Source organism: Amblyomma maculatum, chromosome 1, assembly GCF_055883805.1.
Source record: "Amblyomma maculatum isolate TAMU_Amacu chromosome 1, ASM5588380v1, whole genome shotgun sequence".
Lineage (NCBI taxonomy): Eukaryota > Metazoa > Arthropoda > Arachnida > Ixodida > Ixodidae > Amblyomma > Amblyomma maculatum.
Window position 1 is genome coordinate 394,482,032 of NC_139344.1, and position 101,268 is coordinate 394,583,299.

At 46.0% G+C, this 101,268-nt stretch overlaps 1 protein-coding gene across 4 annotated transcripts; it reads right to left on the minus strand.

The window, feature by feature from the left end:
• Nucleotides 1-7,751: 7,751 nt before the first annotated feature.
• On the minus strand, nt 7,752-84,567 carry LOC146208611 (hepatocyte growth factor receptor-like). Of its 4 annotated transcripts, none has more exons than XM_084595340.1 (21): nt 83,980-84,567; nt 57,744-58,935; nt 57,007-57,192; nt 54,501-54,632; nt 53,473-53,643; nt 40,329-40,477; nt 36,877-37,015; nt 36,064-36,203; nt 34,820-35,011; nt 33,828-33,942; nt 30,046-30,318; nt 28,760-28,915; nt 21,825-22,062; nt 21,034-21,069; nt 17,744-17,887; nt 14,107-14,194; nt 13,106-13,298; nt 12,619-12,728; nt 12,369-12,531; nt 12,111-12,247; nt 7,752-11,994 (listed from the first exon to the last, which is right to left on the minus strand). In XM_084595340.1, the coding sequence occupies exons 2-21, from the start codon at nt 58,896-58,898 to the stop codon at nt 11,775-11,777; spliced, it is 4,137 nt and encodes a 1,378-aa protein (XP_084451466.1). In that variant the 5' UTR covers nt 58,899-58,935; nt 83,980-84,567; the 3' UTR covers nt 7,752-11,774. The 4 variants fall into 4 exon arrangements, with proteins under 4 accessions (XP_084451466.1, XP_084451467.1, XP_084451469.1 ...); XM_084595341.1 differs by having other exon boundaries at nt 13,106-13,290; nt 14,108-14,194; nt 83,980-84,566; XM_084595343.1 differs by lacking the exon at nt 21,034-21,069 and having other exon boundaries at nt 83,980-84,566.
• Nucleotides 84,568-101,268: the final 16,701 nt, after the last annotated feature.

Here is a 101,268-nt window from a genome sequence, read left to right on the forward strand (position 1 = left end):
CAAAAATCTTACGATAGGCAACTAGGGGTTAGCTTCAAGGCATCGTGCGCAGCTGCTTTGATGAGGAGCAAGTTATATCTGTTTTTTTTTTATTATTATTGTGAAAGCAATACTACTCTAGGATTCTAGCCTTCAGCGTAGCGCGGTGCGGTAGCCACGTACGTCTTGCCCACGTAACGCTGTGACGTCACACCCCACGTGACACCAGGGTGAGAGCTGGGCTACCAACTCAAGCGGTCGGCTATAGTGCTCTATAGTCGGCGTAGCGCGGCGGTAGCCATGTCTTACCCACGTGACGCTGTGACGTCACACCCCACGTGACACAAAAGAGAGAGATGGGCTCCCAACTTGCCGTCGGCGTGGCGCGGTCGGAACCGCGGCTCAGTTGGCAGGAGCTGCCAACTTGGGTCTCTCGTTTCGCATGAAACGGTTATATCAGAATCAGCCTGCTAGGACCCTGGCATTCACGTTACCCCTATAGGTCACTAAAACACGTTCATACGCCTTGGTTAAAGCGGGGCTTTATATATGGGCTGAGGAAAAAGAAAAAGAGAAGAAGAAGAACGCACGGTCACCAGCAGCTAATGCTTTCGCTCAATATTTGGTTCAGCAGCGTTGAACTCTTGTAATTTTTTCATTATTATTTTTTTTTAACGTCCCAAAGCGGCTAAGCTATGAGAGACGCTGTACTGGAGGGCTCTGGAAATTTCGACGACTTGGGGTTTGTGATATGTCAACTTTTTGTGATGCACGTGTCGCACAATTTTGCAGTGAATTGAAGCTTACGGGGTTACATTAATATATTTTGGGTTGCCGTAATAAAAAAATTTTCGTCACCGTGGAGAGAAAGTTGTCTGCATACACACAAAACTTATATATAGCCAATAAAGGAACAGTCTACTGACTTTTTCGACAGCTGTTTTCGTACTTTAATAGGAAGCTCCTTTCCCAAATTAACGAATATCCGGCTGTAGCACAGATAAATACAGTGCAGCCATTTTAAACTGAAATTTTTGATAGGGCAGTTTCGTTTCCTCAGTGGTAGGTGGTGTCTGCAAACCCTGGCTTCGGGACACGAAATACAGTAAGTATCGAGCTTATTCGCGAAATATCATTGCGGCTTCGCTGGCAACCATTGCACGCAATATCAGAGAGAGCGAGAAAGAAAGAGAGCCTGCGCCATTTACAAACGACGCCGTCATCGCTGCAATCCGAGCACGGCGTTTCGAAGAGTCTCGGGTGTCGGATGAGGGGTCGGCACGTGGCAAGGAGAAGTGACCGCACATATACCGGCGCCGGCGCGTCGGAAACATTTTAATACTCCGACAGCCAAAGCGAGATCTCGGGTGGCCTCAGCTACGCCGTAAAGAGGCGTAGCTACAGTCTCCTCATAAAAAAAAATCACCCTGTCATGACATTTGAATTCACGTTACCCCTATGCCACGGGCAGGAGCTGCCAACTCGGGTTGCTCCTTTCATTGGGAGAGTGATATCAGAATCAGCCTTGGCAAAACCGTTCGCATTCTCGTTACCCCTACGACACGCAGGCATATGTCTATTCGGCTTGGTTGAAGCGTGAGTATATGTGGGCTGGTAGCTTACGCTCTCGCGTCATACCTTTAAAGGATGAGCTTAAGTGTCCCCAGTAATGTAGCACCTTACACTGATAGGACGTGATAGGGGAATAATGCAGCAGGCAAAAGAAGTGATGCTGGTTTTTTTGTTTGTTTTTTTTAATGAGGAGGCGGTAGCTACGGCTCTTCACGGCGTCACTGCGTTATAGTCACCCGATAGCAAACTATTCTTAGACGGCGTGCATATGATGGCATAGAGGCTCAGCTAACGTCATTAAGATTGGGAGGTGGTGAAGGCTGGCTGATCCTGGCCCTGGTGGGGCTGGGACAGGTAGGTCAACGCCGCTTGCGGCGGGGGCTAGCCTGCCACCGAATTTTTATTTGTTGTAGGCCGTCATTGCACCCGCCACCGCTTCAGTGGTGGACGACGGTTGTTGTTGCGGCGTGCGTCTTTCTCGCCTTCTTCTCTTTCTTTCTTTATTGTCTCTTCTGTCCGCACGAAGCAGCGGAGGTGGCTCAGAGCCAGTAGCAGGCCCGTGCATTTTCAGCCACATCAACAACAACAACAACAACGTCATTAATTGTGCCACCCTGGTGGCCACACAGGACCCATCTGCCCTAATTCGCGACATCTGGGGCAAATAAAGTTGTTTCTCTCTCTCTCTCGGTTTCAGATATTAATTTGCAGTGCCCCATGTTTTGTACACTTGCACTGCAAAAAGTGCCTGCCGAAGCGGCATAACTCTGCGCACGGGACGACGTAGAGCAGAGATTTTGAGAGGACATTGAAACGGTAAATCAAGCTCTGTCTGCGCTTGGCAATGCGAATTGTAAGCATTTTCTAAGCACAGGCCTGTTCTGCCCTGCCCCTCCTTGAGGAGTACATCTGTCGACTTTAAATTTAGTAACATATCTTAGAGCATCAATCAGGCTACTATATTTTAGTACGCTATAACCAGACTGTCGTTCAGCGCCCGTGCACGGCCACAGAGACGGACGAAACAGACAAGCATGCGCATGCGCAAAAAGCATTTGAAGCGTTTGCAGTCGTCTGCTTGTCATGCTCGGCTTATGTGTTTCGTTTGTTTCATTTCAGAGATAACGATCGTTTGGTCGACGCTCCAGTGATATTAATAAGAAATTTGAGAGCTGTGCCTCTGAAACTGCCACTATGCCTACGCTCGCAGCGCATGAGCTTGCCAAATGTTAAAATGCTATGAGTCCGCGTACCGCCCGGATCGAGGTGGCTCGAGTCAGCTGGGCAATCTTGACAGAAGTTAATCCTTGCTGGAGGCTGAAAGGCGATGTCCCTACACCATCGAGGTATTGCTACTGGTAAGTATTTATGACCGCAGTAGTGTGCTCAAGTATCTCAGCCACCACTGTGCAATACGCCGTCTCATTGCAGAACAGATAAAATGGCAAACAGCATCCCTGCTTGCTTTCTTTTGCTGCATTGAACACCAGCAGCTCAAATGGAGGCCCTGACGTCATTTTTTTGAAGCCGGCGCGGCCGCGCCGGATGCGTCAACGTCTCTCCTCCCCTTTCCCTCCGCATTCCCTTCCGCATTCTTTTTATAGGGCCCTTAGCAACGCTGTTGCTAGTGGCCCGAGTTTTCATAGCAACAGCGTCGCCGTTGCTAATGGCCCGACTTGGCTAACCCTAAATTTTGACGTCACTTCCGCCACACTTTCTCCAATGCTTTGGGAATGGTAAGGGCCTCTCCTAAGTTGTTTCCTTCCTCCATGCCACAGATGATGTGCCTCGTTTTTATTCCATATATGGCAAAATTCACTATCGTCCAGTCTCGCTAAACGGCAAATCCTTGTAGACAAAGAAAAAGGAAATGAGATGGACTTGGCATCGAATATTTGCTGTGGACAGGTTTACAGGGTGTTGCGTACGTTTAGTCTTCTTCTTCTTCTTCTCCCTCGTTGTAATGGCACATACCCACAGTGGGGGATTGGCCAGAATTCGTTGTAGGTGACATAATATTTTTGATAATGTCGATTTGACTGTATGATATAGATAACCTAATAATTAGGAGCTAGTGCTGCTGAAATAACTTGAAATTTTGAGGCGATGTAATAGAAAGCAATGAAAAAAAAAGGAATAAAATTGCAATTTGCTAAAAATAATAATAATAAGAAAAAATACAATTCAGACAGATCAGCGCTAACACACAAATCTTCCAGTAGCAATATTATATTTATGAAGTAAGTCACACACCGGTTTTAGGGCATACCCTTTGACTGTTGCACCAAAGGAGAGGAGGACAGGAACTGTAAATGGCAATCCTAGGCGAGTAAGAGGTATTTCTAGATAATGTCTTCTCTGAGTAGCATACCTGTGGCAGGAGAGGATGTAATGTTCAATTGTTTCCACGTCATTACATGACGCACAAAGATTCGACGGCGTGAATCCAGAGCGACATAAATAAAGATTGAGGGAAGGAATTCTACAACGCATGAGCGTCATGGAAACCTCACATTGCCTCGAGGTACAGGTACAACATCGGACATTCCAATGGAAATTTAAATGGTTAAAATCCGTAGTCGCAAGGAGTGGCTCATGGCTCAAAAAGTTTAATGTTTGAAATCGTTCAAAACGGGATATATTTAGCAAGATAATATTGGGTACAACATCGGCAACAGGCCCACTGAGAGCTGAATTTGCTAAATAATCCGCCATTGTATTAGAAGCGATGCCGCAGTGTCCCGGAACCCACGTACTTCCTGTAAGTGTATCGGAAGGAAAAACATCAGGGTTTGTTTCAAAAGACGCATTTTCGGACTTTCTAATGCTGCTAAGACTGACAGGCAGTCAGAGAGTGTGATTACGTGAGTAACATTACCGGGAACTTTTTGAAGCAATTCAGCAGTAAATATTGGTGTGTAATCAGGGATCCGTACAGAAAAACTCCAATCAAGTGCTTGGGAGTAAATCCCTATTGCTGCTTTTTCATTTCGTTGTGAGGCATCTGTGAAAATAGCTACGTGTCGTGGATATTGTAATAGATAATCCATTGACCTTGGATAATCTTCAAGGTGTCAAGTGTTTTGCATTAGATGGCAACGACTGGTCAAAGCACAGTGTGGAAGTAGCTTGAACATTAGTCTTGACGTTTAGTCTTTTTCGGCGGGTGATGGTTACTTTTGTCACTATTTATTTGTGAAGCGAAAGAAGTATACGCAGTATACGCAGTATACGCAGTATACGTATACATGTAAAATATTCCAGTCAGTGGCATTGCTATCGCTGCTTGTATTGCCCGACTTCCGGGCGGCGGGCCAAACGATTCTGAGAAATTCGTTTTCGAGGCGGTCAAGTCCAAGTTCGGATGTCCTCCTTTTAGTGCCGGTACCACGTAGAGGCCATTCGTAGGAGGTGAGCCAATCTTCCACGTCATGTGCATGCTCATCGATCCCGCAGAAGATAGCCGGGTCCCGCTGGCAAAGGGAGCCGGAACAGATAACAGTCGGGCCCGCTTGCGCGACTTCTTGTCTAGTACGTCCTAAATGGCATCGCGAGTGTCGGGAGAGTGCGGCTATGAAGCTCCAGGATCGATGCTCTTACCCAGCGACTCCACCAAATGTTGTATGGGTGTTTATTCAAAGGTGCATCCGAAGAGTAGCGGCGAATGCAACCCGTAGACAGTCAGATCGAACACATGCAGCGATAGCAATGTTACTGACTGGAATGTTCCACGTGTAATTTTTTATGAAGCTCCAGGATCGATGCTCTTACCCAACGACTCCACCAAATGTTGTATGGGTGTTTATTCAAAGGTGCATCCGAAGAGTAGCGGCGAATGCAACCCGTAGACAGTCAGATCGAACACATGCAGCGATAGCAATGTTACTGACTGGAATGTTCCACGTGTAATTTTTTCTCTTCACCGCCGGGCCATATCGTCAAGGTTATCATCTGATGAGGCATGCAGAGACCGTTGCCCTTTCATCTGCCACAGCATCAGAAATAGCTCCCTTCCTTTCGCAGCGATTCGTTCTTCGCCACGGTGCACCTCGAGAGCTGCTCAGTGACAGAGCACGCGTCTTCTTGTGATGTCAAAGCTCTGCCTACCAAGTGCACCATTATTCATGACACTGCCTCCACCTATCATTCGCAGACTAACGGCCGCATTGCATGGGCGCTTCAGCCGTGCCCTTGGCGACATGCTAAGTCGTCGTCATCATCATAATCCGGCCTATACCCACTGCAGGGCGAAGGCCTCTCCCATATTCCTCCAATTAACCGGGTAGTGTGCGAGATATTGCATGCACACTCTATGTACGTCGCCTCCAACAATTTAAATTGGAATCTTGTCTTTCCGTATCTCACTTATGCTTACAATACTGCAACCTAGTCGTCTACCAGCTTCTCTCCTTTCTTTCTCCTTTACGGCCTTCATCCTGCTGCAATAGACTCCATACTTCCGAATCAACCTGACATATCTGAATATACTCTTGCTTCTCAAGTCGCCTAACATGCGGAAGACTGTCGACAAATTGCCCGTGCACTCATGACTAACATACCACCATAAATCCCACCGTGACAACCATCACATGACACCAGTCTTCTCGTCTGGCGCTTTTGTGTAGCTTCGGATACCCTCCAATATGCCTGGACTGTCCTCGAAATTTCTTGCCAGATCATGGCCCATACCGTGTTTTGGAGCACACCTCTCTTGTTAATTATGTTATGGAACCTCTTACGCTGTCTCATAATATCTGCCGGCGCGGGCGCGGGACTACGTCTAGCTTCTCAGGTCCCATTACTTTCCTGCTATCTTGCTTATGCCGCAAGTCGCCAGGATGGCTCCTCTTCATCCCCGCAAAAAGCACACATGGAGCATTCTAGTCAGTGGCACTGCTATCACTACTTGTGTTCAACCATGACTGTCTATGGGCTGTATTTACCACTGCACTTCGGGTTCCGGTACCTTTGAATAAACCTCCATCCTACAATTTATTTACAGATACTGCTAGCCCCTTTGGGGGCTCTCGCTGAATTGGGAAATAATGGATGACAATAAATATGCATGTTCACAACATTAAGGAACTGTGCACTTCAACGCAGCAGAGACAAAGCTGTGAGTGGCACAAAAATTTACACTGAATACAGGTATGCATGTTCATGTGCAGAAAGAAAAAAATAACCACACACTTTGCCAAAACAAATGAAACATGCCTGCAGAGTAATCATAAGCATTTCTTACCATACTTCATGGTTACATATTATGCAATTTGTATTTTTCATTTATTCAGCTGTCACTCAAGTTATTGCAGCGAATCATGGGGAAAGAAAAAACACATACTCCACTTAATACCGCTGCATCTTTGCAGAAACAATAATCACCTTTTCTCCCCTAAATCATCCAAGCAATATATATGTTTGCAGAACTTGTATATTAAAATTTTCCTCTCTGCATGACTATATAAATTTCTGTATTACTAAACAATATAATAATAACTAACTCTCCCCTCCAATTGAGCTTATTTATTTTGCCTGCTTGAAACACAAGACCTGCTCTGATGATAACTTTTACCTTCAGAATCATAACAATGCATGCCGCAAGAGATTAATCAAATTCATTTGTGCGAAAGTGTGGAATATGATTCAATCGAATTAAATCTTGCCTGAACTTTTAGCTTGTCTTTGAAGATAATTTTTTCACGATCAAGTTTGAACATGACTTTGAAATATGGTTTTTATTGTCTGAATGCACTCTTCCGTATTGTTGAAATGTTATCTTGTACATTTCTGATGTGGTTGTCCAAATGCCTTGCCTTACATTAAACTGGATACAGGATTATTTGGTTGTGATAAATCATTTCTTGCATTCTGTCGTTAAGTGTCGACAATTTGTTCACTTTTTCCCATGTTACCTATATGGTTGTCTGAATGCTATATTTTGTATTGGATCAGATACTAGCCTTGTTGGCTAACGGTCCAAATATTTTGTGCAAATTTTTTTTAATCAGAAAAGAGAGCCTCTTGATTGATTGAAAAACGTGATCATAGATGGGAAATTCACAAGGTATTGTAGCGCACGACCAAACCAAGTTTGCAATGAAACTTTCATGCAAAGGCTGTTGTCATTATTTGAAGTTGCTGCTACAAGTGGCTAATTGAGAGTCATGGTTAGAATAAAGAAGAGACAACTCCAACACACATTTAAAAAAAAAATATAGCTAGACTTTATTTTTTTTTATATAAAAGTAGTAATACCACTGTGGAATGAAGCCAAATACTGCTCCCTCTTCGACATGATCTAAAGGCTGAATATATATGCTCTATGTAACATTGACCAAAAAGCAAGGAAGTGTATACTGTGAACAGGTATGATGAATATAAACATGCACATGGTGTGCAAGCATAACAAAACATTGTCCGAACACACACTGCCTGCTTTCACACAATTATTATGATGAAGCATGCAATGAAGCAGTTTTTGAAAGAATATGACAAGCACTTGATGCAGTGCAATGAATACATTCACAACATTAAGATGAAAAAACTCATCTCGACACATTTTTATTCTAAAACTTTATTCTTGGTTGCAAGGCAACCTGCACATTAAAGCAGTCACATAACATCAGCAGTTAGAGTTATGCATCCTAATGATATGTTACAAGAACAAGTAAAATTTGTTCGTTGTGGCCTACAGTATACTAACAAGCATTTCAATCAGCCACGAGAAATTGAAAGTATAGCTGGCTTCTAGTCAAGTCACATATTAAGTTTATTACATGTTTCTTTGGCAGCGATAACTGAACTTCAGAATTCTAGCAAGTGTTGTGACAACTTAATTTGCCAGTTCAGTTTGAGTGCAGCCAGTCATGCAGCAGTTAAAACGTGAGTACTATACACCCACAGTTTATCTCTTTTTAGATATTATATTAAAATAAGTGTAATGCTCTGTGGCCTCCGTTCAATATTGGGGAAAAAAAACTCGTTTATAATACTACCTGAGTTAACCATACTTCGACTTGCTCTTTTTGTGCTTCATTTATGATCATGCCTGATCTTAGCATTACTCAATCTTCAATGTTCTACTTATCTTTTTTTTTTTTTTACATTCACACTGCAACTACAAAATCAAGCATTCAATGCTTTCAACGGAAGAAATTATGCATTGTCTTCCATAAAGGAACCTGTAACCTTTATATTTCTGAAATAGCTGATGTTAGAAAATTCCTTGCTGCAAGTTTACTGTATACCGGCAAGTGTTTTCCACATCCGTTTAGAGAACAGAAGATTCCTATCTACTGGAACGGCTGCAGCTTCATGCCGAAGAATTTGTTGCTAACTTGCAAACAAGCGATAAGCAGACTGCTTGTTTCAGTGCAAAAAAAAAAAAAACGTCATATTTCATGGACAGCGAGGACACGTTAAGGGTAAAAATTAGGCAGCTATTAGTATCAGGTAATTCATGTGATTACAAGCAGTATGCAAAAGACGAACATCAATGCCTACAGCTGACATTAAGAAAACTTTAAATGCAGAAATAAGTAGCTAGAGTGCAAGGCCATATTTTTTGCCACTATTAAACGCCAAAAGGACCGAGAAAAAACATGACAAATTCATTCCACTAGGTACTATGAGTAGCCCTTTCCCAATGCATGAAAACACTTGAGAAAAACCTTATTGGCTGACTTCAGTTCTCAAGTTATTGATCTACATTACCCATTCAAATGAAAAGAGTAATTAATACTAAACCTAGAGCCTGTCAGTTTTCTTTTAATGGCACTGACTAGGGCAACTCAAGCGGCTTTGTTTGACGAGCAGTTAGCACTTCCCAATTTTTCAATCGCTTTTGCAGTCAACTTCTCCAGATAAGTATCTTTTTCCCAAGTGCTCAAAGCACAACACATTTTTTCATCACCTAACAAAGCTTCACATAAATCGAACAAAAGAGTACCCCTAACTGCAAAGCACTTTCCAAAAAATGTAATAGCTAACAAAATGGCCAGAGTCAGTAAATGATATGACACAGTGGATCCCTGCATACGCTTGGCAGCTATAAAGTAGTGATTCCATACTTTTTGCTAAGACAAACACGCAAAGTACAAAAGGCACTCCAGTCTATAAGAAACTAGTGAGCAATGCATATAAACACAACAAATGAGCAAAATGACCCATAGCATTTAGATTCACTTATAACACATATTATGACCTTCATGTGTATGTACAAGAAGACTGCACAAAAAAATAAAAGAATAGTACTGTTTAACAAAATTGTTTCTGAAGGTACTCTCACCAAACATGTTCATCATCACGAGTTCATGGGATTGTACTCACAAAGCTGTGTAGCACAGCTTTAATATGGTAGGTAATGCAGTGAAGCGTCTAACTTTTCGGCACATGAATCATGCTATCATAATTTTTAGCATCACATGCACCATGATTCCTCACATATGTACCAAATTATGGTAGAATAAATTACATAGCATCATTTCATTAGTGAGACACCCCAAAAATGGCACATGTCCGGTTGTAAAGCCGTGGCGACAAACTGCGCCTATGCAGGCTAAGCCATGAGTTGCATGGCTCATCCTTAGAACCAAACTGACCACCAAGATGAATCATGAAGTAAGGTACATTAACTGGCCTCCTTTGTAATGCTTTGCATTTAACTGTCTGCTACTCGCACAGAGCAGTCTAAACACACTCTCTAGATTTGCAAGCATTCTGCAGCCGAAAAACTTGCACTCCAGCTTGCCTTAGGGTTCCTGCACACGCTAGAGACAGGATAATGTTCGCTCTGTAGACATGCTGTGAAAACATCATGATATGGCAAAACCAATTATGAAAAACCAGTGCGAATAATGGGGTTTGGCTAAAAGCAACTGTCAGTGCTCTATGTACTGCTAGGTGTTGAAATGTCACAGCGCCTAGCTTCTGCCAGCCATTGTAGCTATGACCAAGATATTTCAAGTCCCTGAATGAGGTTAAGGCTGTCATGAACATCATGACAACCTCGGGCTAGAGAAAAAGAAAGAACTTGTCTTTTATATCTTGCGTATTCAATCATGTTCATTTTGTTTTCAAAGATAACAACAGCCTACAACTGGTGTTACATTTGAAACAAGTAACTCATATGTTTCAAAACAAGTTGAAAATCGTGGCAGCTTTGGCACAATAATCACATTTTCACATAATGCTCCCCGTAGCTTTCTCTTACATGAAGATGATTCTGTTCACTGCTTTCATTTCCAAGCATTGCCGTAACAGTTCAATCCCTGCAAGCACTGCCTTAAGTAGTAACATGGGATACCTTAGCGAAGGAACAAAAACACAAAAGTTTGGAATGTTTTAGGTCTTTGTATGTGTGCCAAAAGTACTTCAAGGTAGCGAGTTGATCAGTCATGGGGAGCATAAAATACAGGCACAGGTACAGGATGCACTGACCCATAGTTCACTGCCGTAAAGCATATTTGCACTCCAAAAGACTCTCACGAGAAGTCCGTGCACAGCTCAAGAGCTGTGAAGAGCACAATGTGCATTTGTCACCAAAATAAAACAAGCACACCTTTGTAGATTACAAAATGCTTCACTAATTCTGTCTTCAGTGTTGGTGCTCACCACTTGAGCTTGAACAGTAGGTGCCCAAAGTGACTGTGCACTTGTTCCAGTCTCATCATCACGACCTTGTTGGTAACTTCGCTGTTTTCAACACCAAAGTGATTTGCTAGGAACTGATGCACAGAGCAGTACTGCAAAGCACAGTTCTTGCCTATGACGTGCCCCTAGGAGCACACTGCTCCATCGATGGCCCGGCACCGTCAGCATAGCCAAAGCGTGGGCAGTTGACATAGGTAACGTTCAAGCCAACCCTCTCATTTTTCTTCTTCACAAGGCTGGTTATCACATTTGACACATCTGTGACGAGCATAGCGAAGACCGCCTCTTAGGATAGTCTTGCCAACACTGAAGCATGATGTCGTGAGAAACCCCTTTGTAGATGGCGAAAGACTTCACTAATCCTGTTTCACTAATCCTATTTCCAATGTTGGCGCTCACCACTTGAGCTTGAACAGTAGATGCCCAAAGTAACTGCGCACTTGTTTCAGACACATCATCATGACCTTGTCGGTAACTTCGCTGTTTTCAACACCGAAGTGATTTGCTAGGAACTGATGCACAGAGCAGTACTGCAAAGCACAGAAGTCTCGAACACTCAAAAACTTTCTTGTCTATGACGTGCCCTCAGGAGCACACTGCTCCATTGACGGCCCGGCGCCGTCGGCATAGCCAGAGCGTGGGCAGTTGACGTAGGTAACGTTCAAGCCAACCCTCTCATTTCTCTTCTTCTTCTCAAGGCTGGTGATCACATTTGACACATCCGTGACGAGCATAGCGAACGAAGGCCGCCTCTTAGGATCGTCTTGCCAGCAATGAAGCATGATGTCGTACCTAGAATGTGATGAACAAATGAGGCTATATAATGCGGGGCAAGGCAAACTTTCTTTCATCCATACATATTTTAGCTGGTGAAAGCACTAAAAATACAACAAATAAGGAAAGCTTACAATTCGTCTGGGCAGTAACTTGGTTGTTGCATCCGGCGACCCTGCTTAAGGAAATTGACAATGTCCCAGTTGTCCACCTCTGGGTAGGGCGTTACACCACGCGTCATCAGCTCCCACAGAAGAACGCCGTATGACCACTGTACCAAACAGATGCATAAGCCAGCTTTAACATGCTAAGCTTACTCTTCTAAAGTGCACTACGTCCTTTGTGGCTGACAAATAAGGCCTCAAATTAGTAACGTAAGAAAGCACGCTCACCACATCCGTCTTGTGATTATAGATGCCTTTTTCCAAACTTTCTGGTGCCATCCACTTGACGGGAAGCTTCGTCTTCTTGTTGTCACCGCTGTAGTAATCTTTTTCGTACACATCACGTGAAAGGCCAAAATCTGCCACACGTACGATGAAATCTTCGCTCAACCTGTAATGTTAGTAATGGTCAAATGAGCCAGCAGCTTCAAATGAAGTCTTCAACAACAGCGAAGAGCAAGACAGTACCACCACTCACATGCAGTTGCGAGCTGCGAGGTCCCTGTGCACAAATTTTGTGTCAGCCAAATACTTCATGCCTTCAGCCACGTGGATGCCAAACATTATCAAGTCTTTCACAGTGGGGCTCTGCAAAATAATAAAAACCAGCGTTAGAGAGCAAGTACCTGTAGCCAGCGAGTCACCAAGGCTACAGTAAAAAAAACTATGTAGTTATTGCATGGCCTCGGCGTTTGTTATCATGTGCAATTGTTGACACGTACAGTTGATTTAAAATAGATCTATTATGCTTGTTATGATGCAGTTGATATAAAATAGATGTATTATGCAGTGGTCATACATGATGCTTCTAAACATGCATTATGCCAAACATGCCGCATGACCATTACGTTGGAGTATATATAGCATTAAAAGTAAGAAGCCTATATGCAAAGACAGAAAATGGGCTCTAGTAAAATGTTTCCCATTTTTTTCTGCTGGCTATTAGCACTGTCAGACAGTCTTACGTTTCTCTCGTCTCGGATGTAGGAAAGCAGGTCGCCATATTTCATGTACGGTATGATGACCATTAGGCCACCTCCTTCGTCGATGCTAAGCCCAATTAGCGGGAGCACATTCATGTGATGGAAGTCCTTCATGATGAGTGCCTCCTCGAGGAATGCCTGGCCGTCAGCTTCGCCCCCTCGAGAGTCTGCAGCGCCAAATAGTTGCAAGGAACAATAGCAGGTTATTGCAATGGCAGGCAAAAGTGTAAATGCAGTGCACATGCGGAGCCCATACTGCAACGGGCGATGCAAACATAACAAACCTAATGGAAATGTTACCACACAGTACCCATGCCTGTGTGGAAAAAAAAATGCAGGAATCTTTGTGTAAGGTTTCATGGGCGTGAGCAATTGCTGAAGTTTTTCTTCCTCTGAACATGTTTGTACAGAGCTTACCCACGTGTTGAACAATATCTGAACACTGCGCAAAAAAGCAATTCAGATATAACTGCATGTATTCATGTGAACAGTTGCTGTTGGCCGCTTCTCGCTGGTGATGGTGATCCTCCACTACGTCAGATCCTCAGGCAGGAAAACTAAATAATTATGATGCTGCGATAAGGGGCTATTCTTATTTTTGTCCCACTCACTCTTTCTTACTGACATATAAGCTGCTGCATTGGAGGAATCGGACGATTCCTGTAGCAGGTGATAAGACTTTTTAAAAGTGAGGGTGCCTGACACAGGCCAGGTACCATACCATGCGATGAGCAGTTCTGGTAGCACCATCAATGCCCCATATCTGAACATGGAGAGAACGTCAGCCCATCTGACTTTATAGAGCTCAGTAACACTGTCATTACCGATGCAATAACATTGTGAAACTCGGCGACCACTTCCTTGACACATGCAGTGCCATCCGCAGCTAAGATCAAATTTGTTTGCTAATCTTTAAAACAATTCAGAGAGACAAACTGGGCAACGCATAAGACAACTGTGTCAGAAGAAAGATTTTATACTTACTGTTGTGCAATGTTTTCACAGCTACCTGTTGGACTTCACCCTTGCCTTCTAGTTCCAGGGTGCCCCGGTAGACGCAACCAAAGTGTCCTGTCGATTAGAAAACCAAGATCACACCGTTCAAAGTTATGTTTCTTCAATGCTTAAGATATTTGCTAATACAGAGTAGCATGTAAACCTTAACTGTTTCTTGAAGAGTTATGAACAAAACTTCTGCGTTATGATTGTACATTATATGAATATATAATATGCAATAACGTCATGGACCAAGAACTTGATACAGCAAAACCTCGATCAGTCAAGATCAGCTAATTCGAAGAATTTCTGCGGTGCTGTAATTTAATTCTCACGTAAATTTGACCACTTAATTCGAAGTGACGACTTGCAAAAAAGAAGATTTGGGGTGCCATGCGGAAATTCCAGTTAGCTAAAGAAGCGATAGCCCCTCGAAGCCACAATGTAAAGCCACAAAATGGTGCCTGAAAGCGGTGGTGATACCTTGGTATACCGTAGCACCCCAGCCCCATAACTCCACAAAAAGAAAACACTACGATATGGCTTGCAGACCACTGAAGTGCGCTCTTGCAAAGGAGGAGACGTGCTGCTATCTAGGCGCTTCTTCAAGGCACAGCCGGACTGGAGGCAGCGGTGTGCGCACTCATCGCTTCTCTCCAGTCCAGCCACGGTAAAAGCGGAGTCTAGCGGAGGCAATGGTATCTAAGCACCTACCACCAGGTGCAGTGCATGTCCTGCAACGTGACCGTTCTTGCTCCTTCCCCAAGGGGGGCAGGTCGACAAAAGGCCACATCGGCCTGCGCCATTTCTTTAATACCGCACCGCGGCTAGAGAGTTAGGTTACCAGAATCTAGATTATTTTACGTACTGTCACTTAAAGGGTGACAGTTTTCAGAAAACTGAGAGAGTTAGGTTACCAGAATCTAGATTATTTTACGTACTGTCACTTAAAGGGTGACAGTTTTCAGAAAACTGCGGAAAAGGCAGTTTTCAGAAAACTAATTATCCGATATTTGGCCGTTCTACCTGCTTATATTTGGCCGTCCTACCTGTTTATGTGATGTACGGTAGATTTGGACATGCGGCGCATAATACGAGCTACTTGAAGGCGACCATTCCTGGCAGGACGCATGAAGCGCCTTGCATAAAAAACAGCAAACTGTATGCAAATTGGTTACACTATAGAAAATTCAAATTTCGCGCTTTTTGCCCGGCTTATATCAGTCAGTGGTCACTCGCCGGACAGGCGGTAGACAGCTCGAGAGCAACTCCCGAATTTCAGGGGCGTGCGCACCCGGAATACGAAACTATACATGGCCGCGCAGTTTTGCCGTCAGTCTTTGAAGCCGCACTAGAGTGTGAAAGGCAGAGTGGAGTGCCGTTCAGCGTTCCATTTGTGCTGGCATCGTTACACGTTTATAATTTACTGCTTTGAACAGCGCGCACGCCATGATGACATCCTGTGGGAAGCTGCAAAAAATGTAAGTGCGGCGGGTAAACCATGGAGTAGGCGCAGCGCGTGTTCTCACATTGAAATTTCAAGAGGAGAAACTCTACTCCGCAACTCCCGATCGGGCCGGTGGCTGTCAGCAAATGACTGAGACCTTTACGAGGCCCCACCTTGTCCTTTAATAAAGGCTGTGAGTGGGAATAAGGGTATTTTAGGGCGGATCGCTCTGCTCTTTGGGCTGCAAACCAGGACTCAGTCGTTTTAGTGGTGATTAATAATTCAAGTGTAGTCCTTTCATACTAAAAGAAACCATCGCAGCAGAACGGATTCAAATCGATAGAGTTCAAACTCGGGTGCTTCGGTTCAGCAGCCAAACGTCTTAACCACTTGAACAACCGAGGAGAGCTCTTGTGCTCGTTATATAACTGAGTTTAAGCAGGATTAGAATTCTGCCGTTTCTGCCTGGGCACAGGGGGGGTTATTTTCTTTTTTCAGTGTTTGGTTCATTCCAAAATCTCGTTCATCGGAACACTTCTCGCAGTCCCAATGACTTTGAATTAACAGGGATTTACTGTACACCGATTTCCGTCCCTTTCAGCAAGCATGCAAGCGCCTAAAAGCTGTCTCATTAGGTTCCCATTTCTCCACCTGTCCACCTCGCTCTTACTTTTCTATGAGAATTCCAATTTGATAAGTAGCACATCCCAGCGGCGAAATTTATATACAACCTATATAGCTTCAATCACTATTAGAGGGCACAAACACCACTAAAACATATTGTAGCAGGGTTTGAAAATTAGGAGGATGCTTAAGTTTTGCCTTAATTAAAGGCCATGAAAAGCTCTTACTATAATTATAACACGCGTATTAGCAATGTGTATGCCATCAATCCTTTCTGCAACGCAAAAATTTCTAATCTAGATTCATAAGCATCAAACATATGGGCTATCAAAAATGATGCTCCTCCTCTGACGTCAGTGGGGAGGCTTGCGCGCGGCGATGTGTCGCCCGAATCGGCTGCGAGCGGTCGCTAGGACCATGATTTAAAAATTTGCAAATGTTCAGCTCCACGTAAAGCTTTCAAATATGACTCGAATACTCACGAAGATCACCTCAATGAATTGCTTCCATTACAATTTTCCCAAGTGACATTTAAACGGCCCTTTAAAGTAGACGTGATAGTTTAACACTCCTTTTACATTCTGGAAATCTTTAGTTTTGGTTTCAGGTGGTTTAACATTCCGAAACGACTCAGGCTATGAAGACGCCATAGTGAAGGGCTCTGGAAATTATGCACCTGGCGTTCTTTACCGTGCACTGACATCACACAGCACACGGTCGACTCCATCGAAAAGCGGCTTTCGCGGCCGGGATTCGATCCTGCATCCGTAGGCACAGTAGTCAAGCGCCCTAACCACTACACCACCATGGCGGGGCCCCGTGAATTTTTCAGATTTTTGTTTACATTATATTATTTTTATAATTATTATTACTGTAACATTAATACACATCCCAAACACACGTGTCATTACGAGCTACAACACTTCCTCTGGTTCCCCTCCAACACGCTTGGCACTGACCTTTTGTGGCATATGCTTTGCATGCCTGCCTGGCGAATCCCAATGGCGATAAGTTAATTCTATTAAATTACTTCTAATTTACAAAACATTCCTATTAGAGAATACTTATCACCAATTTGGCTTTATTTGCACCCTCTCCTAATTCGTTGGCGTTATTTAAGGCCCAGTGGTTGTGACGTCATGACACAGTCGACAAAACAGAATTTTTCCCGACCACCGTCTATGGAAACAGGGGCTTGTCGGCGGAAACAGCTGCATACACGATCGCGTAAAAGTATTGGTAGACTTGCTTCCGAGTACAATTTTTAAACAACAAAGGAGCTAAACAGCTCTTTTATGAAAAAAGCATGCCCCCTGACTACAATACAACAGTGTTCAGCGACCATGCCCAGAGAATTTGCGTATCCATGAGTAGGATTTCTCGGGTAAGATATATATATATATATATATATATATATATATATATATATATATATATATATATATATATATATATATATATATATACATAAATACGCCAGCAAGTGCACTACGCATTAAAAAGTGCACTAGAGATGCAATTTTACTGTTCGGTGAGCTATCAATGTCCCCTACCTTGGCCGATAACAGGACCCAGGATGAGCAACTCTCTCTTGAAGAGCAGCTTTTCTGCCTCAAGCATAGCCTTGGTCTCTTCATCCAGCTGAAATGGTGTTATAAGAGCCTGGCGCGCATCCGTTTCGCTTCCTTGCACGTAGCCTGTGGGGAAGGCAAAAGGAAAAGCGTGCAGTGGTACTGCCATTCAACCACCTCATGCATAGCACCAAGACAATGTTTTATGTTGCCCAGAAGAAATCAAAACCAAAGAGACAGGGTGCGTCATGCAAGCGAGTGCTGAGGAGAGTAGTAAGTCAGCTAAATGCCGGTCGTGTGTGAAGCATAGCTAAATGCATACAGAGTACAGGGTAAGCAATGTGGAGCCAAATAAGTCTTATTTGTTTTACGTCCAATGGCTCACACGTAGTCGGTGAATAGCCGCCATGATCAATCTCTTGTCATGACCATGATAGGTATCCCGGTAAAGAGACGAGAAACGCCTTTGCAAACTGAATCTTTAACAAATAAAAATTCTGCGTTTTGAAGTCGATTCAAGTATTCTTACAAGTATTCAAAGCAAATGTTCCGTGGTAGGTCTAGGTACATAGCATCTTCAAAGTGCACCATTTGCAGTGCCCAATTCTATGGGCACCCAGAGAGGGACCCCTTCAGTCGTCCCGGAGTCCACCTATATATTAACGTGCCCTCGAGCTCGGGGAATAGCAGCTATTTTGTTTGACTGCTTTTTTGCACTTACTATGTTTGTTTTGGCGGAGGCGAATCAGAGAAGCCTGTTAAGAGCTTGGTAGCTCATCTCGTGTGCGAACTAGCATCCCCCCCCCTCTTTTTTTTCGCCGTTGCCGCATTCTTTCTCGTAACTTGCTCCTCCATAACAGGCACTATCCCGTAACTCATGGCATCATGCACTTATAAGCCCCAGGAGGAAATGACAAAGTGAATCGCATAAAATTAAATCGATGGAAATAATTCCAGTAACGCTACATAACGCTACTGCGCGTGCTTGAAGCCTCCTCGGCCGCCATTTTCACCGAGATGCCAGGCGGAAATGGGGGGAGGAGTTTGCTGCACATACTTTTCCACGAAAAGATGTCCCTCGCTTCATAGAAGCGATGCACTTCTGCGCAATAATTACGTGCAGTGCTAGCAGTGCCTCGGAAATGCACACATTGTATTGTCCCCGCCTGCCCACTCTTCAAGTGAGAGGACACGGTCAGGTCTGCCAGCGTCCTGTTGTCATGCATTAAGAGCAAGTGTACGGAGAAGATGTGCCACGGTGTGTTCACAGATGATTCACACGTCTTGTCACAGGCTAGGCGAGACCAGCCCTGCACTCAACTACTCCTCGAAAAAATATGAAAGGGAGCCTCGGTAACCGCTTCCGTCAAACGTACTTCGCCTGACGGCCGCAAGGAGAGTGCGCTACTGAAAAAAGGTTGGCTTCGCTTTCTTTTTTACAGAAAATCATGAAAAAGCCAATTAAAATATCCCGCTCTTGGAGATTGAGCCTGAAGCTTGAAATGAAAGGGGGTAGCCTCTTGGCAAGCTCAACCAGTAAAGAGTGCCCAAGCCTAATCTGTACAGCAGGTAATGCTTATCTGTGATCACGATCCTACACGCGTTTGAAAAGCTTTTGGGACTGGCGGTACAATATATTACAGACATCTGTCATTGTCATAGCGCGCCCTTACAAACATACTTTGATGCATCTGTAAAGAGAAAGAAAGCATTGTTAGTGGGTTAGTTGATCCGGAGTAATGCACCATCGACGAAACTGAAACAACTGTTTTTTAACGGTTGGTAAGGGCCACTAAAATTACGCATGTTCTAAAACATTATTTTTTTAGTTTTAAACCCCATGAACAATCATCAGGCCTTTCACGCAAAAATACCACGCTGACATACTTAAAGCCATTTCATATAACAACTTTTGACACCACCAGCGGCACCAAGAAAAAAAAATGCGATTTTTGTACTCAGTGCTATGTTACATAAATTAATTTCGGATTCTCTTAAATTAGTTTTTGTATGCTGCTCCCGGCTGCCAACTTAATCTCCGTGTCTGCTGTTCCTGCTATTGCAAACCGGTTCCACCGAAGAAAAAAAGTGGCAGCAGTTATCTGCCAAACCAACTGTGCAAAAGCGCGGGCTCTTTTTGCATGGTCCGGACTAAATTTTGGAAATTACCATGACCAAATGCCAAGGTCATCATCGTTTCGAGGACAGTCAATTATAGCTAGACATCAATTTTGGCACAAATTGGTAGGTCGAATTTCGGAAGTGACCTGTGCCCAATTCCGAAAATAGTTCTGGCCAAATTTGGAGGTCTCCATCGCAACGGGCACGCTCGGTTATGGTTTGACATCAATTTTAGTGCAAATTGAGAAAATCAAATTTCTGGGCTGAGTTGGCCAACCAAATCTGGCGATGGCCCGGGGAAAATTTGGAAGCCACCATAGCATCTATATAGCCGAAATAGGCTAGACATCGATTTTGGTCTAGATCAGCTAAGGTCAAGTTTCAGGGCTGGCCAGATCAAATTTGCACTATAGCCTAATTTGGAAGCTACCATCGTGTACGCCCCAGCCGAATAAGGCTGGGAATCTATTTGGTCGAAATCAAAATTTGGTCGAAATTTTGGGATTGGGTGGGCCAAATTTGGGTCAGCCTCGAATAAATTTGCAGGTCATCGTGTTTGCAGTAGTGGAATTAGGCTGGGCATTGATCTTGATCCAAATCGGCCTGGGTTAAATTTCGGGGCGTTGTGTTGGAGCCGCTACGTCAGACTTGTAGATTGAATTACCGACCGAGGCCATGTGGTTGTGACCTCACGAAACAACTTAGTCAATCAGAGCAACGATACATGCAACAACGGGCGGATACGATTCTAGGTTGGTAGTGGTGAGAGTATGAGTGCTTGCACACTAAAGATTCAACTTCGTGGCCACTTAATGTTGTGCTAAGGTAAAAAAACGAGACAATTCCTTCGTCTGCGCACTCAATTTTAGCGTGATAGGCCTGAAACATTGAATAAGTGAGGCGAACTTACCACCATCAACTTATTAGCATGAAACTGAATTTAAAATGCTTATGTCAGCCAAAGTTTAAAATGTGAAACCCTACGATGGCATCACTTCCGCCCAAGAAGGCAGAAGTCAAGCATTCCACCAGCCTCCGTGTTAGACATGCACTGATCAGCTCCGGAACTGGTACGAAACCAGAAAGCCATGAGGGAAGAGAACAGCCGTAGTAAACTACGTGTCTGTGGGCCGGCATTTACCGCTTCTTACCCTGAATTTGCGGTGGACTGGTAGGAGCGGCCTCGCCTGAAAATGCGCACAAAAAAAAATGTGCTCGACCCTGAACAGGCCCATGGTGTGATGCAAAGCGCCGCCACAACGTCACGCAGACCTGCTATCACCAACGTCACAAAAGCGCCCAAATTCGCTTTTACTCTTAAGCAAAATGAACGTCAACTTAAAAAAAAAAAAGGATTCCAGGTTTGTTGATCCCTCTGTATTTCCCAGCTCTTAATTCAAATTTGGTCTTATTAGACTATTTTGTTCATGCTATCAACCTCGTTTTATTCGATTTGTGACATTTATTGCGGCACAGTTCCGTTTTACTAGTATGCGATCGCTGCTCAAGAGTAATGGCAGAGTATCCCTATCACTTTGGCCAGCAGTCAGTTGCAGTGACTAAGTAATAATTTTCGTTGCTGTTAATTTCAGTCCAAATTCATTAAAAGCACTTTAGTTTTCCTGTAACTGCAGCTAAGACCAAACGAGTCCTAGCCGCGACTTGAAAAGCAAGCCCAGCAATATGATTTCATTTTTTTTCTTCCTGCACCTATTTTATTGCTTTTTCGCTATTTGTTTCGCTAATAATATTTTTTGTTAATTCTCTTGCAAATTTTTCTACACCAGGACAAGAGTGAATTTCTTGCTTTTCTCGCATATACTAATGCAGCATACGCGTTTTTTTATTTTTTATTTTTAAAGCCATCCGCAATTCTCACTGAAACTCAGAATAGCGCGTTGATGTAGAGTGAAAAGTGTGCATAGTGCACATGCATGCTTACTGTTGCCTCCTGGACCCCTCGCACCATTTTCAACGTGGCGATTGTCGAAGTCGACAAAGTAGTCCGTGCGCTGCACTTTCTTTATGTTGCGCTGCCGGTAGAAGAAGAGGCCCACAGCGACAAGCACAACTAGGAACAGCGCCACCACGACGCCCGCGATGACACCGGAGTTGACGTTCGGCTGGTCCGGTACGAGCTTGATGGCGCCCACTGGGTACTTCCTGTCGGCGTACACAATCTGTACCCGAGAGAGCGAAGTTGACCTTTCAACAATACTGGTAATATTAAAGATATTATGCGGACTGTGTGCTGCCTGTTGTGCCGTTAATATTTTTTTCTAAGGGTGAAATACTGCTCAGCTCTGCAAAAAAATAGCCGGCATCAACTCCTGATGTGTCGATGTAGACAAAAATATGAAAGTTTTCCGTTTCCACAATTTCATTTTGGTCTGATATTTCTCTAACCCACTGTGATCATCTCCAAATGGACACCAGGGTGGTAAGCAACATTGCCAACGAAAATGAGCCAAGGTCGACCAAGAATTTGTCGAGGTTTAACTCTTCTAACCCTAGATCTACAAAGCGAAAAGCTCTGCTGGATAATCGGACGCGACCTTAAGCCGCCGCCGAAGCGTTGACTCACTCTGCCCGAAGTGCGCATCATCCAAGGAGAAACTAAAGGAGAAGCTGGAGGAGAAACCGCCGGCAAAGCAACTGCCAATCTAGGCACGTGGTATTACAGCGACGGAGCCGGCGAACATGAGGCGTATACCCTCTCCTAGCCCCTTGGTATCACAGCGACGGAGCCGAGCGAGCGTGGAATCCCTCGATAATGTGAAAGTAGCGAAAATCTTTGAACTCTGCCACTGCACTGCACACCCTCGCAGGTCCTCTTCTCCCGCCTCTTATCGGCGCTTTCCATTATGATGAACGGCCCCACGGGACGTTGTCCGGGAAAAGCGCATGAAAGTTCGCTTTGCTCGTGTTTCCATTTTCCGTCGGAGCCATTTTTTGGTCAACTGGATCGAGATTGCACTTCGCGCTATTTGCGCTCATTTGGTGCCGAGTTGTACCAGGTTACTGCACATTCTCGTGCAGAAGCCGGCTTTTAGCAATTCCTTAAAGAGGTCATGACAGCTAACATTTGAGCATAAACTGATTATTGGATTTCACTCCTCACCCGTTAAATGATAAATCCTCGAAATTTGAGCTCATTCGGTGCAGCAGTGAGCTTAAAAATTAATTTTTATTATTAATATCGGAATCAGCTTCCTGGTCTGGCAACCATCGGCAGCTGACGTCACAACGTCATCCCCATGTCGTCGGCTATTCGCGGTGTCGGCTGCACTCTTGCATGTGCGCCGCGGATGGTGGTCACCGAGATTTATTTTTCGCCAAAAATGTTTTATTAACATATTCTCTTTTCCTTGAGAAGCCTTCACTATAATATGCGACCTTGGTGATTCTCGGACTTGTTTTGGGCTTCGTCTAGAGATTGCCGAGGAGGCTGAAATTGACGGGCTCTTGCTGTATAATTTAGGCATACAGAAGCATATTATTCTTACGTTATGAGAGTTAGCTTGTTTTAGCAACAAGCACTCTCGCATATAAAAAACCACTTGTCCAACATTTCCTTCCGCCGTAAATAGTAAATCTCAGACAAGCGTACCTTGACGTGAGAGCACACCTTGTGACATTAGAGGAGCCGACAAAGCTTTTGAACGAAGCGGTACCTCTCGACTCGCTGTTATGTGCGCGTGTTAGTCAGACGTATTTATTTTCAGCTGGTAAAGCATTTTTGCAAAATTATGTTCAGTATGGCCACGGCCAGCGCACAAAAGCATGTGCCGCCGTTGCTTCAGTCCCGTCATCGCGAAACCCTATGCGATGCGACAACGCTTCACTGCATGCCCGCACCGAACAAGAGCCTCTCAGTCGCCACCATCTCCGTCTCGGCTCCCCACAGCCGCTTGCGTGACTGCGACTGACTGCCGAGCCTCGCCTTGCGTTTCTAGTGCTTCTCCAGCAAATGACTCGTGAGTGCTTCAGCGTAAGTATACACCATTTAGTAATTAATATGTGAACCCTAAACTTCATCAGGAATGCACTGATTTGCGGATTACGACTGCGCCCCTAGCCAATAGTCTGTTTACATAGCTTTTGCAAAGACTGAATGTATGCTGCTTGTTCACACGGCATAAAATGCAAGCTGATCTAGCAATACCAAAACTATCCGCTCTTTTCGCACCGGTTGTACCTTTATTTCTTCATAAACTACAAATGCACTGCAAGAAGCACCGTGGATGCTATGTCCCCTGCCTGCGCCGGGTATACACACAAGCAGCGCCAACAGCTGTCGGCTGCGCTCGCTAGACAGGGTCACATATCGACGCTTCCCGCTTAATCTGCACTCGCTTTGTGGTGTAAGCAATCGTCAATTTAGAGTCGCTACTGCCAGAACTACACTCGATGGCCACATGCAACCACTAAAGCTTGTGAATGCGCGCTCCGTAATAACCGAAACTCGACCCAAGCCCCGCATACTCGAGCTAGGCCTACTCGTCGCTGAACGGTCCGGCAGTTCGGCGCCGAGTAATATTTCTGGCAGAGGTCATTGCTGATGATAAGGGGGAACATATAAAGTGTAGCTCCTTGTTTTTCCTTTTTCTAACAAGGTTAAGAGAGAACCGCAGCTGTTCAGGCCGTTCACTCATCGGGTGTCAAGTTTGCTCGGCCTCCGATCCGACCAAAACAGATCGGACGACCATCCGCTGATCAGTTTCATCGGCGTCGCAAGGCCACAGAACTTCACACTACGACGATAGGTGACCGTTGGCCCTGCTGGCGTTGTCGACTCGTCGTCTTTGCAATATGTGACAGATCAGTGTGTCGATAAGCTAAGGAACCTATAACCGTGCAGCCCACCGTGCTTTATGCTGAGGAAAACATGCTTTACTCTTCGTGCGGTAACATCTTCATCAAACGCTTCTGCATGAGGGACGACCACTGTGTCAATAGTAAAACAAGAACAGAGACGTGTCCTTTGCTATTGCAGCCTGCATTTCAGACGACACTCCGCCGTGTATACTCTCTGACGTCACACGAGCATTCCGAAATGGCGGTCACTCTCAGTGGGAGGAGCTTCCCGATTCAGACTTCTATCGCCTTTTTTTGTAATATGCACCTCGCGCTAGGCACTAACACTTTGCGAGTAGAATCACAGACCTGTATATTATTCATAGAAGTATAAAATGGCAATACGTCGAACGACCCTGTCATCGCCCCTTTAAGAAGGTTTTGTAGTTAGTTTTCGGGTTTAACATCCCAAGGCGACTCAGGCTACGATAGATGCCGTAGTGGAGGGCTCCGATAATTGTGACCACCTGGGGTTCTTTAACGTTAACTGGCATCGCACAGTACACAGGGTGCCTAGCTTTCCGCCTCCATCGAAAAGCAGCCGCCACGGCCGGGATTCGAACCCGCATGCTTGGGCACAGTAGCCGAGCACCCTAACACACTGCATGACCATGGCGGGGCAAGAAAAAAGGAAAGGCATTTGAAGAAAAAATTCGAAGGATGATTATGATACTCCGCAATGTGAAATTTCACTGCAGCTATTTAAGCATTTTTGCGATATATTGAGGCAAAGGATTTGAGATGCTTGTATATATGTATCTGCAATTACAAAGCAGTATTTTTCTCATGAGCCAAAGAGAATTTCTTAGAAGAACAGGAAGAGGAAGCACGAGCGAGCGATGCAGAGCTCGCTCCTCTTCTATTCTATTTTCTCTCTTTCTGAAAAATTATCAGGCTGGTGGCTCTCTTTCGCTCGATTACACATGCAATGGCGACGCAGCTCGACCGCTGAAAGGGCGCCTGAGAGCTGCGATCTTTAAGTTGACAAGTAATATCGGCCCCAAGCAGGATGCCTCGATGCGTGCCCGCACTTTGCCCCGGACGAAGCATAGGTACGTTCATTTCTTCTAAACGACTGTGCATATTGTTACGTTGTGGTGACAGTGCCATTGGCGACAAATGAGGAGATTAGAGATGCGCTGAATTAAACTATTGTGCTGACTTGCGCTCGCAATTGTGGTCAAATTTGGATGCAGTCAAATTGTGCCGCTCCAGGAACCAAATTTTGGAGAGGACCCACCTTAATTTGGAAGCCACTACTGTGTTGGTCACACTCAAATTAGGTTATAAAGATGCCCATTTTGGTCAAATTAGGACCAAGTCAAAGTTTGGGTGACCAGAGGACCATATTTTTAGAGGTTATCTACCTAAAATTGGAGGTCAGCACCGAATTGTCTACACTGGAACCCTGTTTTCGTCAAATTCGGGCGAGGTGGAATTTCGGGTGTCAAGAGAGCCACATTTTGGGGGTGCCCACCTAAAATTGAGGTCACCAATGAATTGGTTGTACTAAAATAAGGTTGGACATAACTCCAGTCGAATTCGGACGAAGTCAAATTGGGGGGCCAAGAGGACCAAAGTTTGGCAGGGCGGACAGACACTTTTTGCGGTGGTGGGAGATTGATGCCCAGATGTTAGCTTTTGTCTTGACGTCAGCTCAAGGTCGCAGACAACGGAAGCTAAAAGCATTTCACAGTAGAGAAAGGTTGATATTCGTTTTCCAACAGCAATGAAATATCGTAACTACAAAAGCCATTAAGCCGCTGCATTTGCATCGCTCTGAGGTGCCAAACTCTGACTGAAACTTGCTACAGAATTGTAGAACGGGCATCAAAGCTAATATCCCAGCCTGTTTCCAGCAGCTATCGTGCTTTTGAAGTTCCACTTGTGAACAACTTCCTAAACAGTGCATTCGCAAAAATGTAGCTCTAGGTGAAATCTACATTTAACTGAGTGTCGTTACGCTGGAAAATATCTATAAATATTCAAAAATACCATAAATAATGTGCCAATCAATGCACAGCCACATTGAGACAGACAATTTCAAATGCATGCAAGCTGTATGCAGCACGCATTTTTTTTTTGTTGCAAGCGCTTGCAATTGCTAATTTCACTGCGCATCGATATGGTGATTAATATCGATGCGCATCGATATGGTGATTAATGTGGCTCATGGTATACGATCAAGCATACTACATAACTGTTTTTCTGTTCAATAACGATGTCAGCGCATGTTCAAGATCCCCAGGTGGTCGAAATTACTCCAGAGCCCTCCACTACGGCTCTTCTTTCTCTCCCACCTTCCTCGTGTGACAGATACCGCACCTTCTCTTCCTGCGAACCAATTATTATTATTATTATTATTATTAACAGAGTGTCGATAAAGAGCGAACTTAAGAGCGCGTGCGTGTTTGAGCCAAGAGACCCGGCTTGATGGGAACAAAGCACGCAGCCAGCGGGAGAGGATATTAAGGCAAAAGCCTTTATTGGCTCATTGGAGCGTGATCAGATTCTGCACACAGAAAATGCTCACCGTACTGGCAAGAAAAAAATCTGTCTCCGCTGGGAATCGAACCACTATTCCTCCAAATCCCAGTCGAGCGCGCTAACCACTACACCACGCAGAGCCCGTCAAAAACAGGTGGTAATTCTGCATATACAGCGAGCCTGCCATCTCAATGGCAACGTAGGTTTTGTCACTGTGCCTTGGTGAAGGATATAATAGGGAGAGGAACACGGTAGCAGGAGGAGGAATGCGGCCTGCCACAGCCGCGCATCTTTAGCATCGGCTACTGCAGCATGTCATCGCCGCCGTGTGGAGCTGCTGCCCTCGAATAAGGCACCGAAGAAGCCGCTCTCCTGTCCTGTGCCATCTGCGGGGGTGCCTCGCCCGACTGGTGCGACTGCTGCGAACTGAGCTCCTCTCCCGAAAAATGGACAGCAGCCCCGTGATCGTGACTGCCTTCATGGCGCGTTGAGGCACTTGACCGGGTACGACCTTCCTCCCAATAAAAAATGCTAGGGGGCACTTTGGACCACTGAAGTGCGATGAGGCGAAAGCCTTTGTTTGAAACGTCGCTGATTCCTGCTTTACTATGTCTGCTTCTGTATGCTCTGTGGTGCGGTGTTCGAGGAAGCGCCAAATGAAAGGCGCAGCACGAACGCCTGGATCGGACGCCGGATGGGGTCAGCTTCGTATATGCGTGAATAGCCTGGTGAAGTCATCGGTCATCACCGGATGTGATGTCATGATCACGTCAGATTCAGTTATTAGAGATGACCGGATGTGACGTTATGATGGTGTCACATCCGGTCATGATGTCGCAATCTCGCGAAATCTCTCGATGTATGACACTTGTCGCGGATGCACGCATGCACGAGCGGACACTCGTGAATTTATAAAAGCCTTAGTCTTAAAATCCCCCCCCCCCCCCCTACCTGAAAGGGGGGGGAGGAGACACTTTCGCGAAGGGGAGAAAGGGGAGCACTTTCGCTTGCCAAGTCCTTTTCCTATCCGACAAAGGAAAGAAGAGTAAATAAATTGTCTCAAAGTGTGTCTAAAAGCAGTTGTCAAATGAACACTACAGTAGAACTAGTTCCAAATGCTTTCGCCTTATCGCTCTTAAGGTTATTATGTGCCTTATAGAATTTTCGAGGAAGAAAACACCGGCGTGTAGGAGTGTCGCAACGTTCAAATTATCCAGGGGCTTTGGCGAGAATGCGCTACAGTGCCTCTCCGTAGCGCAGGTGTGTGAATATGCGAACGCCAGGAACTTTGCCACCCTGCACCTGCAGTCAAGGTGAAACTTGACCTTGGTAGACGTGAAGCGATAGAGCTTTTCGCTCTATTACGGCTTGCGCAGAATTACTTTGGCCTTGGCTGTGGATAACGTGACTCGCGATCAGGTTTGCTGCAGAGCCACAGAAGGTGTTCCCCGACTATAAATTTTGCATCATTTCATAAGAAAGCAAGCAACATTAAAACAAGTTTCATTTTCAAGATTACGAGCGCGCACTCACGTCAAGCGAATGAGGAGAGTTTTTGTCCAAAGCATCCGTCTTCAGAACACATACGATAAGGCTTGAACTGACGCTGGTGACATTGCACAAGTTGTCTACGCCATCAACTCGAACGGATACGTGTTCATTGTCCATAAGAACATCAAAATGGTCCCCCTGAAAAAGAAGAAAACAGTGCTACAGATGTTCCCGACGTCACCACATTGACACCACACACTCTAACTTGCATGTTTCATTGTCTCGGACGTGTATACAGGCTGACTACTATGGAGCCTTGCAATTGGTTCTGTTATGTCACAATGCGGCACAGCTTCGTACGACATAATTAACATGCAAACTTATATTTAAAACTTGCGGTCGCTTAATTCTTCATTTGAAACATGAAAAACTATATTAATGATACACTGCCAACTAATTAAGCGATACGGCCTAGTCTTTGTGCGTATTGTAAATGTCCAAGACACCAAAGAAGGTCACACTCAAAAAGAAGGTGGCGGTTTTGTGCCGGCAGAACAAGAGCCCACTACAAGAGAACACTACGTCATTTTTGATCGTACAATCACTGAATCACTTTCTCCCCATTTAGGTTTAGGGTAGGCACAGGAGAGAGAAGCTAAGCGGTCAACTATGCTTATTTAGTTTCTCAACCCTCTCGCAAAAATAAAGTGCAGCAGAGCACTTTTTTGCTCCATGGTTAAGCCTTCATATGGCACTGTCATTGGGCCTCGGCACGCTTGCGATCTGTAGGTTGGAGACATTCTAAAAGAATGTGCTATACAAATTCAACTTTCAAGTGCTGTCTGAAGCCTTGACCCCAACATTATGGATAGCTGTTTGCACATGCCAATGACAGAGTCGAGGGGTTTCGACTACCTTCCTGAAAGTTTTGTGTGCTTTTTTCAGGTCTTCTATTTGAAGCTGTTTTCTCATAATGCACCCTGTACTATGTATACCAATCGGTAAGTGGGCATGGGAACCCCTCATCTTTAAATTTTTTGTTTTATTCATTTAGTTCCTGATCTTGTAGCGAGGAGTTCCACAAAGGCATCATGTCTCGACGAAATTCAATTCACAGCCCCACACACGCACATTGCGCCTGTTCACTACGAATACATCGGTGTTATTGCTGTCAAGTGCCACATATAACGGGCGATAACCTGAATAAAAACAATATTATAGCTGTTTATTAGTAAGTTTACAATAGTGTCATTCAGCATATAGAAATTTTCACAAACTGCGAAGATGAAAGGATTGATTCGAGCAGTTTCAGAAACCATCTCACTCACAGTGATCTGCACTGTGGGCTTGTTAGCACTGATGCCAACTCCTCCTTCAGGGAAGCGGTCAAAGTGTGGCGCAGGCCGGTAGACAAAGTTGAAGTGGCCGTCATGGGTGCCATCAGTACGCGCTGGTAGGCGCAAGCCATCCATTTCAAACTTGATCTGTACCAGAATTGGAAACTTGTAGGCTTCGAGCTGATTGGCACTAATAACGGTTGACTCCGCCAGCGACGCTACTGGACAATGCATCTTCAGACCACTGGGCTCAGGGCGGCAGACCTGCAGGACAATTCAGGTGTTGAAATTTCATTAAAAAAAAGAAGTTCAGTGAATAAAAAAAGTTTAGAAAAACCAAGATCTTAATGGTGTAGCATATGCTTTGACTCCACACTTGTGAACTGCACAAAATGAACAGACTCAAAGCAATCACGGCAGAATGCAAAAAAAAAAGGCCTTATTAGGCATGATACTTTCAGCTAGCGGTCTTGAAATCACGGGCGCACCGCATGTGAACTTTAACTCTTGACGAAGGACAACACGGAGACATTGGTGCGTATAAATGCAGAGATGATGCTGGAGCAGCACATGCGTCAACAGGTGTTGCCCTAGTCCCATGGTGCACAAAGCTAGCACGCGCCACGCTGCGAAATACCCAACTGGCATTGGTTAACAGCCGACCATCGGTAAACGACTCAGCAGAGCTCGGCAGCCGTTAATCTCGACTACCCAATGCAGGGCTAAACGTGAGCATTGGTTGGCTACAAATTACAGCAAGCAATCAGCAAATAGTACGTAATTAGTCGACATTAATGCTCGGCTATCAAACATGGCCTAAAGCAGGGTTATTGTTGGCTGTCCACGAGGTTAAGCCAAGTACTACCCAATAAGAAATCTATTGTGGCCCTACGTTGGGCCAACGTCGACATAAACAGAGCGACCTTGGCCAAAGATCGGGTATCAAAGTTGTGCAGAGATAGTCTTTGGCTATAGGCCTTAGACCGGCAGGCCTAGTATGCCCCATATGTCGGTCCTATGTAGGCCCGACATGGGACATACTAGGCCAACCACTAGGGTCGACATAGACAATCAGCCTGACTGGCCTAAGGCTCAAATATGGCTCAAAGGTGGGGCAGAGGCCGACCTTGCAGACAATGTCTACCCTAGCAATTCAAAACGTTGCCCAAATAGCTTCAAATGTCAGTCCATAATGTTGCCAACAAAACACACGTTTGTGAAAAAAAATTGCCGACCCTCAGAATATTCTGCAAAGCTGAAAAAAAAAATACAGGGACTCTTTAAGATAACAGTTTCAAGGAGCAGATGCCCGGCAAAGAACATAACACAAGAATTTCCATGGCGACCATCATGTCAATCGTATAAGAAACAATGCACAAAAGAAACAATGAAACAAGTCATCAGCGCTCTGCACACACACACACCTAACAAACTTTCAGCAAGCTTATACATCTGCCACATGAGGCGTTATGCTTATGGTGGCAAGAATTAAAGAAAAAAAGAGAACATGGTCATGTTGCTGATAATTTTATTCAAAAATTACCTGGAGGGAAGCTAAAGTGTCATGTACATGGCTATACACTCATTGCCAAGCTTCGATTAAACACATTGTGCATTTCTCCAAACGTAAAGCCCTTTCTTCACCGCTCTTTGGCACGCTGCCTTTTCAAGGCCTCATTCAGACGTGCCTTCGCGTTCCGACGCGCTAGCGCAGGATGTTCACCCTCCTCCATCTCGCACATGTAATCTAGCTAGGCAAGAGCCCGGGAGCTCCTGTTTATATACGTATCATCCTTCTAGCGCCCTCTACTTCATGTCATACTGACGTCACCTCACGTGACCTTGATCGTGAGTGGCAACAGGCCACTTGGTGGCCTACGTGACTAACCCGTCTCATGGCGGCCATCAGTCACGTGACCTTGACCTGGACCTTGATGTCACCTCACGTGACCTTGGCCTTGAAAGTGGTAGCGAGGCACTTGGTGGTCTGCGTTACTATACCCCAAAGTTACATGGCAACCCCCATGGTCACATGACTATGACATCACCTTGACCTTGGCTGTGGTCATGGGCCATTTGGTGGCTTACATTGCTATGCCAGTCACATGGCGGCCACCAGGTCATGTGACTTGGACCTTGACCTCGACGTCACCTCACGTGACCTTGACTGTGTTGGCCTACAGGACTGCCCCAAAGTCATGGTGACCACCAGGTCGTGACCTCGACATCGCCTTACGTGACACTGACCTTGACAGTGGTCACGGTCCAGTTGGTGGCCTACGTGGCTATGCTGCAAAGTCATATGGCAACCACCAGGTCACGTAACCTTGACGTCACTTCATGTGACCTTGGCCTTGACAGTGGTCATGGTCCACTTGGTGGCATAAACGTGACTGTCCCAAAGTCATATGGAGACCACAGAAGTTTGACCTCTAAATCTCCCTTAAGGTGGAAACTGTGCATATCCGATGGCTTGAACTACCTGCAGTAGTGAAGCTCTCGCTTCAAAAACTTCGCTTTGCCGCATTTTTGCCAACATTATGCAAACGCATTAGCTGAAAACACATGCTACATGGCCTACCTCGTGGGCAGCCAACCACGGGCCTACTTTGGGCCATGTTTGGCTGCTGAGCATTTGATGCCGCCTCATTGGAATTTATTGGCGCCAAATATTCCCAAAGTAGAGCCGTAGTTGGCTACCCACGAGGTTGGCCAAGCACTTCGAGCCAACCACATATATTGCAAATGGTAGGAAATCAGACGGCACCAAATACTCGGCAGCCAAACATGGTCCTACTGTATGAGCCATGTTTGGCTCTCTCCCCGAGCACCGCGCTTGAAAAGCATTCGCACAAACACGCGAATACACGAAGATACGTTGGGTTACATGTTGGAACAAGCCGACTGCAGAAAGCGTTGGGCGGCGGTCGGCACTGTGCTGAAAAGACTCAAAATGTCTATCGCTTGGACTAATGCTTTTGCGTCCGCTCCAGCCACCAAGTGCAACACACCCTCACGCTCTGCAGCAAACATCGTCTTCATCAAGTTCCAATTGCAACTCGTTCTCGCTGTTGTCGTCCAAATAATATAACGTGCTGTGTGCTGAACGTCATCGTCTTCATCAAGTTCCAACTGCAACATAATCTCACGCTGTGCAGTAAACATCGTCGTCTTCATGTTTCATCTGCGCCACTCCTTCATTTAACCCTGGTAAATACGCAATCACACACGCCATCTAGTGAGTGGGGCCGAGACCATGAACATAGTATCGGGTGAGTCCCCCAGGCGGTGTGGCATAGAGCAAGCCCCTCTCGCTAAAGACAGAGACCACAACTGTAGTGTTCACCACAGCGGTACCAGTACCAGACGGGCTGCCGAGACTACCAAACAATGAGGAGCCAGCTAGCCCGTTGCCAAGAAGCCAAATGCTGAATCGAGCCAATATCGAGGCGGCAGCAGCGACCGACGGGTACACTTTTGGCCAACCTATTTCCACTCTGCTTCTGTTTTCTTAGTTACGTCATTTTGGCTGGTTAATTTTTCATGCAATTACACCAACTAGCCAAAAAACGTGCTCATGACTTGGTTCAAGGATAGCCTAACCTCTACAATCTTCTTTCCTCTATCTAAATTATAACCACTCGATGCAGTCTAGAAATTTGACACCCTCTAATGAAGCATGCCTTGAAGTCCACATTTAGTATTGGTGGTACATGTAGATATAAAAACAAATATGCCACTGCACAAAATGGCGAGTGGTAGTGAATTCTCACCTTTCTAATGTGCTCAATCTCCTTGTGACGGTTAAGCGGGGTCACCCGAGTTACCATGACGGGCTTGGCAACACTGTTCAGGTTGGCGCCTCTCACCTCGACTGTAGTGTTCCCGCTGCAAAGTATGAAGGACAGTTTATATGTTTTGACCACATCCAGGTGCAGCTTGAACCTCCAGAGTGTTCAAGTAAATTGCGACAAGGACGCAATGCAGCAACAGCGCAAAGATTTTTCTGCAGACTGTGGATACCACTTACTACTAATAAAATTGTGCGTCCTGCTAAAGTTTTGTGTCACACATCACTTTCAGAGCCGATCCTTGCCACTTAGTTCAATCAGATTATAAGCAAAGCACACTGCTCGGTAAAATATAGATGATGCTTCTGCCTGGCTCAGATCTAGTTTTCATTTTATTTCTTTTTTACACGTAGCCGCATTACACGTAGCATCCAAGAAGAGCGAGACATCTACAGTGATAAAGTGACAAATCAGGCCAAGTAATCTGCGTCTAGTGACCACCCGCATCTCTGCATTGTCTAAATTTAAATGGTGTCAACAAATAACAAAGCAACGAGGACAAAAGTAGAAGCAGAAATGTCAGCTTTTGCCCGCATTCAATTCTGAATGCTAGGTGAATTATAATAGAGTCGAACGCTGAGCTAGTTGGTCACACATCTCTTGGAAGAAGGCAGCAGAGCAGGTAACAACACAAAGAGCATAAGAAGCGTAGTCCTTGTGTTTGTGTGTGCTTCTTATGCTTCGTGTTGTTACTTGCTCTGCTGCCTTCTTCCAAGAACTAGGTGAATTATTATTTACGTCCGATTTACAATTCATCACTGCAAAAGAACTTCACAGTTCCCCATCCAACTTTGGAGCGCGTTGCAGTACGTAATGCGTGTCGCGCAATAAATGATGTTGAACTTTGCATTGCAGCATGCATGCATGGACTGCACAGTGGCATGTGGCGATCGCACACAATGCATGCTGCTTACCTGAACGTTGCCGTCTTGGGTGAAATATCGTCGATTACGGGATTCGGTTTGTAGGTGAACACTGAGTCGAGGTTGTCCGCCGAAATAAAGGGAACATCAGCATCATCTATGGACAGCTTGACTTGCAAATTCTCGTTAAGCGCACTTTCCGGCCCTGCGCTCGTTGAACACTCCAGGTACGTCCTGTTGATCCTGTTGAAATAAAATACTAAAAGTAATTAATAATAATGCAATGAACTCTTGGGCGATGAATACTTTCATCAATGATAAATGGCCAGCTAAAAACGCAATGACGTGCCATGACACTGAATTTGGAACACTACCTTATTGAAATTTAATCCGGTGCTGCAGGCTATGGTGCTTCTCAGGGCGCGTGGCGAGTGCAGCTTTCAACGTTTAATATGACATTGAATGCCGTATGATAAGACAAATATTTTGCTGTAAAAAAATGGATAATCGCAAGTGCGCCTGATCAAGACTTCGTCCGGATAGATAACCTAACATTGATTTCCAGCTGTTTAGGAGCTTTGCATAAAAAGAAATATTTGGAGAATAAAATGAACTGCTGCTGTAATTAATGAATTATGATGAACGAACCATTAATCCTAATATCTGTTATACCTTAGGCATACCGTAATAGACAGGCTTTATATAATATTTCGAGCAGTGTCCCTGTACATGCTCCCGCAGCATGTACAGGAACATCAATTTCAAGAACACTGAGTAACCTCTAGTGTGCAGTACCATGGCAGAATGCGAGCGAAAGTGACTGCCATCTCGAGCTCAGTGGCAGTATAGATTGATTTCGTTTCGTTTAAAATGTTTAATACAGACCGAATGAGGCTGTGCATGAGGGAAGCCGTAGTGGAGGGCTCCGCAAGTTTCGACCACCTGGGGTCCTTTAATGCGTACCCATATCAAACAGTACACGGGCGCCTTGCTTTCCGCTTCCATCGAAGAGTGGCCGCAGTGACCGAAATTCAAACCACATCCTCGGGTCCATCAGTCCAGCGGTCGTAACCACTGAGCCACCGCGGCGACATGCAGGTAACTCACAGGATTTGAGCCAACGCCATTAGTGGCTGCGCAAATCACAGCAACTGGAATTATACTCGACTCATACGCGTAAATCGCCTAAATGCGCTCTTTGGATGCCATGCGATGCAAACCTCAATATACTGATACTGAAGCAAAAAGTGGCTTTTTTATTTATTTTTTGAGGAGATCCGAAGTCTATTCCTTACTTATAAATGTGGCACTCAGTCTCCGCGCCGATTACCACGGTCTGCTGCGATCCTATGTCGAGGTTGACACCGTAGAGAGTGATGTTGGTCCCCCCAACTAAAGGTCCAAAACTCGGCTCCAAGCCTGTAAAAGTTGCAACCTGGAAAATGAAAAGGCCATGATTGAAGGCACTTCAGGAAGACGTGGTAACATTTTCTTTCTCAACATATGTCAGGCAAAGCCGATCAGCTCTCGTTCAAATAAAACTGCGCAAGATGTTAATGAGAAACAGCGCGAAAATGATGACGAGACCACACAGCGCCTGTGTTTTGCGGTCTCTTCCTCATTTTTGCACTGTTTTTTATTAACGTCTATTATGCACCAACTATATAGCACGCCAACATGCTCGCTTGGGGGAAAGGTGTACCTGAAAAAAGAGGACTCTTCACGTGAATACATCCGCAGCATATTGCAAAATTTGATGTGTACATTAACATACTGTCTTTGTGCTGCATGCTTCATAGTGTAAATCACTGTAGCGTCTTTTGCCAACTAAACAGCTTTAACTCTGAGTTCAGTGCTGCCGTTAGCCATTAACTGCTTCATATGAATTTTCCTTTTGGATCAGTTTTCGCACAAGCAGTGAATAACCATACAAATATTCGATTCGTATTCGGTTAGTTTATAGAATGACTATTCATATTCGATTCGGTTTCGAAAACGTACTATATAAATCATTTTGAAGTGAATTTCGGATCGTCGATGCATTCGGTAGCTTCTATACTTATAGCATACAATCGCCACTGAAGCATGTGGCAGACAAAAGCGCTCACCTCGTATTCGAAGCCAGACGCAATTAAACGGCTATCCGAGATGTCATATTCCTTCTTGTCGTCCCAGTGTGTGTCATTCACAGATATCCTGATGTCCACTTTGGTACCATGCTGACCAGGAGGAGTCCTGCACTGCACTCTGCAAGAGAGAAGAAAATGATTATCGTGCAATTTGAAAAACTTTCGACTAACAGGTCAAAGTTTTCAAGCACGCAATGCTTGCAGCTCCCATTGTGGGCGTGCCGTGGGTAGCCTTGGCTCGAGAACGTGGGGAAAACCAAAACGAATTTTCGCGAAACTTTCCAGCTGTCCCCTGGTGTCTACGTGCTGCGCTGCCGCCGGAGCAGCACAGTGACTCCCGTCACAGAGCCTAAAAATATATTGGCTAATATCCACACAGTATCATTTAATGTCTCATCAATGTTGTGTGTGGACATGCTGCGGGCATTATATGGGTGCTCACACATGTCAAAATGGATATTTTATGGATGTTATATCAATATAATATTAACTTTTGTAAACATCATGCGAACATCAGATATCTAGTGGTGGATGTCCATTGAATATGAGATGGTTTCCAGGCCAGTATCTGTCACACTTGTTCTTTGGACACTTGACCACGCCGTAAGGGAAGGGAGGAAGATGGGAGGGAAGGAGAAAGAGGAGCCGTACTGGGGGGAACGCCGGCCACCTGGGGTTCTTTAATGTGCACTGACATCGCACAGCACACGGACGCCTCACCATTCCTCCTCCATCGAAACGCAGCCGGCGGCGGTAGGGATCGAGCCCGGGTACTCCGGCACAGTAGTCGGACGTCTTACCACTGCACCACCGCGGTGGGGCTTAAAGTGTTTGTAGGATGATAGTTCATCCATAATGATACGTTAATTTTCTTCGGTCATAACAGAGTTTCACAATCTACTATGAAAGAGCATTAAAATGCCCAAAAGAAGCAATAACTGTCACACTCCCCTCGCGTGTCAAGTCTTAGCCAGAAGCTTTCGCCTCATGGCTTCGTGCCCCACCACAACACTCCACTCTTTCTCATCCCCTTTCCTCACCCCTACCAGAGAGGCCTGGGAGGAGTATACCTGCTCTGCTGCTCTATCTTGGAAGCTCAATGCTCCTTGATGGCCCGCGCCCGGGCAGCGGACATCTCCAATGGCGTCCTGGGCTCGGGACTGCTACTCAGGCGTTAAGCGAAAAACCAAAATAATTACTTCATAAATAAAATGTTTGTTCCTTCTACTGTAAGCAGCGGTCGAAATCAGACATCTCAAAGAATATTTCGCCGTACGTGATAGGTGCTTGCCTGGGGGTAAAGAATCTTCCATGGTTCAAGAGCAATATTTCAATTTCGAAGCACTATCTGAATTAAACTAAAGAGACAGCTGTTGCAACGATGCGGTGAAGCAGCCCACCCAGTAAAAAAATTCAATGGGTCCAATTGGGAATTTCCCAATTGAAATGAATTGGTCAAAAACCAATTGTGTTATCGCCACCCATTGGGCTTGACCATTTGATATGAATTGGTGCTCCCAGTTAGAAATAATTGGTCACCTATGAAGACCAAATGGTTCACCAATTGAACTCAAATGGCATACCCATTGAGCCCAAATAGTTTGAACTCACATAGCTGAAAAAAAAAAAAAAGAATGGAGATGCAATTTCAATGTTTTCTGTCCAGAAGTTATAGGGGAGCCGACTTTTATACAAGTGGAATGAAATTACAATTTTTTACAGAATTCGTGAGAGACAAGCAAGCATTACATACACGGAACACAGATTCAATGTATATATCCACAGGTTGCAGACTTATATACTCCAATTTTTTTAACAGTGCTGCTGGGACTAGTAACACATTTTTGTTATTCAGAGCTAACTTATTTAATTATGCCTGCACTTACAGTGAACGCGATATTATCAATTAATAAGATTAAGCGGCATATACTTTTTATAAGAACTTGAATTTTTCACTGTTGTCTCTTTACAGAGGTACGTATATCTGTGCACATCTCAGTCAAGGATATCACTGATGACTTTCCCAGTTGGGAATGCTTGCTTAGGACCAATTAGAACCAATGGGAAGCCCAATTCGTTTCAAATGGGTTTATTCAATCCCAATTGGGATTCTTCAGCCCCAATCGGGACGCCCAATTGGTTTCTTCATTCCCAATTCGGAGTCACGAAAACAACTGGGCGTCCCAATTGGGACTGAAGAAACCAGCTGGGCTTCCCAATTGGGAGTGAAGAAACCAGTTTGGTTGGACAGTACCCATTGGACAAACCATTTGGGATTGGCAGAACCAATTCAATCGGACTGGTCTTCCCAATTGGACCCACTGATATTTTTTCGCCTTGGCAGCCAATTAACTTGTCCCTTTCTCACAAAAGGGAAGAGCAACAGTGACTCTGTGAGGCTTTGTAGCTTTCAGTGTTACCAGCCCAACATATCGAAATACCCGTATGCAGCGTACTACTTTCAAGGTCCATCTGCAGCAGTACGAAGACAGCGGACACATAGGGAAAAAAGAGATGCGACCCTTGCTTAGGAGGGGAGTAAGGGAGCATGGGTGCGAGGGGAAAGATAGCGAAAGTGTAAGGTTATCATCCGTCGCTCGTAACTTTGAGGGGCTGTTCGCGCCACAGACACCCTCTACGCTCCTACTTGGGCTTTTCTCCTCGCATTTCATCGGTGCACACATAGAGAGCGGACCATCCACATCGTCTTGGTCTGCGGATGGGAACCTTCGCCACATTCTCTAAAAGCCGCAGCTCTTCTACCGCGCGCGGCGGCGAGTCCCCTGCACCCTAAACACCGGGTTAACATGTGTGATGTTTTGGAAAAGAAAAATGTGATTGATTCCGCCGGCAACGCGACAGCAACTGCCAAAATCCGGTTCGTAACACTCGGTGACCCGAGTGTTACGCGCCAACGAGAGCATTAATGTGAGTGGATTCCAACCACAAACACTGGAGTGGCGGCCCTGCCGGAGCTCTAGGTGCAATGTGAAGAGGCTCCTGTGGCCCTTGCAGCAGAGTTCGTGCTTCTGCATTATCACACCTTTGTGGCTATGTGCAATGCATTACTATCAACGATCTGACCTATGCACACTTATGCTCGTCACATTTTGTCCAAATGAAACTCATTTACATCATGGCTACTTTATTGAACACCTGCAAGGCGACAAAACGTATGTCTTACATCGAAAGCTGGGTTTCAAAGCGGGAAAAAATCGTCCGCTTCAAAACAAGGTTATACTATACACTATGCTTTGTGCATATCTTGGCTCCAGCCGCTTCCGTCGCTCGTTGCCAATAGAACACTGGCAACCTTTGCTTCCTTTAGGCCCGCAAGCAAAGGCCAGAAAAGATTGACATTCCAACTCAGTGCCAGAAAAAAAATACCCAAATGTAGCACATTGAAGGGTGAGCTTGTGAGAGGTACTTACAGCGTGAAATTCCAATGAAATATAGAGCACTCGCGGTCACCCACGGTGATCTGAATGCTGCTGTCAGTTCCACGGTCCTGCGCTCCGAAGTTGTCACCTTGGAATGTGAGCAGGGTTCCACCAGTCGAGGGACCCTTGGCAGGAGACACCTGCAGAAGAATGCCGTAGACAGCGGTTCGATGCCCTTCATCAAGCCTTGACTACAAGCTGTACCTAATGTCCCGGGTCGGCGCATTGAAAGCGTACACAAGTACATGCACCGCCATAGAGACTCATCTATATATGGGTGACCAGCCCATGGGACGAGATGTCATATAAAATATCAAATGGACGCTAAGGACAACTCAATCCCATAATTGGCCTCAGAGCTAATTGATTCTCTGGCTCCTCCTGGCAGCGTTGACGCTTGTCCGGCAGCAAAAGACCACTTTTATTGGCGCGAAAAAAACTAAATACAAAAGTCTTCTACCGGTGATTGCAAACCCTTATGTCTTTGCCAAAACGTACAAGTTGCTGCCGTTTGGAGCTGAATAACGGCGAAGCGTAGCCTCCGAGAGCCACTCCGAAAAACCTGTGTGAACGCTTGAGAAATTGGCCGTTGACTGCGACATATGTATTTCAGTTTTGGTATTTTCTAGCTTTATGGAAGCTGTTTCGGTGTTTCGGGTACTGGTGTTCTCGATGCGACTCAAACATGACACATTGTCGGTACAGGCCAACTTCTATTTATCCTCACTGTCCCTTTGAAGAGACACCAAGAATAAGACCATCTAGAATTGTTCTAGGAAAAATGGTTTCTGTGACTCTCTGGCTAAGCTGCTATTTCGCCCACATCAAAAGGCGCGTTTATTGAGGAGGAAATTGGATTTAAATATTAATACGAAAGAATTTATTGGCTCGCAAGCGTGCGGATAGACTGCAAAAATCGTGCCACTGTTAAGAATTGAACCACCATCATTCCGCTTCTAAGCTGAGCGCGCAAAATATATTAAAGGGACAATAAATATACCCAAATATGCTATCAAAATCTAATAAACGGCATTTCGTGACATTGTCGCCGCATATCCAGCAGCAAAAAATCGAATTACTGCAGAGATATTGTTAAAAGAAGTTTTTTCTTTTTTTTTTTTTTTTTGTTCCCGCCGGTCGAATTCAAACATGTTTTCTCCTACTACGTATTAGGGTAGAATGACTCACACTATGACGCAAGAGGAGACTCCGTGATTACCGGCGCGCGGAGAGGAAGTTGAGCCGGTGCGGCCCGCGGCGTCGACCGGTTTGCACCCCTTAGGGGCCAACATGGCAACAGCGTACTCGCAATCGACCATAGGCTCACAATAAGTGCCGGCCACAGCCGAAATAAATAAAACGATGAAGAGAGTAATTTACCGAGCGATTGGCCCATGAAAGAAAAAAAAAAAACATGGAGCGCTTGTAATGCATAATACTTTAAGTGTTTCTCAAGCTTTTGCGCTCCTTCTTGCACTGCGCATAAACAAACCGAGCCCTCGTTCATCGCAACGCTTCCCGAAATGTTTATATACAAATAAGGTTTAGTTACCAGCAAAATAGTATCCTCGTTGCTGCGCTTGCCAGTTTCGAAGCTTCGTCGCACTTTTTTTCCTTGAAGGTTTGTGCTACAGGTCCGTGTTCAGCGAAAATTACGTCCACGGTAGCTAGAGTATGACCGAAGAGCCGGTACTCCTAAATTTGCCAGCGCTGTGAAATTCCACATGTTAAAATAATTCCAGTGCACAATATAGTGCGCATAGGCATCCAGAACATTAGTTGCAAGTCGTGAGGACAGGCAGCATGCTCTGATCGTCAAGAAGTTGTAACTTTTAGACTGGCAGCAATGGATTGTACACCTCGAAACATGAAGTTAATGAAGTTCCATTATAAATGCGGCTGTGCCATAACATGCAGAAATATTTTCCAACTTCCCATGTTTCGGTGTGGCCGAATGGTTAGCCCGGAACGGTACGGAGCAGGAAGTAGTGAGTTCGAATCCCGCTGTTGCTTTTTTCTTCTACAAATTGATTTTTTTAGCTTTTTTTAATGCATTTGTGGTGCTTCGTTGTTCTTTAGTTTTTACTTTTTATCCGAGACCCTTTTTTCGCCGGGCGACCGGCGCAATAGGCAAGGATGCAATAGGGGAACAATGACATTTGGAGTAAGATCGACGCGCTATCCTTTGTATGAGCGGCAGTATGCCCCTTTTGTTTACGATGCCTACAAATAGCACGTTGAAGCTCTTGTTGCCGTATTATGTGAGTCAGATGTGCCATGATTTAGTGAACAATTGAATGATAATGCGTTTTTCGTTCGGCACTTATAGCATATGTGTACTTTTCGTGGCGTACGTAGCTGCAGTCGAGCGGTCAAGTCAGGGTTAGCGGGAGCTCGCAGTCGAAGCGGCGACGGCGGCGATATGTTGGCTCAGAAGTGTGAACGAAGGAGCGTGTCGGCGGCAGCGGATTTCACTCGCTCGCTCCGCCGAATGCTCAAGTGTGAATAAGCCAGGCGCATCTGCTGCTCCGAGCTCGTATTTCAGGCGCCGCAAATCCAAAACTAATAAATTATCCGAGCACGCACGAAGTGCCTGAGCCGGAACATAACCGAAACTGAAGTGGCGCCTCCAAGTATACTTATTGTATTTGCCTTGCAACGTTTACGTTGTCTTTTCGCTGTCGTTTACGTATGATAAAAGCCTGTTATCATATTCGAGACAAAACCTACTACCGCATTCAAACGGGCAACGCAATTCGCATTTGTCAGCCTCCGGGATCCCTTGCGCGTCACGTGATTTGTAGTTGCGAGTCTCGGCCGTTTCGGCTGTGGCGGCGATACCTGTATTTCTGTTCTCCCTCTTTACTACCTTATAACAACTCTGTTTTCAGTAAGAGTGGATTTTTTGTAATCAGGAATTGGCATTCTATCGATGCAAGCCCACTTCATTTTTCTCTTTAGTGTCCATTTACGAGCGCGTGTGTAATACCTCTGTCACACGAGCAGATTTAATGTCATTCGAATCGAATGTCATTCGGTTTCTTTCGATGCTACACGGTAAAATATAATGTCATTCGCAAATGGTGGCAATTACGATCAGCTATAAAAAAATGCTGCACTTAAGGAACATCACTGCGCATAAAAGGCGTTTGAAATCACTGTGTAACAAAGCTGATCAAAACATTTCTGTACGATAATTCAAGCGAAAAACATTACTTTTGGCTGTGCTGTAGCAGTTTAGCCATAAAAATCCAAGCCAAGTATCGAGTCGCCCACAAATCCGATAAATGTAAACAAACAATATGGCTCAACACAGCGGAGCTCGGATACAGAGTGCGGAGACGCACGGAGACACGTAGAGCATGCAATCGGCGTCCAAACTATGAGGCGCTCAGTCAAAACTTTAAATAGTTCCGAGATAAATATACGGGGAGATGTGGCTACCAAGGAACACAGAGCCCAAAATGATCGTGAGTCGCTGCCATGACTGGACCACTGCTGTGACCGAGAGTAATGCCGTTCAGCGAGAGCCTGTAGTGCTAATTAAAAGACCTAAATTAACAGGTTTTAAAACAAAACTTTAGAAATATAATTTGTAAATTTCACTGTGGGCAGAATATGTTGTTGCGTTACTTGTTTCTGCTGCATATCTGGCGTCAAGAGTACACATTCGGTTCGCGATCGAAAGCGAATGAGTTCCCCATACTCATTCGATGAAGAATGTCATTCGAACCTAATGACATTAAATTTTCTCGTGTAGCACGGGAATAATGACATTAGATGCTAATGTCATTCCATACGAATGACATTAAATTTGCTCGTGTGACAGGGGTATAATACCCCCTGTCTAGAGTATACGGACGCCGGAGGGTGCTGAGACAAAGGACATTTTGCACCAAGAAAAAAAATGTACAAAAAAATGCAGCAGTGTAATTGGTAGCTGTAAAAGAAATGATTTCTGATGAACCTAAGCACACTTAGTGCACCCCTGGAAATGTTTTTCCCGCCACGCGATTCAAGCTTCTGACTGCCATACTGGAAATAACACCATTACAACCATTTTGATTTTATGGTGGTGATGCCTATTCTCAGAGTTGAGAAGGAGAGAAAAAAATTTCACCAAAAAATTTGCTGTGGTTTAGCTTGTGGTTAAACCTGGAGTTACACGAGAGCTACATCTGTATGGCTACGCTTAAGGTTCGGCTTGAAATTAAAGATATGGCTTTTGCACATAGTAGTTGTGGCTGTAGGAAGAAAGAAAAGAAAATGCACGGGCCTGCTACTGGCTCTGTATCTCAGCCACCTCCGCTGCCTCGTGCGGACAGAAGAGAAAATAGACAAGAAAAAAGAAAGAAGAGGGAGAGAAAGACGCGCGCCGCAACAACAGCCGTCGTCCACCACCACCGAAGCGGTGAAATGACGGCCTACAATAGATAAAAATCACTGGCAGGCTAGCCCCCGCCGCAAGCGGCGGTGACCTACTTGTCCCAGCCCCATCAGGGCAAGGATCAGTCACCCTTTCAACATAGTAGTTTACTCTACGATTTCAGCCTTATTTATGCCAAAGGGCAAGGATCAGTCACCCTTTCAACATAGTAGTTTACTCTACGGTTTCAGCCTTATTTATGCCAAAGGGAGCCCTGTAGTCCACTAAAGTACGATAAGGCAAACGCGTCTGTCGCGCGGTGGTGAAGCCCTCCACTATGGCACCTATTTCCATTTTCACTCCCACTTTCCTCCTTTTCCTTACGACTCGGTTAAGGTGTCCGCGGAGAATAGTGACAGATACTGCGCCTTTTCTTTCTTGTAAACCAATTTGAAACGCCGCTGATGCCTGCTGCTCTGAGCCTGCTTCTATATGCTGTGTGGTGCGGCGTTCGAGGAAGCGCCAGATGAAAGGCGCTGTACGGTAGCCTGGATCGAACGCCCGGCGGGGTCAGCTTCGAATACGCGTGAATCGCATGGCGACGTCATCACCAGTCGTGGCGTGATGACCGGATGTGACGTCATTAAAGGTCAACTCCGGCCATTTTTCGACCGTATTGAGTAAATGATTGATTTATATCGCTGAAAGCTTGGTCATAACAGTACGTACGCGATTACATATTTTTACAATACGCTAGCAATAATTCTAAATAAGCAAAAAACTTGAATGAAAATTGAAAATTCCGCGCGCGGCCCGGAGAGCACTGCCTTGCGTGACGTCACTTGATGACGACACAGGCGTGCAGCCGCGCCACACGCACCCGCTGCCGTTCTGCGGAGGTGTGCGAACGTCAATCAATCGCTGTCGCGTACGGCACTATGTGAAACATACCATGTGATGTCGGTGACTCGCACTCGATGTCTTCGGACAGGGACAGCTAGGACTATATATAGTCATTCAAATGCAATTTTAAAAAAAGCAATATTTGGCATACATGGCCAATGAGGGTAGAACGAGCGAGCTATCTTGAATGCAGCTAAATTATTGCCGTATGAAGCATTAATTCCTCAGAATTTTAATCCATTTATGCACTCACAAATCCCGATGCAAGCGGCCGGCATGTATCGTTAATATAAATTCCAAATTTTTTTTTCCCTCAATACTGACCCTAAATCCACCTTGCTGCGAATGAGATTATTGTCCACAGCTGCAATACGCCTCCCACGTGGAAAATTTAATGTCATTGCTACCGAATAACATTTGTTCAATGTAATTTTTTTTCTACGCGCTGCTACACGACCAAAACAATGCCTTTTGCAAATAATGGCCATTGCGATGGATAAATATTGGAGCGCACACAAAATTTAATAGGTCTTCGATATGTTACGAAAATTATTGCGTTCTGAGCGAAAGCAGCTTTCAAATTCCCGTTGATGTCTTATATGCCATACGTAACCAACCTGTTGATAACGACTATTCATTACGAAGCTCAGCGGTGGTGTAGCCGTTTGTTTACGGAAGGGTACGGAAGGTGCGCCAAGCCCGGGTTCAAAATTTTATAGCGCACGAGCTGGCAATGCAGTTTCAACTACGTGCACTTCGCACACTATTCGCCGCGAGATCGACCTAGAGGTGGCGCCACCGTCACTCCGGTAATGTGGATCGGCAGCCGGCGGCGCTCGCAGAAACGCACGCTGCGTAGGTCTGCTTCCGAGTTTACGGCGGGTTTGTTGGCGATGAAAACGTGTCTTCTGCAGTATTTCTGCAATATTGCAGAAAAAAATCCAAGGATTTCGCCAATGCAGCAGAAGAAGCGCGGATTTTAAGAAAACAAAGCACGCAACCACCAGTCTTCTGGATTTACTTTACACGTTTCTTGCGCTGTACCGCGCTCACGCGCCTAATGCTTGGGCCTGCCTAATGACAGCTTTGTTTTTCTTATCGACTTTTAAATAGTTTGCGCGTGTCTCATGCGAGTGAGACCGGCAAATTTAGTGTTAAGCCCACGCAGATACAAGGTTCGTGCTCTGACCTGCAGTACTTTAGATTGAATCGAGAAAGCCTGATTCATTATATCGTACTTGACTCGAGAATTAAGCAGGTTAAATGTAGCACTGGCAGCGTACTGCATAGCGAGTTGCTTTAGACTGAGTGCACATAAACTCTGGCCCAGACAAACACGCACAAGTATTCGCCAAAAATGAGATCACGCCGACACTATACAGGACACCTCCGCACAGGAAAGCTGATTGTTCACGTGTACAGCGCTGAGTGGATTGAATTTGCCGAGATGCTTTTTTTCCTGAAACCGAGGAAAGTATAAGGGATTTCTGATGTGTCCGATGTTAATATATAATGGTAAATTAGTAGTGTAAATATTTTGTTTTGCAATGCTAATAAATTTCACCGTGTGAGAGAACTTTTACACACTTGACAGAATTTACAATAATCAGCGATTAATTTTCAGTAACGTTAAAGTGCAAGCTACCAAATACTCGCTGCGAAGACATCGTTATAAACTGCGTATCTGTCATGTTCTGGGAAGCAATTTTAAAGGCTGAAAATTTCTTTATCACTAATTATTTAGCAGTGGCTAAATCTAATGCGAAGTAAAATATTAGGGTAGCTTCCAAAACAGGTGCCGGATATAAAACTATTTCAAAAGAAATGAAGGTCGTCTTATAATGCGACTATAAAAATATTTATTCCCGAACTAAACACTGATATTTAAGCCCGCATGAAGCTGTTTTACTCCCCTTGTCAGAAACGACGAGTTTTCTCGGAAGACAGCACTTGGACGAAAAGGGATTATAATTATTATAATAGGCCACCAGTAAAGTATATTATTCTAGGTGTATTATGTAATATTTAGTGTAACAATTAGGTGCAGGGAAGATGTTTCTCAAACATTCGAGCATTCCTCTAAGGCAAAATGTGCTCACTACCACTTTTACGGATGCAGAGAAACTTTCAACAGCAAAAAAAAGATATTGGCCCGGATTTAACACATGAAAGCGGCATCGGCTATGACGGATGATTGCAGAGGCTGGTTTTGGTGTCGTTTTTTTTTTATTAGTTATAGTGCAGTCAAATCCCACAGCAGAGGAGCGCCTTTCGAAACGGTCATGATTGAATCCCTCGTTCTCGAAATCAGCAGTCGAGGCCCTTATCATTGAGACACCGCGACAGAGGTTTAATAGCAAAAAAAAAAAAAAAAAAAAAAAAAAAAAAACACACACACAATTCTATCGTGCATACAGAAGGCATAGTAGGCATAGAGTGGTCAGTTCAAACTGCATTCTGCTATATGAAGCAGTCTGCGGTGGTATATGTTTTAGTAGCTGCGGTATTCCAAACAGAAACAGGAATACGCGATTTCTGAGCGTTTGCATTAACTTTTACTGACGGCAGCGACCTGTTTTGCTTTTACACGGCGCTAACGACAGTACCACTTCGTTTGATACACTGCGTGTCAAAGGATCTCAAGCGCCGAAGACCGCGATGGATGATGTCCTTATCCAAGCATGACATACTCGATGCGGACAAGTTTTTTTTTTAATGAAGCGTGGGGGTTATAGACTGTTCATATTTCTTTTGCAAGAGGCATATAGGCAACCAAAACAGCACAGGAACCGCGAAACAAACAAAAAAACTCCTGTACACGCCGCGTGCGCGTGCGTAAATCACTGCGGGCTGGCACGCGACGCGAAAACGCATCCACACTGAGTAGGTTTCGCCGCTGAGCCGCAAGGTGGCGACTCTGCTCGATCTCGAGGCCAATACTCCGTTTCATACATCAAGTGCAACACTACCAAAGCTACAGCTCTTGTTTGCGCTCTCCGCATCCGCGATAAAAAATAGTGCCTGCTCTTGACGAGAGAAAATAATAGTTGCTTTGTCTGCAAGCTTAATATATTTTACATTTGGCATCAACTTCATAAAAAGCACCCTTTTTAGGGAGAAAAGGTCGGATTCGGCTAATTTCTATGTTTTTTTATGTAGTTTTTGTTCGTGCCGCGTTTTGCTGCCCCGCAACCTTGCCAGCTGTGCCACCAGACGGCGCTGGCTGTGCCCTCCGCGCTGCGCATCTCTTTTTGAGAAAATGGTTCTTTGGTGCGCATTTTTTCTATAAGATCCGCTCTGTGAAGATGTCTAAGCATGCGAAGCATGTTATTGCAAACGTGTATGCTCGGAATAGAGCCCGTTCCGGCAGGAACCGCTCGCCTACAGAACGAGCGCGTAGTGATACGCCTCCTGTGTTTTTTCTTGCGGACTATTACGTAGCTTTCGCTGCGTTGCACCTGATGTATGAAACGGAGTATAAGGCAAGTTTCAAGAGAAACAAGTCACATAGGCATTGCCTTTAGTGTGGCGACCGACGGATACAACCTTCGAGAGCACGCGCCCAACGACACGGCATGTAGCCGCAGTTCCGTCCTCGCGTTTGCTCTGCGTAATAAATTTTCGGCGGTACATCAAAGTATGACCAATCCCAGCCGTATCAAGCAAGTCGACGACAAATTCGCAACACTTGCCGCACTGAATGCAGCGGGCTTACCAACGATGCTGCCCGCAAGAGCGGCGGACACCCTGACCGTGCGCTCGGCGCTTCGGAATTGATCAGCGCTATAGTAAATAGTCTGTTCGTGGAGCAGTCTTACTGTCAAACTTTCTCAGAGCTAAGAGAGATGTAATCTCGGCGACGCCTTAGCAGCGGAGCGAGCACGAGGTCGGATGAGCTGAGCCAAATATCGGCAGCTGCAGGAGCTGCTAGCAGAAATTCGCTTGTATCGCAGTTATCCCCAGAATCTCATTGCAGATCAGCGATCCTCAGTAAGGGTTTTTTTTTTTTTGCATTAATTTTTCTAGTCACGTATTAATTAAGAGATCAACAGAATTTCGCATGCTTTTTTTTTTTTTTTTTCTGACGGTGGCTCGCAAACAATCCGCCGGCACCGGCGGATCTGCGGCAGGCGGTTTAGCATGTTTCGTGAGTGGAAAGCTCGTCGACACAGCATCTGATTTCAACCGTCGCCTAGCACTTGTGAGGCCAAACTCTTCTATCAGAACCATCCTGTGTTGGTAGCAGGCCCGCGTGAAGTGTTCCGAGCATGCATGCTTTCTCGGGTGCGGATGGGGCGCCATATCGCACGATTCAATTTGTCGCGAAGCTCTTTTTTTCTCGAGAAATCGGTGGTAAATCACTGTGTTGTATTTCGTAGAATTACTCGTGCAGCCAACGACACAGCATCGCTGCAAAGGAATGCATTAAAGTGTGAGCTGAAACTTAAATACCGTGAGACAGTGATTTCAAGACCTATGCTGTTTGCAAGCAAGCTGTCGGCCGTGTCTGCGTCGTGCCAGGCTGTTTCTGAGTAGCGTAGCGGTCGTCTGCTCGAAAACCCCGGCACGACTGTGACGTCATCAAGCACAGTGTTGGCCATAAAAATTTCCTGTCTGGCAGCGCGAGTAGCGGGTCCCGGAGCACTATCTTTAAAATTACCTTGCGGGAAAACTAAAAGGTCCTCAACAGTGCTTTTTGGAACACGTAATCAAGACGTTGAGAAGAACGTCTGATGAAAATTTCGTTGATATCTGTGAGCACTGAAAAATCGTCGGAGTTGCCCTGAGATGTCACTTCTGGTTATAAACATGATCGGCTGTGACGCCATGATGGCGTCACAGCCGATGACGTCACCATGTGATGACGTCATAGCTAGTCATTGCAATTACTCAGGACTATTTAGTCATGATTAATGACTAGTTATTACTAGCTAGTGACTAGTCAGTCATTAGTACTGGAGTGACTATAGTTAGCCATTAGTTAGCACTGCTTAATGACTAGTTAGCCATTAGTCATTAGTACTACACCACTGATGACCAACCTGCTTCGCTCGACGTGGCTGCGCATGTGCACAGCTGGCGGAACGGTGGTGCCACGGCTCAGCGCGCAGCCACGCTGAACTCGCGAAGCGGCTGCCGTATATAGTGTAGCTCTCGCTATAGAAAAGGGTACCTGAGCCCACTGGCTTCAACTTCACTGCTGAGCTGCTGGATCAGGGCTCGTTGGTCTTCCAAGCTAGTCATCAAAGCATCCCATCGTTCAAAATGCTTGCTTTGTGTCTGTAGGTTATTTGGCATTTTCACCGATCGGAGCGCAAAAATCTTCCTCGACGCGCCACAATTCACTCACGAACACAGCCCATAACGTGATGACACCTTTTACTTGTAAAAGCTGCGTTTTCCGTTAAAAGTATCGTCTTTGACATGACCGTATACTCTGACCGCGGATATGGTATATCTTCGCTTTCCGCTGCTCTACCTGTACACAAGAACTTTTATTCTGAATGCTTTCAACAACTCCCACTCTGCGATTGGGACATGGTTGCCTACAGAAGAACAGTAGTAAGACCGGTAACGACTCAGCGACACAAAACGCCCTGAACACAAACCCACTTCGGCGTCTGGATAAGGTGTGTTTCTTTCATAGTGCTGCAACTCGCATCAGGTAAAAAAGAGATTTTCATTTTACATCGCCTGGTCTCTAGACTCACATATATGTGGGTGAATGCGGAAAATCTGGCGAATTTGGCAATACGGTGAAGCATCGGTCTTAAAGGAAATATTAAAAAAAAAAAAGGAGGGGGATGGGAGATCGAATTCGGTATGCTGTCGTCTCAAGAATGGTGCAGGCTTTTATTGCCCGTGTGGCCGCAGCGGGCTTAGTGCGTTCACACCGGCGGAAGTGCAACGCGGACATGCGGAAGCTGAGTCACTGGCGCGGAAGCACTCTGCAGGCGCTTCCTATAACTTCTGTGCTCATGGTACACAGGAAAAGCCACCGCTCCTGCGGGAAACGTATCGTAGCATTTCCGTACGCGCTAGTCATCTGGAATTTTTAGACGCCCAGACTGCGCGCCTCACCCGTCCGAACGCAGTGCCGTACCGTTCTGGCGTGTTCCGGTCACGATACCGTGAGATGCGTTGATGACGCGCCGGAGCGGCGCGCTTGTTTGGCGCGCGCAAAGATCTCGAAACAAATTAAAAAAGAAAAAGTGGTCTCCAACGGTTGGCCGTCACACGGACCAAAAAAAAAAAAAATAAAAGCAACGGTAATAGTCATGCCATAGGATGGTAGTCACCCATGGAGTGCCGAGCGCCGCAATACGCCGATCACGACGCCCGGACGTCACGCGTTCAGCTTTCCTCCTTGCTTTCTTCTGTTCACCTACTCTTACCGACACGCTTTCGCGTCTGCTTTACGCCTCTTTGACTAACCTCCTCACAGTCACAATTAGGTCGACGCTCCACGTTTCAACGCTACTGTGAAACTAAATACCGGCGCGATCAACGGGAAGGGAGAGCGTTCTATCAAGACAATGATGATGGTGGTGGTATAGTGCCTAATAGTGGTGGTGGTCTAGTGGCCTGAAGGATATTTTTGCAGGTAGTGAACGCACAATCATGTGACACGAAAGTGACGTAGAGTTCTGTGTGTCCTGTCGACGTTTTCTTTTTTTTTTTTTTTGTAATTTAATTCTACTGGGGCAGTGAGAAAAGCGCTTGGCCGTCGGAGCGCGGCTTCAAGCTAGCGAAGGGAGAGCATCTAGCCGTTCACACTCAACAGCACGCACGCTTTCTTCTGTATTTTTTTTCTCCTATTAATGGGGAGAGGTTGAAAAATGGTTTATATATATATATATATATATATATATATATATATATATATATATATATATGTAGTGACGTATCCGAAAGCTAAGTAACATCTTGTATAATTTCACAGCTTAAAAACATCAACGTTTGCGCGCAAGATGCACTCATGCAGTTAAAGTTATTTGCTTTCTGCCACTACAAAACTGCATGTTTGTAGGCGCGCGTGCGTGCAAATAACTCATGCGCAGGCACTCAATATATTTGCGGCCCCGCATAAGGTCGGTACTCTTGCACGTTTTCATTGTAGTGAGGAAGCAAACTCACAATCCCTGCAGCGCGCTGCGAAATAGACTCGCGACTCGAAGTCCCATGCGTCGCTTCGAATATAACACCCGCCAGACCACCGGAAGAAAAAGAACGAAAGCAAAAGACTGCGAAAGCACTAAATCTCGCTCACCCATTCCCCCAGGGGAGGATAATTCTGTTTTTCTGCTGCCCATAGTCATGCCAGCACTGCTTGGAGCCATGGGGGAAGGGAGAAGACTGTGTTGGAGGAGGAGCCATGGCGTGGACAAAACAAACTGCCGCGAGTGCTTCCTCTTAAAAGAAAAAAAAAAAAGAGAGAGAGAGACTCCGCGAGGTACGCGTACGTGACGTGTAGGCTACGTCACCCATGTGTCACGTGATTGCACATCGACGACCTGCAAAAAACATTCTCCCCTAGTGGGAAGTCCCTTTGTAACGGGGACACCTTGGTGGAGTCCCGGCCGACTGTTCAAGTCGCGACGACATCTGTCGGGCGCGACCAGAATCTCCGCTCCTGAGAAGCACTATAGTCGCCAACTATTACCAGCTGAGCTGGCTTTTATGCCTATTTTGCCCTATTGCACCTCTCCGGAGCACCCGTCACGAATGACCACAGACTTGTCATACGTGGTTCGAGTAGCGGTTACTTCGTATACCACTGTCACATGACTGAAAAGTAAGCGTCCCATTTCGTGCACTGCTCGCATAGTTTTGCTTCAGCATGAAGGAGGCAGGTTTACTACTCACGCTGTCCAAGTGTATGGGACAGTGGTCGGTGTCGAAGTTCTCGTTCTTGCACTCGTCGCGATGGGCGCACCGGTCCCCGCACCAGCCGCACCCCAACGGGTCTATGCGGCTTCGCATACACTCCGAGCACTTGTTGTAGATGCTGCACGAACCGACGGGAAACCGCACCACCTGGGCAAAGGAACATACGAAACACTTTTCTTTAAAGGTGGTCAGTTTGGTAGCATTGGCAGCGGAGTCAATAAATGAATGCACTTCGCATACTTGACCACCTTTCGGCCAGCGTCAAGTGGACTACTTCTAGCCGGTAAGCCTTTATTGTGCAAGTACTGTCACGCGGAAAACGCTTGTACTTTTTCAGCCAGTCAGCATTTCGTCTGTGACGGCGTGACGTCACATGGTGCATGACGTGACAGCCGTCGGAGCATAGTGGAATGGCTCTACCGCCAACTAACTAGATGTCTGTAGACAAACGCCAACGTTGATTATTCAACAGACTGACAACTATCACTGTTACTTGTCTGCACAGCTGTGAAAAATGGTCACAAGGTTTGTTTCTTCTGTTGTTTCACTCGCGTTGGAATTTTTTTTTTCAATTTCTGACAGACGTTGCAGGCCATCTTGCCTTTCAAGCCCACTGAAGGCTTATGCCAGCGTTATACAGTAAATTTAATTAATTTACACCTCAATGCACGCTACTAGCTGTCACAGCAAATTTACAGTCTTCCAGCTCCCCGCGTACCGTAACTGCACACGATACTAGATGGCCTCGGTAAAGTTTGTCCACAAGGGCTTTTTATGCCTAGATTTAGCGCCTTCCGGACAAAGAACAAAAAAAAAATATATATAGCGCTAGCAGAATTGATAACTTCAAAACACACTGAATCTAGCACAGAGGTAAACTTAAAATCACTCAAGAAATAGCGGATGAAGTGCATATCACACAGTACTCAAACTGGCGTGATCGTATTTCACGGAACAGCGCTGAAAAAAAAAAAGAAAAAAAAAAAAAAAAAAAGGCTGCATACCTTGTCACCCAGCAAGAAGTAGGCGTACTTCCCGTTGCTGTCCACAGCCGTGCTCTTCTCAATACGAATGCCTTCGCCGTTCGAGAGGTCTTGCGAGAAGAGCTTCTTTGACGATTCGCCCTTCAGCCAGTACTGAAAAAAATAAAAAAATTAATTAAAAAAAGAAGAAGAAAAAGAAACGGTGCCTAAAGTATGCCTCATTACGTCCGCCAACGAACAGGAGCACAATGCATGAGTTATAACAAGCGAGTCCATTTCGTTACAAAGGAGATGCTCGTGTCAAGACCTTTGCAAAAGCAATTGTCATGCCAACGTAACCTTTCGAGGCGATTTCATTAACACGAACTCTAGCGAATTTTTTTCAAAAAGCTCTTGTGTGTCACCATATCACCGTATAGACCGATGAGGGCACCTACACGCCACATGCACAGTGGACGCGGTGACAGCTCTCAATGCGTTTGCAATAGTTGTAAGAGAAGGTGTTCTCATAACTGCGTGAACAATCATCACTTTGCTGTGCCGCAGAGATTACAAGACAGCCTTACTTTTGGAATATCTGCATGAAATAAAACGCAGATGACAAAAATTGAAATTGCTAATCCCGCGTGCTCTTAAAAAAAAAAAAAAAAAAAAAAAACAGATTTCTTCGAAGTTACAGTAAGAAGAGAATACAGAAAAAAGTCCCATAGCCACAGATTACGTCGACAGTTTCGCTTAGTACTGCGGTCTTCAAAGTTAGCATTAGAGAGCGTGCGTACGTCACGTGGATACGTAACATCCCACCTATCAAAGTGCGTCGCAGAGTAATACCTGGTCAAACGCACGCGGTTAGCGAAATGTGCGTACCAAGGTCAGCCAAATTAGCATTTGCAGAATTGAGCTATGTTAAAACGGCCAAGGGCCGCGCTTCCCGTTTCTATGACGCGTCGCCGGCTCCGCAATCAAGCACGTTTTAGAGCAAATGTTTAGTTACAGTTTACTCAAAGTTGAGGTTATTCGGCGAATCTTGCTCTACGAACCGACGGCACATCATGTCACTGGGCATCAAAAGGGAGAAAGAGCAAAAATACTGCTAACTCGGTCCACTTCCGACCACACGGTTACGCAAACTTGAGCTCGTGCAAATCGCGCCTCGTATGACAAAAAAGCGCAACCATCCATACCAGATGCAAAATTTTCTCATTGTGGAGCATTTTCATCTGAGGCATAGCTAGACTTAAGCGCTACGCCCAGTGTTTTTATTATTATTATTATTATTATTATTATTGTTATTATTATTATTATTATTATTATTATTATTATTATTATTATTATTATTATTATTATTATTATTATTATTATTATTATTATTATTATTATTATTATTATTATTTTCGCTACAGTGGAGATGCAGGCAGACATGGCCACCAACAAAGGCTGATCAAAACGTGGAGGTTTCGCTCAAAACGATCGATATATATATATATATATATATATATATATATATATATATATATATATATATATATATATATACTAGAGATATCAAACGTTTTCAAGGCAACTGATTAAAAGAGTAGTATGTTCAAAGAGTCGCACAGAAAAACTTAAAACATATTTATTTCGACGTTTCGGTCGTAGCACGGCTTTCTCAAGAATGGTTTGGCAGCGAATGAGAAAATGAAGGGCAAAATCGGCAAGAGGGGCGAAAAAAAAAACAACAAAACTTAGGGGCATTTCGCCACCACGCGAACACAAAAAGGGGGCGAACACAACAAAGAAGCGGATGCGCGCGCAATAAAGGGGGAAACAAGCAATCAACAACCAGGGTTGGTGGTAAACAATTCAAAATGGAGACAGGGCGTCTCGATGGGTGTACACATTTGCTTTAAGTGCAGGTGTTTGCGGCGCCTTTGGACTGGTAGGGTGCAGCAACAAGACACAGGTGCACCATAAGGCCGATAAAGCATGTAAAAGGCATCCAGGAAGTAAAACAAAGGAGAACAAGGAGGGAAAAAAAAAGAAGGAAAGGAAGCTAAAGCGATAGGGATAAACGAAAATATCACTGTAAACGCTGTCTATACAACTTTCTTGAAGAAAACACGCCATATGGGTTTGATTTGTATGTGCGCGCAAAAAAAAAAGGGGGGAACGAGCAATCAACAACCAGGTATATATATATACAATATGTTCTACCGGTCCCTTGCTTTTTTTACCATTCCGGCGTGCGATTCCTCGTGAATGGATCACCATATTTCCACTAGCAAAGGCAGTCAGTCACGTCCACCTGCTTGTCCGGTGAAGAGAAATTAGATTACCAGCCCAGGGACAATTTCAGTGCCACTGTCAACGCAACGGGCAAAGCGTTTACGCACCGAATTCACCTGTTTTCCACCGTTATCGACTTAACCTAGTAATTCGAAAACCAACCCTGTCGCAACTTAAGAGCTAACAGAGTGGCGAAATTCTGACTCTGGGCCCTCATGCACAGTGAAAATGCTTCACAAAAAAAATAATAATAACACACCTTGTAGAGAAATCCCTGGTGATCGCCAACCCATATGACAGTGACGCTGTTCTGTTGCATGACTGTGACGGATGTCGCAAGTCTCTCGTTAAGCTTGATGGTCCCTTTACCGATGAGAGGAAGCATGCCTTCGATGTAGTTGTTTACACCGGGAGAGCACAGGAAGGATCCGTAATCGGTTGGGGTCTGGGAAGTAGCAGGACAGCATTTCAGCAATGAGCACAACGCTTGACTGTGAGCTAACGCAGACAGAGAAAGCTATAGGAAGCCGACCCTTTATCCTGCTGACCTGAATTAGAAGTTAGTCGAAATAATACGTCATTCATGAGCTCCGAATTATGTAGAGGTCCTCTGTTGCAATAGATGCCTGTATACACTTCTAATGCACTCCAAAGCTAGAGGCTCAAAAAGCAAGTTCAAGGGTGGTTTTCTTTAACGCCCTCGACAGCTTTAAAAGTTGAGCTCGGCCAATTTTTTTTTATCGGTATTTTATATATATGCGCAAATGCTCCGTAGGCAATGCATTGCCGTTCTTAAACTGATTTCACATTTTACTCGTGAATCAATGACTGCTATGGTTCTCTGTCGTCATCCGCGGCAGGTGTCACCCATTCTGGAGCATCCAAAACAAATCCGTAAAGCAATCTGATGTGCTTAACTGCAAACTCGGCAAATGTAAGAAGGAACGTATCACTAAGCTAGGAGCTTGATGTAAGAGAAGGAACAACATTACTCACATAACGGGCGCATTTCAGCTCCGCCTGGGTGTTGTGGAAGAGGCGCGAGAGCTTGGCTTTTTCCTTTCCTTCGTTGCAGCTCACGACTGTCTCACGGAACGCTTCCTCGACGTGATTCATGTCAAAGAAACAGAGAGCAGAGCCCTCATTCGGGTCGTTGACGTCCAAGCGACCGCCGAAAGGACTTCCGAAGGCCACGGCTAGAACCTTGGCCCCCGATTCCGACGGCCCGAGGGAGGCGCTCGTAGCGATTGTGAACCGCAGCCCGTCGTCCTTGGGGCATTGTATAGGGATCTCCATGTAAGTTAGGAAGGAACCGTCGCCTTCACAGACGCGTACGAGCCGAGTCTCGAAAGTCTCCAGAGAGGCACCTTTGTTCTGGACCGTCACGAAGTAAGCGAAACCGTTGTGGCTGAAGCCGTACACGTACTGGATTAGGTACGACTTCTTGAAGCGCTCGATGACGTTTACAAAAGACACTTCCGTAGGTTCCGATGAGCGAAGGCCGAAGTTTCCCGACTTTTTGAAGATCCTGGCAGACACAGCGTAAGGGTGGTATTCCAAGGGCCTACCGTCGTATGTGGACCCGACGAAAAGGACCGCCTTGTTGCTACCTGTGCCGAAGAAAGCGGCGGTGCTTTTTTTCGAAGCGAGGTAGTTAACTACGAGCTTCTTGTCCATTGGTTTGCTGATGTTCAAGTCGCGCAACGGCTGGTGCAAAGAGCACAAGCCCTGAGACGTGGTTCCGCAGGCTAGCACGATGGGAAGCGGTCCTAGCTGCAGGAGAACCCTGTTGTCATTATCTGTATCCGTCCTGCTATGGCTGCACTCCAGAGGCTGGGGTCGACAGTCCACACTGTCACTCTCCGGTCCAGTGGTATAAGTAGCGTCGAGTGATAAATTGTCCGTGGATAGCTTGTAAAGGGCATTGCGCCCACCCACTACTAATACATCCACTTTGCGGTCCGTTGTGAAATATAGCACGTTTTGCACAGGTCCACCGGGGGCCTGGAACTCCCTTATGTCCACTGTGCTTCCACTGACCACGCACGCTAGCAGCGTCACACATCGCAGCAGTGATGTTGGCAACCATCTCGATTTCCCCTGGTGTGTCATTATGCAACTCCGACGATCACGACAGTCGCTGAACGTCATAACCGGTAAGAAACGATCAGAGAAGTCTTGGCCATATCTGGAAGGCAAGGACAAAGTTTAAAAATAATTAGTATATTTCGAACACGAAGCTACACTTTTCTTCACGTTCAAACGAATAATTTTTCAGGTATTTGCAGTAACGCCGTGCACATCTAATCTGAACAAATGAGCTCACAAAACAGCCTGCTAAAAGGTAAGGGCATGCTGATGCTGTATGTAGTATGCTCTTGCAAGACTGCCTTTGTTCACAATCTATTTCTTTTACGTGGAGCATCTTTCTTGATATGTTTCTGGCTATAGATTTATATGAGATCACTCTAATATGATCCGACGTGTGTCGTTAAAAAAGAAGCACATTTCGCTTTGCAGAAGCGCGTTCTAAACAGTCAGGGTACCTTGTTTCCTGAAGCTTGCTTGGTACACGCTTGCAATGTGCACGGACTTGAGATAAATCTCAGGCAGCAAATATGACCGTCGTGTACGGTGTTTTGGGCTACGAGAGACACCGTAGTTAAGGGTACTAGAATAATCGAGGCCACATGATATTGTTTAACACTGACAGACATCACAAAGTACACGCTGCAGTGGTTATTTATATCATCCCGGCTGGAAAAGCTCAAATCAAAATTATGACATTTAGAGAGTTTTAGCACTGTGTATACCGTTTGCCGTTACCTCTTTCTCCGAACGCTAGTCGCCAATACGCATGCGCACGCAGCCCCGCGATAGGCCAGGAGTCGGAACCTGGCCTCATATGCGCACGCGTGCCACGACTGGCGACTGCGGTAAGCGACAGTGTAACAGGTGCAAGCATCTGCGCGTGCACACTGGCGGCCGTGTGAAAAAGAGAGAGCACTAGCTAGGCGGTATATGCGTTGTGCAAAGAACTTTTCTTTTTCATCACAGCTCTGACGTTGCCATATAGCCCACATTGCAGTAGGAGGTTGGATGAGGGTACGGCAAGAACGAAGGAATTTAGGCACTGCCATAGTGACGCGCTATATCTGTGCCGCGGCTGTGAAAGGTGCTGCCCGAAGCAGCGGTGGCTGCGTTGTGAGCTTGAAGTGCTAGTGAAACAAAGAGTATGGTGCAAAATAAAGAGTGGTCAATAACTGTGTGTGTGTATGCCCAGAGACTCAGATATATATATATGTATACACACTCACACAAGTGAAAAATTGCTTCATACTGTTTACAAGTTTATTTTGAGTCACCGTTTCGGCAGGAGCCCTGCCTTTCTCAAGACTGAGGGTACATAGTGTTAGCAAGAGGTGATACAAACAGAATATGGGCACATACAGGTGAACCATCTGGGCACGCACAACACACACTTACACACACATGCGCGGAGAGCAGGGTAGGCCCAAAGGGTCATCCACCCAGATGACTCCCGGCGGCCGGTGCCTTGGGTGGATGACCCTTTGGGCCTACCCTGCTCTCCGCGCGCGTGTGTGTATGTGTGTGTTGTGCGTGCCCAGATGGTTCACCTGTATGTGCCCATATTCTGTTTGTACCACCTCTTGCTAACACTATGTACCCTCAGTCTTGAGAAAGGCAGGGCTCCTGCCGAAACGTCGACTCCAAATAAACTTGGAAACAGTATGAAGCAATTTTGCACTTGTGTATAACCTCTAGCAACCAAGGACGTCTATTTACTTATGCTATATATATATATATATATATATATATATATATATATATATATATATATATATATATATGCATGCCTTTGTAAAATTCTTTACCTCAAGATATCTTGAACTTAAAATCTTGAAAGACTGCGCTGAAAATCTACATTACTTAATGTCGTAATCATCGAGTCTTTCTTCTTTTCTTTATTTATTTCTGTGGCGACATCTGGCGAAGGCTAGCGACGTGGGAAGCAACGAGCCGTGTTGCGCAATCGACATGTGCGCGACGCAACGATCCCACACTGGCGCGCTTTCGGCCTCCGCAGAAGGGAAACACCGGGCGGCATCTGGGCGCAGCGCCGGAGGCCCAGATTTCGACAACGCCTTGCGCGGTTCCGCCTGGCCGGGGTCATCGACTCGCGTTCAAGTGCTGCGGCATCAGCGTTCCGGGCAACAAGTTACAAGTTGCGGCCGAGCTGCTCCTCCTCCCCCGCAAGACCCTGATAGTGCGGTGGACCTGAAAGCGTCTCGTCAGCCCCCCTGCATTCGGTGCTTGTGTTTGGATAAACGCCGATCGCACGCAATCAGTCCCCCACAGTTGGCCGCAGCACGGCGCGACCCTCTCGCAGCAACTACGCCAGGGTGCCTCGAATATGGCCGGTGCCGAGGCGACAACTTCGAGGCCACTGCTTCGACAAAGGGATATGCGAGACGTGTGTCAGTGCGAAGTCGAGCATTCCCTGCGTGACTGTGCCGTTTGCAATGCGGGTGACGATACATCGTCAGCGCGTTTAACCTAATACGCAGTGTATATGAATCGTGTCCAGACAATGGCTAGCGAATGAGTACACGATGCGAAAAAGGTAGCATGGGCGATGTGTCCAAAAACGAGGAGTTGCTGCACCATCGCGGGACAAGCAGAAGAGAGAGAAGAATAAAACAATAACAAATGAAGATAACAGTATAGGGTGAGGCTTTCCTCTCGTTCCCTGTTCCATTTCTTTCTTTCCGGGTTCCCCCCCATCATCTGCTAAGCAGCTAAGGGAGAGGAAAGGAAAACAGGAGAAAGAAGATCCCGGACGGTCCAGATATGCCAAAATGCAATCGTGTTTCAAATGAGACGCTAGGATACCTTATCGTCTCAGGGTCCGAAGAGCAAGCTCCACGTTGTTCGCTAGCTTTCGCAGAGCCCAGCTGCACGGCACTAGACATGAGGCATCATTGAATGCAGGCGCCCGCGCCTACAGCCCAGGAGAACGGTTCCGCGAACAAAGATGGAGGCGGCGGGGTTTTGGTGCTCGCAATAAAGCCGGGCCGGGGATTCCCCTTTTAATAGACGGGCTGTTCAGGAGGGTCCTATAAATATGCCTTAATCCACGTTGGCATTGGCGCACAAAGAGCTGCTTTGTACCGTTGGCTGAAGAAACGAAGTTGCCCGAGGTGCTTATGTTGATCGATGGGGCATTTTTGTTGCTTTCGGGGAGTCCTCGAATGCAACAAAAGTTGATTTCATTTCGTTTTATGAAACCATCAAACACCCACAGAAAATTATGGTGGCGTCCGCCCTTTAAACGAGCCCTCTTGTTTTCTTCCTGTGTTCCTTTACTTTCGTGGAATATTTCGATTTATTAACGGCCTAAATATAGTGGATGATAAGCGCAGCCAGTCCCCCAGATAGAGCTGAATAAACCACACGTTCAAAATAAGGCTATGGTATGGCAGCCTACGTAAGCCTTTGTTTCACCGACCACCAGGCGGGATTCATTCGACCATTTCTAAAAATAGAACATGGTTCAGATCCTAGGAAAAATTTTGAACAAATAAAAAATGTGCAGGCGATCATGTGATGCTCTAAACCAGTAAACCTACGTTGAAAGCGTTCGTTGCACGCGTCGATCTTTCCTTCATCGCTTTTCCATTGCGTTCCTGAATTTAATTTCGCTGTCGCTTCGTTCCGCTACTCCGGCCGACGAACATCGGCGGACAACCTCTGTTGGACACTCTGGCGGACAGAGCACTGCGGATAAACCTTGACGGACACACTTCGGCGGGTAATTCCTGTGGGCAAAAAAAAAGAGCTTGACTATCTCATGCGGGAAAAAATATGGTGGCCGACCTTCGGTGCAAAAACTGCGATGACGGACAAATTCTAGTAGACAAAATACAGTGGACTAACTTACGCCCCAAACTTCCTGCGTTAAAAACTCTAGTGGGTGTAAACTGGCGTACGAAGTAACCTGAACGAATTCCGGTTCATGAACTTATGCGAACCCTTATGGGAAACCTCAGCGGGCCAACCTCAGCAAGCCCAGCCTCAGCGAGCAAACCTCTGCTGGACTGCTTCCGCGGGACAGCTTCTGCGAGACATCTTCCGTGGGCCAACATGGCGGGCCAATATAGGCGGGCCAATATAAGCGGGCCAACATAGGCGGGCCAACATGGGCGGGCCAATATATGCGGGTCAACATACGCAAGCCAACTCTCATGAAAAGACTCCTACTGGAGACATCCATCGACAGAATCCTAGGAGAAACTTTCGCGGAGAAACTGTGACGAAGAAACTTCTCTATTCGAACAAGAAGGGAAAGAATGTATGTTATGATAGGATGCAGCACACTATAACAGCACTGACATATCTGAGCCCAAGAATGCACAAAATAACAGTCTTGGTGACGCGTAGCTAACAGCGCGCAATTGTTTGCAAATGCATTGTGGTCTATCAGCGTTTGACAAATGATACTGTCCTTCTCAAGAGTGTTGAGCGACGCATGTTGTCATTTGATAGCTGCACCACCGAAGATTTCAAAAACAAAGTGCCACGATCTTTTGAGCGATGCAGAGAATGAATCACATGACGTCGAAGTGAGTGAGTGAATAAGTATTTATTGAGTCGGCAATAAGTTCGTCATGCTCCTATTAAATATCGACATAATTTCTTTGCAGGAAGCTTTTATCACGACAACGTTAGGCGGGTATAAGTAAAGTAAGTTGATCAAAAATTCTATTTTTTTTTTATTTTGTTATGAAGAACACAGAAGCGTGCGTGGCAGAGCGCTGCGCCATGGAGAGAGAGAGAGCAGAACTTTTTATTGATTCCAGCGGATGAAGCGGCTCCGGCCCTCCGTCGCTTGGGATGGATGGCGGGTGCCCCGCCTCAGACGCAGGCCGGCAGACGTTGTTGGCCGGCGGCGTCCCAGGCCAGCTGGATGGCGGCTAGCTGGAGCTCAGGGTCCGAGCAGCGCAGCATGGTCTCCCAGAGTTGCGGCGTCAGATTTAGACCCCTCCCGGGAGAAAAGGGGCAGTCCCAGAGGATGTGTTCGAGGGTACCTCTCCATGGAACATAACAGCCAAAAGCCACGTATTCTGGTTTAAAAAAAATATATTTAAAAAAAAAAACAGACGCGGGTGTTTGTTCGCTCATTTTTTTCGTATACTATGCATAATTTTATTCACAATTAAGGAAAGGTGTGTAAAATACCTATATTTTCTGACAGAGTTTTAACATCAACCTTTCCCCAGTAGAGGTCCTTACATAGAACATTGAAGACTACTATTTTTGGTTTTCGTTTCAGATCCTTTGGTCAGCGCGTCGTCGCTTCTGAAGGTGCTGACTCCACGTCATTGTGCCTTACCCTCACATTAACGACTATGAATCGGGCGCGGAAGAGAAATTTTGCGGAAAGGTATCCGTGATGAATAAAAGAAGATCGAGAACAAAAAGCGAGAAGCAAATAATGTAGTGTGCCTTCTGAGAGCGTCATCAATGAGCACTACCGAAAGTTCCGTAAAAGCAATCTTGTGGCATACTGCTACGAAAACAGCCTCCCAACTGCTGTTAATGTTTCCAGCTTTGTTTGTTTGCCGCCAGGCCTTCTGAGCAGTCCCTGAACGACTCAACCCCAAAACAATGCTTGTGGTTGACACCATGAAGATTGCCACCTATCATATGCTGTTGATTAATTGATTCAAAAACGAAAACCTGTTTTTGAATCACTTTGCACCACACAGGTTGAATTGCGTCAGATTCAATGTTCTCTATCAGCTTGCATGATAAACAGTGTGTTGAGTACCAGAGCTCCATAGTTCCTCCCCTTCCCCCCTAATGAAAAACAAAATATAAGAAGGACGACGCGAAAAGAAAAGAAACAGTAAAGGCCTTGGAGAAGATGAAAAAAAAAAGCAAAAAAGTGCATGCATTTTAGCAGTTTTTGAACCATTCTAGAAAATTTGGAACTATAAAATTACGTTTCTCTCGAAATGACATTTACGAAATTTTTGAAGCGTTATTTTGATGCGCCTTTTCCCACGCCCTGTTCATCCAGCTGTCCTCAATTTTTCTCGGGTCATATTCTATTGCCTTGGCAATATTTTGAACTTCTTTCAGCTATTTGTAATTATAGACTCCCGCTAAAGGATATCCTTGGTATTTCGCGTAATGTGGCGACTTATGACTGTATGGTAACGAGTATGTGTCAGGTAATAGACACGCGACTTAATGAATTAGATATCAAGCAAGTTGCCACTGCTTTAAAAGCAGCATTGCGTCCGACGCAGGCGCATATCGATAAAAAGCGATGCAAGCACAGAGGGATCCGGAGACGATGCTTCACATGGCTTGCTACTTAGCCTTATTGCGGGGCCGGGTCGGATGCAGAGACGCTGTGAAATCAGTGACCTTGTTATAGCTAGAAGTGCACGAGTTTTACGTGCACGAGGATCCATAAGGGGAACCACAGATGGAAGCCATTACCACTGTCACGTCATGTCCGCAAGCGTCCCCCAAAGTTTTATTAAGGCGAAAGCCTTTATTGCCTCATCGTTGTCGTCAGCAAAAGTGCCACGCTTTAGCGGCGGCTCTGATTGGTCGAGACGGGATGACGTCACGGAGGTATCGACCATTCACAGAGCGCCACCACAGTATGAGCGAATGCGTGCCTTATGTGGCCATAAGGTAATCAATGAGCAATTACTAATTAATGACTGATCAATTAATTAATTACTAATAAATAACTAACTAATATCTACTTATTTAATAATTAATGCCAGTTGCGTAGTTAATTACTAATCAATGCCGGGCACCCGATAAAATCAACTACACAACGGTAAACGTACAACAACTGCGAAGATACAAGGAGTGCGATCTCGTCGCTGCCAAGCAGAATTCACTGAATAAATGCTCTCGTAGAATGTGAAAGAGTTATCGCTCGCTTTACTCGTAGCAGCATTCATCGCTACATGCGCAACAGTCGCGTAGCAGAATGCAGCACTAAGGCTTTCGTCTTTCATCACTTTAGTCGCCAAAGTGTCCTCGATTTTTTTTCTTTATTATCCTCATCGCATTACCGCGCAAACATGGCTTACCAGTTATTGTTTTGTAAAGAAGTTACTATGTACACACAGATGGCTGAGAGAGGACGAAGTGCTTCTGGTGGTTTAGCTTGTAGCTGTCTACAAGCTCCTGCCCGCTACCAGTGCCTGAACACCCTCCTAACAGTTTCTTTTTTGTAAAACCCTGAATTATTTACATAAACGTTCATTCATTCATTCAGTCGTCGACTTACGTTGACACTGCAAATTTCAGGGCAGTAACTGCGTATTGGCAGTAAGTTTTTCTTAGTTTTTATTTTACTTCCACCTCCCCGTAAGAAACAAATACCACTGTCATTTCTTTTTTTTTTTTTTAAGCTATCAATATTTCACCCACTCATAAAAAAAGCACCCGGATTTATGTTAATACCACTCAAAAGGAAAGCGGACGCAGAGACTGCGCGACACGGGCGTCTGGTTTCATTTGAAAATTTTATTTGGAGAAAGCGAAATATATGCGCGCTTATATAGAAAAGCCCTATAACTTGAATGAAAGATCAAACTGTGTGCGCTCAAAGCAAAGGTTTATTATTAACTGCGAACACGACAAAATACCTTTACCCAATCTTTTAAAAAAAAAAGACTAATATCGCTTAGAGATGTAAAAATAATTAAGAGAATGCGAGTCGTTCTGTCACACGCTGACAGAAAATTGCACGCCATGGCGTTAACTATACGCGGTGCATCCGTTTCTGGACGAGGCGTTGACGTGTGCAATTCTTTGGAGTCTCGATGGACGGCCTCCGTTTCGTCCGTTCGGAGTGATAACGCGTCAGACCGTCAGGCATACTAGCGGCACTTTTATCTCCATTCCCTCGGCAAAACGAAGATATCTGAGCTGCCGTGTACCGTTTATCTGACGAGCAATTTTTTTTTTTTTTTTTTTTTTTTTTTTTTACAAACCCAAAAGTCGCTATGGGACGATAGCACAGAAGACACTCAAAGCATTATTGCGCCGAACAGCCAGAATAAGAGAAAGGTCATACTAAGGCGCGAAAGATTGTAGATATAGGCTTCCAGGGAATCATACACAGGACAAGAAGCACAATCGTTTGCGCGACGCGTTCACGGACGTCAAATGCAGGCGGCAGCGTCTCGAATGTCGTGGGCCCTTCATGGGTTGTCTTGACGAGTACGAGAAAGCGGATTACTTTCCCCAAATATTTGTAAATCTGAGTTCTTGAATCGAAAGATAAAAAAAAAAAAAACTGTCATTGCGTATTTGCTGGCAGCTTCGGAAACAACGCTTTTCCATTAAAAGGTGTCGTTTTAGTTCTATTCAGTTTTCTTTTTCGTGAACATACGCTGTACTAATACGAATGTAATTCCCCGGAAATAAGTAAAAGTGTTTGCGCTAAGGTCATATACATGAGAACGTAAAGTTGCGTCACTTCGCTGCGGCCAGCCAACCCAGCCAACCCAGACAAGATGACGTCGATGACGTTGTAGGCTCATAGTAAATTATGACGTGTTCACATCAAGCTGCTGACGAGCATCACTCTACTAATGCTCGTCGTGACCCCGGAGGTCCTGCTTGGTAGGAAAATCAGCAGCGGAATATAGAGGAAACGACTTGAGTTGCACGAAGGGAGAATCGCACTGTATGTTCCTGCGAGTGCTCCAAACAGCACAAATCACTGGCCCAATAAGTGCACTTGCCAACATAGTACCAATATTCGACCGACAGCCCGTGCCACATTCGAACAAAATTCTATAGTGCGACCTCCACGATTCGCTGCGCATTTGCGTGTGATTTGTTCACCAGACGCCTCCAAGCAAAAGAGACGCGCCTGCGTCTCACCTTTCCGCCATCTTGTACCGCACCTCGCGATGACTAACCAGCTCCCCTCGGACACACATATATAGTTGCGCAGTCAGCGCTGAGCTGAGCTTCTATTTTGGCCTTGCACCGGTTTCTCCAGCACACGCTGCAGAACTGCTATACGCGCCAGTAGAGTCCTTTAAAACACCTACTCAACTTCTTAGCCGAACTACCGAACCCAACGACTCGGTTCTCACTAGTGTATATGTTCGCTTGAAGAATAAAAAGATGCTGTAATCGATTCTCAGTAAACACAGTAGGTGTACGTATTCGTACCACACCTCACGCAAAGGGCTGACCAGTTTTGTTGCTGATTTGCTTGCTTTAGATAAACACGTGAAGTCGCGAGTTTTGGGAATGTTTAGTGGTGTGACATACGACATGATTTTGCCTTCAATTTTTCGACTTAGCTACTTTGATATCCCACAATGTGCTGCTCTCATTTACAACCTCGACAAATGCACGCTTTGACCCAACAAGAACGACGTCGCCATGCTGCGTTTTCGAGACCCCAAGCGTCACATCAGCGTAACGACGCTCATCTCTACCCAAAACCTGACCCCCAAATGTTTCTCCTACAGCCGGAATTCCAAGAATCCGCCCACGTTTCTCGTTCTAGATCGTGGATGACGTCATCCCGAAAGCTTCCCCTCCGATTTTGTTCGTTCACCTCTCTAAACACCGGCGCCAAGTAGTACGCGGCCGCGGATTCAGGTTGCACCTCCCAACCGCCATCTCCTATGACTGAACAGCACCCAGCGGCGATGACCAATCGACTGCGCCGGCAGCAAAAGCGGACGCCGCTGACGTCATGAGCCAAGAATGAACCAAGGTGCGTGATGCTACTCCTGAATGAGCCAGTAGGACGGTGAGGGTGGGGGAGGAAAGGGGGGAGGAGGCCTTGTTTCTGGGCTGGCGCGCGTCGTCCACGCTCGCGTTTCACAAGCCGTTAAGAACGAAACGGAAAACAAAATCAAAACAAGGAGGACAAAAACCGGTTTTCCTCGCTTTACGCTGGAGCATGTCTTTTCCCCTTTCGCTCCAACGGGCGAAAACTTGGTAGCTTGTTCGTCGTAGGAGCGCATGCCACGCTTGCGTTCTCAAGGGCGCAACCAGGCAGACAGCCGCTGTACATACAACACGGCGGTTGCGCGTTCGGCGGTAACAAAACAAAGAAGCCCATCGGCAACGTCGGCTAGCGGACGTCGCAGCCGCGGCGGAACCGCGGCGCACGTCCGGCCGGAAGTGGAGCTACCACACGGACGCTTGTATCTGCTTTTCGACGGCGAACGCAACCCCCGACGACGAGGGAATTTCGTGACCGCAGCTGCTCTAGTCTGGAGTCCGCGGGCCTTGTGACTGCGAGCGAAACGATAAGCGAAGATGTTCGCGCGCTGCCGCGAGCGAAGAATAGTCGCTGCATGCACAGCACGGCGCTGGCCCAGATAAAATGGCAGCAAATGACGATATGCAACTGCGTGGTGAACGGAAAGAGAAATGGATAACGAGCATGTTGACGAAGGGAGTGAGGAAGCTCCCTATCGCGTCCGCCGATGGCTGCAAGCAAATGCTTACGACAGATTCGGTTATCCTGGGGAAAACACCGCGAAAGACGACGTTACTGTAAGCCAAGAATTGCAATGAACGGCTTCGTTTGATTTGGCTTACGGCGTTTAACGACTCAAAGTTATTACTGCTGAAGGATCATCGTATCTTAAGCTTTCAGATATAGTTTGGACCTCATGGGGCGTTCTTTAACGTGCAATGACATCGCACTGTATACCGTGTCCGGCACCTTGCATTCACGTCTGGGAGCTCCCGGCGACCACTGAGCTACCGCAAGAAAAAGGAGTGGAAAGGGGGGGGGGGGGGGGGGGCGCTGAGTACCATAACACGATATCGGCTTCAAAGTAAGGCGTAGATGCCCCTTGATAAAACCAAAACATTATAGATCTTAGACGCTGCGGCCACGAATTGGAAGTTACTGGCAAATCTGGAATAAATGTGTAAAAAAAAAAGAAAACGAACATTATCATTACAAATATTTTAACATAGAGTCCCTATGGACTGCCCATCGAATGCCTAAAGAACTTTTTGTTAGGTTTCGCCCGCCTCTGAGACGAAGAAGCAATTAGCGGCAGCTCTGAAGGAAGTTTTCCAAGGTTTTCAGGAGTGTCCAAGAAAGAATTTGGCTGCGACGTCCACGGTTGCCGCTTACCCGGACAAAATGTATTTCACAGATGGATATCGCACAGGAAATCCATTTTAGCTAAATTACAGTTTCGGAGCCGTTTTCAATTCAGTGAACGACTCTCCGGTTCTGTTGCAAGCCAACTAGTATTCATTAGAATGAATTCCGTCGAACCTGCAATGCTAATCCAGTCGACGCTCCTATCTTCACAGTGTTGTCGCGTCTACTCCTCGAGAAATGAGTGCCAACATCACGTCTCACTCAGGAACGTGCAGTGTTTAGTAAAAGCCCGCAAGCTGATGGCGCGTGAGCGAAGCTGCCGTTCGTTCCGCTATTAAAGGGTTTTCTGTGGTCCATGGAGTGAAAAAAAAAAAAAAAAGAGCCAAGAAGACTGCGTGTAACGAAGCGCCAAGAAAAAGTCACGGCGCCCACATTGCGCAGATCACACTGCAGATAGCAGTCCACTACGTTCGCTAGAGATGTAGGAAGAGCTGAAAAATAGGCGCCGTTTTTATCACTAATCAGAAGCTAAACGAAACACAAAGAAGACATATCCTTAGGATGCTTCTTATGTTTGTTTACTTCATCTTTCGCTATAAATTAACCACATCTTCACCCCCTGACCTCGGGAGAACTCGAGCTGACACCTTCCTGCTGTTGTAAAACTGTAATAAGTATTTCTCGTCACCGGGCATGACCACAGTTCGTGTCCTGCAGACTTTCTGATCCTATGTGCCATGAATGCCACAATTCAAGGATGCAGCTAGACGGTCAATGGCACCTGATAGGCATCTACCGACACATGATTCAAGCTAATTAAAGCAGAGCTAAACTGTACTGGAATACTCTAGTACACTTTAGCGTAAACAAGGACCAGGGGTAAGTGGGAAAACCGGTGTTTCGGCAGGAAGGGCAAGCATAGAAGGTGACTCAAGTTGGACCATGATATCGTCGGCACCGATCTGTTGAAATCCCCGACCTGAGCTGCTTCGTTTCGCCCCCTGGACCGAAGATCAAAAAGGAAGGCGACTCTTCCGGACTCAGTGCTTCCGAGAATAAAGGCGGCTGCGGCAGCACCGCCACGACTACAAGGTGGCGCTAGCTGCAGCGGAGAAACCCTGCACTTAGACAGGGCCAGGCCAACTGGGTTCGTTCCTTACCCCCTTTGAAAGCTGCACTTTTTGATTGTTTTCTCACAATCGTGACTCACTCAAGAAGCGCCACACGAAAGAGCACCCCTCTGTTATTATACTACCGCGAGCGTGACCGGCACAATTTTTTTTGCTTGTTATTATTCCGTCATAAGCAGAGAGAATAATCTTTCTGGTCGCTGGAAGAGTTCCGGTCATTACTGCCAATCTCGCCGCACGCTTTCGGCTCAAAACGCGTCCGCTCAGCACGAATTATAGTCACAGACTTGGAATCACCTTTGTTTCCTTGCATCAGAGAAATTCAGTGAAAGCCGTTGGGCACGCGCTCAGAAGTCCGACGATTCATCGGCAATCGTCAAATCGCCGGGAACAACGGCATTGTTTCGTTTTCTGGACCTAACCTAGACAGGATGCGATGTCATACAATGATGTCATGGGACAGAGGCGAAAACGTGCTTTCAGAAAGCTCATTAGGGTATCGTGATCGTTAAAACGTCGACGGTTAGCAGATTGCATGCATCCCTTGCATGCAATGGGCCTTAGGCAGCCTTGCTAAGAACAAAGCTAGCGGAATTGATGGCATTCCAGCTGAGTTGCTTCAAAACCTCAACCATGACGCTGTTAACGTTCTGCATACATTATGTCAGAAGATTTGGACAAACCTGCAGTGGCCACAGGATTGGAGGAGGTCAGTTTACATCCCCATTCCAAAGAAAGGCAGCGCCAAAGATTGTTCCAACTACCGCGCGATCGCGCTTATTTCGCATGCTAGCAAGGTGATGTTGAAAATCCTCCAAGGTAGGCTGCAGCAGTATGTGGATCGGGAGCTTCCGGACGTGCAAGCTGGGTTTCGCAAGGGCAGAGGAACTAGAGAACAAATTGCCAACCTTCGCTGGATCATGGAAAAAGCAAGAGAGTTCCAGAAACCCATCTACTTCTGCTTTATTGATTATACGAAAGCGTTTGACTGCGTGAGATCACAGCAGATTGTGGCAAGCTCTCCAAGAGATGGGAGTTCCAATTCACCTCATCTGTCTCCTCAGGAACCTGTATGAAGAGCAAGAGGCCACAGTCAGAACTGGGCATGGTCTTACTGATTGGTTTCCGATCGAGAAAGGAGTGAGGCAAGGCTGCATACTGTCGCCCTGCCTATTTAACCTATATGCAGAGCGCATCATGAGGAAGGCCGGTCTGGACGAGTCTTCAGCTGGAGTGAAGACTGCTGGAAAACGTATCAACCTTAGATGTGCGGATGATACCACTTTAATGGCAGAAAGTGAAGTGGAACTCAAGAAACTTCTGATGCGTGTACAAGAAGAGAGTGAGAAGTTTGGGCTTAAACTGAACATTAAAAAGACAAAGATCATGGCGTCTTGCCCTATCAAGTCCTGGAGCTTCAATGGACAAGAAGTCGAAGCTGTGACAGATTTTCTCTTCTTGGGCTCCAAGATTACCTCGGAAGGAGACTGCAGCCATGAAATTAGGAGACGCCTGCTTCTGGGAAAGAGAGCAATGGTTAGCCTTGACTGTCTAGTAAAGAGCAGAGACATTAGTCTGCCAACCAAGATCCGTATAACTCGTTCTATGGTCTTTCCAGTTGTGATGTATGGATGCGAGAGTTGGACTGTGAAAAAGGCTGACCGCCGAAGAATTGACGCTTTTGAATTGTGGTGCTGGCGAAGACTCTTGAGAGTTCCTTGGTCTGCCAGAAGATCAAATCAGTCGATATTGTCGACGACCATAAACCCCGACTGCTCATTGGAGGGTCAAATTCTAAAGTTAAAGCTCAGCTACTTTGGTCATCTGATGAGAAGCCCCCGACTGCTCATTGGAGGGTCAAATTCTAAAGTTAAAGCTCAGCTACTTTGGTCATCTGATGAGAAGAGAGGAGTCGCTGGAGAAAGATTTGATGTTGGGAAAGGTTGAGGGTCGCCGGAGAAGGGGTAGGCAGCGAACGCGATGGTTAGATGGCATCCTCGAGGCACTGCAGATGAAGTTGTGTGATGTTAGGAAGATAGTGAGAGACCGGAAAGCGTGGCGTGACATGGTCCATAGGGTCACGAAGAGTCGGACACGACTGAACGACTGAACTGAACTGATGCATCCCTTGGAGTAGCGCTTCTTTTCTCTGGGCCTAGAAATCTGAATGATTATCACGTAAAGATAGCCCGAAGAACATTACGGACAATCAAGAACACGTTTTCACGAGGCAACCATGCAGCTAGGCACTGCCCTGTAATAACCCGCTTTTGCTTGTTCAGTTTTTCACGCAGGTCACTATTGTTGCAGCCAACCTTAGCTTCATGTAGTCGCTAAGTTACCATGTCGGATCCCCATCTCTTAAGAATTCCCAAAGCAGCATTTATTTAAGAGTAAAACAGAAGAGTACGAAATAAAAGAGAAATAAACCAGTACACAGCATTAATTCTCTTTGGAGAAGCTTGGCAACTCTTTAAAAAGTTGATAAAAGTCGTTTCTACAGGGCAGGTCCCAGTCTGTGTCATCTCGGATAAAAGATAGCTAAGCTCGGCGTGTGTCCCTGGTACGACCATCGAACTGGGCACATAATGCCACCTCGAACCCGACTTGACAACGTAGTGGCCGCCATCTTTGGTACCAGAAAGCGCAGAGAAAGCACAATGTTCTGCTATTCCGCTTATTGCTAACCGGTTCCCATGTACACTGGGGGTTGCGGAAGCTAGCTCCTCTACCCAAAAGTGGCGCCCGTGCACCGTCGAGCAAATTATCTGGGCGATGTGGTATGTGGTGGTGGAAAGCATTTATTGCAAAAGGAGAGGCTGATTAGGGAGCCACCCCTAGTGGGCCGCTCCTCTTACAATACTAAGTGAAATCCCTTGTTCCGGGACTCCATTGGTCTGGGCCGCCACACGGGCTCGCTGGACCAGCGCTTGTTGTGTCGCTAGATCCAGGCAGCCGAGCAGGGCCGCCTCCCGGTCCTCTCAGGTAGGAGAAGAGAAGGATTTAGCTGGCATGCCCAGACCACCGGAAAGGTGTCAGCCATCTCTCCACAGAAAGGGCAGCGGCCAGGAAAGGAAGGGCCGAAATGTTTGAGTACTGCGGGGCATAGTAGAGTATTAGTAAAAAGTCTAAGAAGTATTCTTTCGCCCGCTTTCCCTAGCCCCTTGAGAGGAGCCGGGTACTGACGGTGCCAGTCTCGGTAATAGGCACAGATTTCTTGAAAAGTTAAGAGGATGGGTGTCCTGGTCCAGATCAGTAGGGTCTACGCCGGGGGCCCGGTTAGTGAGTGCGGGCGGCCGAGTTGGCGGCCTCATTCCATAAAGTTTACTCTCTCTCTCTTTCTCTCTCTCTCTCCCTGGTAGGCCCTGGTGGCCTGGAGTCTAAATGAGAAATCGGGTCTGGGGATCCCGATCCCGAGCTGCTCTCCGAAGTATTTTTTGTGCTGTAGGCGTTATCGAGCCCAGCTCATAATTCCGACAGCGAGTCGGATCAGCTGTAGAGCTGTCTCCTGATGGGTGTTGTCGTGACGCTGGGGCTATGGCGACCCGGCCTTCACTTGGTAGCGTGCAGAGACTCCGGGTTGAAGAAGGACTGAATCTTCGAAGTTGGTAAAATATGTACAAGCAGGTTTACTGGCACTTTGAGAAAACGTATTTACAAGAATATTTACATGAAGAAGAAGGGTACATCAGCAAAATGACAAGCGTTAAGAGTTCATAGCGAGAAGCGACTGGATGAGCCGTTTACCCAGGGCCCAGAGCGACATTTCGTGCTCTGCAGCGTCCTTAAAACCCCCTATGTCCAGCCCCTCTCTGAAGATGCTGACCAACCAAATCCAGGGCACGCCCCTCAGGTATCGGCATCCAATCGAACACATCACTGCACTGATGGTCTGAAGCACTGACTGGTCCGGCATTCATTCGTTGGGCGTGATCACTTGTTGGCGGGAAAAGCTTGGGAACGGCGAGGAGAGGAGGTACATTTCTATTCTTCAGCAAAGAAACCACAGGCTGGTTCTGACAAGGGGTTTTACTTCTCAGAAACCCGAGTGCACGTGGCGCCGCATAGGGCTCCCAACATTGTCCCTTTTCGACAATTGCAAATCTTTCCTGCATTCCCGGGAAATCACTTAATGGCCGTATGAGTCATGCTCCTTTCTTGTCCTGCACGTCAGCGGACATGTCACTCTGTCGTCTCCTTTGGATAGGAGGCATTCATCACTGGAGGATAGCACTTCTCGACTGGAAGGGTGAACAAAAGAAAGAAAGCACTTCCTGCTATTTCCCGCAGGGGGACGTTTCTTTGTGTTTTTCCAGACGTTCTCTTGACAGGGTCAATTTGGCATTTGCAGGTTGTCCACAAAGCAAAACAGGCTTACAAAACAGGATTCCTGGAAACAGGCTCACTTAGAGCCATTGGACCATCACCACATTTCCACAGCACTTATTCATGCCCACAGGCGAACAATAGAGCGCGCAAATGCGGATGCTTGGTCGTAACAGCCTCCTCCCCCGCCATAAGAGTCTCGGAGGGCAGCAGTCCCAGCTGCTGCATGAAGAGACGACTTAATGGTCTGCACGTGAACGCTTGAAGCTCGCTGTTGCTTGTCGCGTTGTCTTGATTGTTGTAGGCCAAATTGCTCGAGCTGTCTGAAACTCAACCACATGTCGAAGCAAGCACTCGGCTCCCGTCTGAAGAGACCAGGTCAAAAGAAAACTGCCATTGTTGTTCGAGAAAAGCCCACTCTCAAGACGTTCAGGACCCACGTATTCCTAGAAAACCAAACGTGCTGCTTTACATAGTCACACATATACAAGCGCACGAAAAAAAAAAAAAAAAAAAAAAAAAAAAAAAAAAAAACCTGATTATCAATTTGGACACATGGTGAGGAACATCTCGGACCGCTTAGAAAGAGCGGCTAAGCGCGTCCGCATTCCCATTTAACTTCCCCTTTTTGTATCTTATTTCAAAATTGTACTGCTGTAAAATCAAGCTCCACCTAAGAAGGCGACTGTTCTTTGATGTCGCAGTTTGCAGCCAAGCCAGGGGACAATGGTCCGTCTCTACGGTGAATTTGGCCCCTCCAAGATAACACTGCAATTTTTGAATGGCCCATACAATGCAAGCGCACTCTTTCTCTGACGCGCAATAAGCCCTCTCTCTAGAACTCAGTTTTCTGCTCAAGTAGAGCACGGGGTGCTCATTACCGTCGTCATCTCTCTGGCAGAGAACAGCACCTAACCCTCGATCACTGGCATCACACTGGACCGTGAATTCTCGGCCATAGTCTGGAGCTCGCAATACCGGACGGCTAATCAGCACAGCCTTCAGGTTTACGAAGGAGGCTTCCTTTTGTTCGTCCCAGACTACATTTGTCGGTTCTGTCTTGCGGAGAGCGTCGGTCAGAGGGCTAGCCAAAGCTGAATAGTTAGGGATGTAGTGATTGTAGTACCCAGTCAGACCTAGGAATGCTCGAATTTCCGTCTTCGTGCTCGGCCGCGGATAGTCTGCTACCGCAGAAATCTTAATCTCGCTGGGTTTCCTGAAACCTTGACCTACATTGTGACCCAAGTAGTCCACGGTCGCCCTTGCCAGGCAACATTTCTCGGCCTTTACGGTTAGTCCAGCTTGACGCAAAAGGCTCAGTACAGCTCTTAGATGTACCATATGGTCCGCCCATGAGTCGGAAAAAACCGCAATGTCGTCTAAATAAGGCACCGCGAATGTTTCACACCCCTTTAAAACCCTATCCATGAGTCGGGAAAAACAAAATGGAGCATTTTTGAGCCCGAAACTCATCATTGTTGGCTGGTAGCTGCCCGTCGGAGTGACGAAAGCCGCGTATCTGCTGGCGCGTTCAGTGAGCGGTACTTGCCAGTATCCTCGAGTAAGGTCCAGCGTAGTCACATATGCCGCTCTACTGACCTGTTCTACTCTCTCCTCAATATTCGGAATAGGATACACTTGATCCCTGGTGAGAGAATTTAGCTTTCGGTAGTCTACCACAGGCCTAGGGTCTTTACCTGGAGCTTCTACTAAGATCATAGGCGAAGCATAATCGCTTTCCGAGGGTTTTATTACTCCCAATTCCAGCATGCGAGTTACTTCCCTATCCAGAATTTCTCTTTGCCTTGGAGAAAATCGGTAGCACCTTGATCGCACTGGCACGTCTGAAGTCAGCTCAATATCGTGCTCAGTCAAATCAGTTCGGCCTGGCCTGTCCACGAAGCAGGCCTCAAACTCTGTTATTATCTCGCCCAGATCGGACAGCTGGGATTTCTTTAGTTCTCCTCTCTGCTCTGTCTTTCTGAGAAGCTCCTGAGCGTTGCTTCCTTTTCCGCTGAGGCAAATCAAGTTATCCCCCATCTCCTCGGGAAGGTTTAACGTTAGATTTACCACGGTTTGCTCCATAGCTAAGTCCTCTCGGTTTTCACTTAAAAGTCTCGTGAGATTACTAGACACTGGCGGCAAGAGGTTACTCTCAAGAACGTCCTCATTCCGCGTCTCATCAAGCTCACTTTCAAGTTGACATATCTGAGATGCCTCGCTCTCAAAGTTTTCTGACCTGCTATCTTCCGCATTTACCACTGTTTTAACTGCCGTTTCCTCCGCTGTGGATTTTTCTGGAATGAGCAGTGTAGCTAGTTCTCGCGCCTTTGAACGTGTTAAGGCTTGCACAACTCTGTCTCCGAAAAGGATGCCCCTCTTTCGCAGCAGCATGTCCGATTTGTTGGAGAACAAATACGGATAGCACTTAGGAAGCTTTCCTGAAACGGCAGCCTCGGTTGTTAATTCGCCGAAAGGGCCCTCGATGACCACGTTCGCGATTGGCAAGCACACACTCTGTTCCTCCACTACCTGGCGGATCCACGCACACTGTCCTGTATAGTCGGAAGGCGACACATACACCGGATGGACAACATCCATCGTTGCGGCCGAATCGCGCAGTACCTTGCAAGGCTTCCCGTTGACTACTAGGTCATGCAGGTAGGGTTCCAAAAGCTGCACATTTTCATCGCAGTCACTGACATACGAGAAAACAATCTTTTCTTTCCGGCAGTTGACGGCAATGTGACCCTGCTCATTACACCTAAAGCATGTGAGCGGCTTCCTAGCCTCAAACTTTTTCTTTGTGTTCTGCGCGTTGGTCACTTCCCCACTTTTCTCACTGCCGTCCTTTCTAGGGCGTTTGCCTTAAGAAGCCTTCCTTTCTTCGTTTGCAAATCTAGCAAAGTGCCTTTTCTGACGGTTATTCACCCTCAACTTGGGATTGCGGGGTCTATCCACTGCTGTGTTGCTGAATTGTCGGCGCGAAGCATACTCCTCAATAAGTTCGGCAGCTTCAGTTGCCGACTTAATTTCGCCTCGGTCCTGTAACCAATTTCTTTCTTTTTCTGGGAGGCAGTTATAAAACTGCTCCAAAAGAATTCGCTCGACTACAGCGTCCCTATCACTGTAGGAATCAGTGCTCTTTAGCCACTCGCCCAAATTAACTCTTAAATTGTACAGGAATTCAGGGTAACTCTCGTCCCTGGACTTAGTAGCGTTCCGAAAACGTTGTCTGAACGCCTCGGCGCTAAGCCTATACTTTCTCAGAAGGCAAGCTTTGACCTTCTCGTAGTTGTCCGCGTCCTCCTTGCTTAGCCGCGCGACAACCTCCGCTGCCTCGCAGGGCAGAACCGTCAATAATCTCTGAGACCACGTGTCTCGCTGGAAGGACAGTTTTTCGCAAGTTCGCTCAAAGTTAGCCAGATACAGACCGATATCCCCTGATATCACATATGGCTGCATGTACTTTGACATCTTGAAATCTGCCTCCTTGTTGAGACGAGGTACCGCTAGCTGGGGACAATCGCCCGACCTCTTACTCAACTCTAGTTCTAATTTCCGGAGCTCAATTTCTAGCTCCAGCTTTTTTGCTTCTCTTTCAATTTCACGCTCTTTCTGCTGTCTGAGCTGTTCCTTTTTTTGACCGATGAGGTTCCATGCTTCACTGAGCTCCTCATCATCGGTTCCCAGATCAGTGATTGCCTTTATAATCAAGGGTTTTCGTGCCAAACCACTTGTATCAATTCCCAATTCCTCACACAATAGCAACAGGTCCGGTTTCTGCAGCTTTTGTAGGTCCATGATCGCTCCGAGTGTCGGCTACTTCCAAAACAACTGTGCAAACTACCAACCTAAAGGCGTTTCCACACTCTCTTTACCAGTTCTAAAATCTAACCCTGTTCTAGAACCTGGTCCACATCAGAAGAAAAGCCAAGCACTCACCCACACATGCGATCGATGTTCCGAGCTGCCCTCTTGGCCGATTGTTGCTCCTGCTTGTTGCTTGAGATGCCACCTCCGATCACAAGGTGTTGTGGCTTGTAGCTTCAGATCCACCTCCAATCACCAGATGTTGTGGCTTGTAGATTCAGATCCCAACGCTGGGCACCAGTTGTCGTGACGCTGGGGCTATGGCGACCCGGCCTTCACTTGGTAGCGTGCAGAGACTCCGGGTTGAAGAAGGACTGAATCTTCGAAGTTGGTAAAATATGTACAAGCAGGTTTACTGGCACTTTGAGAAAACGTATTTACAAGAATATTTACATGAAGAAGAAGGGTACATCAGCAAAATGACAAGCGTTAAGAGTTCATAGCGAGAAGCGACTGGATGAGCCGTTTACCCAGGGCCCAGAGCGACATTTCGTGCTCTGCAGCGTCCTTAAAACCCCCTATGTCCAGCCCCTCTCTGAAGATGCTGACCAACCAAATCCAGGGCACGCCCCTCAGGTATCGGCATCCAATCGAACACATCACTGCACTGATGGTCTGAAGCACTGACTGGTCCGGCATTCATTCGTTGGGCGTGATCACTTGTTGGCGGGAAAAGCTTGGGAACGGCGAGGAGAGGAGGTACATTTCTATTCTTCAGCAAAGAAACCACAGGCTGGTTCTGACAAGGGGTTTTACTTCTCAGAAACCCGAGTGCACGTGGCGCCGCATAGGGCTCCCAACATTGTCCCTTTTCGACAATTGCAAATCTTTCCTGCATTCCCGGGAAATCACTTAATGGCCGTATGAGTCATGCTCCTTTCTTGTCCTGCACGTCAGCGGACATGTCACTCTGTCGTCTCCTTTGGATAGGAGGCATTCATCACTGGAGGATAGCACTTCTCGACTGGAAGGGTGAACAAAAGAAAGAAAGCACTTCCTGCTATTTCCCGCAGGGGGACGTTTCTTTGTGTTTTTCCAGACGTTCTCTTGACAGGGTCAATTTGGCATTTGCAGGTTGTCCACAAAGCAAAACAGGCTTACAAAACAGGATTCCTGGAAACAGGCTCACTTAGAGCCATTGGACCATCACCACATTTCCACAGCACTTATTCATGCCCACAGGCGAACAATAGAGCGCGCAAATGCGGATGCTTGGTCGTAACAGTGTGCTTTGCTTGCAAACCTGGATTCATATTTTATCCTGTTAAACGCGCAAATGCGGGCTCGCGTAAACTGCAAAAAAGTAATAATAATAATAATAATAATAATAATAATAATAATAATAATAATAATAATAATAATAATAATAATAATAATAATAATAATAATAATAATAATAATAATAAACGGTAACCCCATTTTGGCGCTCCAGTTTAATGTCCACATTGATGACACGTAACAAGTCTGACATGATATCTGTCGTACGTCTTTTCTCTGAGTGAATAATTACTGTCCAGGTTAGAAGTACCTCGATCTGCCGAGGAAGAATGAATATCATGTGACTCACTTCCCTCGGTGACTTAATGTGCCACGAGGTATTTCTTTCGTCGTGATGTTTCGTAACATATTCTTTCCACATTACTCCCAAAATGGAGAAGCAGTTAAATTAGCTTTCCTGCAAATATACTTGTTGGCATACAAATCAGCCCTGTAGGCAGATCACTAAACCCGGAGCTTTATGCGGGATGCATATATAAAAACGCCACGTATGTCACGTGGAAGGAAATGCCACAAGCATAGAGTCCACACTTCGCCAGCCTCACTCCATTTTGTCTTCACGCCATGAAAACGCGTCCGTCTTTCGAAATGCAAAGTCAGGGAAGCGTGACGACATATGCGCGCACAGCAAGGGCGTTCCGGTCTTGCACGTCCGCACTGTGCCAACTGTCCTTGTTGCGATAAAGTGAAAGAATTTTAACCTTGTTATCGCGTTCCCTCGGAGAACGGCGTTCCAGATATAGTGGGCGAAGAAATTTTTGCAGACAACACAATATACAGCACAGACTCCCACGGCAAGCACGGAACCTTGAACGAGCGGAGAGCGCGCATACCCTTGGCTGAAGTTGGGCGACATGCTTAAGTAAGCATGAGAGCTTATCGTCGGCGCGACGGTATCTCTAGCCACGTCAGTTTCACGGAGTCGTCTTGGACTTTGGCACATCAACTCCAGTGTCGTTTGATTCACGACTATGGATGCTGTGTAAATACCAACAATTTGTCAATGTGGGCAAAAGGAAAGATCGTAGTAAAATAACGTTCCATAATATGGGCAAGCAATTTACGGTCGACATCAACGAGTTCTTTGAAAAGGAAACGTGCGGTTGATCCCAGGACGTCATATTTCTTTCCCTTTTCACATTACGATGCTGTTCGTAGTTATAGCGTTTACAATAAATTTTTCTTTCACGTTCGCGACTTCATTTTGGTTAAGTACCTATTATAATTCTCCTACCATATCTCGGTACGGCGAAATACTAAATTGCCCATAGACTTTACGATGTCAGCGCGCGTACAAGAAACCACTAGTGATACGGCGCCCATTAGAGCCCAAGAATAGTTTCGGAATTTAAGGACTCCGCAATTAATAGCACTCTTATTATCAATTCCCTCTGAGCAGTAAGTTTGTTTGCGCTGCTCTTATACTGCACCTAATGAATTTTAAACTCCGTTCCACGTGTGAACGAAGCCCTGACGTAACCAGGATGGCACACACCCACGAATCAAGCTGCCGAGCGCATAAATGGTTTCTTTTGCACACGCACACAACTCTGTCCAATTGCCCTCGCAGGCGTCAACGGCATTCTGTGCAATACACAGTCTGCCAAGCTGGATGCATTGTTCAGAAAGCAACGGGTAGCAGCAGTCGTGACAGCGAACAGATTGTTGTTCCCTTTGCTGGAGAGGACACGACAGCGCTGACTGACGGGCACCCCGCCAGCAGCCTATAACGCTCGGAAAGCAAAACTGTACAGTGAAACAGTGACATTTGCGCGCGCTCTGCCACCATTTGTGCAAGACGTGCAACTATAAGGCGCTGAAATCGCAACTATAATAATATGAAATTAATGCTGCCTTACTTTCGTTAGCTTGAGTGTCGACGTGTTTCTTTATTGTAAAACTCTCGACATAAAAAATTAAATAAATGTGAGGAAAAGCTCGCACCGAACTAAAGGTTATCTTGTAAAGTTAATCGAAACGCGCTGTCTAGGGTCTTGCTTTTGACGTAACTGACTGCGTATATTTGTGTGAAATAATGGTGACCCGCGTCCTTACACGAGCCGTGAATATTTTGTGAATGACATGATGGTCAGGCGCACTTTTATCGGGACAATTGCGTCCTGTCAAATTACCTCGTAGGAGCAGCTGTCGGCATCAAGCTGAAGAACACTTCCAATAAAGATCATTTAGTCGAAAGTTATAGCGAAAAAGCGTTAGGCGGTAGTATCGATACGTGCGCTGCACACGTCCAAACTATCAGAATTATTTGCAAGATGAAGCTACATGGCAGTAACTTCTAATAAAAAGTGTGCGTGTAATTTAAGTCGTTTCGTTTAGCTGCGTTTTCTATACTGCTGCATCAAAATTCTTTATTCGCGGCAAGTGACCTTAACTCGAGCAGCCGCTTGACGTATGATGAATTAAAAGCTGTTGTAGCAGCGCGGCTCCTGTCAAATCGCTAGCTGCGCCTGTTCTTGACAGCCAGAGTTAAATCACTGCTGGAGAGTAATGCCCTTTCAGCAAGATGTCTTCCCTCGCAGGAATGCGCGCTGTTGCACCTGCGTCCCTACAAGCCAAAGTCCGCTCCGCAGGAGAAGGCGTTCAATGGTGTCTCGGTATCTAAGAAAGTCATCATTATAATCAACCGGAGGCCCCTCCAATACTTCTCCAATTAACCCGGTCCTGTGCTAAGAAAGTAACACTGCATAAACTATATTCAAGCACCACCATTCCTTAATTATAGACCATTTAGCAGTGTGAGTGTGCATAAGCTGGATATATTTAGGGCGCCTAAGGGTTGAGCGTTTAGTGAAAAATCTTACAGAAAGGGGGGCATCGCCCAGAATATCTAAAATATACTGTTTTCTAGGCAGAATGGTACGGTAGTACAAGCTCCACACCCATGCATATTGCCAGGCACCATGCAGACTGTGCGGGGAGCGGTCGTCTCTGTGAGGCAAACATACGTCCACCTGGCTATGGTAGCTAGAAGGGGTAACCTGGCTCTCGCGCGGCCATTAGGTACTGTTTTGTATACCTCAACTACGTGCTCAGCACGTGGCAAGCAAGTCAATCGCGCCAGAGTAATATATGACCCCGAAAACAGCAAGCATCTGTCTAAGCGCACCGGATGCTTGACTGCCGACACAGCACACTGGCCGGCGCCTACCGGCGACACCTATACGTTGAATGGGCGGAGACTGTGTTTCCCTTTATCGTGGAAATGAAAAAAAGAAAAAAAAAAGAAAAGAAAAAAAAAAAGATAGCAGCCTTTTGACCGACGACGCAATAGCACAAGAGTACAATGAAACGTCGCAGGATAAGAAAAGATAACTCTAATAAAAGAAAATAAGTGAGAAGAGAGAAAGAAGCCAGCGCCAGAGATAGCGTGTCAGCGGCGAAGCTCCCCGACTCCACCGCAGGCGTCTGCCGTGCGCAGCCTCGCGATGTCTTTCCAACCCACCTGGTGCGGAATGCCGGCTCGCTCCGTTAACATCGCCGGAAAGAGGGCTGGAGTCACGGCCGTTCGTCGTCGCACAACCAGATCGCGGTCATGTGGACTCGTCGCACTACACACACCAACACAGAAGGCCCTTCACAGAGCCCGTGCAGCACAGAAATCACTCGCAGACAGCGCACCAAACGCGCGCGCTCTCTGGTTGAGAAAAACAAATGGTGAAACACGAGAGATGAGCGCTTGAAAAAGCTGACTCGCTGCTCCCGGTGCGACCGCTGACACACGGCAGGTTGCTCTCGAGTTGCTCGATTTGACAGCGGTCAGGTTTTTTCGACGTTAACCATACTGTAGCTGCTGGCTGCTTTGAATGGAGACCGGGGTGACTCCTGCGACTTGGCGGATGTTGCCGTAATCGCGGCGGCGTGCGTCGACGAGGTGAGCGACGACGTCGAAGTCACGTGGCACGCAGACGTCGACGACTGCTCGTTTGGCGGCCGCGCGTCCTCGCTGTCTCGTACAGAGACCGACCGTGAGACGTGAGGGACTCGCGGTGGCTGCCAACGGCGCTCTTGACGGTTGTTTCTTGGCGTGCACCGGAATGTGGGCGGATCCCTCCGTCGCTTCGCTATCCTCGCTCTCCCTCGTTGGAAAAACTTGTCGAGTAGGGGAGAGGGATGCTTTCTTCCTCTCTCACTCTTTCCGCTTCGTCCTGGAGCTTGACTGGAGCCTAGCGGATGCCTTTGCTGTGTCCCCCAAGCGAAAGCTGCAGGGCTTCGGAAAATTGGCTTTCGGTGGTACTTAGCGCGCATATTTCCAGTAGGGTGAAAGCTACGCGCGCTTGAATCGTTGACACCCGGCCATTTGACCACGTTCGGGAAGTACAGCAAACTATAGGTGCTCTTTTCCTGGTTCCCTGGCTTCTTACTTTTATTTTTTGGCGTTCTTCCACCTAGGCCTTACTTGTTTGGTTTCCTTGCGTTTCCACAGCTCTGATCAAGCTTTTGCTGCTCGCCGTCCTGCTCCATCCACCTGTGTTGTTGTAGTTTTTTTTTTTTTTTTTTTTTGTCAGACACATGTGCTCTTATTATGTTGACGCTTGCAGTCATAACAAAGAAAGAAAGAAAGAGAGAGAGAAAGGCTGGCGGCTCCACTTTGTGACACAAACCTGAAAAAAAAAAAGTGATCCCCACGCTGGCCAGCGTGCTCGACGGCATCTGACGTAAAATGGTTCACAGTGAAACGAAACGTCTGCTCTTGTAGTGTATGCTTACTTATTATTACCCGCGAAACCGCGTCCGGGAGAAATATTGTGTTTTTAAACTTTATCGACGGACTGGTGCGATGCAGATTTTGCAAAAGTAAATATTTGTAAATACAATTTTGCAAATATAAGTGCTTTAAATGCAACTCTATTGAAGAGGCGCGAGTTTTAATTAAACTTCCAAGTTCCAACATTAAATCAAAGTGGGAGAAAATAATAAAGGATAATTTCTGCTCACCTATAGTAAACGAAACGACCATTTACCAAAAAAAAAAAAAAGAAAAGCGAGGTTTGTCTGTCAAGAGAGGACAGCAGGCACAGCCTCTCTAATGATTAATAATATCGCATCAGCATGTCGACAATTCGCTCAGTCAGCGCCTTAAAGGAACATAGACTGCAAATTTGGGCTGCATTTCTTTTCTTGTTAATTATACATAATGCATTACTGCGCAGGGATTACGGTCACATGGTTTCTGCCTGCGAAAACTAAATAATACATCATTGATTTCTTTCCTCACCTGTGTCGGTTTCGACAGCCGATGCTAGGACGTCAAAGCGAAGTTTATGTCACGTGATGGGATGAAAAAAAGCGAAATATAATAATTGCTTCTGAATTCACTCGAATTGACATTCTGCAAGCAGACTGGCTTATCGTTGCAGTGAATCTAAACGACTAAGGAGCGATGATACTGACGGGTTTTCCTTCAACACGTGACCTAGACTTCACTTTAACTTGCTCGGCTGTTGAAACTAAAACTGGGGAGAAAAGAAATTGTTATTGGAAGCGAAATCTTCACTGGCCGCGATGCAGAGATTTCGCCGTGGCACCAATTGCTATGATCAGCTCGGACCAGCTCGGCTGCTGGCCATCGAGCGTGCAACCCATGTCGCCAGAGCTCAAGGGCTCCTGGCCATCTAGCGCAGAAGCTCCTGCCTGTCTGACTTCCTCAAATAATACATGTTTATCCTCCTCCTCCTCTACTGTGGTTGCACCGCTCTTTCCACTTTTACTCACACCTTCCTCCTTTCCCTTACAGCGTGGTTCAGGTGTCCACACAACAAGTGTGACAGATATTGCGCCTTTCCTTTCCCATGGACCAATTAAAGAAAACTGACAGACAGCCCTGGGTTGTGCGATACAACTAAATACATTCCTTTCTCCTGCCCGATCGTTTCTATACCAAATCAGACATTCCCCCGAATGCCCAAATTGCTCTGAACACTATAAACTTAGACCATTGCATGTTTTAATGCCCTGTCGCAATTCAATCACCTCACTTTCCACACCCTTTTCCCCCAACGCGGCGGGCTTGGTTAGCCTCTGACCAGCTGAAAGATCAGTTGGCCTTGGTGACCCTGGCCCAGGACATTCTTTACGCTTAGTAATGCGTTAAATAAAGTTGTTTTTTCCTCCTCCTCACTTTGAACAGCCTTGAAGGTCAAAGACATATACTGCGCCTTTCCTTTCTTATAAACCAATGTACAGTATGCAAGGAAAAAAATAGGAATCTTGACCTGGTTAGGTGTAGATGCCCACAATTCCGTGGAGTCTACTCAAAAGCATAAGGCTCCTTGCTTTCCCCAAAACCTAACTTAAATAAAGATTGTGAAAAAAAACAAAAAAACGCAGATTGAAAAGCGGGTGTTAAACAGGCTATCGCTGCAACACTCAGCTTTCGCTCTATCTCTAGGTTCAAGCCATGCTTAAACCCCTTAATTTTTATTTAGCGGTCACAGGTAAATACCACGTGGCGATCTGTGCAATGATATGTCTTACGCATCATTACAAAGAATAAAACACACAGTCAAAATTAGGTGTCAGTGCTCCTTCACAAGAGCTGCCCCATGCCCAGAATAAATCAGTCCCAGCCTTTGTTTAGTGCGACCGGCTTTTTATTTTGCTCCGTCTCAGGTTTTAGAAATCAGGCTAATGATTTCTTGTGCAATTCACTGCGACATTTTCCAAACAATAGAGAAGAAACGTTCCGACTGACCACTGAGAAAAGGAACCTTTGATGGTCGAAATTTCCAAAGCCCTGCACTACGCGATTCCTCATATATGTCGCTTTGGGACATTAATCCCGATAAACTAAACCGAACCTTCAACAGGCGATAGTGTGCTGAAAGACATGCATGTTTGGACAGCCAATGAGGCTATAATGGAGCGCTTCAGGTTCCTTTACAAAGCACTCAGATCACCGGTTTATTCTTACAGTGCCGCAGACCGTGATATGTCATTGCTCTCTAAGAACGGCTTCCAGCCATTACTGTATGCAGTATAATTTCAAACACACTTCAGATGCCTACAGCGGTGCTAGCGCAAGGGACTGCTTCAGCAGCGGCCAGGGCGACCAAGAAAGAGGAAGAAATAATTCGTTTTTTGCTACCATACAACTGTGCGAGGTTTTCCGCCAATACATACGTGACTTGTTACTCAGACTCGGGTCATTGTGTATCACGATAAACCCTGCAAGAGCGTCCAAATGGTATACGCCACGGGTCATTGAACAAGCGTTCATAGCGATCTGCCAGGGCCACTTGTTTTTTCCCTGAAGCTTTTGTCTGTCTCTTTAGTTGTAGGTGGGTACAGCGCGTTTACTTGTTGTCCTCGAAAGTAGGATGCCTTGGTGTAAATGTCGCTTTCTTGTCTGGGATACAAGCACACACGGACGCACCTCTTTTGGTAGTAGAATAATTTCGAAAAAAATACAGAACCATGTCAAAAATACGACAAAACATGTAGTTCTGTCGTAACGTGATACTTTTTTGTAGTTCTACAGTGCTTTTCTGTTGCAACTACACAAATTGTGATGTTATACTACAATACTTTCTCTGTTGTCACAGCAAGTTCAGTGTGAAAAGCCGCACACAAATTCTGTTGTGACAACTGAACCTTTCCCGCAGCATGTTTCGACTGGGAAATAAATTATTCAGACTGTGGTGAAGCCCTGTCGTTTAATGGCCAAGATCTACCTTAGGAAAACAAAACAGCGCACTCTTGACACACGGAAAAAGGAAGAAGCGACAACATAACAGCGCTGTGTTGTCGTTTCTTTCTTTGTCCGTGTGTCAAGAGTGCGCAGTTTTGTTTTTCTAAGATGAACTACCAGCTATAGCCCGTTCTTCCACCCTTGCAAGAGCTACCTTTGCCTTTTTTTTTTTTCGATGTCTACTTACATGTCCCGTCTTCAGCAAATAAAACAGCCCGGGCATCAATATGTATACGCTTTTATTCGCACATCGACCGGCAAAGGCGCAGCGAGGGGAGGTGTTTCGGTGTCAGAACACTCCCCGAAGTTTTCTGAGCCCTACATCCCCCTCTCCCCCTTTTCTTTCAGCTTTTTTTTTTTTTTGCCCGTTTTTTTTTTCCCCTTTTCCATTGGTTGCGGCGTATAACACCCCTCGAAGAATATTTCTGGCTGTGCCTCTATCGACTGGTCAGATTTAGTGCGAACAGCATCAGAAGATAGCAAATGCAGCAGTTAATCGATGTAGGATTAATACACGTACGAAAATGGCTGCCGAGCAATGGTGTTGCCGTCGGCACAATTAATGGCCCATGGGAGCTAAAGTTTACTGTAGCGCGTCACTCCATGCCGACAAGGTGATCAAATCGAGGTAGCACCGAAAAGCCACAAAAACTTACTCTTTTGTTTTGGTCAAGCGTCAGTATACTGCTCTTATTCTGTATGTATAACACAATGGCGTTATTGAAGGCTGAGCCTCACAATCAAAAGTTACGAGGAACTTTAGCGGCTAAAGTAGTGAAAGGCGAAAGCTTGAGTGCTGCATTCTGCTACGCAACTAACAATAATTAGTAATCAATTAATTAATAAGTCATTAAGCAATTAATCATGTGTAATTAACTATTTAATCAATGGATTATTTATTAATTGGACAGTTATTGCGTTCTGTAATTAATGGGTTAATTATTAATTGGACAATTATTGCGTTCAGTAATTAACCTCAATTAGTAATTAATTGTTATATCAATCACGTCATTAATTAGTAATTGGTCGTTGATTGACATGTGGCCGTATAAGGCACCATTCGCGCATACTGTGGTGGTGCTCTGTGATTGGTCGAGACCTCTATGACGTCATCGCGCCTGGGCCAATTAGAGCCGCGCAAAAGCGGGACACATTTTGTCCACGACAGCATGACCCGTTAAAAGCTTCCGCCTCAAAATCCGGCGTCGGCGTAGTCGTTGTTGGCGTTGTGAGCGAAAAATTACGAGCATGGTACTGGCATGCGGTACTTAGCAGGTGCGGCGGGGCACGACTTAGTCGAGAGGTTGGCAAAAGCGGGGCCTTCTAGGCTTTGCCTGGTGGTCCTTTACACAGCGCGTCATCCCACGACTGTAGATTAATGTTTTTTATCGTATGTATAGGGTTTAACGTGCGGCTCCGGCTATGAGACTCACCGTATGGTCGGATAGCTCCAGATATTTCGACCGCTGGGGCTCTTTAACGTGCACTGACATCGCACAGTATACACGGGGGCATTGCTTTTCTCCTCCATTGAATAGCTCCGTCGCCGCCGGGATGAACGTCTCGTGTTAATGAGTACGTGTGGGGTAACAAGGGAGAAAATTAAAGGAATAATGGTTAAACGAGCACAAGAGAAGATGCATGCAGGAGACATGAACGTTTTATACCTCGATTTTTCCAATGCTTCCGGAACGTTACGAATAAACGTTGGAAATTTAGACTAACATTTTCTCGAGCATAATGCACCTTCTGTTGAAATTTTAACGTAACTCTACAATGCCACAGAGTCACCAATTTATTGTGGTCTGCCATTGAGCACGACTAATACCTCACCCTCGAAAGGATAGCACGGCCTCGAACAGTGGAGTGCGCCAACTGATATTGCCGCGAACCACTCAAATCTGTTTCTTTCGACAGCCGCTGGTAGGCAACCTTATCACTGTGATTCTAGGGCACGGATCGATTCTGTATTCGTTGTTTGTTCATGCTCGTTGTCGCGAGGTGTTGCCTTATCATTTTCTTGGTCGCGCAAGATGCGCCGAGATATGTCTCTCGAAGATTCCGGCGACTCACGCGAGTTTCTACAATGTTCCAGGTTATGCACTGAGTTGTTCTGTTATTTTGGGGGTGCATGTCAGCCCAATAAAGAGTTCATTTCAGTTCTGCTACGCCTGCATGTTTTGTGATCACGGCATTGTCACCGCCAAGTGACGATATTGGTGGATCGCATGCTTTAACACGATAGAGTTATCTCGATAGCGTTAAAGCGATAACGTTAAAGGTCTCTTTCTGCAGGAAGTCCGGCGTTTTCAACGAAAAATCACAAGCGTACAGTCGTGAGCAAAAGTGGTATACAACACTCAGCCGCTGACACTGCTCATGAAAACTAAATTTTCCAGTGACTCTGATGATAACTGCCTTGAAATGCCATCTAGCGACAGCGTCAGGGACAACGATAGCGACACATGCATGTGGATAAAACGGGGCACCAATACTATTGCCTCAATCTCAGATAGCTGTTGCTAGATGAACATGGAATGCAGTTTTCCGGAGCTCCGCCACCGACTGAGTGTTGTATACCACTTTTGCTCATGACTGTACATTTTGCAGATAGTAGATGGCAAGTGGCATGGCTGAGAACTGATTGGCCAGCGGGCTGCGGGATGGCACGAGATCACGTGACATGGCAGGAGCTGCCAACTCGGGGTTCTACTTTCAGATGGGTGCATGATGGAAATAGAACCTTTCAGAACCATTTGGCGATGAATAAAACAGGCTACTCGCGCCATGCAGGCACGTCCGTACGGCTTTGTTAAACCACACCTTTATAGATATCTGTGTTGGGTTGCCTTTCACATACTAGGTATAGCTTATGACTGCATGATTAATATGTGCGAGATAATAGATTCATGAATGGGTTAGAGGTTAAGTGATCAGCAATAGGAACAGTATACGCGTAACGAGCATCCACAAGGGAAGCTGCAGACGGGAACCATCACGTCATACCCTTAGAAGGCGGAGCTTAAGTGTCCGAAGTACTGCAATATTTATTGAAATATATAGCGTTAAATACCCTTTTACATGGCTTTGAGGAATCATGACGTCACACATAGCGGACTTCATTAAATGAGTGGTAACTTGGTAGCTACCAAATTATTTTCAATGCTGTACATAGCGATATGATCACTTGACTTGGCTGCCATATTGAATCTGAGAGCAACGGAAAACGGACGAGAAACCGGAAAATGTAAGTAGTAAGAGCTGACGCTCTTAAAACATTGAGACAGAAGTGACTTCTCGCCACTTATAAGACTGCCGCACTAATTAAGTTACCAGAAGAGGTCATTAATTCATTCGCCGAAAATATTGTTTTCAGAAAGGATATAACTATAACGACCACCTGATCGAACCGGAGCTTTCGCCATGATCCACATGTGGACTGTCCGCCTGCAGTTTTCTTGCCTAGTTTAAAATTTCTCGTATATTGCTGCCTATGTTGTATCGTAGGCTTGTATTGTTTTCCTACCTAATTGGTCCAACTTGCATTCTTTTTTATTTGTCGCGTTCCGGGTTGTGTCTTGCGTTCTAAAAAAACACATAATTTCGTCCCATGGACGTTTTTGCTGCAGGTTTCTGTCATTTGCAGCCCGACATGCTCATTGTCGCTTTTTTATTGTTTTAGCGCGTACCGTAGGTGTGGATCTAACCACCTCCTCAGTAAGATCCATCCAAGCCTCTACCCCTGTCACCCGTTAATAATTATGGGTTATTAACGATGCGCCACTAATGGTGCTCACACTCCCAAACACCAGTGAGTGGGGACTCAGCCGGAAGTCAACTACCTGTGGTGACAGAAGGGGATGGCCGCTCGGTGCCCAGCTTTTCGCTGATTCAAGCCAGAGTAAGGGTCGGAGTCAGAAGTAACAAACAAAAACAAACTTTATACACAGCAAGAGATGATAAAGAAGAATACACACTAACACTTAAAATGCACAGACACGAGGTTCACTGAAAGGCAGTGCGAAACATGCAACTAAAGAGGATCTCAATAAGCACAGAGGTTTTACAACACTGAACAATACACGAGAGAGTCAAAGAAACAAACACCAAATTGTTCTCCGGGCGCACTGTTGAAGACGGACGTCTGGAGAGTCACGATGTGGCCGTCCTGTAGACCAGCGCCGCTCCCTCACAGATCTCGCAGGCTTGCCGAACAGCGGGTTGACCCCTGGAGCCGAGCAGTATCTCGATAAATAGGACTCGCCGCGTCTGTCTGTTACAACGCGCTAAGGCCGGCGCGCACATACACGCAACTTCGCTCTTTTCAGCATCCTCTCTTCCTCTCGCCGTTAGGCAGCGGCCGAAACTTCTGGAGAGGACGAGTACCTTCCGGCCGGATGAGTCACCGTCGCCGCCGAGTGATGAGAAGGAGGGTGACGCCGTTGCATGCAAGGCTGCGCGCTTTCCTCGCGAGGAAAAGTGGACATCTCTGCAATGTGCTGGAATGTTCTATGCAGACGCCACGCAGGCTTCCTTCGCGCCGCGCTGACCTAAAAAAATGTGCACCGATTTCGTGACAACCCATCCTCCTCATTTCCCGATCATGGCTGCAATATCCTATTCTCTACCACACTACCTGTTCCTGCCCGCAGGCCTTCCCATCCCTGAACACTGAGCGCCTGCGCTGACCAGCTTGTTCCGAGAAAACGAGCTACAACTGATCTACCGGGAAGCGGTCTAAAAACCACATCCACTCCTGCATCAATATAAACTCATCCCTTCAACCAATAAACGTTTTTTGCTATAGGCGCCGTTGATTCTGCAGTTTCATTGCAATACGCAAAGCTGTCAAGACACGTCTGTGCACAAGCGTAGCTGCCAACTCCAGCCTGTCGCCACTCTTGACAATGTCACGTGACCAGCGCATCTTCTTCCTCCAACTTCAGCGCACCTGTCAACTTAATAGAGAGTTTTAGCTTACCGCGATCCGCGATATTTCACCGTGATCCACCACCGCGCGTTCCACTGCGCATGCCCAGATCCCCTTGACGCCGATAGATGGCGCCGCAAGCCGGAAGTCGGTAAGGCTCCTCAGAAGTCGGCAGAAGTGATTCAATAATAATACTATCAGAAATTAACTAGAGGTAAAACAGTGCAATGAAAAGGATCAACAAAAAGAGACAGTACGCGCTCCGACTAAAGCCCCTTTCCCTGCTTTCCAAACTGGCATTCCCGTCACCTCACTAAGACCTAACATGCAGCTTTCGCACAGGCCCTTCCCAACATACTACAACATAATAATGTCGAAATTTGGGCTTGTTGGCTCATACTTCCAAGCTGTAGCGCCCTCAAGACGAGGGACTGAGAACGAGAGGACACACACAGCGCTGTGTGTGTCCTCTCGTTCTCAGTCCCTTGTCTTGTGTGCGCTACAGTTTGGAAATACTACAACATGGTGTGGGAATGTGCCAGCACCCTCCATATGCGTCCATCCATCGCTTCTCAAGGGCCCCGCGGGACCATTAGCTCCTTGCTCGGTCACCAGCTTTTGCTTGTCCACCGAGCTAGGATGGCTAACCGTGAGCGGGGAATTGTAGCTGGGCTTTTGTATACTAAGAGGCCCACTCATTAAATCACATTTTTTGTCTTGAGTTTAGTTTCTTCAGTCACTTTCCTTAGCTCCGCTGTCCTTAATCGTTGTGCTAAATTTTCGGTGCGTGTTTTACGGCCCTTATAAATAATTATATATAATCGCGTTTCTCTGTAACGCTGCTTCAGTTCTCTAGAGTCGAGTGATCGCTGTGACCCCCGTGACTGTGACATCAAGAGGAACAAAAATTTTCAAATATTATCGCTGCTTCATCGTTTTAATTCACCGGTGCTAAAGGCAGCCTGTTCCAAGAGCTCGAATTAATGTAAATGAAGAAGCAGATATTATATTTCTATTTTTATGCCTCAAATGACCTCTGATGTCACTGGGCTGTTGAAAGCGAACCTGGAACATAACTGAGACAAAATCGATTATAAATTATTTAGGTTTCGTATAGAAAAATAACATATGGTGTCCCATGCGTAGAAATGACTATAGCGCGTGTATATTATCTCCCGTAGGAGCGCCAGCCGAGTCGCGGAGCGGGAAATGGGAAACATGTGTTGCTTCAGTCTGCACTTTCGGCCGCTAGGGTGCCAGGTATTGGTGAAGGGTTTTCAGTGAAGGGTAGAGTTAGGGAGCAGGCATGTTGCGCCACCGCCTACGGCGGCTCAACATTTTCAGGTGTCTCGATGCTAGCGCACTACATCGAGGCACGCACGGAAGAGCGAAAGCTTCCAGGAGGCCGGATTGGAGGGAGTCTCGAAATCTATAGCTTTGTGTAATTTGCTCTTGCTTTGTGCTCCTGTCTAACTTCACTGTGCAGGTGTACGTGTGTCGAAAACAAGCACGTTTAAAGAGTATTTACGTCTAAGCACTGCATTCTTTTCTTTATATATTTATTTATTTTTTAGAGGGGATGGGGAGTAGAGGCGCAGCTGCGCCCCGCATGCTTGCGAAGAACCGGAAACGTGGTGCGTTGACTTTCGTCGAGTGAAAGAACGTTCCTGGGTAAGCTCCCCTACACATATTCACACCGCAGCCATATATGTAATCTAAGTTTTTTCTGCCGCATCCTCCTAGAGTTTCCATTATATCTAATTGTTGTGTGCCGGATCGCAAAGGGAATGATGCAAGAAACGCGGAACTCCGTTACCAAGAACCATATGTTTCATTGAAAACTTTCGGTGGGCGTGGCTACGTAACATCTCGCGACACGATGGTGACAAGGACAGGCAATGGTAACCGAGGTCCAGAAAGGCTGCATGCTCGCTGCATTTCAGTCAGGAAGATTGCAGGGAAGGAACGAAGCGCTACGTACTCAAGCCGATGGGGGTTCCTACCCAGTTTCACTTCTATCTGCATACAAACAGCTAGTAACCTCAAAGAAGCGGAGAATGCTTTTTAGTGCACCATGACGTTCGCACATCTCAGTTGGTCAGTATATATACGTTAGGAGGAACATCGCGAGGAATTCATGTAGAGGAGAAATTTACACATTCAGTTCTCAGTACTAAAGGCGCCATGCAAAGCTTGTCCGCTATGCTTCCGATGAGTTCCTTATATCACATAAATACTGAATCAAAAAGAACTGCATGAATCGTTTCACTAGAACGGGAGTTATTAAGGAATAAATTTTCAAAATACAAGCAAACCAAAAATTGCCCTCTACTTCATCGTTCTTTCACTTTCCGAATGACGACACGCTGTGGGACCAATGGAAACAGCCTACATGAGCACGTCACTACAACGTCGTGGAAGATGGCTTCTCGTGGTTTCTTGGTCGCTGTAACAAATTTTTCTAAAGTTGACGACCTCTCTTCCATGGTTAAGACCGCGTAGGCGCTTCGAAGAAATAAAATGGTATGGGCAGGAGACATTCCTTTCTCACCATACATGACCGCTACTTTCTCTCTATTCGTAGGCCCCCAGGCACCCCGCAATAGCGAGGAGCGACTGGCGAAATCGTTCCATAACCTCCTTGAGTCGTTCAAATATATATATATATATATATATATATATATATATATATATATATATATATATATATATATTATTTTTTTTTTGAAAAATATGTTGAGTCGCTTTGTATTTTATATTAGGTCAATGAATCCAACATGTTTGCTTTATACAAAGGTACTGCAGAGCAAGTGACGCAAAAAAAATTATATATATATATATATATATATATATATATATATATATATATATATATATATATATATATATATATATATAATTTGTGTCCATTATATATATATAATGGACACAATTTGCACTACATTTGCTATTAATCGTCAAACAATCAAACAAACGCTCGTCAGGTGACGTCATATTCGTTGCAAAGAACCACCACTGTGTGCCGACACCGTCAGTACCATAATTTTGATTCTCAAGCTAATTCAAATCTCAAACACCGAAATATGCGTGTTATGACTGGTGGCAATAGAGCATCGCCATAACTGAAATTGCACAAGCTGGCAAAACAATGCACTTAATTTATATTGCAGGACCCAAGAAAGATATGCTTCTGACGAGTACGCCAGATTAAGGAGCCTAAAGGAGGTCTGACAACATTTTATTAAACTTATTTTTTCAACGTTACTAAAAAAAAAAAAAAAGAGCTGATCACTGAAATACCAGCTTGAAAACTTGTTAAGCGGCCGCAAAAGCTACTCGAAAGTCATGATGAAGTGCGCCAACAACTGAAGCGTTATTTATTAGTGGCCCAGCTGTGCATATATGCCTCAATAAACACGTCGTTTTGGAACAAGTCATTAGCTTCAAGGAAGTAGTCATGGAAGAGGCAAAATTGAGAAAGTATGTGTTATGAAAAACAACAATTAAGCAGAGGTTCTCAAACTGGGTCCCGCGCAACCCAGGACTTCTATGGGTTACTCTCTTGGTTTCCGCGAACTCCCAGTGGACTTCACCCTACAGAGGCTTGACTCCTGTGGCGTCAACCGAGTGGCCAAGGACCTTTATCTGGCGTTGGCTGAGGGTGCATTAAAAAAAAAAAATCAACTGGAGACGGGCATTGCGGAAGACGGAAAGGATCGTAGAAAGACGGGCGAGGTTGATTTCGAATGTCGGGGAAAATACTACTACGTCATCGAGGTAGCACAAGCATGTAGTTCATTTGAAGCCACGCAGGACAGAGTCCATCGTATACGCAGAAGCGCGCAGGAGCGTTGCAGAGACCAAACGGCATAACTTTGAACTGGTACAAGCCGTCAGGGGTAACAAAGGCGGTTTTTTTCACGATCACGTTCGTCTACCGCTATTTGCCAATATCCCGAACGCAGATCTATTGATGAAAAAAAAAACGGGCTCCATGCAGGCAGTCCAGCGCATCGTCTACGGGAAAGGGTAAACGTCTTTCTTGGTGATTGTATTCAGGTGGCGATATCAAAGAATCTCAAACTGTCGCCTTTCTTTTTCACAAAGACGACAGGTGACGCCCATGAACTGCTGGAGGGCTCGATGATGTTCGCCAGCATCTTGTCGACTTCAGTCTGTATGATTTGGCGCTCAGATAGAGATACGGTATAAGGCCGGTGGTGTACCGGGCTAGCATCATCAGTGTTAACGCGGTGTGTCACAACGGAAGTTTGGCCGAGAGGACTTTTGCCGAAATCGAACATGTCTCTGTAGGAATCCAAGAGTTGCGAGAGGGTGCGCGGGCGTGGTCTGGTGGCAGATCTGTACAGAAACGAGGTCGGTATGGGAGTGGCCGAGAGCGGGGGTGCACAATGATCAGGTTAGAGCTCAGGTGTGACAGCAGAAAGGGTGCACTCGGCGAGGGGAAACAGATCGAGTGCGATGCCTTAGAGCAAGACTTTGTCAGAGACGCTGAAGTTAAGAATCGGAAGGTAGGATACGGTTGGCAGTGACGATGCACGACGACGGTGTGAGGAAGGATGATGCGCTGATGAACATCAGAGATAGAGCAAGTAAAAAGCGCCATCAGGAACAGAGGGAAATGGAGAATGGAGACATGGGAACAAAGATGGCAGCTTCGGGTGGCAGGCGAACAAATTCAGCAGTGCGGAGACGGAGCTTCTGAGAAGCGCTATGGGAGCTGAGCGGGAGGTCCAAGCATAAAAGGCCAGTGGAGCAGTCCATAAGGGCAGCATGGGTGGTCAAAACATGGTGAGGACAGCGGTCTATAATGGCGAACAGCACAGGAGTAGTACGGTCGACGAGCAGTGCACATTTCCACCGACAGCAGCTGCACTGCCATCGGCGACACGATCGGCGGTGGAAGTGGTGGGGGTCAAAACTTTTTTAAGACGTCGAAGAAAAAAATGACTCAGGACAGAAACTTGGGCGCTGGTATCAATTAAAACAGTTACAGGTACACCATTCACATAAATGTCGTGAAGGTTTCGTCGATCAGCCATCGTCAAGAGAGGATTTTTGGGTCAAGTCGTCAATGCAGCGTCACTTCCGGGCGCTTCACTGGTTAGGTTTCCGGAAAGGAACCAGTATGGTGGGGAGAGGACGGGTAGCGAGGTTAGCCGTTAGCCACCATAGCGAGGTTGTGGCGAACGGGACAGGTGCGGCCGAGATGTGAGCGTTGAAGGCGACGGGAGGGTCATCACGTGGCAATGGCAGGCGGTTCGTAGTCGTCGCGTCGATCATAAGAAGAGCGAGGTTTAGGAGACGAAAACCGGCGGTTTCGGCAATGGCGAAAATGTATCCGACGCGTGAGCAGTGGAAGTAGATCCGCTGTCCGTCCGAGGTGCGCCATTCTGAAGGATCCCGAAAGCGATGCACAGGCTGAAGGTCTATTCACATTTGCGACTCGCGAAGGACGCGCGACCGGCAGTCGCATGCGACCATGGGAGCAACCGATGTTCACACTTGCGAATGCGACTTGCGGGTCGCTTTCCACATCGTACCTTCCTTGACTGTTCACCACATAGAGTAAAGCTAACTTAGGTTCACGTCAGCTGAGCTGCTGATTGGTTTAACGGTTTGCGAGTCGCTTTTCGACCAAACGGTCGCGCGACTGCTGCGAGTCGCAAGTGTGAACGGGCCTTGATTGGGATCAGCAGCAGCAACTATTGTGTGGCGTGTGGGGAGCAAGGTTGTTCAGAGGATCTGAAAAAGTTCAAGCCCGCGTTCGTAAACACCTGGCGAACAATGGTTGCTCCAGTGGGCTCAGGAGTGAAGGCAACGGAGGTGAGAGCCTCTAGTTCCTTGCTGACCATCCGGGTTACATTTGCTGTGTGCGAAGGCATGATGCAGTGTACGCACTACATCTTCGCACGAAAACGTGGCAGCCGTGTTGGGAAGTCGGTCAAAACGGGAAGTAATTCGGCGGTGTTTAGCTTGTTCAAACTGCCGGCAAACTTGGAGGACGGAGTCAGCAGTGGTACAATCTTTGCACAGCGGAAGATTAAATGTATCTTCCGCGATCCCCTTCAGGATATGGCCCGCCTTGTCGGTCTCTTACATGGTGCTGTCCACTATAAGATCCGCACTGCGAAGATGTCTAAGCACGTGAAGCAAGTTATTGCAAACTTGTATGCTCGGAATACAGTCCGTTTCCGCAAGAACCACTCTACCACAAAACCAGCGTGTAGTGATACACCTCCATTTTTTTTTTCTTGCGGACTATTTGCGTAGCTTTCGCTGCGTTGCACCTGATGTATGAAACGGAGTATAGAAAATCACGTTGGCGAGCGTAACAGTAATGTCCCAGCGGTTGTGCTCGCTTACCCGCTCAAACATGGAGAGCCAGTCTTCGACATCGACTTCATTGGTGCCGCAAAATGTTCCCGGTTCCCGAGGCCGTTTCATGACAATGGTCAGCGCTGTTGTTGCCGCTGTGGATGTGGATGTGTCGAGTAGCATAATTATAGAATCAAGCTGGCGGCCACCGTTTGGAGCTCCAGATTGCGATCCTGGGATAGTTTTTCCCGGCACACACCACCAAACCGTTACGGGGCGTTCCCGAGCGGTAAGGCTCTCAGTTCAATGTCACGAGCACCTCCGGAACACCAGAGCACACCAGAATAATAGCTTAAGCTTCAGTTGTTGTTGTTGTCCAAATAACATATAGTACATACGCACAGAGGGGGATCGGCCAAAAATTGGGCTGCAAATAAAGTTTTTGAAGTATGCTTACATGCAAAAAAAAAGAAAGAAAGAAGAATACAATCGGAGCGATAGAGGAAAAGAAAAGGTAAAATAAATTACATAAAAAATGGAACGTCATAACGCACGCGGAAGATTGACACTGGGATTTGTAGAACAAGTGATGTAAAATTTGCAAGGCAAACGATTTGATTCCACTAAAAAAATTTGCATGGTGGTAAAAACACACCTGTGACTGTGTCCAAGAATGGTGGCCCCAAAGGATAAAAATATCGGGTTACTTAAACTGAGACCAAGCTGTTGCAATGGCCTTTCCATCAATTGTCTTCTCAACGTAGTGAAACGGCGGCAAAACAATGAAAAATGATCTAATGATTTCTATTCACCGCGATATGCGCAGGCCGGAGAAATTGCTAAACCAGACCTGTGAAGATAGAAATTTAGAGGTGGGATACGGCAGCGCAGCCTTGTTAGAGAAATTTCAAGTTGCCGTGAATGGCACAATTTCCTACTCCAAGAACATTTGAGATGCAGGTAGTCGCAGATAATACGGGGCTATTGAGGGACTCTTTTGCCAAGTTATCAGCATATTCATTTAAAAAAAAAAAAAGTCACATTGCTGTGACATGGTACCCATACCATGTGTACAAGTTTCAAATGTCGAGGGATCAGGGAGAGAAAAGTTTTTACAATTGCAGAATTCACTGACGAAGAGAGGGATGAACACAAGGATAGAGTCAGTAATTACAGTCACTGCAGAAAAAAAGGAGTCAAGTTTCCGTAGAGCGAGTATCACCGCCAGAAACTCTGCTTGAAAAATTGGGGCGACGTCCGGAAGACGAACAGAAAAAGACCAGTCTAGATGCGGACAATATATACCCACACCCGCCTTTTCATTACACTGAGATGCGTCAGTTGCTATTGCTAAGCTAGCAGAAAGGATTCTTAAATGATCATCTAATAATCCGTTTAGAATAGATCATGATACATATTTATCCTTATTAGGAAAAAATGTCGTCAAAGAAAATTCAACAGAAGACACACTGGTTTGCATGTGAAGAATACTAGGGCTTAGCAAATTTGGACCATAACTACCTGCGGGGTGTGAAATTTAGACCAATGAACACCGAAAAAGGCTGTCGTTTGGCAGAAAAATATAGATCGGTAAAACTCTGATTCATATATCCTTATGTAGTACGTCTGAACAGATAGAAATTGTAGTCTACGTAGCAAATGAGGAATTTAGGCTTCAAGGGAGAGCACATTGTTAGCGACAAAATTTGGAAGCCCAAGACACAAAAGAAGCGCTTCCCGCTCCAAGAAAACAAGCAGGCGAATTTTATTAGCTG

What these genes read in the sequence shown, in the direction of transcription:
- LOC146208611 (XM_084595340.1), bottom strand. Translation starts at nt 58,898, where the DNA reads ATGACGTTCAGCGACTGTCGTGATCGTCGGAGTTGCATAATGACACAC. An exon ending in GTCCCATACACTTGGACAGC is followed by an intron (nt 40,478 to 53,472) that starts GTGAGTAGTAAA and finishes ATTCTTCTGCAG; the next exon opens with GTGTCTCCTGCCAAGGGTCC. An exon ending in ACATCCGAGACGAGAGAAAC is followed by an intron (nt 12,729 to 13,105) that starts GTAAGACTGTCT and finishes ATTATTTTGCAG; the next exon opens with AGCCCCACTGTGAAAGACTT.